The sequence below is a fragment of the Typha angustifolia genome, chromosome 7 (assembly GCF_048772165.1).
Source record: "Typha angustifolia cultivar Huaian chromosome 7, ASM4877216v1, whole genome shotgun sequence".
NCBI lineage: Eukaryota > Viridiplantae > Streptophyta > Magnoliopsida > Poales > Typhaceae > Typha > Typha angustifolia.
The window spans coordinates 11,904,245-12,017,200 of record NC_133245.1 but is presented as its reverse complement, the minus strand read 5'-3'; the positions used below and the strand labels follow the sequence as shown (position 1 = coordinate 12,017,200).

General features: G+C 36.4%; 6 protein-coding genes, 1 non-coding gene and 1 pseudogene across 14 annotated transcripts; 2 read left to right on the top strand and 6 right to left on the bottom strand.

Moving 5' to 3' along the window:
- The first annotated feature begins 13,535 nt into the window (after positions 1-13,535).
- Positions 13,536-20,134, top strand: LOC140761945 (ethylene receptor 2-like). Of its 5 annotated transcripts, none has more exons than XM_073099494.1 (3): positions 13,536-13,680; positions 15,507-17,359; positions 19,002-19,755. In XM_073099494.1, exons 2-3 carry the CDS (start codon positions 15,617-15,619, stop codon positions 19,524-19,526), a joined length of 2,268 nt encoding a protein of 755 aa, XP_072955595.1. In that variant the 5' UTR covers positions 13,536-13,680; positions 15,507-15,616; the 3' UTR covers positions 19,527-19,755. The 5 variants fall into 5 exon arrangements, with proteins under 5 accessions (XP_072955595.1, XP_072955596.1, XP_072955593.1 ...); XM_073099495.1 differs by lacking the exon at positions 13,536-13,680 and adding an exon at positions 14,420-14,555; XM_073099492.1 differs by lacking the exon at positions 13,536-13,680 and adding an exon at positions 14,440-15,357 and having other exon boundaries at positions 19,002-20,134.
- A 5,180-nt stretch (positions 20,135-25,314) lies between these two features.
- On the bottom strand, positions 25,315-25,385 carry TRNAG-GCC (transfer RNA glycine (anticodon GCC)). Its single transcript has one exon. It is a non-coding gene; the product is annotated as a tRNA-Gly (tRNA).
- A 4,811-nt stretch (positions 25,386-30,196) lies between these two features.
- LOC140763320 (protein PSK SIMULATOR 1) lies at positions 30,197-32,487 on the bottom strand. The gene is made up of 2 exons (XM_073101449.1): positions 32,124-32,487; positions 30,197-32,006 (listed from the first exon to the last, which is right to left on the bottom strand). The coding sequence occupies exon 2, from the start codon at positions 31,987-31,989 to the stop codon at positions 30,373-30,375; it is 1,617 nt and encodes a 538-aa protein (XP_072957550.1). The 5' UTR covers positions 31,990-32,006; positions 32,124-32,487; the 3' UTR covers positions 30,197-30,372.
- A 10,675-nt stretch (positions 32,488-43,162) lies between these two features.
- On the top strand, positions 43,163-70,983 carry LOC140763718 (poly [ADP-ribose] polymerase 1). Of its 4 annotated transcripts, XM_073102034.1 has the most exons (21): positions 43,163-43,391; positions 45,431-45,480; positions 45,640-45,820; positions 46,731-46,917; positions 47,033-47,137; positions 47,282-47,351; positions 49,739-49,934; positions 50,014-50,163; positions 50,352-50,412; positions 50,539-50,602; positions 50,696-50,950; positions 63,461-63,698; positions 63,773-63,885; positions 63,971-64,047; positions 64,165-64,325; positions 67,167-67,358; positions 67,456-67,564; positions 68,319-68,401; positions 68,596-68,733; positions 69,841-70,023; positions 70,661-70,983. In XM_073102034.1, the coding sequence occupies exons 1-21, from the start codon at positions 43,245-43,247 to the stop codon at positions 70,706-70,708; spliced, it is 2,808 nt and encodes a 935-aa protein (XP_072958135.1). In that variant the 5' UTR covers positions 43,163-43,244; the 3' UTR covers positions 70,709-70,983. The 4 variants fall into 4 exon arrangements, 3 of the variants coding, with proteins under 3 accessions (XP_072958135.1, XP_072958134.1, XP_072958136.1); XM_073102033.1 differs by having other exon boundaries at positions 47,033-47,351; XR_012104877.1 differs by lacking the exons at positions 69,841-70,023; positions 70,661-70,983 and having other exon boundaries at positions 47,033-47,351; positions 67,773-68,401; positions 68,596-68,660.
- A 2,508-nt stretch (positions 70,984-73,491) lies between these two features.
- LOC140763515 (LOB domain-containing protein CRL1-like) lies at positions 73,492-74,672 on the bottom strand. Its single transcript, XM_073101738.1, has 2 exons — positions 74,324-74,672; positions 73,492-74,195 (listed from the first exon to the last, which is right to left on the bottom strand). The coding sequence occupies exons 1-2, from the start codon at positions 74,600-74,602 to the stop codon at positions 73,788-73,790; spliced, it is 687 nt and encodes a 228-aa protein (XP_072957839.1). The 5' UTR covers positions 74,603-74,672; the 3' UTR covers positions 73,492-73,787.
- A 10,349-nt stretch (positions 74,673-85,021) lies between these two features.
- LOC140762567 (uncharacterized protein At4g14450, chloroplastic-like) lies at positions 85,022-85,372 on the bottom strand. The gene has a single exon (XM_073100442.1). The coding sequence runs from the start codon at positions 85,370-85,372 to the stop codon at positions 85,022-85,024; it is 351 nt and encodes a 116-aa protein (XP_072956543.1).
- A 2,722-nt stretch (positions 85,373-88,094) lies between these two features.
- LOC140763198 (DNA repair protein RAD5B-like) lies at positions 88,095-95,148 on the bottom strand. The gene is made up of 18 exons (XM_073101282.1): positions 93,986-95,148; positions 93,732-93,865; positions 93,421-93,556; positions 93,223-93,276; positions 92,736-92,885; positions 92,455-92,606; positions 92,276-92,360; positions 91,761-91,952; positions 91,298-91,441; positions 91,046-91,201; positions 90,792-90,859; positions 90,439-90,561; positions 90,180-90,279; positions 89,559-89,671; positions 88,875-89,448; positions 88,687-88,758; positions 88,506-88,604; positions 88,095-88,410 (listed from the first exon to the last, which is right to left on the bottom strand). Exons 1-18 carry the CDS (start codon positions 95,090-95,092, stop codon positions 88,288-88,290), a joined length of 3,582 nt encoding a protein of 1,193 aa, XP_072957383.1. The 5' UTR covers positions 95,093-95,148; the 3' UTR covers positions 88,095-88,287.
- A 4,190-nt stretch (positions 95,149-99,338) lies between these two features.
- LOC140762566 (1-aminocyclopropane-1-carboxylate oxidase homolog 11-like) lies at positions 99,339-110,999 on the bottom strand (annotated as a pseudogene).
- Between the last annotated feature and the right edge of the window lie 1,957 nt (positions 111,000-112,956).

Sequence of the window (112,956 nt, the reverse complement as noted above, 5' to 3'; positions counted from 1 at the left end):
TTAGCATGTTCAATTACACCCTAGTCGATTGTAGTTGATTAGCAAACAAAAGAAAAGATCATTGAATATCACATGTAAATATGTAAATGACTACTATTGCATTAGATGCAAATGAAAAATAAAATCATCCACATAAACTATTAGTCCTGACAGCCTAAGTTTTTTTTTTAACTGAATTGGATTCTAAAAGTTATGTCAAGTTCTTTTCATTTAGATTAGACTTCTCTAGTCTCCCCAGCATATGGTATACAACCTCAAATCTCTCTCTATTCAATCCATTTATTTCTCTCTCTCAGTATCCATAGAATACCTTAAAATGACGTTTCTTTAGTCGCTCTCTCTAATCACTTTAGCAGGTATATATTTTATACTAAACATCCACGTGAAGAATTCAGAAAGGCCACGAGAGAAGTGCTTAATTGGATACCAACACAGACAGCTAAAGATCATCTAAAAAGTTGGCTTCAGTGCACATTACATTGTTCCTTTGAAAGATCCTCAAAATCTATCATGGCTGTCTTTTCTCCTTTATCGATATAGACTATCACTTAAACTTATTATCAAATGAAGTCTCTAATTTACTATAGCTCTAATAAAAACATTGAATTGATCAGCGTTTTTAAAAACAGACTAAATTTATGACCATACTGATCAATTCAGCGTCTTACAATTAGATAAAAATACTAATGGACTATAGTGAATCAGACTCCTATTAGGTCAAAAACTCGCCCTTTAGTGCAAAGCATTCAATGCCAGTAGTATATATATATAGAGAGAGAGAGAGATATATATATATATAGAGAGAGAGAGAGAGAGAGATGGCATAACAGAACAAATTCCAGCTTCCTTCTCTGAGGACGCAACAACTCCTTCGGCCAAAAACCAATGCGAACACTGGCAAAGAGGATTTGGTTGGCCCACACTGCACTAACATCCTCTGTATCTGGTACAAACTCTCATGTGTCTATATATATATCTATCTATATATATATGTAATATAATATAAAGTTGGTGGTCCTGTCCTACGTCACATGCACCCACCTAAACCCATTTAAACTAATTAATTGGATCTTGGCAATGGCGGGGGGTCTCGTTACGAAGGGAAACGTGCATAAATTTGGACGCTTGGTCACATCATCACCTTCTGTTTGGTTTATTGTGAGATCTTTTTCTTCTTGTTGAATTTTTTAACGCCATGTTTAGACGAAGGAAGAAGATATTTTGTTGTTGATTGAAAGATGATTTTAGGGGGGGAGGGGAGCAAAGAGGAGAAATGGTGTCTGATGAATAACCTTTTTCTTTTATCCTCTATAGAAGTGAATAGAAAGAGACAGGACTGCTTATCTTCTTTTGTTTTCCATCCAAACCTAGTTGTTAGGAGCTAAAATATCTAACATGATTTGGAGGAAATGACTAGAGTTTGTAAGCTTGAGTTGGTTAAGCAAAATGAGGTTCTTCCCTATTTCATCAGGCTCAGCTCGAACCTAGTTTATGTTCAAATCTATCTCGCACAACTTTAATGCTTATACCGAATAAAATGTATGTAAAGTTATAAAAATAAATTAGAAAATATGATAAATACTCATACTACTCTTTTCGTTTTTATCATAAAATTGATAAAAATTACAATCAATATAAGAGAAAACTACTCTAGCATGAAAAGAAATATGTCATCCAAAGTGCATTTAATTTATGTAATCATTCAAAGACTCATGCTCCTCTCCCTTCAAAATCATAATCTAATTTACATTATTTTTTACCCAATAATTTTCTAATAATCCATAAAAATATTGTAAGTGTCAATCAATTTCTAAGAAGTATATATCATAAAAATTTAAAATTTTAATGTCATATATAATTCACAGATCAAAAGATTTAACATTTCAGTTCATATGCCATATTTAAATATTTTTAGTTATGGAAGAAGCTAGACTCATTATTGTAACATCCCATAAAGAAAAATAAAAGATCGAGCACACATGCCTTCTTTCCCCCTTCCTTTTTATTTCTTTTCTCTTTTTCCTTTTTTCCTCACCCATAGCCCTCTCTTTCTCCATTTTCCTTCTCGCCTCGCCCGAGAGTCACCAAAAGATGCCAACCTCGTGGATTGACTTGTCGAAGCAACCTCTTTAACTAGAGATGTTTAATTTCAGTTTAATTCATTTTGTAATTTTTGTCAGATTACCATTTGCTGGATATGTTTTTTTTTTTTTTTTGTCTCTAATATTGCTTCTAGCTTGCACCTTTTAACTTAGTATCTTGTATATGTTTGCATTTATCATTCTTTCTCAATACTGTTTTCTCTTTTTTCCTTTATTCATTTAATGTTTTTTCACCCATGTCTTCCTCTTCTCACTCTCTTTGATATCTTGTCGGCGGCCTCGTGCCTCCCCACACTATTAAAAAAATAAATATAAAAAAATAAACCTTGAAAATACAATAACATAAAATATTTACAAGAAAAAACTACAAATTTGGTAAAAAAACTACAGATCCAAACTCAAATCCAAATCAATCACTGAATACTGTAGCAATTTATAAAAATCTTATAGATCACTCGTCGATCTCAATGGCTCAATTTGTAATAACCTTGCTTATTAGATCCCACAATACACTATTTAGTGTGATATGTTTTAGAACTTCAGTGACCCTTTAAGGTCAATTCTTTCGTTTCACTGATCGTCAAGATGTAGATATTCTAGATCTGATGTAGATGTGTTGAGTGAGAGTGAATTTTAGCATGTTTCGTCTAAAGTTGAGAGATGATTTCTAATAGTCTTCGAAAGATATTCTAAAGATATAATAGATTGCTTACTGAGAGTTAGATTAACTCTTAGAGATATGGTAGAATATTCATTCTTTAAGGATTTTGTAAAAAATTCCACAGAATAATATAATCTGTGAAAAGTCTGCAATGTCGTTCAAATGCATGTAAGTCGAATGACTTACATGTAAGTCGAATGAGTTGTGTTCTTTACAGCCTAGTTTAAATACTAGAGCTCTCAAAATATAGTGTATCTATATTTTTTTTACTTGCGTTCAAATGATTTGATTTATGCAGTTTTCTTCTTTGCAGTCTCATTCAAATACTTGAGCTCTCAATGCCTCTATATTTTTCAACAACTTCTAAAGGTGGCTCGAACGACTGGACTTGAAATCTTCCGCAACTTGAAAATATTCAATTTAAATCTTCAAATCATTTGTATATATAATTTTTTTGACTTTAAAATCAATCTTCTACTTTAATACTCATCATTAAACATGTTATAATTTGTGCATATGCTTATGCATTAAGTTTAGATATGTTATAAGAATAAAATTTTATTTTGAAACACAATTTGCTAATTACATGAGTACAAATAAAACCTTACAAAGTCAATCCAATTACTGATATTGTACCTTGGGCAGTTTGTGTTGTCCCTTCAACACTTATGGGTTAGAGCACTTATGTTGCTATTGTGAGAACTGATAGATCTAGTGGCAATAGTGAAGGTATAGGCATGCAAATGGAAGAGTTTGGTGCGACTTCCCTCACTTATGATGAAGAGAGGCGAGTCCTTGAAGACCATAATTCACTCTACTTCAGTGCCTCATGAGAGGGTTCCCTCTTATTCCTTAGGAGCGAAGATGCCATTTAGCAAAAAAGAAGAGAGTCTCCCTAAACAAAGAAGTATTGGAGCATTTGACGTGTTGCTAGATTCTGGTGGCCAGCGTGAATGATCATTCGCTATGGTTTGAACCATGGCTGACTCGACACCTACCCTCGTCTTGGATGATTCATGTTGTTGTTGACCAGCTTGCTGCTCTCTCCCACTCCTCAAACTCCATTTCACCTCCTAAGAGCCACCTTGAAACTATTGTGCATATCAAACAAGTCCTCCATGCTAAGGACCCTAAGGTCACTACTAAGAGATCCACTAATAATACATAATTATTCAATGATGATGATGTCCTCATGTATGGATGTTGATTGCCCTATTAATATTTTGCTTATATTATGATATGCCACTATCACACATGCACTACTATGAGGGAGATGATCTCTATGTCTAGATGGTAATCAACATCTTCTTAGCTAGGGTAAGAGGAGGAAGAAATTCTCTTTTAGTATTATATAGTAGTGCCTATGCTTAAAGTCCTAGTCTATGAATCTCAAACAATCAGACACATTATTTGCCAGACTTAGATAGACGATCATATTGTTAGTAAATGACAGTCAAATCTCTTACTGTATTAACATTTGAGATATGAGGGTAGGATGTAGAACTTGCGGTACCCAATGGGCACAAGGTGAGGGTGTCTTTACTAAGCCCAATGGCTCTATAGTGTGGATGCTTGTGTTGATGTCCAGTATGAGTGGTGGTTATGATGACAGGCTCATAACTAAAGTCTTTAAAATGAGGTGACAAGCAATCACTCAGCTGTTTGCTAGGTAATGAACAAAATATTCTTTCATAAGGTTTACTCTCTCACTCCTAGGACTATTTATTTCAGATAAGAAATGTGATGGTTAGTGAGTCTAATGTAAATTAAGTGTGATAGGAGACATGTGGATGTTGAAAGTCAATTTGCATGAGAGTCAAACTATAGCTAATATAAAATATGTGCATGTCTTATGTCGTATTGATAAGGGATAATTTCACTTAGACCCCATGAACTATTATTATTTTGTATATACATTTTTTGAATTTTTTTTCTCACATACATTCCCTAATTCAAAAAGTTTTTTTTTGGTTTAGAGGTCCATATACTTACTTTTTTTTCTTAGTTCAAAAAAAATATATAGATATTTTTTTAGTTTAGGGATATGTGATTTGGTCAAAATTTTCATTTTATAGATTTTGATTAAGAAACTGTCATCTTATTCAATCCGATTGGGATGCCCCCAGCTCTGACATGTGTTTTGGGAGAAATAACATGAAACTCAGAATTATGGGTGTATTCATTCCAAATGAAAGGGGAATTAATACATGGTGTATGTGATTAATAGAAGAGTTTATGGAGTGCATGTGAAAAACAGTAATAATTCAAGGGGTCTAAGTAGAATTATCTCTATTGATAATCTAATATTTATGTGTTCATGTACTTATCATATTGGGCGAAATTAATAAAAAAAGAATTTATACCTCATCATGCTAGAGATAGTTATCACTTGCTAAGTATTAAACTCATTGATGTGTGATATATGATGGAGATTGACTGCTTGTGGTATAAGCATTTTATTGCAATCACCTAGTGAAGCGCTAGCCCTTTTTTTGTTATCTATCTTATAGACCATATTATTTTTTCAACATGTACTTTTTTATTTGGTAATGCTACTAGCTTTTGTACTATTAATAGACTTGTGGCCTAAAGATTCAAATGTTGTTTTTATTATTTCATTTTATCTAGTTATGATTTATATGTTTCTAACTCTTCTAGCATCTGCATGAGTCTCACATGAGAGACCTTATGTGATGGGCATGCGACAAGTTTGGGTTGTTTGATGTAATCAGTTAGTTCTTGACGAAAGGTCTCTAGCTCATAAGCAATTAATAATAAGTAACTTTCCAAAAGTATGCAACCTAGTTAGTTCGCAAACATTGTCTTTGTTGTATGGGTAGATGATTAAATTGTCGGGTTGGCCGACTTTTACCAAGTATTATTTCTTTTAGTTTGATAGTTGAACATGTTTGGTGGGCGGTTCACAAATCCAACCATCCAGTCTATTATGGTTACGATAACTTTTAAATAGATGATACAAACCATTAGATCAAAATCTTCCAAACTATACATAATATATATTATTATAATATAATAAATCAATTGGAGCCTTATTACTGATTTAAGCTTGAACAAGCTAGCCTGTGTTCAACCTTTACTCAAAATTATTTTTGACCCAAGCTAGTATGAGCCACCCGAGGTTGGTGTGAAAAAATAAAACTAAAACAGTGGAGAAATATCAAAATTGGATACATTGGTAATTATCCGACGTTGCAACGGTCATTGAAAGGCGGTATAGGGTGGCTTGTAAAGGTGATGGTGGTTATGGTTTGGAAGTAGAATTAGGATTCTAAATTAAATATACTCCTAGGAAAATAAATGGCTATGATTAATTTGCTTCTATTCTTATATTTTCTTAGATAAATTCAAGGCTAAAATAATTTCTCAATACTTAAATGCTTAGATGATTAAATAAAGAAGAACAGCCCCTCTATATACAGATGTCAGAAACAATGAATCCTACTCGGATTAACCTTAAAGGCTAACATAGCTCGAATTAGGACTTGTCTTAGAAGCTTACATAACTTAATTAAACTTATCTTAGTAGCTTATATGACTTAACTAGACTTACCTTAAGGATTTACATGACATAACTAAACTTGTCTTGAGGGTTTACATCATAAATTAATTAAAAGATAGATAAACTCAGCTCATCGAACCCAATGTCTTCATGATGCAATTTAATTTGACCCGTTCATATCAATCCACTATGCTTTCGACCACCTTGTCCCCAAGGTGTCTATTGTGTTTCCATACCTTTTGTCACTTTCGAACCGTAGATCCTTGATCTTCATGCGGGTCTTATCTACCATGGGAGGAGCACCCTATGGTGAGTTCTACTCTAGGGCCCACTTGTTGGAGCCATAGTTTGCCCTAGCTACAAGTGGTTCGGGTCAAATCCTAGCCATTGATGGTTAAAGCCAGGGTCTTAGTGCATGCGATTTAGGTAATGGTTTAGGTGCGGGTGATTCGAATTTGCCTGACGTGATGGTTAGGGTCAGTGGGGGCTAGATTACCGTTGGTGAAAAGCTAGGATTTTTAGCCCTAGCTTCCACCGTTGGTAGGGAAGATGGCGTCATGGTTGTCAAGGGGCTGCTCTAGTGTTGCTATGGTGGAGGGCTCAGTCTATAGGGATATAGGGTACTCCACTACGGTCGAAGGAGGTGTGGTTGCTGCAGTTTAGAGCTCCCCTCCACCTCCTTCACATGTGGAGTTTTCTAGCCACGACTGGGTTGATTTTGTCATGGCTGGTAGTGCTATCAACATGGCGTGGCCGTGCTGGGCTAGGAGAACCACCGTCAAGGCTTGGATCACCTTCTTGATCCTCTTGGAGCTCTCCATGGCTTTCTTTGATGATTCTATCAATGCCTTCACCCACGTGGGTGGTTTGTCACCAATGGTTGCTAGTCGTGATGGTGGCATTAAGGAAACACTCATATGAATGGAGATAAGTTCTTAGTCTTTCATGGTTGCTCCTTCCTTGTTCGTTTTCTTCGATTTCGTGCTAACCATCGATCGAGGAATGTCGACTTTTATACCACTATTACGAACCAGATCTAGAATGATTTGGACATAAAATTATGATATTTTTTTATTGAAGGAAGCCTCGGAAGTCATAAATTTGATGGCTTTTTCACATGATTCCAATGTTGGAGTAAACATATAAAAATTAAAACAGTGGAGAAATATCAAAATTGGACAGATTGATAATTACTCGATGTTACAACGACGGTCGTTGAAGGGTGGTGAACGACCAAGAGTGGCGGTGGATGGCCATAAGGTGAGGTGGCTTATGGAGGTGATGGTGTCTATAGTTTGAAGGTAGAATTAGGGTTCTAAGTTAAACATACTCTTAAGAAAATAAATGACTATGATTAATTTATTTCTACTTATATATTATCTTACTCTTACTCCTAAGATAAATTCAATGCTAAAATAATTTCTCAATGCTTAGATACTTGGATAATTAAATAAAGAAGCCCAGCCCTTGTTTATGGAACAATAAATCCTACTTGGAGTAGCCTTAAAGACTAACACAACTCAAACTAAGATTTATCTTAAAATCTTACATGACTTAATTAGACTAGTCTTAGTGACTTTCATGATTTAACTAAACTTATCTTAAAAGCTTACATGACTTAATTAGACTAGTCTTAGTGACTTTCATGACTTAACTAAACTTATCTTAAGAGCTTACATAATAAAATTAGACTTGTCTTAAGGGCTTATATATTGAATTAGTTAAAGAAATTTGTTGCATATAATACCTTACTTTTTAACGAAATTATGGTTTATATCATACATTTTCACTATTTATAAATCGAGCATTATGATTTAATGAATATGTGTAGAAAACACCATGTGTTAGATTTGGACTAATATCCTGAGAATATTCTGTTAAGTAGAGATATTTTATTTCTAAAATAACTAAAATACTCTTAGTATAACTTGGTTGAGGGTATTTTTATAATATTTTTAGTATAATTAACTTAACCTAGATGTTTAGTTAAGTTTAACTAATTGAGCTAACGATAGGGTAATTTCTGCACATATTCGCTAGATCATAGGGCTCGATTAATAATAGTAAAAATATAGGGTATAAACTATAATTTTGTAAAAGATAAGGTATTATATGCAAATTTCTCTTAATTAAACAATAAATAGACTTGGACCATTAAGCCCAATGTCTTCATGATGCGATATGATCTGATTCGGCTCGTATCAAGTATTAGATATGATATTTGGTAGATTTTTCAGGGTGATATATACACATGGTTTGGACACGTATATAACTAACTCATTACTTAGGAGGATTGACCAAATTGTCCAAGCACAACCCACTTAGGGTTTTATTTCATCCTCTCCTTCACTCATGTGTTGTGCTATCTACAGCGACATCGATAGCATTTTTTTCCCTCTCCCCTCTCCTAGCCACTTCGATTAGGATAGGGGAGGGACGTTTTGCTCCTTAGTGTTTTCTCTCTTCCTCCCTATTTCTTTGGTCTTCCCTACCTAGCCACCAGATAAGATGGCCTCCCGGGCCTTTAGTGAGGCATGAATTTGTGGAGCTCACTCCCTTCCCTTAACCCCACCCCCTTCCCTATTTTTCAAGAATAATTTTATGTGTGCCTTTTAAGTTTATATTAGATACCTCCCTAATGTTGCTCACAGTATATTGTTTAGTTATAAAATATAGATATAAAACTATAATGATTTCTTTAAATATGTCTATATAAGAATGTATGTTTAATAATGGATTATGAACAAGTATAGTTAATGAAGACATTTTAAGATGAAAAGACTAAAATGCCCTCATAAAGATAGCATGATGTTGAACGGGAAAGCAAGATAATTAGTTATAACTATCTACGCAAAGAGATTATTTTTGCTAGTAGTATTTGAGATCAAAACTAGTGTTGCGATAACACAATCGAACCTTTCAATGGAGATTAAAGCACTCAGATGGAGAAAAGCAAGTCAGACTAGGGATTTTGCATGATGACCAAAGAAGAATAGAAAAGTGAAAAGGTGTTAGGTATAGAGGAGTGTATTTAATTTTGTCGTTGATTTTGGCTAACAGAAATTTTGCTTAGAAAGCATATATAACTTAATCACACTCCTCCATCCGTGATACTATTTTATACACAACTTATCACGTAACTTATATAATACAAGATTTAACTAAAATATACATAAAATAATATCTATTTATAAAATATAATTAAGTAAAACTTTGTTTATAAATAAGTATTTCTTATGCATAAATCTTACGCTACTTAAAGTAAATCTTTCATTCATGTACATCCTGGAGATGCCAAACATTTTGAAGTTTATCTTCATCATCCAAGCACATCCTCGAGAGTCCTACCAGCTGCGCAGAATTTTGTGTCCCAGTGGATAACGATTCTCATATTTCTACACAGAATATGGGTAGATGATCACAAAGCTCTTCAAAATATTCCAACCAAGGGAAAATGTAGTAAAAGATTTGATTCAAGTACAAGGAACTATTAGTTTTCTCACAAGCCACACTGATCATTCAATGAATCTGGCAAAGGCCTAACTGGATGCATGATCTCACATATAACTAGAAGAAACCACCTTTCCCAATAAAAAAAGAAAAAAAAAATAATAAGTTTCAAATTTGGACTTCAATTTGTTGCACTCTATTTGGGACCAATTTCAAAGAACCAAGCACTGTCATACACAATTTAAAAAATAATATAAATTAAATCTCTGCATAGGGTGCAACCCACTAGACTTATATTTTCAAATCTGGAGGTCAAAGATCCAATTAGGAAGTAGTATAATCTGGAAAACAAATGGAGGAAGGTCCCATGGAGCATTCATTTTTAGCTTCAGAGGCTAAGGGGAATGCATCTGTTCCAAAATATTGCATCTCCTTTCCCACTCAATTAGATTAAGTTAAAGCAAATTGGAGGAATCATAGTACTTGATATAGATTGCAAGTGGCTTTCAGGTCTGTAAGAGTTGCCCCTTGGTGTGGATATAAGGTCACTTTTGAATAAGACTACTACTAAAACTTATTAGAAGATAGAAAAATGTGAACTATTAACAGTGATTGCACCAGGTCTGCACATGGATTTTTGCTGCTGGTTTCATCCAGATCCACTGAATCATAACATAGTAAACTCCTTGAAATGTTCAGAAGGGTTAATCTACTGTCTGTTTTTGTTTGTTTTTAAATATAAAAAGTGTGCCTCTTGGTGGGGTATGAGGTCACATATGAGGAGGACTACTACTGAGACTTTGTCTAAGATAGAGAAGTGTGAACTATGGCAGTGAGAGATTGCAGCAGTGAGTGCAGATGGGGTTGCTGCTGCTGGCTTGCATTAAATTAACTATGCCAGTACCAGTAGAAGAAGAAAGAAGAAGAAAGAAGAAGAAAGAGATGGACTACTTGTGATTGGTCTGCAGTTTTGATAACAACTCACTGGTTTGAACTTAATGACCTTTCTAAAAGGACTTCTTTTTTGTGTGCATGTTTACTGTTTAAATATCGTTTGGCTGTGTTTGATTTGAAGCTAACTTCCGAACTTAATTAATTGACTCTATTTTTTAGTTTTAATTTAGAAAGACGAAAGGATAATTATTATTTTTGATGTGACGATTGAAAAAGTGAAAATTATGTTAACTTTATAAGAAAATAAATAATATATAAAATTAATAGACTAAAATACCTTTTAACTTTAATGATAAAAGTGATAGATTTAAATTATATCAAGGATAAAATTAGAATCAATTTGAATTTTTATTATAATTTTTATTTTATTTATTGGGGAGTTAACTTTATTAGATATGAAAAAAATTAAGAGATGCTTATTACTGAACTTGACTAAGGGTCCCTGAATCAGAAACTCTTTTAAACTCAAAGCAAACAAAGACTTATCTATTTGTGTACGCTTCTTTAAAATTGATCTTCACATATATGTATATCTCACACCATTTGTTATTTGCGTAGATTTTCACCCGATTAGTTATCAAGTTAAGCTTTAATAATTTAATAAAAAATAGAAATATTCTTAACTAAGAATTCTTTTTTGCGTACAAATATTAAATTTAAAGAGATATACAAGTAAATATGATGCATTTGAAAAAAAAAAACCTTTAGAAAATGGGATAGAATATCGAAAAGAGCTACATAATAGGATAATATGTTGAATATAAAAGATCAAAATATCCATTTCTTTACTATTTTAATGAGATTAGTGAAATTAAAATAGGAAAAAGAAATCATTCACACGTTTTATTCTAATCCAATTAATTATAATTTTTAAATTGACAAATTATAGTTGTCCCTTGTACACCTTATCTAGCCATCAGTCAAATGCTGCCTAATTGTTTTCTTTTGAAACAATTCCTTTGATGGCATGCATTAGGTATTGAATATGTTTACAAATACATGCACATGTTAATATAGATGCGCGATTAGTTGTGGAATAAGCATTAACTTATTCCAGTATAAAAAGATTTATACTAGTATACTAACCAAACAATAGTATATCCCAATATTAGTTTTACTAATACTTACTTCTCTCTCTTCTCCTCTCCTCTTCCAAATACTTTATATTTACTAACAAAATCTAATCACTATATTATCATTAAAATGATAATATTCCTATCAACTATCATTTTAATTATTATTTTTCCTATCTACATCTTATGTAATAACTTGAATTTTTGAGTCAATTAATTATCTAATAATACAAAATTGCATCCAAAATATTTTTCCTTTAACTATATTAATGTAGTTAATGATAATTAATAAAAAGTAGGATGATATTAGTAGGCCTAAACATTTTCAATATATAGAAACGATTTAGAGTGGAATATACATCGGTATCGAATAATCCCTATCATACTTGCAAGAGAATATATGAGTCATCACATGCATTTGATTGATAAGTTAACGTGTATCTAACAGTGTACGTGGATGCAATCATAATCCTCATATTAATATTTTTTTCTTATACTCTAAACCTAAAATGATGATTACCTAGTCAATGACATCATACTTGGCGCATGATGTGTCGAGCTACTACTGGCCCCAGCCAGGGGACCCACATTCCACGTACCCTCTCATGACATGGCAGTTTTGAAGGTGAGCTGCATCTATCCGAGATATGGAAGTATATATATATATATATATATATATATATCTCCATTTCTCCATCACCATGAATTCAAAAAGGAAGCTACCATCCGTTGTAGATCTTCTGCATCGCTGTCCGCGGGAATTTCTTGCAACCAAATCGATAGGGAAGATATGTTTATCTGATTTGGAAGCTAATCATTGGTGCCAACCACACGACAAGGAGAGATTCGAAGTGAAAGGGTTGAGGCAAAGAAAGAATAGATAAGACTCTTGTTCTCAATCTTTTTAGATCGATGATGGCATAGTATTAAGGTCGAATCCTACCAAACTTATCTGCTACCTAAATTATCATGTCAGAGTTAAATATGATCATAGATTCAGATGTGAAAGATAGTGAACAGAAAGTAAAGATAAAAATGATTAATCTTCAACTGCTTAAGCTTTTAAAGTAGCGTTAGAACTTAAAAATACTTTTATAACATAAGCTCATTTAATCATCAGAGATGAGAACAATCCAGATGGAGTTGAGCTTGTCAAACCCCATTTTGAAGAATTAAATTGCCTTTCAGTACCACCTTTAATTATAATGTCTTTTTCCAACACTATATGGTACTATAAGGTTCCAGGAAGATATTTACAACTAATCACAAAGGATTAGACTCTTTCACCTAATACTGTACTTAGTCATTCTGGGTCTAATTCTTACTCCTGATTTAGCAACACTTTCTTTCAACTAATAACCCTTGCTCCAATGAAGCTCATTCTCAACTATTCTCAATCTCAAAAGCTTCCTAAACCCAGATAATATCCTCATCCCTCTCAATTGTAGTTCTTCTACTTGATCCTCCAAGACTTGCTGAAAGAAGTCTCCCACTTGCTTAGAGATGAAACAACCCATATTGAGATCTTAGAAGCTTACAATAGCTTTATTTTTGCACTCATATATGGGCTAGCTTTTGGATTCAACTAGAACATTTTCCACGTGAACAATGATCTTCTCTAGTCTAGGATCAACCACTTTCTAGTTCAGTCATAATTTAAATTATCTTATAAATTATCAACATCCTCAAAGAGAGATTTTCTACACCTGTGTCAACATCAATGGCCTTCTCCTTGTCCCCTCTCATAGCCACTTTGGCTAGGAGGAGGGAAGAGGCTTTTCCTCCTCTCTTACTAAGAATCTTTTCCTTCCTTCCTTTCTCTTTTCCCTTCTATATTAACTACCATTTTCTCTTCCTCGTTAGCTGTGGTCGGTACACCCTAAGCGCTAGGAGCCATTGCCGAATCTCCAATGCTCAAGGGTAGCCAAATCTAGCGAAGCATCTTTCTTTTTTCCGCTTGTTTCTTTATATTTTATGTTTTGTATAGGTGTACTTCTTTAGCTAGCCTAGATCTGCAATGGTCCTAATTGAGTTATCGGAAGCTAGATCTTTTGTGCGTCGATATTGTTGCTTGGGTAGAGCTTTTTTTATTTTATTTTTGTGTGCCCTTTGAGCTTGATACAATATGTTTTCTTATTGTATCGTCTATTTTGTCTTAGTAGCAAAGTTTATTTAAACTATCACTCTTTTTCTTTCTTATTGAATGAAATCTCTTACCAAAAGGGTTTCTATTTGAAAATGGGTTGATAAAAATTTATAAATGATCTCAAATCCAATTTTGATAGATACCTAAATTGAATTAGGATATATTCATATCTCCCCTTACGACTAAGGAGGTCGTAGAATTAACTCCAACTATCGGCAATTATTATGAAAAAAATTATTTTATAATTTTAAAACTTAGTGGCTTAGCTCAATATTATTTAAATTTAGAGCAATAATGTAATAATGCATGCAACTTAAAATTTAAAGTGAGTGGATTAGTATGGTGGCTAAATTTAGTGGGTACTAATAAATATCTCCTGTCTTCTGGGGAGGGTTTGTTTGGTCATTTGATTGTATCTATATAGTAGTCTTTGAGCTATTTAACGATTAAAAAAATAAAATAAAATTGGGATATTTTACATCACGATTCACGGGGCGTGAATAAGTCAAAGAAGCGGGTGAAAATAGAATTTCTCTTTCTTGGACGGCGTTTCTACCTTCTTTCGGACCATCTCTACTCGTCACTCTTGCGGAGTTCGCTGAATCCACTTGGTCGCTTAGATGGATATCTACACCTTCGACATGGAAATGTGAGTAACACCCAACGCGGGGAGCACTGAGAGGAATCGGTGCGTTAGTCCTAGGATTTCACCATCAATTCGGAAGCTGAGAGGGGCCGGACCACCACTACCAATTATAGATTTTTTTTTCTTTTTGTTGTCAAAATTGGATCTTTCGTTCGGTCTTCAAATAATTATTTGGAAAGTGATCATGGGTATCTGCCCCTTCCAATATTAGCTTGGATTAGAGAGGGTGGTTTTGCAGGTAGTGGTTTTGGACCCGATCTGGTAGTTGGTTGTTCTGTTGCTTTCTCTTTCTTTCTTCTTGAAATGGCTATCACTCTATGGGGGAGTTGAAGGAAGAGAATGGTAGGAGAGAAAGGTGAAATTTCTTTCTTTCTTTCTTGTGCTGGTGGAATCTTTGTTAGGTGCGAAGTATTGATGGGTATATGTATATGTTGGATTTTGGGACTTGGATACCGGAGATCTTTTTACTTTCTTAGTGATATCTCTGTCAATACTCGAGAGATTTGATTTGAGTGCGGGTTTCTTTTGTGGAGGTAATTTATGACTTGGGGGACTTGTTCCTTTTTCATTTTAGAGTGGTACTGAGATTTAAGGTTCAAAAAAAAAAATCCTATTTTTCAGCCTTGTGTTGCATCATAATTAGGGTTAATGCTTCTGTTAGATTTTTTAATGAAAGAAAAGGTTTTTCGAGGCTGGGATATGGGAGTTCTTGCAAGATGTTATCTTCTATATTCTGGTAATGAGGTCTTGATTCTGAGTTTGGGGCTGTTCTTTTGAAGATTGCTCTCTGGAGGTATTCTTCAAGGTTACTCCTCGTAAAATTGTCTAACCTGATGCTTTGAATTGGAACTCCTTTTTTCTTTTTCATTCCTATCAAATAACTGATATACTCTGGTTATCTTGAATTATTTTCTTCTGATTTTGATGTGGAGTTATTTAACGTTTTGATTCTAGGGAACATGAGTTCTTGCAGCAGTTGAGGCAACAGGGGTTTACTTTTTTGTGATCCCTCAGTATCTTAAATCATATGATGTGTCCATAAATGAAGCTTACTGGTGCTGCAAATGTTAAGAGAATTGTGCCATGGGGTTCTGATTTCCTTACTCATATTATCTTCATCTGCTGTCGAGATTGGATTTTCCCGCTGTAATTGTGATGCCGATAGCCTATGGAGTGTCGATAGCATCTTCCACTGCCAGAAGGTGAGCGACTTCTTGATTGCAGTGGCGTACTTCTCAATCCCACTAGAGTTGTTATACTTCGCAACATGCTCCAATCTCTTTCCATTCAAATGGATCGTCATCCAGTTCAGTGCCTTCATAGTCCTCTGTGGGCTGACCCACCTGCTCAATGTCTTCACCTACGAGCCGCATTCCTTTCTCCTTGTGTTGAGCCTCACCATTTCCAAATTCTTAACTGCACTCGTCTCCTTTGCGACTGCAATAACCCTCTTAACCTTGATTCCTCAGCTGCTGAGAGTGAAGGTAAGAGAGAACTTCCTAAGACAAAAAGCACAAGAACTAGACCGAGAAGTTGTGCTGATGAAGAAGCAGGAGGAAGCAAGCTGGCATGTCCGAATGCTGACGCAAGAAATTCGCAAGTCACTCGACAGACATACTATCTTGTATACCACTTTGGTTGAGCTTTCAAACACATTGGGGCTGCAAAATTGTGCAGTGTGGATGCCCAATGAGAGTCTAAATGAAATGATCTTGACTCACCAATTGCGAGAAAGAAGCTCTTCTGAGTTTCAGAATCACTCGATTCCGTTTGATGATCCAGATGCAACTGAAATAAAAGAATCTGAGGGTGTGAAAATACTAAAGCCAGACTCTATACTTGGGCGTGCAAGTAGTGGAGGTCTGCTTGAACCAGGATCTGTGGCTGCAATACGGATGCCTATGCTAAAGGTATCCAACTTCAAAGGTGGCACACCAGATGTTGTCCAAGCAAATTATGCGATATTGGTTTTGGTCCTCCCTGTAGATGACTCAAGGATCTGGAGTCGCCAGGAATTAGAAATTGTTGAAGTAGTAGCTGACCAAGTAGCTGTTGCACTATCCCATGCTGCTGTTCTAGAAGAATCTCAATTGATGAGAGACAAACTTGTCGAACAAAACAGGATGTTGTTGCAGGCTAAGCAGGAAGCATTGATGGCAAGCGAGGCAAGGAACTCCTTCCAAAGAGCCATGAATGAAGGAATGAGAAGGCCCATCCACTCTATTTTAGCTTTGTTGTCCATGATGCAACAAGAAAACTTGAGTCCTGAACAAAGACTTGTTGTTAATACAGTTGCGAAGACTAGTGGTGTTGTGTCAACATTGATCAATGATGTGATAGAAGTATCTACTATCAACAGTGAGCAGTTATCTTTGGTGATGAGACCCTTTGAGCTGCGGTCTATGATCAAGGAAGCTGTTAGTGTCACCAGATGTCTTTGTCATTACAAGGGTGTTGGTTTTGGATTTCAGGTGGAAAACTCTTTGCCTGAACGGGCTATTGGTGATGAGAAGAGAATATTTCATGTGTTTTTGCATATGGTAGGTACACTAGTAAATGGATGTGATGAAGGTTTTCTCACATTCTCCGTTCTTAGTTATGGCAATGGTAAAGAGGGGCAAGATCAGGAATGGACACCATGGAAATCAAATCTCTCTGATGGTTATACTTGTGTGAAGTTCGATGTTGGAATTAAAAGATCACAAACTAAAGCTTCTAGCTCATCATCAGATCACCTTCCCAGGAAACCCAACTCTGAAGGTTTGGAGACAGGCCTCAGCTTCAGCATGTGCAAGAACCTTGTGCAGGTAGACACCAATTACAATTCTTTAAATCCTTCAATATCAGTTAAGTACTGCAGCATATTAGATTGAGTGAGAACAGATTAGCATCCTGTTCTATTTTAATCTCATAAATATATAAATATATATATATCATCTAATTCCTCTGTTGTTTTCATAAACAGTAGTTTTTGGTGAATTTTGAAGATTTATGTAGCTGAAAATGTGAATAGGATGCATATAATCCGACATCCGGCATCTTCTATTCTATTCATGGGTAATTTTGTTTGAAAACAGAAAAACAAATTATGGACCTTATGTAACGAAACATGGAGACATCTATGTAACTGCAGAAAATTATTTTGTTGTAAATCAATCTTGAGAATATCATTTGCATATCAGTGCCCTTAATCTCTTCAAAATGCACTTCTATTATTTTACATAAAGAGGCTTTATGTTTCTCTACCGACTCATTAAATTACAACAAAGAAAAAAATCAGGTTGTTATAGTTTTGCAAACTGGGCTTCTACTTTTAGAAGAAAAACAATGACCATCTTAGCCTTCTAATATAAATCTTGGACATCTTTAGTAATGAACCTACTAGTTGCAAAGCTTATACCATATCTATGATCTGAGTTAATGATAGATTCCCAAGGCAACTTGTCTATGGTACTGGAGCTGACCTTTTTTGTGCAAATACTCCGTTGCATGCCACGCCAAACAAACTATCTATTTCCAGAAAACTACATTCACAAAATGTGTCCATAGATAAACTTTCCCATGCTTTAAAGAATCACTGAATAACAGCTAGGTAGTACAGAGGAGTATTGGCACTCTGTCATGAATGGACATTAGATCATTTAAATCATTGCATTTTCAGGTTTGCAAATTGTAGTAAATCTTTGTTAGAATTTTCTTTTATTTTCCTAGAGCAGTGGGTTAGAGGGCGTCATTCACCGCGATAATAAGTCTTGCTGATATTTGCCATTAGGACAGGTTCAAGTTACAGAACAATCTCCAATAGTGAATAGTGATGCAAAGCTGCTTATATCTTTCCGTTAAACCCAGCATTAGCAGGAGGCGGTAGTAGGCACCTTTATGACGCGGCAGTTTCTGACGAAGTTTGATGGGTGTTTGTGACAAGTAACTATAAATAGTTCATGAATTGTCAAAGTGGAGAGATTCTTTCTTGTCAATTGTCATTTTCTTACTGGGCATGAACCTTGGTGAAAAGGAAGATTTGATTGCTTTTGAACTAGCATCCACCTATGTCCTCCAGATATCCAGCTGCTATAGGTTTCCAGAGAAAAAATGTTTTGGAAACTGATATCTCCAAAGGACCTCTTTGGATATCACCGTTAGAGCAGGATATTCTGAGGTCCTGGTTTTAGTTTTAAAAGAGCTGGAAAGCTGGAAACGGACAAAGGGTTACTTCAGTCAAGCAATTCTAAATTTTCTGGATATGGCAAATCATTCTTTTAGTCACTCATTGTCCTGAGATAGAATGATTGATCAATCATTCTACTACAAGGTAGTTTTAGAATCATTTATTATTGTCTTTCACCAGGCCCTTGTGTTTTTGCAGGAATAGAGATTTTGCTTGTCTAAATAGACCAGCTATCTTCCTGCCTAGTGTCATGCTGATGTAGTTTCTTCTTTCCTATGCAGATGATGCAAGGTAATATCTGGGCAGTTTCTAATTCGCAAGGCGTTACAGAAAGCATAGTACTTGTTCTCCAATTCCAGCTGCAACCTTCCACCCCAGTCTCCAGAGGATCCTTAGATTTCTATCGTACATCATTGTCTCCAAATTTTAAAGGTCTTGGAGTCCTATTAGTTGACAATGATGATATTAACAGAGCTGTTACCCGAAAGCTCCTTGTGAAACTGGGTTGCCGTGTCTCCTCTGTTTCCTCCAGTATCCAATGCCTGAGCTCCCTGAGTACCTCAGCAACACCTTTCCAGCTTGTTGTTCTGGACCTTAACATGCATAAAATGGATGGCTTTGAAGTGGCAATGAGAATTCGGAAAGTTAGAAGCGGTTGCTGGCCTTCTATCGTGGCTCTTACAGCTAGTGCCGAGGATAACATCTGGGAGAGGTGCTTGAAATCAGGGATTAATGGTCTCATCCGGAAACCAATAACACTACAGGCAATGGGAGATGAACTGTACAGAGTCCTTCAGAATAGTTAGCCACATGGTTCTCAATACTCTCTTTGGGGAACTAATGCAGCTGTAATCCTACTTCCTTCCGTTTATTTTACCAGATTTTGTTCATGCCATTATTATACAATCCTGCACACACAAGTTATGTATACAGAAATCAGAAACTTTTATTCTTTTCTTTTTTTCCTTCGGTAAAAGACAGATTCTGATTCAGCATAGAACAGTTAATGCCATTAGAACTGAAAGATTAGCAGCAGATGATCAAAATGTTCAGTTTGGAAATGTTCTTTGGAGCTCACTTATAACGCAGCAGTACAGTTGAGTATTTTCTCATCAATAAGTTATCGACATTTGTATAGCAGTTAGCTTTTAATGTTTTCAGTTAAGATTGCTGTTCATCTACCATTGTCTGTACTAGTTGATTGCTCCACAATAGACATGATTGCGGTTATTGAAACAAGATTACGTGCAGCAGATTGACTACTTGGAATCTTGTTAGGCTAAAGTTTCGGTGCACAAGGAGGAATACAGGGTTTTCTCTCTCCTATCCTCATCAACTGACTACAAAGATTTCTTACTCATTTGTCAAAATATCTTTCGAACTTTATTACTTTTAATATTACATCAACTTATTATACTACTGTTACTCGTTTGTAACCAGATATTACAATAACCTAAAAGACCGTCATAATCTTTCTTAAACAAGTTTAATAAATAAACACATCCTGCCATTTTGTTTTGCAGGATGGAATCTGATAGAGACGATGAGACCACCAACATTTATTCACCTATTGGTGTTTTCACTGTCCATTGTATTTATTCAACAACCCTTTCTGAGCTCTTCCAACTCGTTTGGAAAAAGCTACTAAAGACGACTGATATTTCCTTGGCACAATGGAGAGGGTGTTTTGCAACCAAGGTAAGTAATCTAGAAAGTTTTAATTGGAGTCTATCTTAAAAAGAAAAAGGAAAAAATTAAACTAAAATAGTTTGGTTAAAGGTGTTTGCATGCCCTTTTGCATTTGAATGTTTGTAGAAATCTTTGATTAACAAAAGAATATGATTGCACTGATGGTTGCAGGATTATTATCTTGTTGTTACACCTCCAAGCATGAGTATATAAATTGATTTTATACCCAAAAAAAATATTCATGTTAATTATTAGAATGCACATAGTAGCCAGATAAGATTAAATACATCAATACTTTTAATGAGCCCAAAATATTTTAACTCCCAGAATAATATTAGCCCGTAGAGTAGTGGCTAGACAAAAGAGGTAGCTCTTTCTCGGCATAGAGGTCATGTTAGACAATTGAGCAAACTCTCCTAAAAAATGAGTCATAACAGACCCAAGCAATGTTTATCTAGTGGTCTGAGTAAAAAATTTGCCAAAATATCTATCCAAAAGTCTGTAGGAGAAATCAAACACATAACTTCTATCATGGGCTAGTAGATCTCGACCAGGACCACAAATGATTTATTCCTATTAATTGCTATAAAGGTGGGTGAAATATAATATTTTGACTGTAACTTAATATAAGTACATAACCAGGAACCATATATTTCTACAATGAGAAAAAAAGATAGAAATATCTTACATGCACACTATGAGTGAGTAAAGAGTAGAACTAGGGTAAACTTAAGTTTTCTTTTCTTTTTCTAGATAATAAGTCTATCAATTAATCATATATTGTATAAAAGAGTTAGCCCTCATCCAATATATAAATATAGACAATTTGATCAGCTCTCCTTGTGTAATTTTTATCAACTAGTTGGGTACTAGGGTCTGAATGATGTCGATACCCCTAACAGTTAATAGTGTATAATTATGATTAAAATATTCTTAACTGTTGATAGGGTATGCTCAGAGCCTACGGGCTGGATTATGAGGGTTAAGTCACTTGGCTTGGCTAATAAAATATATTTTATCGGTATCGAAGCAATGAGGCCGACAAGGAGTTCTTGGATGGCCCCAGTGGCAACACAGACAGCCCGAGGTAGAAGGCGTCGAGGTTGATGTGGTCAACGCACCCTTTGCCCCAACCGCATCTTCTTCCACCACCTCGTCTTCGACCCCGATCTCAGCTCCATCGTCTGCTCCGCCCTCACCCGATTTCTTTGAGTTCAAGACCCGACTCCATTGCTAGTGCAAGCTCATTGGTCGAAGACTGACGATGGTGTGACTGATGCATCTCTTCGGCTTCTTGTTTGCCGCCATGGGAGAAGAGAGATGGAGCAAGAGAGGGGATTCTAAAGGGTAGGAAGAGGATTTGCTTAGATAGAGGAGAGGGTATTTTAGTCATATTATTGCCACATGATAATCACATAACAATTTATGGATGAAAATAGGTAACAAAATCATAACAGAAAGGGTCAAGTAAGGTATTTCTAATAGTTTGAGGGGTCATTGTGGAAAAGAGTGATAATTCTAAGGGTGAAAAGAAAATTATCTTTATTTATATATTATTGGGGATACATTTATATATACTCATTTAATATATGATGCTTCTTTCTTATTCAACTATCTAGTGTGTGATTTACTTTTTATTTAACATCACTAATTCGGGGTAAGGTCTATTCACTGAGCCTTTAGCTCATAACTCCTTTTATTTTTCTTTGCTAAGCTCCTAGATATGAGACACCTGATAGTGATTTTTGAGATATCGTGAAGAGATATTTTAGAGCAAAGACGAGGTGAGCTAGACGTAATGCATCCTGATGTTTTGACATGGCATGTGTGAGTTCTACTAGATTATATGGTTAGGATGACTATTGTGGATTTGGATATCAATATGTTAACATATTTATTTGGATGATGGCATAATTTATTTTAAGATGAATTATGTGAGAAGAGGTATATACATGCGTGACGACCTTGTTCATCCTGTAGCATATTGGGTGTGGGCACGTGAGCGTGCACGTGCACATTGGGCGAAAGCATTACAATTCATGGTGGTGCCTCCCCTTCTCGACTGGTGGGAAACCTTCCCCTCCTCGTGTAGATGCCCTCGATGGCATCCAGCATTGCCCTCATACTGGAGTCGCTGACATTTTTGCAGTCAGCCACCTTGGCCACACCACCTCGTGTCTCTATGCATTGTGTAGGGTATGCTAGGTTGTGGGTTGGGACTACTGGTGGTGAAGACCGCTGAGGTGTACCCGTGCTCATCCCTAGTCGAGCTCGCACTTCGCGTGTTGTCCCTACCATCGATGCTGGTCAGCGTGTTGGCCTCGGATGTCGTCGGTGGTGTTTGCCGGCAGCCACTACTTCTCCACCCTCGGCTGTCTCTAGTCGACGGAAGGGAAGGGTGTAGCCCAGCGCAACCTACGATGTGGTGGGTTGGGCTGTGGCCTAGCCCATGTTGGTTGTTGGTTGGACTATGGCCTAGGCTAGGTGGCAAGTTTGGCTTATTTGAGTTGAGGCTTTGATAAATTCTTTAATAATGTTGGATAATACTTAACAATGATAGCAATAAAGTTTCGAATAATCTAATACAAGAGAAAACAGAACAATTGCGTGGTAATAGTTAGAAAAGTTTGTACTATGTAAAGTGTTAGACAGGGTTGTTTTACATCATAGTACTATGTGTTCGTGAGGCAAATTTATGTTTACCAATTGAGATTCGGTTAAATTCAACATTTATAGCATCCTTGTGAACTGAGAAAAATATTAGTTAATAATTAGCATTTGCAGCAAAATCTTTCCTTTAATGTGCGAAGAAATTATAATATATTAATAGGTACAATTATATACTTTCTCCTAACTATGTTTCTAGAAATCCATGAATCAATCTAAACTAGTTTCCACATTTAACGCAGACCATATTAGCCCATCCAAAAGAATCATAGATATAAATAAGTAGAAAAAAAGATTAGATCTTAAGACTTAATTAGAGACTTACCTGAATTGTAAATTTTAAACATCTAACTTATATATTCAAGCCTTATAACACTCGCTATTTAGCCACGCGCATATGTGACTAAATGACATGAATGACACATCACAATTAGGTTTATATTAACCTTTAAACAAACATGTACTAATAACAATCCATTAATTAACTCATACCATCATCTCTCACACACACACACACACACGCACACACATATATATATATATATGACAGAATAATATGAAACAACTATAATATCCGGCAAAACCTACATTGATCATGATAGACCATCAAGTATAAAAATATAGACTAATACGTATAATGTCACCTATTATACAAATCACCATCTAATATTTTGAAATACCAATATATAAAAATTAGTACAACTTGATCACCACATAAAATTTTCATCTATACTAATCTAATTCCTAGCTCACCTCATTTTTGTTATAAAATATTTCTCTACAATATCTCTGATTTGTCATCGGGTGCCACATATCTGGGGATTAGAAAATAAAGTATAATCATACTAAAACAAAAATAAGAAAATGTAACATCTCACCACCAGAGCAAGTTAAGCAAAATTAGACAGAGAAAACAACATATAATTACTCATCCACAATGATAGTATCCTATTTTCCTCACATAGACTTGAATTCTAACTTTCTTCTACATCTCCTCTGCTTTGAGGCTTGCCCAGCAAACGAAAAGACTATCAATATGATGAACAATAAAGAAGCCTTCATCCAAAATCCTCCAAGATGTTTGTACTTCTGCTCCACTCCTCTGCAATTCCCAACTACCCAAATACAATGTCCTTAGGAAATGTGAATCTCCCCCCACAGCTTTGTTTGCCTGAAACAATAGTTCCTCTGCATCTTTACAAACTCTTTTCTTATTGCAGAAATTATAAACTAACAGTAAAAAAAGCTATAATCTTCAGAGGTATACCTCTATCTTCCAAACTCTTAGTATAACCCGGGAGTTCCTGCCGCCCATCAATTAAAAACTTGTACAAAGACTTGACCAAGTAAACCCTAAACATCCTTAGGATCAAAACATCTCTAACCTTGTTCTTTCCGGAACTAAACTAGCTAAAACCCATTAAAACATCTCCAACAGGACTCCAAAACTTTAAATTTGGAGCCCAATGGAGCTCCAATTGGGCTCCAAATGGGGCTTCAAATTTGGAGCCAGTTACAGTGAAACTTCAAATTTGGAGCCCAGCTTCAATACTATTTAACTTTTATAAATGCCAATTTTGCCCTACAAAATCTTAATCCAAAATTTTTAATTCTATATGTATCCTTTATTAAATAATCTAATTAATTAAACTAAATATATAATTAATTTTGCTAATTATTTTTTACCATTAGAATGTTCTCATCGAGAACTTTAAAATGAGTCTAATATTAAATTATTTAAGTTATTTTAAATATTTTATTTATATATCGTGTAGTATAATTTCGATGTTTTTAATTAGAAAAATAGTAATTTAAAATTTTTTGAAACTATTGAATAATGCCTTATTATAAAAATATCAATGAGTTTTCTAACCATATATTTTTTATTAAAAAAATATAATATTAGAGGACTTATTAAGTGATTTAAAATATAATATAATATATATATATATATTATATTAATTAAATAATAAATATAAAGCCATTGGAATGCACTGAGCTCTTAGGCTCCAAATATAAAGCCCTCCCTTAGAGATTCTCTTATAGAAACTACATTAAACTGTGCTGTGTTTCTGACACAATGTCTTGAAAAAAAAAAGTAAAATATATAGGTGTTAAATGAGAATTATAGAGAAAAAGGAACGATCGAATTACAAAATATAAGTTATGATTTATAAAACACAAAATAAAAAAGCAACACCTAAACAATCCAAAACAAAACTGTTAAAAAGTAGAAATTGCACCAGCCGGGAATCGAACCCGGGTCTGTACCGTGGCAGGGTACTATTCTACCACTAGACCACTGGTGCTTTGGTATTCATAAGTTTCATAACCTTCCAGTGATGAACTGCCGTTGCCAATTGTTGGATATTGGATATGGTGTTCATAATCGGAGCTAAGTTCATTCAGCAACCAGAAGACCTTCCTTTGATTGGCAACCCGTTTACCAATTGCATTTAATTCATCACGAAGTGATTTAAAGTAACGCAAATAATCTGAGAAGTTAGATGCACCTATCTTGAGTACTTGAATTATTTTTTAAGGAGCTCGAACTCACGAGCTTGCAAGTTTTGAGCGAAGGCATCTGCACTCACTTTTCGGAATTCAGCAGATGTATTGAGGCCCAGCACTTCTTCAGAGAGAGTGCATATTATGCATGTGATCCAAGCTTCTACAAGTTGCTTGGCATTCCCATAGATAAAATCATCAACTTTTTGACTCTCAATTAAAGAGAGAAGCTGAGTTTTCCACAAGAGATACTTCCTTTAGACTAGTTTTAAGGGAACTAAATTGGCAAAATTCAAGGTTGATGGACATGGGTATTACTTTGCGAAGAAGAAGAAGAAGATGAAGAAGCCAACTATGGGTCTATTTTGGAGTTATCCCATCTAGGAATGCAAAGGTAGTATTATGATGTCTGAATTGATCTCCCATTGATCAGTCTTGCACACATAATTATAGAGGCTTTTAATCTTCCTCTGAGTTACACAAAACACAAAACGTTTTTAGATTTTTGCTGATCTAAACATAGAAAAAAGAAATCCTAACTAATGCCTTAATTGTTGATGTCAATCTGTTGCAGAAATCTTAGGCCGGGAATCTTCAATCTCTTGGAGAGATCTGAGGCTTTCAACCATGATGGAAACTGCACAATTTGTTAGAGAGATTATAGGCTAGATTTGTCAATCGAACTTCTAAACCATTGAATAGGCTTGTGCTGAGTCTGCTGCAGCAGAGATTTTTAACATTCTTCTGCTAATATGGAAGCTCTTGGAAAGACTGGGTTGTTACACTACAAGATAGATGCAAGATAAGGGAGCTCTTCCTTGAGGTTAGCTCCTTCCTTTGGAGGGGGGTATATTTGGTGCAATCTCTGTCAAAGCCAACCCTTCAATCTCTTAGGCAATAGAGAGTCAGAAAACTGTGAAGCACCTCTTCCTCAGTTGCCAGTTTGCTCGTGCTGCATGGTTTCACTGGCAGGGCTTGCTTTAAAGCTCGATGGCCACCCTTCTCCTGGAGCTCTCATCTCTCTTCAACTAACTTGGCCTAAAGAGTCTTTGGAAGAAGATGCTGGAACTGGATCGATTGGGCCATTCTCTCCATTGTTGACGAATGCTTAAGCTGGTGGTTATCCTTGTTTTCCTAACCTCACTCAGAGTCCGTTATGCGAGTCGGCGTAATAACACTGTAGCTCATATCATAGCCTGCTTTCATTTGGACCTTATCTGTACTCGTGAATTTCGATGAATCTAGTAGTAATAACAATAATAATGTTGTTCTTTTGATTCCAGACAACTTGCATTGTTTGCCTCCATCAGACATCACTCACGAGAACTAATAGCAGTTAAAAAATGAGGACCAATGCTGAATAATTGAGAGAGAGGGAGAGAGAAAAGGGACCACTAGAGTTCCCAAAGATCAAAGAATTAAGCATGGCCGAACAGTTTGACCCACCATTAAAAAGAAAAACCACTCAATAGCTGAAGCATGCGTCGGCAAGAATGTAAAAGAATGCGAAAAGAAATACGACTCAAACTGATGGTAAATGATCGCTCTGCAATTCTTTCCCTTCAAGCTTTTTCAGGGTAAAAAGTTATTTAGAACACAATTATGAGGCCAGCCTTATTTCTCGTGTAACTCCTCCGACAACGAGATTAGAATTCAGTTGGAAATTTTTTCTTTTCTTTTCTCTTTTGTGCAGGATATCTGATAGAAATACTCATATAAGAAGCAACTTCGAGAAACAGAGTGTTATGTTATAAAGGAAGTCGGATATATGAAGCACCTTGATTAGGGGTGAAAACGGGTCGGATTAACTCCGACCCGATCCGCTATCCGACCCGACTCGGATCGGATTCGGATAAAAAAATTCTATCCGACTCGGATTCGGATTCGGATACGGATAGAATTTTTTAAAAAAATTCGGATACGGATTCGGATACGGGTCGGATAAATTTTTCGGATTCGGATACGGATATCGAATATCCGTTTATCCGCATATTTTTTTAAATAATTTACAGTTTTTAGTTTGCTTATTTAAATAGTAAGTATTAATATTATTACTAATAATATGTTATATATTATTTATATAGATTAATTTCTCTAATTTTATATATTTGACATACAAAAAAAAATTTTATTGTAAAACTCTTAATAATTTTGTGTTAATTATATTTAAATAAAATATTATAATTATTTTAAATTTAATTAATATCTGTTTAAGATCCGATCTTTTATCCGAAAATTATCCGTATCCGTTTAATCAGGATATGGTTTTAAATTTTGCTATCCGTCTAATATCCGTATCCGAATCCGTATCCGAACTAAAAATACGGATCCGGATATGGGTTGAGCACTATCCGATCTGTATCCGATCCGTTTTCACCCCTAACCTTGATAGATAGATCTCCCCCTATCCATGAGAGTAGAAAATGCGACCAAAAAGGAGGTTCGTTTTTCTTTGTAACTTTATCCAGGTAATCATAACTTATCCTAGCAGGATAAAACACAAGGACCCAACTTTGATACGGCCGAAGGGCTTTTTTAATCTGCCACCCTTGTTTGTTTCTTTTTTCCTTTCATGATGTAAGGTCGTAAGGTTCTAAGATTAGCGTGTTCAATAATTCTGGATTACTTTATAAGACATTTGGTGCGAGTAATTTGATAGCCATGGTGGTCATATAAAAATTATTGCTGAGCTCATGAGACCAAGATCTGCCAATAAAAGGACGGATAAATTCAAATTTGAATCTTATCCTGGCTGAAACAAAAGACCCAGAAGAGATCTACGAGATGAGCATCCAAAGGAACAGGAGGTTGCAGCAATACTCACAGTGGAGTTCTGCAATGAATAATACTGAGGAGTTAATGGACATAGTGTGGCAGAAGAGATTTTAATGTGCTATAACTCCCATCACCAAAAGATCACATGAGAGAGCCTAACTTCCCAACTCACCCCCTCATTTAACCACCACTGTATCCAACTTTGATTGCCCTCTTAAAGGCTTCAACTACAAGGTCAACATCCAAGCAGTGAAGCTGGATTGCTTCCATAAATGCCATGGCCAACGGCCCATATAGGGATTCAGAGAAAAGAGAGAAAAAAAAAAGTCAAATGAACCAGTGAAACCTTTCTTTTCTTCTATTCTTCACCATTTGATCTTTCTGCTGCCGGTAGCACTCTTGTATCTAAACTTGTGTAACCATTATTAGCTGCAATCGAGTTCACGTGGATGTCACTCCATGCACCTATCTTTTTGAGCTTTTGATATCCAGAGACAGAGTACCCTGTCATGCAAAAGCAAGAGCAACATGATGTGGAAACTCAATATGTTTAAGTCTTTGTTTGATATCTCCATGATGCCTCCACATATGAGTTCGGAAATGATCACTGTATGTTTATTTAGTCAGTGGAAGAACTTATTTGAGTAATTAGTGCCTCATCTTTTATGAACCTGATTTGCATACTAAAATGCCTCTACCTTGTTAAATATGTTCGACATAAATTAACAACTACAGAGATGAAGTAAGTAGTTCAGCCACTGAAGTTGTTGAGAAGTTATTCAACTCAAGATCCACTTTTGCTGAGAATAAGTGGTAATGAGGGAAACAAATAAGAAACAACGTAAATGGAATCAGAGAACAGAGACTAGTCAAGGATGTAGTCCATAATAGGAACGTGGGAACTTATCTCAACATTATACAAATCAGAATCTTCCCCGAGAACAAGAAAATATACAAATCAAAACATTGTTAAAGTACATCGTAAGAGATGGCTTGATAACAGCAGGATAGCTTAGAAAATAATGTTATCATGCATGTGTGAACTGGAGACAGGAGTACCTTGTTGTGATTATAATATGAACTTGCAATAGGTCTACTGAACCCAGAAGGCATGAAGAACTGCAAGAAGATTCTCTGTTTGTTTGTGTGTGGCATAAAAGAATGATCTCCTCAAAAATTGTTCTGGAAAAGTATTGAACTGGAGTGGATAGCAGGTGAGCTATTAAACTAGACAGCTATAAGACTGTAACCACTATAGAAATGACCAAGAATGAAAAGTAGTAATAATAATAATAATCTTCATTTCGAAGATATGAAATGTAACTATAACTATTGTAATCAAGAGTAGCTGAAAGTCTGACCAAATAGGCAAAATGAGAAATATTTCTGTAGAAAATTCTTGTGAGTATCAAACTGTACTAAATGTAATACCAAACAGTACCTAGTAATTTTACAATGTTCTTCATGCATACTATGTTGCACATAATGTATAATAATGTGCTAATGTAGTCCACAGGAATCTCATGAGCTACACACCTTGAAAAGAAAAGGAAGCAACTGGAGAGTCAGAATCCCAGCAGTATAATAGATGAAATGACACTTGAACAAATTGTTGTCTCATATCAATAATAAAATTCTTTCCTGGAAATGTCTATCGTTATATGCATTAAATAGAATTTTATTTCGTGTAACATTCAATAGATTGTGGAGGAATAAATTCTAAATCTAAGATAGAGATTTCAAGAAGTATCAGCATATCAATTTCAATGACTTCCATAACATATAACATTGTCCAAGAAAGAGTACTAATGGTGAATCTGTCTTATGGTAAATAGTATATTTTTTTAACAGGAGTTATATACATTCAGAGTTAGATTTGCAGAACCTTCAAATGAAACAACACTACCAAACTCTAGGTTTATCACTCAAACCTTTGATGAAAAAATCCCAATTTCCAAACAACTCTCTCTTTTTTCCTTCTACACTAAAAGAATATGCAGTAACCTGACCTAATTACTGCATATGCCACTCCATACAATCCTCAAAATCCAGACTACTTGCACAATCCAACAAAGCATTCTGCTGCTGCTCATACCGACAAATATAATTCAAACCAACAAGCAATTCACATATAACAGCTTCTGCTTTCTCCCTATCAGCAAAATACAATGTTTGCAGAAGTAGAACACTCCCCTTCAAAACAATCTGCTGCTGCTCAAAGTTGCGCTCGGTCTGCCACCGGATCATATTGTGAGCCATTGGCGCAAGCCAGACCAATATTTTCTCGAGTGCTTCTTTCCAGTCATGTGCAAGAGGAGCATCATAAATAGCCAAATTCTTCACATAGGACTTGAGACTCTTCCTCAAACCCATCCTTAAACTAGAAGGCAGCATTTGGTAGAGATCATCCCTCGCCTCTTCTCCAACCAGATGCGGGTAACGGAGTAACTTCTCTATGATAATTATGACATTCGCATAATGCAAAGCAAGAGCTGAACCACCAATCGTAGAGGGTGGCGCAAACATAGTCAACCTACTCTTTGGCCCAAAGTGCAATTTTTTTCCACTCTTGCTGCTCTCCCTCTGTCCCTGTTCACCACTGGGGGGGATCAAAGTGCCTGTTTCAGCATGGCTCAGGCAACTCTCATTCTCAAAATGCTCCTCACTATCCAAAACGGAGCTGCTCAAGCTGAGGCACTCCATGAATAGTCTCCCGGGGCTCGCCCCACAATGGAGCCGGAGTCCATCCCTTGGTAAATACTTCTTCTCAATCTCGACCTCTGTTTTTGATTTAATTGCCCCCGAATTGGGCACAATTTGCCCCGAAAGTGGTCCTCTTTGATCTGGGAAAAGGCAATGTAATCCAAGAAGCGTTTCCCCAAACACCAACCGGATGCGGGAATGGATGGCGCAGACTGCCCGGGATAATAAAAGAACAACCTTGTCGTAGGTCTGGTTCCAAAGGGATGCGTCCCGGAGGTGGCGAACATCCTGGCGCTGCCACCTGATCTTATGCTCCAACGTGCGGCGGGTTTCGTCGTTGACCGGAGTTGGGGGAAATCTTTTGGCGGATTGCTCGAGCTCCGCAAGGACTTCAAGCTCGGCGTACAGTGCGGCGGTAGACCCAGCGAGGCGCTCCATTTTCCGGACGATGGCGTTGGCGTCAACGTCGCGGGAGAGGAAGAGGAGACCAGAGGGGTTGACGTGGCCGGCGAGGAGGTCGGCGTAGACGTGCTCGAAGCCGAGGAGAGCAGGGTGGGAGCAGCGTCTGCCGAGGCGAGAGGCAACGGAGGCGACGCGGTTGAGGTCGTCGAGCTTCTCGGCGAGGGCAAGGGAGAGGAGGAAGGGGTCATGGGATGAGACGAGGAGGCGGACGCCGTGTGAGGAGAAGGTTTCTGACCGGAGACGAGAGAGCTCCGAATCCGATAGGGAGCGGTAGAGATTGACGGCGCGGGACATGGCGTTGGCGACCTCGAAAGATAGTATCCCAACCTTGGTGGCGGCGCCATCTCCGGCTCCCGGAGCCGGAGACGGCTTCTTGGTCTTCTTCTTCTTGGCGGTAGTGGTCGAAGACGAGTGGTCAAAGGAGAAGGCAGTCCGCATCTTGTGGATTAACGGGTCAGCCACCATTCTCGGCTTTGACCAAGCTAGAAGCGCGAAAAACAAAATAATAATTCAATTTTGGAGAGAAAATTCTCAAGATCTAGGGCTCGTTTTCAAAATTCAAAACACGGGTCTTGTTCCTCAGGATAAAAATTAGAGACCTGAAAGGCGAAATCAGTGCAAGATTTGAAATCTCCAACTCAAAAGGACGAGAAAGAAATCGAAGAAGAAGACCCAATCCCCATTCCGGCTCCCGACATCTCGATCTGGCATCCGGGGTTGAATCATCTGCTCTAGTCTGCAAAATTTGAACGCCAGAAAACCAAAAATGGCTCCTTTATCTTCTTCGCTGTAGGTAATAATAAAGAGCAATAAATGGGGGAAGAGGCGAGAGCTTAAATGAGGGGAAGAGGAGGGAAGCAGATCAGAACAAGAGGACAAGAGATGAGAGCTTGGCGAGGTGGGTAAAAGAGGAGAGAGAGAGAGAGAGAGAGAGAGAAGAAGAGAGAAGTGGAGTAGAGAGATGAGGTTCGTTGGAAGGGTTTTTAATACTAAGCTTTTAATTTTTTTTTTTCTTTTTATCATTACTTTTTATTTTAAATTTCTATAGTACGATTAAAGCGATGCCTTTCGGGAAAAAGAGAGAGGATTCCCTACAAAAACGGTTGCAGGAAGTGTACGTCCTGGACCTACTTCGGCCGTCAAAACTTATATAAAAGTTGGAGAATCCGAGAAACATTCGTGCAGTCTGGGATGCGGACGATCGGAGACGTATGTTAAGGGAAAAGGATGGCAAGCTTTTAATATTACTATTTTTTTATTAAAAAAATAACCTTTTAATATTATTTCGTAGTATTTTCTCCCCTTTAGCTTTTTTGACTTTTGGTTCGGTTCGGTGGACTAGTTGGTTGACATTTCTTGTCGTCCGATGATGAGAAGTCTCACCCTCTCCTCACCGGGAAAGAGTTATAAATTTGCTCTCTTTTTTAGCTTTTGCTCGTATTTACATAAAATAAAATAAATATAACTAAATTTAGGATTATATTTTATTATATTTAATTAATCTACGAGACAAATATAACTAGATTTAAAAAAATATTAATTGCTTGTCTCATAATTAAACATCAATTGCAGTGTTCATTTTAATTTGGATAGTTTATAAGAACTATATATATTTTATTCCAATTCGGTTTAAGCAATAGGGTGGCCAAAATGCTTTACAATTAAGTTAATTAGTTTAGCTTCTTATTAGGTAGCTAGAGTGTGAGAATGTCATTTAACTTTTTAATAAAATAAAAAAATTAAATATCATCCTGCGTAGGAGAATATTGATTGTGATCTCGTCCGAACTCATATATAAAAGTTTTACACAATGAAAATGACATGATAAGAACTATCGAGTTAATTTACTCGCACATATTTGACGATGCATTAAGACATAGCAGACTTACTTTAATTTTGGCAAATTATAGTTTAGAAATTTGATTACCTCATACACTTTGACTTTAAACAATTTTGTTGTGTTTGGACACAATGAACACTTAGATAGCTCTTTGGAGCTCAAGCTTTGTCAATTAGAAGTACATTAGGTTGAGAGATTGCAACATGTTTACTACCCTCTAACTATACCAACTCCACCATCTATTTTATCTTATTATTTTCTCTGTCATAAAAGTTATATCCACTGTCAAACCATATCAATTAAGGATCCCAAGAAAAGGGACCATTGATGATGTTCTCAGTGTGCACTTTGAGATATATTCCTTCTAATTTAAATGGAACAAATAATTTAGTTGAAGACTAAGATAATTTATTCATGGCACTATATTTATATTTTATTTATGATTTTAGAGGGGAGTTATTCTTATTCATATGATTTGTGTTTGATTGCATTACTAAGATAGAGAGTGTAATAATGACCATGGATAAAATAATGTTAAATTTAAATTAAATATGAAAAATATCCTTAATGTTTTTAGAAATGTATTAGTGCTTTTACTATTAAAAATATTTTAGTAATTATCTATGTTCCTTCTCCTTTATTGACTAGTTAAGGGATACACTTTGTCATTCTTTTGATCACGTTATTTTATAGAAACAGTATGCTATTAGACATTTGAAGTATCAAATATTCAATTTTATTATTATGTTAGTATCTTTGTTTTTATTATATGGAAACAATGTTCAAAAGGACTTACAAACTAATATTTTAGCCAACGATGGCCGTGCCACAGGCACGGACCGTGCTGACCACCGGCCGGCACAGCACGGCACTTGCCAGCCGTGCCGTAAGAAAAAGAGGTAAAGGATACTCACATTTGTCATTGTAGTCGTCGTCGCCATCGCCGTCGCTCACCGATCGCCGCCCACTTCGTGCCCTAGCCCTTAAGAGATTCGAATCTGAATTCGCAACTTAAATTTTAAACCCTCTCTCTCTCTCTCTCTCTCTCTCTCTCTCTCTCTCTCTCTCTCTCTCTCTCTCTCTCTCTCTCTCTCTCTCTCTCTTGGAGGCTAGGGCACAAAGCGGGCGACGATCAACGAGCGGCGGGTGCATAAATACTGGTCAAGCAATATATATAATGAGTTGACGACCCCTAGAATTTACCATTGTCGAATAAAGTATCTATACCTAAGATTACTTATGCTCGACAATTGCTAAAAAAGATCAGTAAAACCTAAACTGACTATAATATACTCGATGCTATTTAGCCCCTACTGCGGCACATGGACAGATGATAGAATATAAGATGTGTTACCTACTAAATCACAACACCAATAGTTAGGGAAATATTAACCATATTAAAATATTCATTATGGACCAAAATTATATATTATATTAAGGGGTCACATGAGAGGATGTTAAACCATATTTTGAGTTGTACTAAATTTAGGAGGTGTTTAACAATAAACCATAAATTATGTTATAAATAAGGGATTCCTAATCGATAGATAGGAGTCCATTAAATCCTCAACCAAATTCAAAGGAGCTAGAACTTACAACCTTAATTAGTTGAATTCATTGACTAAAATATTAGGTAAGAGTAATTGACCAGTCTAACAATAGGAAATGTATATAAGATTTAGTGTAGGATGTGGACTCCTCAGCGATTTTTGCGTGTTGAATTCTATTGATTGTGACCCTAGGGAATTGAAAACAAAGGAAGGCCAAACAGGCAGGATGATGCCACGTAAAACGTTTTTATAGAGTATTTGTAATGAATGTGTTTATAAGCATAGTCTTTATAAATTTTCCAACTAGATGTAAACAGTTAGAAAGAAGACTTTCTTCGCTCAAATTTGGAAGCATCAAATAACGTGTGAAAGATATATATATATTACATGTATATAGCATGCCATATTGATTCATAGAAAGCTTCTTATTGAATATCTTTGTCACGAACTTTCTTCTGTACCGGCCCCAACTCTGCTAGGGTTTGGCACAAAGATTTTCCTTTTCCTCCCAGAGGGATTTTCTCTCTCATTATCGCTTGAAGGGGAAGGGAGCAGTGTTCTTCCTGCTCTCCTCTCCTTTACATCCTACATTTTATATATTTATAATTTTATATCCTATATTTTTAATATTTATAAATTGCACCGTATGTTTCATGATGTGTATGTACAACACTCCTTATATTATTTTAATGCTACCACTATATAAATACTATTTTGTCAAGCTCAATAAGTTTGTCTATTAAAATGACTAAAATGTTCTTATTTTTTTTTCCTACGGTAGAATGATACTTCTTCTTTCACCAAAATCTCAAAACTAAAATAGAAGAAAAATATTGTCCCAAAGAAGGGCAACGATGAGCTACGTCTATAAACAGTGGACTAACAAGAGATCACTGAATGATAAACAAAGTGAGATGGAACAAAGAGATAAGGTTCTGAGATGAGAAGATGAGTTTAGGTCGAATAAAAATATTTGTATATCTTTCTTAATGTAATAAATTTAACCTAAGTGTTTGATCAAATTCAATTACTATACCTAACATCAGGGTGTGTTCTATAAATATTTTATAAAACACAAATTGCAATTTAAAAAATATAAATCACAAATACATGAAAAAGGTGGGGGCATTGGATCCAAATTTTCCTAATAAAACACAAAGAATATGTACCCCCACAAGGACCACTCCTTTCCATCCATGTTTAAAATTTAGAATACTGAAGCACAAATCATTTTCATCTTCTAAAATCCACATTTCATAGAGCTTTCCTTTCTTTTATTTTATTCAAACAAACAAGACTAGTCTCTCTCTATCTATATTATTTGAAAATATATTAGATGAATATATCTTCTCTTTTATCAAGGTTTGTTACACTAGTAGTGATAACTATATCGTAGTTCATGTTTGTAAAATATCGACCGATTTGAGTAACCTCTTAATAAAACCCTACGGCTACCGACTTTTATTAAAAATAAAATAAAATTCCACAGGGATATATTATATATATCAATTACTATCACAATTATTTTGAAGCACCGTGTCCAAATTGGTCGCCAAACCTCAATTCACACTATGCAACTGAAGTAGTCAAAAAGGATCGAAGTAGCTTAGCTTGACCTTCCACCCTCATTTTCATCTTCTTATATATCTCCTATTCCCTTGGATTTATACCTTAGTGGAGAATATTATCATTTTAGGATGACTACTCCAACCCTCTCCTATCTGATGCTAACTACCACTTGAACTTTTCTTGTCTTCATATATATATATATCTCTCTCTCTCTCTCACTTGGCCTTTTCATTGCTTAGATATGAAACCAATGTATGTTTCTTTTGTCAGGTTGTGTAGTGGGATTTGGTGCTCTGAGCTCTGAATTCAAAATGGCATATGTCATTTGGAATGTTGAAAAGAATTGAGCTGGTGGAAGGTCACAGCCATGGTGAGATATGCATGAAAGAATATGAATTAATTATATGATAGATTCTTCAAAAAATTTCCAATAATAATAATAATAATAATAATATGACAAACTTTTAAGATCTAAAAGGAATTAACTAAAAGAATTTCCAACAATATAATTAAGCTGGATTTGGAGGAGGTTTTTTCTTTTCTTTTAAGGGGTTTATAGATGAGCTCAAAAATGGTTTTGGGCCCTACTTAGGTCTTAATGGATGTCACTTAAAAAGAAAATGTTTTAAAGATTTACTATATGGGATGATACACAAAATGAGACTTTTATTCTAATAATAATTATTGTTATATTTACTTGTATTTTAAATAAAAGTATAATAATTAATTTTGATATGACAAAATAAATAAATAAATGGAAAACAAGTTACTTATCTTTTATGAAATTACGATAAATAATCTTCGATTTAATATAAAGTAGATTGATGAGATAACTGTTAAGAGTAAATTGACAATTGAATTAGTGTGGTATAAAATATAATTTTAAAAAATAGTATTTATATTTTAAAATAAAGTCATTTATTAGATTTTAGGGCACCTAGTCCCCCTAACAACATGCAAGTTTGAATAACCTTAAGTTTGGGGCCCAAGTTGGCCAGGCCCATAAGGCTTTGGGAGCCCTTGGTCAAAGTCAAGGGCTTAATAGTTATGTATAGACTCAATTTATATGATGGCCTATTTCACTCCCAACAGCAGAGGTTGCGTCTAAAATCTAAACTCATAGGGCTTGTCTGGTTTGAGGCTAAGTCTTGGTCTTATTTTTATAGTTTTAATTTTTTAGAGATTAAACTTTGTTGATAAAAATAATAAAAAGATATTTGATTACTGAACTAGATTAAGGGTCCCTAAACTAATTCAGAAGATACCTATAATAATAGAAAAAATATATAATATCTCAAACAAGAAATTTTTCTATATATATATTTTTTTTTGTGTGCTTATCTATTTTTATTTATCCTATTCAAATAACATAATATTTTGAAATATTCGTTAGCTATCTACTTATTTAAAATAAAAATGTAAATAATATTTATGTATTTTTGTTTGAAATTTTAGAAGGATCTAATTATGCTCAAAATATTTTGAGTTAGCTATATAATGTTTTAGCCAAGGTTCCCAAGTTCAGCTCATTTCGAGTGAGATCGGACGACCTTGACCTCAGGTTAGTTTTTTTTTTTGTTTCTAATTCCTTTCTTTCTCTTTTTTTTAGGTACTGTTGTTGCTTCACCACAACTAAAGTGATAGTGTGCTACTAGTGTGGTGAAGCAGCAGCAGGTGCTGCTGTTGATAACCTGAGAGAGATAGAGAAGGGTGGAATGTGGAACGTGGAATGTGGAAATTGGAAAGAACTAAATACAAAGAATTGAAGAGGGTTTTATTTTCATAAATTTTTAATTTTTTTATGTTTTATTTTGATTTTGATTTATATTTTTTAGTTACAAAGTTACAGTGAAAAACATAAAATATGAATTGCTTCAAAAGAGAAATTATATAATACTAACATTGGATGGTAATATTGCAGCATTATTGGACAAGATAAAAAGACTTGTTAAATGCAACTAATGTGGAAAGAAAATGAGTGATAGTATCAACTATTTAAAAAAAATATTTGGCTAGAAGTCAAGGAAATATAGCAGCTTGCACTTAGGAGTCTTTAGAAGTTAGAAAACAGATGATGACTCATATAATTGGCAAAAAAAATGATAAACAATCTACATAATAGAGAGTCAATGATTCATGAAAAATTAATACATAATCCTGTACATAATAATAATGATAGTAGTGAGCAGAATTGGGAGGATGATGAGGAGAGACAGATGATGAGGATAATAAAAAAGATAAAAAAAAATATGCCTAAACATAAGGAAGATATGAAAAGAAACATTGGTGATTTAAATAAGTTCATATATAGGGAGATAGAGAATATGGAGGCAGCACATCTACCCTTAGAACTCCTGGTGTTACAACAGAGTAAAAATTTTGGACCAATGGATACATATTTTCAAAAAAATAATTTATACACAAATTTTCATCAAGATAGCTCTTAAAAGAATTAAAAATACAAAGAAATACATTGGTAGGATTATCTCTAAATTTTTTTCTACAAATATATTTCTTTCAATGTAGTTGATAATTTGTGGATGTTACTGCTCATTTCAAGAATGATATAGTAATAATTGTAACGCCCCTGCCCGACATAGGCATGTGCGCGCCTACGCGCCCACGCGCCCACACGGCACGTGCGACATACGCAACAGGTCAGGCGGGGCCCATCATGCACAGATACTCTCCTATGCACATATAATCATGACATCATCAAATAAAACCTGCTAACATATCTATGATCACATAATCCATCACCAAATAAATATGTTAACATATGAATATCCAAATCTATAATAATATACACTAGACTACTACATAATCTAGTAGGACTCACACAGGCCACAACAAACCATTAAGATACAACTAATACAAGAGTACACTTGATTCGACCTGTATTATACAAATCATCGTCTAATACAAAAGAGTACAAATATCAAATACTGGTACAACTCAATTTCTATATAAACTATCATCTATATCGTCTCGCATCTATAGCTCACCTCATCATCGCTCTAAAATATTTTCTCAATATATCTTAAGTCGCTATCACGTACCACATACGTAAAGAGGTTAGAAAATAAATAAATAAAGTCATGAGCAAAAAGCTCAGTGAATAAACCTTACCCCGAATCAGTGATGCCAAACAGAGAGTAAATCATGTACTGGATAATATAAATCAGAAAGAGCATCATGCCATGAATGAATATATGAATATATCCTCAATAATATATAAATGAAAAGTAAATAACATGTCATAACTGATAAAAGTATATAATTCTCGACAATAAGTAAACAAATCTCCATGTCATATTATTATGATAACTCTCCCTCACATATGACACATAATGCATGCCGACTATGATCATGCTATGATATCAAATGCAACCATATATGATGTATATTGACCACTCGATAATTAGGTAATCAGATGATAATGAAATCATATGCATTTCTCAATATCTCAGTCACATCTCTATATGTTATCATCATACTAGACCACTGTACATAGTCAACACCCGGTACCCGGTCTCAATATCATATCCGAAGGCTCAGAGCATACCCCACCACCCGCAAGAGTGTCTCAAATATAACCATACCTCGCCACCCTAGGGTATCAACATCCATCCAGATCGGGGACCCTCCTAGCTGATAGAAACCTCGTGAGGATAACTCGCCACATATTCCATGACAAACGGTATGTGTTTGAATGTCTGCTGCGCACACAGACTAACGACCTCGGACGTAAGGCCAACAAGATTGCGAATTTGTCGAGCGATCAATCATCCACCAAGCGCGTCCTAACCCTTGCGCCCACTCGGGTATCCTCACGCTTTCTATCAACTTTTCTATCAATTACATGTTATGATTTCCTTCTAAATGACAGATCATATGCATATATCCAGTATGATAACGAGTCAATACATAACATGAATTTAAGTAGAATAGGAATCAAGAGAAAAATAATGCAATGTAGTCTTCAACCATGTATCTAACACATGCATACTCCTATTAGTCTATCACATGCACACTCATGCTAGAGATCATCTCGATATAAAATTATAATCGTATAATTATCTCAATTATCTCTATATATCACCAATGTATTCATATCCTAGATCAGCCTAATCAAATGCATGATAAAATATACTTAACTGAAATCATCTCTAGATAAAGTCATATAATCATGTTAGAGGCCAAAACATGCATATACAAAATATATAATATATCCTAATTTGAGAAAGGCGTCTAGGGGGATAAGACTACTCATAGTTTGATCAGAAGACAGGAATCACGCATCTCTCACGTTCGTCAGTCAAATATCAACTCATCGTTAGGATCCATGGGGTCTCACATAAAGGAGTTCGAGGTCTGAAAATATTTAAGTACCATGAAGTTAGTCGTTTATCTAATTAGAATTAATTCAAGTAAAATATAACTGTTTATTAGGTTTAGAATCACTTCTCTTTTATTTTCGATTACATAACTAGGTATATATTATAGATACGATTCAAATACTATAATTATATTATTATCATAACATGCTAGTTATAACATAAGGAGAAATGTTTGTTTCTTTTTATTTATAATATTTTAAATATATAATTATAAAGTAAAAGCTAAATAATTATAAATAAGATATAAGTATAGATAAGTTTTATTTTATAATAAATTTATAATTCTTAGTCTATTTTGATTAATCACAAATTATATATAGTATTTACTTAATTACGCCAAAGAATAAATAAATTAATTAATTAACAAGACTAAGTATCTTATTCTACACACAATAGTATATAATAAATTGTTAAAATTACTTAAAATTCATAAATCTAATATAAATAAATAAATATAAGTATTACCTATATTTATGCGTAATAGTTATAACCTCATTAATCATTAATTATACTAATTAAAATTAATAATCATCATGTTGAAGAATATATATATTATTATGAACATAATTAATGTCTAAATAATTTATCTACATTAATTAAGGAACTAATACCTAATTAAATAAATAAACCAATATAAAATAAAGTAGATAATAAAATAATTTATCTGCATTAATCATCATGTTTTAAGTTTTAATTTACTAGTTACTTTTATTCATAAATATTTAAAAATTTAAATTCTTATAAATTTTAAATTTCTACAAGGTATTTTTTATTAATCCAAGATTTTAATTTTTCTACAAATATCAATAATGATACTGAAGTATTGTTGGAAGTTAGGAAGGCAATCAGTAGGCTTGAGCTCGATATTTATAAATAAATCATTTGCGATAAAGAAGTGAATTATGATTCAATTAAATAATTTTATTATTATTTGTTTCAAATTTTAATTTTTAATAAAATCAGTATGCAATAATATATTTCTGATTTCAGATAGAAGGATATAGATTGAGAGCTGAGTAATTAAGTATTGCTAAAGTTGTTGCAACTAATCTCATAACACTTTAGCTAAATGGTGGTCTATCTATGGATGAGAGGAGACATCAAATTTGACACTAATAGCAAATAAGAGTTTTAAGCTAAACTGTGTCTTCACCATAGTATAAAAGAAATTGAGCTACTTTTACCTTAATTAAAAAAAAACACGCAATCGATTGAATGAAAAGATTAGAGAAGTTAATTTTTTGTCATTATAATATGAGATTGAGGAAGAGAAATTTAAGAAAAATGATAAAAAATAAACAATTGATTGATTTAAATTATATTTTTGATGAAGAAGACCCCTTGATTCTATGGATCAGAGAAATAGAGAACGTATTATTAGATGACAAAAATAACGCATAGTTAAATGAGATATTAAGGGAGACTACAACAAGGGCAAATGCTGGTACGAGTTATTCAGCAGTGAAAGATACTATACCTACTAATACTAGTCATAATCATGATAATACACTTAGTGGTGAGATCGTCCCATCTACATTTGTTGAGGAAAGTCAAGGAGGCATAAGGATTGAAGATAGAAATTGAGGATGTACATATATATTAACAACGTCGTCATAAAAATATTGCTTCTTATAATTATGGTACATCAAGTATTTACTATTTAGAGTAATTTTAGGATTCATATGCTAGTTATTATGTTTAGTATCTTCAATATTCTCGGACACAAGATCTATATGCTAGTTATTATTCTCCCGAGACACAAGTCACACAATAAGATATATACAATATGACTAGTACGATGAAATCTCTTTTTGGAGTATTAGGCCTCAAACATCATATTTAGAAACTTACGGTGATTATGAGAATGAAGACTATAGAAATTTACGAGAACTAGCTCGATATTCATCAAAGATTTAAATTTTAAATAAGTTAATATATTTTTTAAAAGTTTTTAGGCTTCATATGTAAGTAATTTTTATTCTTATTTTTCTACATTTTTGAAAATTTTTCTACATTTTATGTCATTTAGCTCGATACGAACGGGCATTGGATATATATTATTTTCTCGAAGGGCAGATGCCAATCCGTTGGATATGTATTATTTTCTCAGGGGGCAGATACCGACCTCGATTCCAATACTGGAAATCTTAGATTTAGGTTGAAATAAAACAATTGTATTTTAAAATATGCGTAAAAGAATGCATCGGCCGTACTTGTTGCAAACGTGCAAAGACAAAAGATTCATCCGCACGTGCCCACCATTCTCTTACTGTGGTTCTGTTCGACGAGACGAGACGTCGACACACATTCCCGGTTCGTCATCAAAACCCTTTCTCCCTCTTCTCGGTTGATTACTCTCTCATGGCGACGAACCCACCGAAGCCATGGAAGGCAGAGTACGCCAAGTCCGGTAGGTCTTCTTGCAAGTCTTGCAAGAACGCAATCGCCAAAGACCAACTCCGCCTCGGCAAGATGGTTACCGCCACCCAATTCGACGGCTTCATGCCCGTACCCACTCTAATCCCTATCTATTACTTAGCATATTTGCTCTGATGTCTTTTTCAAGAAACCCCATTTCCTACATTTCCTTTCCCTCGACCGCTTTGCTGTCTGACGGGTTACGGGTTTCTTGGGAATATGTGATTTTTTTTTCTGATTGCAAAAAAAAAAAAAATGTTCCTTTTGGAATTTATGATGTGTTTTTGCCTGAATGTCGTTTTATTTCGGGAAATTTTCCTGTTTATTATGCAGTTTTTGTTGATGCATGCAGGGTTTTGTCGAGATATTGTTGTGTTTGCCGTTGTGACTAGAAATAGTTCAATCCTAAAAGTGGAGTTCGTGTGCATCTCGTGTTTGACTTGGTGACGCCGTGACACTAATTGGGATTATGAGGAATTTATCGTTCTTCTCGCATAATGTTTAGATTGCAGAACTATTTTACTTGTCGACGGAAGGGAGTGAAAAGGTGCAAGTGCATGTTTATCACTATAGTTTGTCAGTTGAAAATTTCTTAGGTTTTTTTACAAGGAGTGAAAGAGACAGTTTAATGAAGCATAGAATTATTAATGGTACTCATCAGTGGAGGCTGTCTGAAATGTCACTATGTCAGTCTATGTTATCATGATCGTGGCATTGGCACAGGCTAGAGTTGATAATAGTGGTCAAACTTGACATTATGCTGGTAGCATCGATAATGTGGCATTGATGTTGGTATTTGTGATGAAAAATAATAGTGGAATTAACAGTCCTATGATTTGGCAGCTTGGGTAGTGTTCACTTCTTATGATTTTTTGTGAGGATGATAATTCTAGTTGCCTAGCTATGATATGGATACTATATAGTTGTGTCAATATTAAATTGCTTCAATTTTGTTCATTTTTGTTGGCGTTAACTACACTCATCTATCTTGTAGCTGTTGTATACTGACCAGAGGAGTTCACCCTTTCCTTCGGTTAGGAACAAGTCCCAAAAGGATCAAGAATAAACCAAAACTAAAGGGAAACATTGTCATCCATTCTTTGGCTGGGTAGCCGAACATTGTCTGTGACTTAGTACAGGATTTTCAGGAGTATTCGGTCTTGGATGTACAGAAATCTAAAACTGATTGAATCTAAGATAAACATATTAGGTTCTAGTCAAGTCTTATTTGCTAAACAACAATGGAGATATCTTAAAACCTCTGGCATGTTCTTCATGAGTCCCATCTTGGTGGGAAATAGAATAAACTCTGTTTATCCCGCTTTCAACAGCTTTATTTGTTTGTATAGTGCCACTTATGGTTTGAAGTTTTGGTTTTTGCATTTTGATTGTTTTGGTTTTGACACCTAGAAAGAACAAAGAATTTCGGTAAAATGGATTGGTTTCAACAAGTGGTTCAAAACAAGGTCAAAATAAACAACACTGCAAATTTTCATCTTGATCAATGAGTTTCAGGCATTAATTTTCAATAAATTCTGTCAATAATGTTCCATGTCTCATAGAAACTTCACACCAACTTTGGTTCCCTCAAACTTTCTTAGGGTTCATCTATGGCCTTTCGAAGATTCCATGGTACCAAAATGCTCTATTTTATGATTTATTCATGCTATAGATCTGGGATTCACCTATTAACTACTATTATTTTCCCGTTTTATGCTCTTTCTAGCATTGACGTAATAGTTCTCTGGCCACTTTCTCCAATTTTCTTGTCATGGTGTTGGATAAAAGGAGCTGCTTTTGACAGATGGCCTTCTAATGTAAGATGCAGTCATTTTACATGACATGTAAAGATAGCGAGCTAGTAAAAATACCCTGTATAGATAATGCTACCCAGTGTTAAATCAGTGCCTCTTTTGGTGTACAACGCCTAATTATCTGATGGACTTGATGGTTTCACTAATTACTCTCATTTCTTTTATTGCAAAGTTGAATTGTGAATGCAATCTTTGTTATAGTGGTTGACAGGTTGAGATGTTGAGTTAGCCTTGGAGTTGATGGAAAGAAGTTTTTTCTTTTGATGACTAGTGTTTCCGTCCTATTTGATTATATCTGTTTTCTCATTTATCCAGATGTGGAACCATGCTACTTGCATCTTCAAGAAAGGAAGCCAAATAAAATCGTACGTGAATTTAACTCATGATATTGTAAAATTTTAATTGACATGTGCCTACATTGTAAATTATTTAATTCATTTCATCATTTATAATGTAGATCGTTCAACTTCCACCTTTACTTCACTACTAACTTTGTCTTTTTATCTTGTAATCATAACTACCAGCTTTGATGATGTTGAAGGAATAGACTTACTTAGATGGGATGACCAACAAAAGATAAGGAAGTATATTGATGATGGATCTTCTACTAAAGCTGTTGTTTCCAATGATGAATGTGCCATTGAAGTCTCTCAAACTTCTCGTGCTACTTGTAGGCGGTGTAACCAGAAGATTATGAAAGGAACAGTTAGTAATCTACGATAAGTTTTCTTTTGTCCTCCTTTTATCGTAACATTTGACGTTGGCATGCTACATATAGAATTAAGTTCTAGTACTTCTCAAATTTGTCATCCAATGTCTTTTGGAGGTTTTGATATTTGATTACATTGCAATGCCAAAGATTGAGTTTGCTGCTATGAAAAGTTGGCAAGATGTGCTGGTGGCGTAGCCTATGACGACTGGCAGTGAGGAATGGGGAAGTTAAAAAGTGAAGAAAGGCGGAGGGTGGGATAGGGAATTATGGAGAGTGGAGGGTATTGACGAAATGGAGCTGACACTGGAATTCTTCAAGCTTGATTTTGTGATTCATGTGTAATCATCTCTCTGTTAAGTAGAAAACATGATATATGAAGTTCTTTCTCTTCTATATGCATCTTCCTTATTGAAACCCCTATAATGAAGGGACAATATTGTGTACTTCATGATTTGACTTTGTGTTTAGATTCACTCGAGAAGATATTTTTTGTAACTGATCTCCTCTTTTTCTCAACCTTTGGAGGGCATGATGCTTCATTTGAGAAAATGTTCAAGTTTCACTCGAGATACTGTATTACTTTCCAAAACTACTATTCTCCTTTTTTTTTTCTCTATTCAATTTCATTACTTATTCGTATGCTTCTCTTTTCTTGTTTTACCAAGTAGATAACTGGTAGTTTAGACTTTAGATATGTCAAAGTCCTCTAGTAATGATTAAGATGATTCTTACTTTAAACTTTCGTATATCAGTTATCTATTAAATTATTAATGTTTATATTTCCTATTATTTCTACATACCTTGTAAACCTTCCTTTTTTCCTTTAGCTGAATCTAAGTTTTGGTTATTGTGTGTATCTATAATTACTAACTATAATTGTATGATTGCTGCATTTGACATTAGGTCCGTGTCTCAGCCAAACCTGAGGACCAAGGTGCCAGGGGTCTAGCTTGGCACCATGTCAATTGTTTTATGGAGATGTTCCCATCCATGAGTTTTGAGAAACTCTTAGGTTGGAATACCTTATCACTTCAGGATAAAGAAACTGTTTGTGCAATTGTTAAGAAGGATACTTGTAAAAATATACCAGGTAAATAAACATAATCATTTATCTTGAAGTCCTATCTGTTTCTTGGAAGAAGTAGTTTGCTGTGTTGCTTTTCCTTCACATATATCTGACAGTGAAATTGCCCTTATTTTTGAAGATGACCTTTCACAGCAGAAAACTTCCAAAGGCGCTAAACGTAAACAAGTTCGGGGTGATGAGAATACATGTAAAGTTAGCAAAAGTGAGGGGAATAGTTCGGCAGGTAGGATTTTAAGTAAGGGGAGTGATCTTGAATCATCTGAACATGTCACCTCTAGCCCTTCTGAGTTGGAAAGAAAACTGAAAGAGCAAAGTGATGCATTGTGGAACATAAAAGACAATCTTAAAAAACATGTCACAACTGCAGAGCTAAGGGAGATGCTGGAAGCTAATGGACAGGATTCATCAGGATCGGAATATTCTCTACGGGATCGTTGGTAATGTTCTTTTCTCATTTCCCTTTCTTTTGTTGGTTGAAGTTATTTTTATAATCTGAGTACCTGACCAGTTGTATATATACTTCAACAAGATAAGAACACAATTAACAGTAGAGCCTCTGAATTGAAATTGTCTTCTGTTGGCTTTATAATTCTTTACTGAGATTCAACTCTAACCTGAGTTAAGTTCTTCGCAATCCTTCTACAATGACAATGATCATCTTTATCATATTAAGAATTTGCTCTGGGGGGAGCCGGGTACATAGCATGAAGGCATTTCACTCAAATCTTCGAATCTGAATTGAAATAGCTAACTAACTAGTAACTACTGGAGCATTAGATGGTTCGCTTAAGTAGAGTTGTTGTCATGCATTGATCTTCTTAGTATTAGGTAGGGGTGTAAATCAGTCGAGCCTGAGCGAGTTGGCTCCAGCTCAGGCTCAGCTCGAAATTATTTTCGAGCCTTATAATTCTGTACAGACTCGGTTCAGCTCAGCTTGAGCCGAGCTAGACCAAGCCAGAGCCTGAATTGAGCCTATAATCAAGCCTTATTCAACCCGAGCTATACCGAGCCAGATCAAGCCCAAGCCTCTTGCCGGCAGATGGAGGAGGAGGACGACGAGGTGGCGGCTTGAGGAGGATGAGGAGAAGTCGGCTTGCCGAAGGAGGAGGTGGGTCGTGGTGGAGAAGGAGAGGAGATGAGACTTGACGAAGGAGGACGATGATGAGGTGGCGTCTTGAAGAGGATGAGGAGGAAGACAAGTTGGGATGGGAAGATTGGGAATTAGGGATTTAGGGTTTGACTTGAAATCCCTTTTATACCAATTACCGAGTCTATCAAGCCTAGCCCGAGTTGCTAGTTTATTTGACAGCCATAGTATTAGAAGACGAAAAAGAAATTTATTTGAAATTCAGAAAAGACTTGAGTTTTAAATGATTTGATGTGATCTTACTATCCAAAGAGATGCATGATAGCACATCGAGAGGCTCAACTTCTTAATTTGAAATTAGAGAATTATTTATTTAGGAAGATTTAGTATTACGTTAACATTCAAAGAGGTGCATGGCAACTTATTCATGGCCCACTTTATACGCCAATCGTTGTTAAAAGTAGGAACTATGAGCTGCCTCACTAGTCTACCATTGGGCATGTGCAATTGGAAGTAATTTATAAGCATTTGTATATTTTGATTGCCATTTAATACTTGTACATATATAAATATATACAATGTTCCAAAAGAGTGGCAGTTCCTATGGTGTTATCAAGTGTGCCACATCAGCCCACCATGGCATTTGGACAGCAAACCACATATCTTTAAGTGGTCTAGGGATAAGTCAAACCTGCGATAGATAGCTTAGGAAAAATAATATACTAATATATTTTTTAGAGACCCACCTTGGGCTATGTCATTAAAGTTGATTGATGAAATTAAGAAAAAGTTAAAAGAATGGCCTCTATATGTCATATCATGTTTATTAAGAAAATAACTAAAATTGATTTAGTGATAATTGATGAAAATAATTTTTTTTTTAAAAACTCCACATTGGTACAGAGATTAGCACATAGCCATATCGGATTGGTATGGCTTGGCGCACCCCTTGCCACTACCGGCATTTTATCCTTGGTTCAGATTCTGAGAAAACTATATTGTCCCTAACCATTGAATTCTATTTTGATGTTGAGGTTTTTCTCTTCTTTTCTTCCTCAACTTTTCTGTAGTTCTTTTTCAAGTAATTATAATTTTCTGGGTTGCATAGTGGAGGGTTATTTTATCTTCATTTGGATGGCATATAATGCTTAATTGCTCTAAGTATAATAATCATCTTGTATCATGGGTTAGCTATGTGTTTGCTGTACTTATTTCTGGAGGAGGAATAGCAGTTATAACTTGTAAGATCCTTATTCCAATGTGCAGCTGTTTATTCCTCATGGATTTAAGTATCAGACATCATAGTGTAAATAAGGTGCTAATACAAGATTTACATTTTGCGATACCTTTTTAAAACAGAACGAGAGGAACATGGCTCCATTTCTGCTGTGAATCCCCACTACTGAGATGCTAGGTTGCTTCTATGGAATTGGGGTTGGGGTTGTACGGGTGAAGAATCTAGCAAGACAAAATGTCAAAACCCTTAGCAAATTGTATCACCTTACCTTAGAGTATCTTTTCCTGTAAACTAACTTTCCCTTGCTACCATGTTTGTTTAATATAGAAGATGTAGGTCCAGTTTTCTCTTTTTGGAGCTTGGTTGTGTGGCATACAAAATTACTGTTGGGTGTCTGGTATGCTATTGTGGTACAAAATTGTTTAGATTATGTCTTCCTTTTGCACCCCTTATTGTGATGTCTGTACTCATCAGTCCTGACTAAGTATTTCTGTTTTTAGTGCTGATGGGATGATTTTTGGAGCATTGGGTAATTGCCCTATCTGTTCTGGTTCTCTCCATTATTCTGGGGGTCAGTACCTTTGCCATGGCTTTGTATCTGCATGGAGTAAGTGTTCATACTCCACAACTGAGCCCGTCCGTCTTAAGGGGAAGTGGAAAATCCCTGAAGAAACTAGTAACCAATATCTTATCAAGGTATGCAAATACAAAGTTTAAGATGAGCATGCAGTTATATTCTTTGCATCCTATTCAACAGGGACTGATGTTTCTGCAGTGGTTCAAGTCTCAAAAGTTGAAGAGATATAGTAGAATTCTTCCTCTGCCATCTCCAGATAAACCTTCGGGTAGTCAAGTTAAGTCATCTAATGGTGAAGGACTGGGTAATTTGAAAGTTGCTATAGCTGGAAAATCACATGAAGTAATTGTAAGTTCATTTTTCATAGATTTTCATACACTTAAATAATATAGCATGTATTAGACTTTTGGTTACCTTCTATTTCTCTGTTTGTGGTATTTGTGACATATATGCTTCCTATTTCCTGCACTGCACTCTCTCTTGAGTCTTTAAATGCTTAATGTTGGGAAGTTGATATTAACTACTACTAATTTTAGGAGGAGTTGAAGAGGAAACTTGATGTTGCTGGGGGTAAATTCCATACCAAGATTAAAAAGGGTACTTGTCTCAATTTGACATTGGATTTCAATCTGGAATTTTATACTTTCGTGCTTAAGTTAGGCACATTTAGAGAATGTGGGTGATTAACAATCTGTATGCCTTGTAATTTCTGCTAAACTACAGATACTAACTGTTTGGTTCTCTGTGGGGAGGTGGATGATAATGATTCTGAAGCTAGGAAAGCCAGGTTGTTGATTTTATATGCTCTTTGTTGGTTCTTATTTTGTGAATTCTGCTATACATTTCAAATCTTGCTAAGTTAGATATCCTAATTTGGCAGGAGGCTGAAGTTACCTATTGTGAGGGAAGATTATCTTGATCAATGTATTAACAAGAAGAAAATTCTTCCTTTTGATCTGTATAAAGTTGAAACAGCAACAGAGTCTTCAAGTGGCATAGTCACTGTTAAAGTGAAAGGACGAAGTGCTGTGCATGAGTCATCTGGTTTGCAAGACACAGGTCATATTCTTGAGGACGGAAAAAGCATATACAATACAACCTTAAACATGTCTGACCTCTCAACTGGTATAAACAGGTAAGACTTTGTATAAAATCCTTGATAATATCTAGGACCACATGTTGTAGTTTCATATATTTGTTTTCTCTAAAATCATTGTATTGGGGAACGTTTTCTATTGATGGTTGTTGAATCATGGACAAACATATGAGCTAAACTCAATCTTTATGAACTTTATCTTTTCATGATAGCTCTCATTTTTGTGTTCAATCTTGGAACTTGGAAGTTAATCATTACAGTACATAGTTTCTATGGTTTGCTTGTTTGTCCACTTTTGTGGTGCCAAATATATTATAACAGCTTAATTGATTACTAATTTAAGTTGAGACTCAGTAATCATATTTTTGACACTTCACATGTTTATTCTTTCAAATTTCATTATATATTTTAGAGTAGATTTTTCAATTTTCAAATTTTATTACTATTTGCTACAATAAGAAAGCTTCCTAGCACCCTCTTTTTGTAGCATTTACCTTTTGGACTTGCTATGCTTCAAATATCTTTTAAAATATGAGTAGCAATTAGCAAGTCCATTCTATGTCTCATACATTTTCCTTTTTCTTCATTACCTTTTTCTTAAACTTATGAGTACGATGATCAAATTCTAGGATAACTAGATTTTACTTTAACCTTTATTTTTGATGCAAGTAGGGTGTCAATTGTTTCAGAAAACCTCATGGTTGTGAACTTGTGATAGCAGCCGTAGTATGAATACTTATTGCAATTCTAGGCTCATACTTTCATGATATAAGTCAAATACTTATTGCAATTCTAGGCTCGTACTTTCATGTTATAAGCTTTGGCCATGTCTGATGGTAACACAATATGCTAACTCCGTGTGACCTTTTTGCCCTTTGTACTGCCAAGTGTCTGTAGCAATAGATAAGTCCATGCATGGGTTGTCATATCTATCGACACAAGCGATCTGTTTATCCCAATGAATTTTCAACATTAATGTAGGTACTCTCGATTGCTCTTGTGTTCCCAGTGTCCCGATTTGGCACCAACCCATGTCAAATAGTTATATGCTATTTGGCACAGAAACATGCTAACCCCGGTCAGCATAACCAGAACACCTTTGGCACACCTCTTATGTATATTTTAAGATATTTAGAGATGCTTTTGATTTGAATATATATATTAAAACCCATAATAAAGTCTTTAGATTATTTTTGTAAATGATCTATTTTATTAAAAATATATCAATAGTCAAGTAGAAATATTATTCAAAATATAATATGATTGAATATATTCATTAATTGACAATAGTTCAATAATTAAAGCTAAAACTGAAAGTTCATGGGAGATATATAAAAAACTTAGACCGAATAGGTGAAAGAAATATGCAAAGTCAAATACGAGTCAAATTCAAAAATTCAAATCCTACTATGGTTTGGAAGATTGAATACAAATCAAACTTAGAAAACCAAAACCAAGTAGGGAACAAAAAGCCGATCCAAAGCAGAATAGAAAACATGTCAAAGAGGCTAGACACGCTTTTTTAAATATGGAAAAGGGTTAATTACGTTGACACCCCCTGAATTATATTCGGTTTTCACGGTGACCCCCTAAACTTTTTTAGGTTACAATGTCCCCCCTGAGCTTTGGATCTAAATGAAATGGCAAACGGCGATGACGGAATACAGCTAATGATTATTATACCCCTAATAAGTAAACTAGCTCATCAACTAGCAAAATAAAATAAAATAAATAAATTATCAAAATAGCCTCAAACCATAATCTCCTCCACTAAACCCTCCTCGATTGCCATTACTCCACCAAACCCATTCGAAATCCTTAACCAAACCACTCGTCTCTGCCCTCCACGCCGTCGGAGAAGGCCCAGCGCGCCACCGCCTTCAAGGTGGCGGTCGACTTTGCCCTCGCCCAGCGCGCCGCCGCCTTCAAGGCCGGCGATCCAGTTGAAGAGATGGCTCTCCTGCACCCAGAAGTCAACGAGGCTCTCCTAGCCGACGCGCATCCGCACCTTGCTCCTTGTGGCCGAGCGTCTTCACGAGCCGCAAGGAGCCGAGCTGCCTCATCTAGGTTCTCCATCGTTGAATTTAGAAATTCCGCCATTGCCTTAGTGGAGGTGAGAGAGGGAGAGGAGGGAGAGAGGTATCCGGATGGAGCAATCACAGTAATCTGACGACACACAGGTGGTGGCAATTGAGTACGTCGTAGGGAGCTGTGAGGAACCGAGCCTAGCTCCGTCGCCTTCGCTCTCGCCCTCGTCGCGTGTAGAAGATGAACACCCTTGCCTTCACCGCTGCCGCTCGAGATCCACGTGCGTAGTCGCCGACGTTGAGGCGGGGGAAGGGGCAGGAGGGGATCGGATTAGGGAGGATTGAAGATAATAAGTAAAATTAATTATCCTAATTTAATTAAAGGGTTAAAATAAAGTTGATTTAAATCTTTGTTAATTAGATCAAAATAATACTAATTCAATTAAAAGGTTAAAATAAAGTTGATTTAAATCTCTATTAATTTGATTAAAATATAGAACGAGGGCATCTAGGTTATTTCAGGATTAATTACGTTTGACATGACTGCCACGTAAGCGACTCGCTCAATTTTTCTCACAGCACACTAACTGTAGGGTGACATTGAAACTTTTCTAAAGTTCAGAGGGGACATTGTAACCTAAAAAAGTTTAGGGGATCTGTAAAAATCGGGTATAGTTCAGGGGGGTGTCAGCGTAATTAACCCTATGGAAAAATGTCCTTAACAAAGAGGAGAAATAGCATATTCGATCAATCTTTTGGATCAATTTATTTTACTATGAAAAATAGTACAAGATTCTCAGCCATCACTGTTATCGTACTCCGGATGACCGCTCATTGAAGTCTTTTTTTTGCTCGAACTTCTTACTTCAATAAGCTACTTAGTGAAAGTAGATTACTCATTGATTGTTCTTAACTCAACATTGATTGCTTGCTAAAAGTAGTAAATGTGTTTGATGATGTTTAAGCTCAACTGCTTCAGTACATGGTAGTTGATTTTTCAAGTAAGGGATAAAAGAAAACTTTCCTCAACTATAGTTGAAAATAAGCTCTTTGAGGAAAGTAGAACTTTCTAATAATTGATCTATGATCTATCTTAAGTTTCTTAAATTATTCTAATCACCGGTATCCTTTTATAAGTGAATGAATATCTCTAGTTCGCAGCAGGAGAATTGCCAAAGGAAAAAAAACCAAGTTTGAATAGGTTTCTTCCATAGTTGATCTGTGCGATCAGTTCGAACATGACTTAGTTTAGTCTGAATCAAACTTAAGTTCTTTAGATTGTTCCAAGTGACATAAGTTTCACATTGAAATGGTCAGGACCGGTTTGAACTGATACTGCAACATTGTTGAATCTGATTTGATTTCTTTGCATGTACATGTTTTTTGTAAGTAGTATTACTTGATCATACATAAAGCCTCAGATTGTACATCATATTTAATTGTATTTTGTGTCCATGAATTTGTTATTATAATTTATTGCACTTACAAAAACCTAGTCGAATATAGAATGATGGGAAGGATCAAAAACTTCGTTTGTCGACACAAGAATGATACGAGAATGTTGCATTTAAATACTTTTGATAATTCTCAAAATTATCCATTGATAGTATTACTCATTGGATACCTTTCATATAAGTATGAAATTTACAATTCTCATTTGATGTGATATGCATATTGAATATGCATAAGAACGACTAGTAAAGGCGCACCATAGCTATATATAGATTGTGGATATGGAGCATAATAAGGTATTGTGACTCCGGTAGGTGTTACTTATAGGCAATGATGATGATAAACTCATATCATCTTGCTAGTGCATCTCCCCTGATGTCCTGCTAATAGACTCAAGTTCTTCCCTCCTCTGAGTTAATCATATTGAGCTTGGGATAGTTCCTTTTATCTTTATTGTCTAGATAATTCTACTTTATATTTAAAATTTAGGGGAAATTTAATTTTCCCTTGATTCCTATATTTCAAAGAGTAATTTTCTTTGTAGAATGATTTTTACAAATGAAAGATCTAGCAAAATTAGGCTAGATCTAATTTTTGTACACTCTAATTTAGTTTTTAAAGCGAAAAAAAAACTTAAGAGAATGAAAGAAAAAAAAATCCTTTTGATATGATTTAAAGAAGAAATCTCGAATTATTTATTAATTTTCTCTCTTTCTCCTCTCTTTCATCTTTTGTCACCTCGTGCCACTTTCACTTATTATTTTAATAAAGTGGCTGCCAAAGAAAGAGACAAAAGGTTTCTTTGACTAAACCTTATGGGTTATTGGATCCTGGGCATCATCTGACCCGTGCCTATTGACACGGGTCAGCATAGGTTGGTACAGGGCTATGCCACTGGCACAGCCTGTGTCAAGTGCCCTCATTGGCATTAAACTTGTTGACCGGCACGACCTTTCCTAGTTTGGATCTTGCTTTGAGTGAATTAGTGATTGATATGAGAAAATTATACTGAACTTTTTAAAGTAGTCTGTTTCTTGTTTCTCCTTGACCATTTTTTGTTATAAATCATTTAGGCAAATTGAACTCGGCACTTTTGAAGTTTGAACTTTGAAGTACCAAATTCAAAGAGTAACACATGAAGCACCACAAATTGTTGACCTTTTCCTCCCTTAACTAGGTGCCTTATTTACTTCTATTGGTCAGTTGATTTTGAAGAATGTTTTAATTTTCTCAAGCATCTTTGTAGCTATCTTCTCTTAGATTGCACTTACTAGGACTTCATGTTAATGACATATGCACCTGCATGCCTTATAATACTAGGTAACTAATCAAAAGAGAATGATAAAGATGCATGATGAGTAGATAAAACACAACTTATATATGTTTTCTTATTTTGACTTTTGTACAAAAGCTAGTTAATTGTGGGATGTTTGATGGACATATCATCTACTAGTTATTTTTTAAGGGGTCTATAAGCTTTGGTTCTTGTTTATTCCACTTTATACTCAAGAAGCTCAAGCCATTTTGGAAGGAATGTGTTGACAAAGCTTTCAAATTAATCTCTGGCTGTGAGTTGTTGCTGCACGGTAACATGACGTACTAGGTGGCAGGGGCTATGCTAGACAGCGTGACCTGCCTGTTGATGGAGGGAGTGGCAAAGGGAGGCAGAGGGAAGTGTGCAAAGTGAAGGGAGGGAGAGGAAACCACAAGTGACTATCTACGACTGAACGTTTGCTTCATGTGGGATAAGGGGGAAGAGGAGGAAGTTAGGAAGAGGCTTTGATGCCAGTGTTGTCGAGTAGGTAGAAGGGGTTTCGGTGCGGAGTGTTAGGTAGATTCGAATAATACTTGCAATAAGACTCACTCAATATAATTAGATGGGCTTCTTTGTGGGGCATCTTGGGCTTAACCTGATCCGACCTGCCATGTCACAACCCGAGATCAGAATCATGACCGGCCATGCACCTCAATATGCTTGAGATACACGAAGCCTTACTCACACTTCCTAAGTGTACAATGGCAAGAATAAATAAACGAAGAAGATCTGCTTTATTACATTTAAACTAATTGCAATGAACATAAAATAATGTTATTGTTTGAGTCTCTAAACGAAATAAAATTAACATTTAATCTAAAGCATAAAATCCAACATAGCGAAAAGTAGGTAGGTCCTAAGTGGAGGTGGGGTCCGGGTGTATCTCGCTCAGTCGCCACGCTGACTACCACCTGAGATAGATAAATAAATAAAAAAAAGAAAAAGAAATCTATGAGCCAACAACTATAGCCCAGTGAGTGGAATCCACTCGAAAACCAAATAAATTCTAAACTTTTATAGTGTTAAATAAAATCTAAGATTAACGATATACATAACAATTTGCAATAGGCATGCTCTTAAATAATAACAATGATAATAATAGAGAGTCATAATTTGTAGCCTTGCACAGTTTCAACATATTAACATATTTTCAATATTTATACTATCATTTGTCTCAATGGGTCTATATCCTGTGGATCCATATTAACTAGAAGTCACCTCAAGATGATGCTCGGGACTTTTCCTCATAGCTGATCCGGTTAGAGTCATCAGATGGTATCACTATATGATCAACACACCCTGTCTTTTCCAGTAACCGTTGAGAGAGGTTACAGTTATCTAGGAAATTTCTCATTCATCCTAGGACTGTTCCTTAATTCCGCCAGTCACCTAAAAAAGTCATTGCAGTGAGCTGATATAGGACTTTCCCATAGACTTCCAAATAGACTTGAGTCACCACGGAAAACTGTAAGTGATTTATACTGGGACTATTCTTTAAGTCTTACCGGTATTAGTTTCATTTTTTTTTTCACTAAAATTTAATATTTGCACAAGGTATGGCGATGCACTGAGTGTAATGCTTAAATGCACATAGAAAATGTAACAATTAAATTTCACGTAAGTATAAAATAAATAATTTGCACATAGTAAATTACATGGTCTGACAAAGATACAAAGTAGAATAAAAATAAATGTGAGTGAATCTATTCACCTGAGTATATGCAAGATAACTGAAATCTCTAATCTCTAGCTTATGTGCTAAAATCATCACCTTTAATAATAAATAACAATAAATTTTTTAAATTAAATAATATTAAGATTTTCTATAATTTAACTCAAAAAACTAATTTGGGCCAAAACAAGCCCAATTAGTCGGGCTGGGCTGCAGTTGGTCCGCAGCCCACCCAATCATACATTTAAATGGATTGGGCCAAAAGCCCAATCCAATTAAGTTAATGGAACCGGGTCGGGTCCCTTGGATTCGGATCCAACCCGATCCAAATCCACACTTAAGGGAAGAAGGGGGATCGATAAGGGAGAGAGAGAGAGAGAGAGAGAGAGAGAGAGAGAGAGAGAGAGAGAGAGAGAGAGAGAGACACCGGCGGCCACTGCACGTAATGGTTTGTCGGCCGCGTCCTAAGCTCCCTGACACCCACGCGATGTCGCAATCCTCACGAAGTGGAGAAACCAAGTACGGTCAACTCCATGGCCGACGATGACCGGAGCCACGAGGGCTCCAAAGGTGAACGTCCACGGCAAGAGGCTTCCAGTGATGGAGCGGCAGCAACCCGAAGCTGTCGGCCGGCATGATTTACGACGAAGCCGAAATCTCACAAATTAGGTATTTTTATTTTAACCTATTAAACTGAAATTAAAATTGAGGGGTGGGAGAGGGTTTACCAAGGAGTCACGTGGTGGTCTCCGATAGCTCCGGCGGCACTCCGGTAGGCTAATTCCACTGCATGATTCCGACGGTGAAAAAAAAAACGAAGGAGGAGAGAAAAGAGAGAAGAAGGCTGGGGGGTTAAGGAGAGAAAGAACTAGGGTTTAATTTATAGATTTTAAAAAAATTCAAATATAATTTGATTTGGATTCGGCGAGATCTTCGCTGCGTCCCGTCGTGTGCCAGAGAGGGAGAGGGGATGGGGTTGCACGTGCAGCGCACGTGCATCCTCCTCTCTCAACCCTTTTTTTTTCGGTTCTCACATGCCCCTTTATTCTTTTACCCCCTTACACTGCAAGGAATAGGGTTTTGCCTTGCCACCGCCATTCATAGATTCTCTCTCTCTCTCTCTCTCTCTCTCTCTCTCTCTCTCTATAGCATGATGTGTGCTACTCGACATGCAAAGTGCCGAATGACCTATAAATTCTTGCCACATGGTCAACTACATACAAGACTGACTAGGTATGCAAACACTTCTAGATACTTGCCTTCGTGGCCGTTGTGCTTTTTTTGCACTGAATTGGTACTTCTTTAACTTGGACTTTCTAACTGCTTCCTTTAACACTAGGCTTCTGCAAGCTGTGCAACCCTATAGTGAAAAATATGTACCAGTAGCATGCCCATTGACATTGAATGGCTATAAGCAAAGAAACAATCTTGCCTTTCTTATTTACCTTTATGCCTTTCACCCTGATACCTGTGTATGTAATTAACATAGATTTTTTCTAATTGTTCATAAGCCCATAGGCTAATCATAAGTTAGCTATCAGTGACAAAGGTTGGATAATTAGACTAACCCTCCAAATAATTGAGCCACAATGGGTCAAGTCTATGCTCACATGTTGCTATCACATTTTTCCTGCTACTGGTACCTCATGAAATTCCACCTATCCAATGCTCAGCACAAATTGACCCTGCGACATCCTGGCACTGTGATGTAGCGGTCAGCCTTGTAATAGACATAGCTAGCAAGTGATGGGTCACATCCCGCTTCACATTGGCATATTCGATGTCATATATTTCTTTCTTTGCACTTCTTTTACTGATGGGCATCTTGAATGTGAAGAAAATCATATTATATTATATGGGTATGTGGTCATGGATTGTCATGCACTATAGTAAACATTAAACAGTGTCGTGTAGGCTGTAGCAACAGACTAGCTCAGAAGGCTATGCTTTGTACTTCTTTACACCTAACTATCAGGGTAGTCCACCTGAGCATTTGTTCTGCAGGCCATCCTTAAATTTAGCTTGCAGAGCATCAGGTCATATTTGTGAGTAATATATGAGCATGTGATAGTTGGTGACAACAAGCCCTAGTAATTGAGAATTAAGGCTTTTGTTGTATCTCATTGAGGCTGATATCAACTTTTCAGTTGCATTAGTCAATTAAATTTTACTTAAAGTCCTTTTGTGACAATAATTATCCACACAACTGTTTGGAATGCTGAAATTCTCATTCTGTTGTCTCTGTTAGTGACTCCTTACTGTCTTTTGCTTGTCCTATTAATCAAGTCCTATAGAGTGATAGAGTCAAATTAGTCTTTACCTTAGAAGTGCGTATGAGAATTTGAAGAGCCAAATGCATTTGCATGTCTTTATGTGAAATTATCAAACACAACATTTAGATTTTCTTCACTAAACCACAATATTATTTCCTTGCAAAAGAAAGCTTTCTACTTACTGCTAGGGGTGTAAATGAGCCAAGCTTGAGCGAGCTAGGCCCAGCTCAAGAGGAAGAAAATCTCGGCTCGAGCTCGAGCTAGAAAAGTTCGGCTCAGCTCGACTCGTCTTCAACTCAATGAGGCTTGAGCTTGGGTCGACAGCTCGTGGGCCTAATGGGCTTACGTGGGTTGGTTCCGATATATGACTAACATCTAATAGTTTTTATGGAAAAGAATAGTATTTAGTTGGTAGGATTCGAACCCAGATCGGTTGAGTAATAAAATTTGTTTTAGCCAACTGTGCTATCTAATATTTATATATTTATTTTGGTATATATATATATATAAATATAAAATATTATCTCACATATTATATATCGAACCTATTCGAGCCGAGCTTGAGCGAGCTGACTCTAGCTTGGCTTGGCTTGGCTTGGCTTGGCTTGATTACCCTTTCGAGCTTAAAAATCCAGCTCAGCTCGGCTCGGCTCATTTAAAGTTTGAGCCGAGTTCATGAGCCTCACGAGCCGGCAAGCTTTATTGACAGCCCTACTCGTAGTGGAGGGCTGGGTGACAAATAATCTGATCTAGTTAACAAATTCTTGGTGACCAAACTGGCTTGGAGGATGATAATAGAACAAGACAGCATTTGGGTCTCGGTTATAAAAGCAAGATATTTCCTTTAGTCTTTTGGAGAGCAGAACCCAAACTAAACTTGTTGTCGGTTTAGGCCTCTATCATGCAAGTTAAAGATGGGATCAAGAAAACACCTAGGGTGAAGATAGGTTTGACCCAATCCACTACTCGACTCGATTCAGACCAGATTCGGGTCGAAAAATTCATTGGGCATGGATATGGATAAGAGTCGGATAAGATTTTTTGGATACGGATACAGATATTGAATATTTGATTACTCGCATAAATTGTAAATAAGTTGCTATTACTAGGCTACCTACTAGGACTCGGCCAATTAAACTATTATTACTCCTTTTTGCCCTGTTCACTTCATGAAAATAACTTTTTTTTATTATTTTGGAATACAATTAATTATTCCAGAATAACCACTAAACATCATAATAACTTCATTCTAAAATATAAATACTATTTATTAAAGTTACATCTAATACCACACACTAACCCAATTACTAATTTACCCTTGATATCTATCTCATTAACTTTATATCAAATTAAAGAGTATTCAAGATTACTTCATAAAAAATAAAACATATTTTTTCCATCTTTTTGCTCACTTTATATCACATTAAAAGTAATTATTATACTTTTATTCTAAATATAAGTAAATATAAGAATAGTTATACCTCGAATAAAGACCTTATTTTGGGAAGAACAAAAAGAATACCCATTCTACAATTGAACTTATTCCTAAAAGTCTTTAGCCTAATGGTTGAGTTATGGCTACAAGTCCATTTTCACCCTTACAATTCTCAGTCTCTAAGCCTTTCACTCTTTCTTCATCTAGATCAACATCTTTAGCCCTAGCTGCCATAAATGAGAGCTGATCAACTGAAGCCTTCGCTTCTCTACCATGCTCAATTTCCCTTTACTCTTCGCCGATCGTCTCTCTGTCATCGCCAACATTTGTCTCCATCTCTCTATTTCGAGCTCGTCTTCCACATTTAGAGCCCCCTTAATATTCTTTTCTTGAAACTTGCAGAATGTTCCATGGGGTGATTTGGATTTGTTGGCCATGATTCAAAGGTAATTGGATGTAGGTATCCTTGTGATACAGTACATCCATCAGTTTAAGGCAGACAAGCATGAGGGTGGTATCGTGATCCATCCTGGCTCAGTAACCGGTGCATACAACACCTAGGGTGTAAACGAGCCGAGCTTGAGCGAGCTAGGCCCAGGTCGACTCGGCTCGAGAGGTAGAAAATCTTAGCTCGGCTCGATTCAAGCTAGAAAAGTTGAGCTCGGCTTGTCTCACCTTTAGCTCGACTCATTTGGGAGGATTTTGGCCGGGCATCGATGAGGTGGTGGAGTAGGGAGAGGGCTTCGGCGTCATCATTGCAGCCTAGTTAGAAGAAGCCCTTGTCGGTGGCCGGGAGAGATTGCGTCGCAGCCCTGCAAATGCTTCCGCTGTGGCTAGAACAGAGCCCTCACACCACCATCCTTGATTGCATCGATCACTCCTCGTCGTGGCTTTGATGAGGACGCTCGGTGCGGCTTCGGTGAGAATGCTTGAGCGGTGATGGGTTTTCGACGGTGAGTGTTGACCGGTGAGGCAATGAAGAGGGTTTGGGGTTTTGGTGGAGAGGGTTTGGGGTGTGGGGGAGATGCATCGATGGGTTCGGGGAGATGGAGTTAGATTAGGATTTTTTCTTTTATTTGTAGAGATCATACCCAATGGTTGGTATATATATATTATTCGAGCCTAATTGAGTCGAGCCTGAGTGAGCCAATGCTGGCTCCGCTCAGCTCGATAATATTTTCGAGCCTGAAATCCTAGCTCGGCTCGGCTCATTTAAAGCTCAAGCCGAGCCCGCGAGCCTCATGAGCCCATGGGCTTTTTTGACAGCCCTACTTCCTGCATCATGTATTTGGTGAGTAAAGTTGCACAAATTTGCTAATGAAAGATTTTGGCCGGTGGAATATCTTACACTTTACATATCATACATTCTTTATGACATGATATGTAAAAGCTTTGTATGGAAATTGGAGATTCAGGGGATATATTTTGAGAAGTAGAACGAGTAAAAGAGGCATCACATCCATGTTAACTTATTTGTGGTTGAACAAATGAGATGATTGCATGGGCACATAAGAAATGCAGATACTTCTATGCTCTTGTTGTAGCCATATCAGATACGATTATTGTCAGATGCTTAAGGATATGTATCCAATATTTCCGTAAAGTACCAAATTTTTAAAATGGAATTGATATTGTGGATACTTCTCGGATACTTCTTAGATACTTGTTGGATGCTTTCAAGATTCCTATTAATAGAAGTCAAATCAAAGGAGACTATCACCTTTTAACTTTTATCAGATCTAGAAGGTTTTTTTTGTGTGAAATGATTTGGTTTACTTATTTATTTTATGATCTATATTAGGAAATCATGTTACCATTCTCAAGTTCTTTTGGTTTATAGATTGAATTGCTTGTTTATCTTACATTTAGTGAATATTATACTATGTAATACTAATTCTCTGTTATGAATGGTACTTTGAATAAATTAATTGACTATCTCCTTATATAAGCTGTACTTTCATTTTTCATTTTCTTAATTGTACTTTCCTTTTAATAAATTAATTGAATGTATATGTCACTATTCATACACGTTATATATACACACACACATACATACATATGAGCTATGTCTCCTAAGTGATTTAATCTTTCTTTTTTAGGATTTACCATATCGGTATATGTTTATCATATCCGTATCCATTCTTCATACGGGCATTGATATCCTGTTCAGATCTACTTCTGTTTTTGGTGATTGCTGGTTTATTTGGTGGCAATGCAAGTTTACATGTAGAACGTGCTAATCCTCTTGTCATTTAACCTCCTAATTTTGTCAAAGAACCATGTCATACTACCTTGTAATAACACTATCTTCTGATGCTTATAATATTTAGTCATATGTCTTTGGTAATCCTGACTACTTTTTTCCATACTGGAAGTTACTATATTCTTCAGGTGATCAAAGAAGATAAAGGATCAGGATGCTATGTATTTCGGAAGTGGGGACGAGTTGGAAATGACAAAATTGGTGGCAAGAAGTTGGAAGAGTTGTCAAAGTCTGATGCCATTCATCTATTTAAAAGATTATTTCTTGAAAAGACAGGAAACCCTTGGGAAGCATGGGAACAGAAACATAATTTTGAGAAACAACCAGGCAGATTTTTCCCGCTTGACATTGTAGGCGTGAATCTCAGAGATGATTCAATTTACACACAAGCTTTCACAGATTTATAGGACTATTTATTTTGCAGGATTACGGTGTCAAGCAAGTCCCAAAAAAGAAAGATCCTACTACCAACAAAAGCTCACTTGCTCCTCAATTGATAGAACTTATGAAATTGCTTTTCGATATTGAAACTTACAGGTTTTTTAGTTGCTTCTCCTTATTTTTATGAATTTGTGATCTAGCATGAGACATTTGACAGGCTGTAGATATATCTTTTTTTCAGGGCAGCTATGTTGGAATTTGAAATTAATATGTCTGAAATGCCTCTCGGAAAGCTAAGCAAGAAGAATATCCAGAAGGGTATATGTTATATTTTATATATATCTGACTGTGCTTACGGAATTGTATGATCTTATCTAGACTATTATATTTCAGAAATATTAAAAGAATTGTTTTATTAATTGATATTCTTTGCAGGGTTTGAAGCATTAACAGAAATACAAAATCTATTAAGTAATGGTGGACATAATGCAACCATTAAAGATAGCTTGATTGTTGATGCCAGTAATCGCTTTTTCACTCTTATCCCTTCAATTCATCCTCATGTCATAAGAGATGAAGATGATTTCAAGGCAAAAGTAAGGGCTTAGTAATTTTCATTTGTAAATGCATTTGCAATTTTGCATTATTTGTATGCGCCCATTCTTTGAGTGCAATTTGATGTAGGAGGCACAATTTCAAGACAAGCTGAGTATTTATGCCAGTATTAGCATATTAGATACAATATCACTGTTGTAGATATTAAGGTTGTCAAACCCTTTTATAGGTTGTGAATGCCTTAAAGGCATAGGTAGTCGAAGGCAGCATGCCTTCACTATGAGTAGAAATTATTATTTATTTTGTTGAGTACTGGAAAATTAACTACCCCTGTAAATAAATATGATCAATTTGTAGAAGAATTTTTGTCATAGAAAGGCTACCATAAAGTACAACCTTTTTGATATTCGTACTAATGTACTTCTCATTTTCTTTTGGGTGATATATAAAAATAACTAGGATAGTCTGACAAGTATTATTATTAACCAAATTAGGGGGAAGACGGAAGAATTTATTTGATTATGACTCCTATAATTGCAATAAATGCATTTAGATACTATTTATTGGGAAAGTTGTTTATGCATGTTTTTTTCTTCGAAGAAATATGATAGTATGAAACTAGTAGTATATATGCAAGTTGAAATAGCAGAGATAGCTTGACGATGTCTTCTTCTTGGACATTTAACAATAATACTTTTATTTTCATTCGGATTTCATGTTAGAGCTAGTCAGGGTAAATGCCTAGCTAGTGGGTTTGCTTCAATATAAGATACAATGGCTAAGCGAGGATATTCTTGAGATTTGGGTTAGAGGGTGCATAAAAAGTAGTTGTCATCTATTCCCATCCCTCCTAATACCCATAAAACCAAAGTTTTTCTTTTAATTGGAGAAACTATGTTCCTATGTAATATAACACCTTATAATGTGATAGAAAGTTATATGTCAGTTCAGAATCCGTTTCTGCTGGTTTCAGTTTTAACCCCTAGAGAAAAGGGAATGTCTTGGTTGAAATAGATTAGCCTCAATAGGTGATGGTTGAAACTTGAAAGCAAGGTCAAATACTTACAATATTGCTATTTCAGCCTTAGTTTTCTTTAAGTTTCAGCTGGTATTGTTCTGTCCTGGGCGAAACTTCAAATTACATGACACAATTTTTTCTGTAGCCATTCTTAGTACTTTTTAAATGTTATTAATTTAAAGTTAATTATACCCACTAGGTAGGGTGTGGCTCTGCCCTTGCTTAGATATGGTTTATACCAATGATGGGCATGCCAGTCGCATGCGCCATGCTGATAGGCACAAGGTGTGCCAACTGGCATTCCCTTGGCACGCATTTATTGTATATTTAATAAAAAATTTAGGATATTTAAAAATATTTTTGAGTTTTTGGCATGCTAATTTTTAATTTTTGGTATAAATATATGTTTTAAAATCTACATTATAGTATTTTATCTTAAATATTTTTTTTAAATAACTTATTTTATTAAAGATAAAGCAATCATTAAATATAAATATTATTCAACACATAATATGATTAAATATATTCATTAAAACTAATATTAATGATTGAACACTTCATAATGTAATTGAACACATAATAACATTCAACACATAAATTAATGGATAATAGTTCAATAATTAAAACTAATATTTAGTTGAACATAGAATGATGGGAATAATCAAAGATTTCATTTGATGATGATCGATAAAAATAGGATTTTTTTTTAAAAAAAAAAAGGCTCCATATCGTCATGGAGACTAGCACATAGCCGTGTTGGAATGGAATGACACAACTCGACACAATGCCACCACTGGCATGGCTATCCTTGGCTTAAACATTAAAAGTTTTGGGTAAAACTAGAGACCAGCTTGGAAACTTGCAAACTCGCTGATATTGACGATTAGCAATAGTTTTGGCTAGTTTTTTCCCATTTGGTCTAAAATGAATCAAAATGGCCAAAATTGAATCGAAAAATAAATTGAGATATGATTTTGAGCCAAATATGGGTTGATTCCGAGTAGGATGCAACTAGATAGCTTTCTTTTTTCCTTTGCTACTCCTCAATTATTCATATCCTTCTTTTATTCGATACATTGAGAAAGGACCTCCCTTTCTAGCACTAGATGAGCTGCACAAAATTGTCTGTGGTCAGTGAAGATAGTGAAGCAGGTCACCTCTGGCAACCATTGGTATATCTCCTATCGTTTCCCTTTTTCTTTAAATTTCTGGTTGATTTTCATCTATTTTTTCTTCCTATTCTCCTTGGAAGGTAGGGGAAAGAGTAGCTTTGATGGCTAGTTCTCAGATCTGGGCTAGATGCCTGAACTAGTTAGACAACTTCCTGTTCTTGCTACCTCTATTGGCAGAGGTAGCAAGCTTTGAATTGAATGTAGACAATTATAATTTGTAGTTTTGTCAAGAGAGAAGGTACCATGAGATCTAATATAGAGGTTGGAAGTTCTGATTTATGTAACAGTAGGCATAGGTAATAATAAGTTTGTACAAGCTTAAAAAGACTATGAGTATGACTCCAAATATAGAGAAGTTTGGGCAAAAGGAGGCTTCCATGATTTATAGACGCCACATAAGATGATTTACACGTGGAACGTAGTAAACAAGGAAAAATGGCATATCACACAATTTGTCATATGGAATGATGCTGAGTTTTGTCATCTATGGATGGGTGAAGTAAATGATACGTCACTGAGGTTTGACATTTTCTTTTTGTGAGTTATTGATTTAATTAGATATATGGTAGCATCTCTGTTTTATAATATGATTTTCCATGATCTAGAAATCTCTTTAATTTCTTAGGCAAAAGCAAATAATTTATGCAATTTCCATTTGTTTGGCTGATACGTGGGAAAAATTCTGTTTCTAGGTTAAAATGCTTGAAGCTCTTCAGGACATTGAAATTGCTTCTAGACTAGTTGGTTTGGATGGTGAAGATGATGAATCCCTTGATGAGAAGTACAAGAAACTCAGATGTGATATTACTCCTTTGCCTCATGATACTGAGGACTATAAATTAGTTGAGAAGTATCTACTCAACACCCATGCTCCTACACACAAGGTTTTAGACATTTGCTTCTTTCCATCTGAAAATATTCTTTGGCGACTACCTTTTCTGGGTATTTGACTGTTTTGTTTGTGAATTTCTCGACTCACAGGATTGGACTCTTGAACTGGAGGAAGTTTTCTCTCTTGAAAGAGAAGGAGAATTTGATATGTATGCACCTTATAGAAATAAGCTCCAGAACAAGATGTTATTGTGGCATGGTGGGTAATGATTATCAAATTTGATAAGCTAGAGATCTTGAATTTGGCTACTCATATCAGTAGTTTAACTGTTGAAATGTTTTATTATACTTGAGGGACCTAAGTATGTGTTTTTATATCGTGTATTACTTTGGCGATAACCCTGACTATAGAATTCATTTCCTGTTTTATACTTTCCAAAATCCATGTTTGTTCTTTTCCTATGAAGGGGTTCCTGATAGTTGGTACAATACCTCCTGATCTATGTAATCTTCTTCACATGGAGTGGAAGGCTATCAAGAGGGAACAAGAAAGCAGGAGAAATGAGCTGACAATATGGAGGCTTTGAACAGATAAATTTTTACATTTTAATTTATTAGATATCCAGATAAAATCTCCTACTGGAATAACTGTCCTCTTCTATCCTGCACAGTTTCTCATTTGCCCACTTATCTGTTTCAAGGTTGTGTAAAGCTATTTAGAAGAGATCTAGCTCTGGAACCCAACACAAGTGCTTAATTTGTTTGAGCTTCTAAAAGAATTATACTCTCACTTACTTTTCAGCAATAATGATTGGATTATGCTTATAAGTTATAACAGAAAATCACATCTTGGCCAAGACACCTTGGGTGATAATTATGTCTATATTTATTCATTTGTTTCATATATTTGTAAATCTTATGCCCACTTTTCATTCTGCGACCTGGGGATAGAATGTGTTGTTTTGCGAAAATCGTACTATTAATGTGCCATAACATAAAATCTTTATGTGTAGGTTCAAGACTGACAAATTTTGTTGGTATTCTTAGCCAAGGATTGCGAATAGCACCTCCGGAGGCTCCAGCAACAGGCTACATGGTTCTCTCTCTCTCTCTCTCTCTCTCTCTCTCTCTCTCTCTCTCTCTCTCTCTATATATATATATATATATATATATATATATGTATATGTTTGGTATGATTTTGCTGCATGGTGAAGATGTGCATAGTCATATAGTGTGAGACTCACTAGCATCTTTTGTTGTTGTTGTTGTTGCTGTTGTGTTGGTTCATAGTTTGGCAAAGGTGTTTACTTTGCTGACTTGGTGAGTAAGAGTGCACAATATTGCTTCGTGGACAGAAAAGATCCGGTTGGATTGATGCTTCTTAGTGAGGTTGCTCTCGGTGAGGTGCATGAACTCAAGAAAGCAACTGTAAGTATTAGAATATTGACTTCTTCTCTACAATTTACATAAATTGTAAGTTTATTTGTTTTGTGATTTGACCAAAGATTGCTGTTATTCCCTCCTGTGGATGCTAGAGATATTTTTGTTTCTTGATGGCTGTATGAGCCTAAGCTGCATCTAGGAAGATTCGTCATAAAATTGTGAACATTTTTTGTATTGTGTCTGGCTCCATATTTTTGGAAATAGTTTGGACAGTGTTTATTTCCACCATGGTTCGAAGTATCAGATCGATATCAACATTATTTATCTAGCGAAACCAAAATTTCCTTTGGTTGCAATCCATTATTGGTCATGTTAGCCAGTATCGACTATATCAGTTTAGTATCACTATGTCGGCTAATATGTACCATCATATGGATGTATACATAAAATTATGTTTGTAAAAGTATTTTAGTTATGAGTTGGTCATAAGTTGGATCTATCTCGAGTACCCTATTTTACGTTTTTTCTGCATCTCTCTCTCTCTCTCTCTCTCACTATTTTTTCTTGCCTCACTCTACCTTTTTCTTATCTATACTTTAAACACCCCTACGATCACCTGTGTTTCAATAGTGGTTGTTAGCCTCATTTGCAGATGGCTTCTGAGCACCTCTATTGCAAAAGTGACGAAGATGGGCATAGATATTTACTGAATTCATTTGAAATTCAAAGTTATTCTTAGACTCTTAGTATTTTCGCTCTTTGTACTGTATTACTGCCATCTTATCATCTAAATTTTCTTTTTGTTCTACTTTTTTATGAACTTTTAGGAATTTCCTATCTTTTATATCTTAGTTTTTGGGGAATTATATTGTTTGAAACTGAAATGACCGATACAATGGCTGATATCATCTATACGTATTTTTTTAACCCAACAACTGATACCAGATACTGTAACTGATTTTTTAGAGCCCTACTTCTTACAGTATGTTTCCCTACTTGGATTGGTTCTGGTACAAACATCTTATAACAGTAAAATGTTATGCTTTGGTGTTACCATCTATCTGCTGTGTTGTGTTACAGTTGATGATGCCTTTTATGATACTGTAAAAGTCTTATTGTGCTAATGTGGAACATGTTACTTTCCTGCTACAGTATATGGAAAAACCACCAAAAGGGAAGCAGTCTACCAAAGGATTGGGCAAAACTGTGCCTCTGGAATCTGAGTTTGTGAATTGGAAGGATGAAGTCACTGTCCCTTGTGGTAAACCAGTTCCATCAAATATCCGAGCTTCAGAGCTACTTTACAATGAATACATTGTCTATAATACAGCTCAGGTTGGTGGAGAAAACTTTTTAGGGAAATTTACATATAACAACCTGCATTTTAATGAAATTACAATTTATACGTAAATATTTAACCTTATAATTTATGTGCAGAAAACACTATGAGTTAGATTTGAACTAACATAGTTTGGATAGATGAAAATATTCATCGAATTTAATAATTTTTTTTTGGAAAATGACTAAAATATCCTTAGTTCCTTCTTCATCTTCTTCCCTATTTCTTGTTTCCTATTTCTTCTTCTTCTTCTTCTTCTTCTCTCTTTTAGGGTACAACGTGATTATTTCTTCCAATCAAGAAAAGGTAAATTTTTCTTGTCTAGCAACTCTCTTCTCCACACATTAGATGTAATTTAGATTTGGTATTTTCATTTAGATATAGCCCGTAGAATAAATAATAAAAATGTAAAGTGTAAACCATAAGTTTGTTATAAGATAGTGTCGTATGTAAATTTCCTTACTTTTTAACTTGTCTAAAATTGATCCATTCATAGTTCAATCTTAGTTCGAGGTCCTTCAGGCTCTTTTCTTTCATGCTTTTGGTTTTCATATATCTTTTGCTACCTCTCTTTGTGCCTCTTTTCGGTGCATGCATGCCATGCTTAGGTCTCGGAATTGGTTTACATGGCAGGTTAAGATGCAGTTCCTGCTGAAGGTGAGGTTCCATCACAAGAGGTGAGTGAAAGATCAACTCTGGTGCTTCTGATCATATATTTCGTCACCAAGTGATGGCAGATATTGGGATAGAGTAGTGAATCGCTCTTAATAGTCGGTGCATTTTGGTGGTTGACAAGCATCAACACAACTGGTGCGATTCAAATTTTGGGTTGTTCCTGTAAATACTTTAGCTTAACAAAGGATTACTTCTTTAGTTTTTCCCCCTTAAAACACTTCTATAGTGTATGTATAAAGAATGAAATTCTACCCCGTTCGTTGCTCACATGATCAAGTTAATTTGCTTTGGTGCTAATCTGGATGAACTTGAAGGCTTATGCTAAAGATAAAGTTAGCAGTCCTACTTCTCATATGCAGGTGATAGGATTGAAGAACCCTTTTCTTTGCATACAATTTCTCGTCCTATTTTGCACCAGCCATCTCAATACTACTCATTCAAAATTTTCTCTCAAGATTGGATGGTGAATGGTGGGACTACCACATTGGTCTTAACAAAGAAAATGTGTGTACTCGATCTTTGGTCATCTATAATGAACTCAAAACTATGCTTCAGCAAGGCAATGGAAATCTTCAAGCCAATCATTTTGAGCATGTCATAAATTATTATATTGTTATGGTTGGGATGTGATATTTATTGTCCTATCTCTTTAACTTAAGATTTTGGATTAATTAGTTGTATATCATGATATCGAACCTGGATAATGCGTAGTGGAAGTGGATAAAATATATCACGAGAGTATCAAATATAGTGGATAAGGGAACTCACTTTCTCCTGCCATAGGATCCTTTGTACCTTCATATTTTAAAATTATCAGACTGTGGGGGAGTTTGAAAAACAATTAATGGAAAACTGATGATCTTTCTAATCTTTGTACTTTAAAATCTAAGAGGGAAGATACTTCCTTTATTAATAAAGATATGGGAAACTATAAACACATTGAAGAATGGCCAAATTTAATAGGATTTATATGTCACTGGGCATGAACCCGAGGGCTCAAAGCTTTTGAGCCAGATGCTTTAAACTGGGTCTCAATGTTTGGGCTTACCTTGTCCTCATAAGACTCAGGGGTGTCCTGATAAATAATGAGAACTCTTTGAGAAGGAATAGGCATATGAGGAACTCCTTAATACTAATACTACTTATTTATTTTTATTAATACCGATTTCTCTCTCCTATCTTTTCTTCTTTCATCTAATATTTTTGTATTTATCTATTACTATTTTGCTCTTGAAAAGACATCAGGTCAATCAATATACATTTTGATCTTTTTTTTTTTTTCTTTCTCTACTCTTCGACCTATCCATTATAAAGGGTATTTTAATCACTTACGAAACTATCATTTTAATTTTATAGCACATTAAGTATAATTATTACATATTATACTAGTTTACAAAGGAACACACGAATAACTTATACTAGTAATAAAAATTAGCATAGCTATATTAGTATTGAATTTATTCAAATTTGAGGTAGAATGGGGTTACAATATCTTTATTTAAGACCTCTTTGACTCGATTTTATCTACACTACAAAGTTTACCTAAACATTATCTTGCACAAGAATCTTGATTAAGATAAAAAATTATTTTAGGGTTTTATCCATCATACTGCATAGTGGAAGTACCTTATAATGTTCTTTGCAACTCCTTTGATAAATAATGGCAATATGTGCACCACTGCAGTTCCTTGTGGCAGAGACCAATCATTGGCAATTTCGTATGTCCACTGTCCAGGTGTACTCAAATTTATATTCCTCATACCTTCTGACAAAGTAGGTTGGGATACCTTTCAGCAATCAATCCTGCATGGATCCACTAATATTCTGTTGTTCTATGTGCTGTTGCTTCCTGAAAAGCATAAATTTTAACAATAAAACTTGTACCTTAATAACTATTTGAAGTGTACTACTTCATTATTGCACATTATTGTTGGTTGTAAAGGGTTGTCTAAACCTACAAAAGCTAATACCCTTTTAGGTTTATACTTCTCTCAGGCCTGCATAATACCTAATTTTACTCACTAGTTGGTTGGGGATGACTTCTCTTTTCTTTTTTTTCTTTTCTTTTCCTAGAAAGATAGCATCGCTAATGTAGCAGGAATTAACTGCTTCATTTTTTCTAAATAGAAGCAAGAACTAATTTACATTTGGCGAGAATATTCGGAGAATTGTCATGTTTTGTAATCTTCTATCGGTTCGAATGCGCACTTAATGATATAATCACAGAACATTAATGTAAAATTAAAGAACATTACACTCTTATCATATGCTTTGGATAAAAGATGTCAATATTCTTAGAAGAATATTAATACTCCTATGGGGAAAACACTATACCTGAAGTATATTTTATGCGTATCCACGACGTTTTAGGGGGAAAAGGGAAGGTTAAAGAAAGGCGGTTCAGGAAAACTGATGCTTATCCACAACATAATGATGAACAACTATTAATGGATTTAAGAATCTAAAAGTTATGTACTTCAGTGCAATGGCATTATCTTCTTCCATGAAATAAATATGCTAATGAAACATGATTACACTGAGTGTGTATGTCTTAGTATTTCTCTCTTTTTGATCAAAATATGTCCTTTAGTATTTCATTAAACAATTCTTTCGATTAAATTGGAACTCCATAGAGTTGCAAGATTAGAAGTAAGTTCTTCTGGTCATTCTTTTTTAGGTTTATTAATTCTCCATTATCTCTTCCGTTAGTAGCTTCAAAATCAAAGAAGCTCAATAAACCAAAGTATTGTTTTTTTTATAATCTATTTCTTGCTGATGATCTTTAATATCTTAGAATCGACCTAATATACACATAGTTACACCTGCTAAGATTGTCCAATATAAGAACAGTTAGTTCTAGAATGGAGATTTTCTTCTATTTGCAGCTCAAATGACATGGATAAAGGGAATATGTTACCTTGTAGCTTTTATTTCTGTTCAGTATTAGTACAGTGACACACCTTACCATCTGCTGCTAACAATGACTAGGTTAACATGAATCTCTTGTAGTAAAAGCTTCACGCATGTCGAATCGTAGTACTTAGATCAAAATTTGGTGATGATATCCGACATCGATTTTGCATTCTTATGATCGATGAAGATAAGCATAGGCAACTGATTCAAGGTCCTCCATGTCTTGGTACCTCCAATTGCCTCCTTGCATCTCGAGAGAGGCTGCACCAAAGGAAGAGTTATCTCCACCAACATCCAAAGACAAATGTTCATCCGCCATGATGGAATAGGGATTGTATCCCTGAGAGGATTGCATGCAATTGGATTCAGAACTCCCACTGCTGTAGTAGTTCGACATGTCATCGGTATGCCCCAGTGAGTTTGGAAGCATAGGTGGTGTAATCCTTCCATCTACTTTTGGAAAGAGAGAGTGTAATCCATCTTGTTGGTAATGAGGAGCTTTATTTGTAGTAGAATCATTCCCATGCCCTTGTGCTGCTTGAGCTTTAAGAGAGGCTAGCTGTGCTTGAAGGCTCACAACCTGAAAACCCAAGGCAAAGATATATCAAGTGAAGAATTGAAGACAAGATCAAACAAACTAAAACCTAGATAGATAGATAGATAGATAGATAGATAGATATCAACAACATCATCAAACGGGCTGCTTACCTGTTGTTGGAGTGCAAAGATATGCGAAACGCAACCATAGATGGGGTCTTGGAGCCTGGCTTGCGCCTCGTAGGAGATTGTGACGGCGGCCTCAGATCGATCGGATACGGGGAGGTGCATGAGGAGCTTGGACACGTTGCTTGCACCGAAGACCTTGTGGATGGCCGCAAAGTGGGACGCGCCTTGCTCATGGCAGAAGTAAGGGGCAAAGACACACCCCCTTACACACTTCCTCCTCAAGAACTTGCAAGCTCCACAAGGAGACCCTAATCCTGTCATCTTAATTAGTCTGCAGGAGCTGATGCTGATGCTCAATTTATTTCTTTGTTTTTCCTCTTGCAAGCTTGTGTAATCTAGCTAGGGGGGCTGCACTACCTGCTTTGCTTATAAACACTAGAAGAAGAAGAGTTATGCATCATATTTTGATGAGTAGTTTATTAGGCTGGTCTGCTTAATGGCCTACAGATTTCATTATTTTTTAGCTATCCTTAAGCCATCCTTTTCACTGCTTCTATTTTATGCCCATTTGAGATTCTTCCACTCAAGGAGCTTCGAAGGACAATGAGGAGGAGCAAGCCAAGCCAAGCCCAGCCATTTTCTTTAATCTGCTTACCTAATTCCAAAAAAACATAAAAAAGATTTGAGTGATATGTTGGCCCTTGATGCTATGATAACCACAAGCACATTTAGTTGGGTGATGTTCCCGTTTGTGTTATTTTGTTAACTTGTCTATGTTTTGTAATCGAGGCCCAGGGATAGGCCAAAACCTAGTGATGAAAGAGAGCTTGCGACGTGTATAAGAAACAACTATATACGCCTATTATACTAAAACATTGAAATAGATTCTAGTTGTTTTTAATTCTGAAAAATTAATTGAATTCAGCATATGGTTTGTAACTGTTTTAAACCTTCCTTTAGTTTAAATAAGGGTTCTTGGGTGTGTTTACAACTTTCAAGAATATAGCCAAGAATTTACCTAAATAAACCCTTCTCATAGGATACAAGAAGACTAATGTCTAAGACTAATCAAAGTTCTGAAGATAGGGCGAAGTTTACTTTTACTGGAACAGTCTAAATTTGCCTTCCAAAGAGCTAATCAGTAAGATATAGTCCTCCCAAAAACAAGCAACAAAGGTATTAACTCTAAAGATCAAGACCTTAATATCACTATGTAACATCTAATCCTAGTTGGTTTATAAGATCTAGCTACAAATTAAGTTGAAATCATTTGATCATCTCTATAATCAGAGCTGTCCTATTGAGTAAAAAGGAAGAAATGCTGGGCCCGCTAATGACTGCACATTGATTGGAAGAATAGAAGCTTGTGCATGGCCTTACCTCCCTGGAAGCCATTACCTCCCAACATTGCCATAGTTTCAGTCATGTGTACTTGTTGGCCACTTAACCATGGGAAGTGGCAATTCTTGAGACAGTCAGGCAAAGCTACTTTACTATGCGTTTAAAAAAAATAAAATAAATAAAACAGTGATCAATAATTTCCACATTTTAATAGTGGAAGAACACACCCAATAACACTTGTAAAGATGGGTATACATATATATAAATATACAACTTTCCAATTCCCCTTGGCTGAGGGAAAAAAAAAAGTTATAGAATTTAACATTTCAACTGCCCCCACCTTCAACTTCTCTCAAACTTAAAAGAGTAGGTACAACTTCTTGTGTTCCCCATTTCAAGTGTACCTTGGTATCCTATAAACCCAACTCTTCTCATAATTTGATTCAAAATAGTGGTCATCAAGCTCAACTAGTTTTCAGCTTTTTATTGCATCAATGAGATCTCCTCTTCTTTATTGTGGCTGGCCCCCACAAAGACCACTAATGCAACTTTTTCTGAATAGATGTCTCTTAAATTTGTCCCTCTTCCTAGGAATCTGTAATTCTTTGTCCATTCTCTGGATCATAATTGTATAATCAAGTACTCCGTTTCCTTTTCTTCTCTTTGTTTGAACATGCATGAAGGGGTTAAGTGATAGATCAAGTTACTGTATGTTGAAAGAAAAAAAGAAGAAAGAATATTTTGGAGCATGTATAAATTTGTTCCCAAGCAACTACTTTCGGATCTTTAATTTTCTGCTAGGGCCTATTCATTTATTTATTTTTGAGAGAATTGAACATCTTATGATGTCCCTTTTAACTATCTAAATACAATTTTTTTTTTGGCACAGTGACTATTTATGAAATTTAACATTGTAAAGGCAAAAACTAGAGAACAAAATAAAATCAAGATTCTTGAGGTTAGTTATTGCAAAGATATACACCAAATTCTATGTACGATTTTGAGATCAACATGGAGAAAATAGTTACCAAAGAGATTTGGAAATTAGTAATTTACTTGCATATTTTTCCGAAAAGTTGGTCAAGCATAGTTATATTTTATTCATAAAAGAATGGAGAACAAAGAGAGGTGAAGAAGGGGAGAAATTACAAAGCAACCAACTCCAAAATATCTTGGAAGGATATTAGAGAAGAAGTCAGAAAGAAAAGCCTCTACTGTCTCTAGATCTTCAAGAGGGAGACGTAGAGACCGATGATTAGGGCATCCATCCAAAAGATTTATGATTCCTCTCATTCCAAAAAATTCTATCAAAATGAACCAACAAGGTGATTAGCAACCAAACAAAAGTGAGACCTAATGGAGCATTGCCTCTAGAGGGAGCAATAAGCAGAGAGGAATGGTGGAAGTGAGGATAGGCATAGCAGAGAGAGAGAGAAAAGAGTCTTATAATAGCTTGAGGAAGTCATATCTCAACAATAAGTGATTGAGCGATAATGGATCTTCCAAAAACCGAGTAAGAGAAGGGGCTAAGGAAGTAATTTTGCACAAGAAGATCTCCGAAGGAACATCTTCATCTTGGGAAGAAGCAAAGTCTTCTAAAGGTTAGTAGCTCAATCTAGCCTAGACAAGCCAACACGCAAAAGAGAGTTGAGAGGCAGAGGGGGACTTGGAACTCGAAAATCTCTAGAACACGGTGTCTAGGGAAGTCATCGGCAACCCTAGGCAATCGTAAAGGGCCCTAATATGGTTAACCTTAATAGTAGTGTCCTATTTAATTCTTTTAGGCTATCTCAAGCTGGTAGCATCCCTAAAAAGAGTGAAATGCTGGGAGAAGACACAAAGCCATAGGAAAAGTGAGATTTCGGAAATGCATCCCTTGCCTAATAGTCAAGTGAGAACCTTATCTAGTCCCCAATCAACATGAGTGGAAGGAGGAGCCAACAATGAGGACGCCTTTCGAAAGAGCAAAGCTTCTCACTAACATGTCTTCTAGGGAAGTAAAGAGCCGAATGATGACCTCCCTCCAAAGACTAAGCTAGCCAACCTTTTGGGGAGGCAAATTTTGATGCAGTTGAATCTACGGTGGAACCCCTTGATTGTTGTCTCCTCTTTCTAAGAGAAAGCCAGCCAAATAGAGTTAATCCAAAAAAGTATGTTAGCATGGCTAAGAGGACACCTTGACCAGGGTTATCTTGCCACCAATCAAAGGGTCTGAGCTTTCCAAATAGTAAGCTTCTTTTTACACTTTTTGATAATGGGCCATCAGTCTTGAAGCGAGATAAGGTCAGGTGTCAATGGAAGGGCCAAGTATTTGATGGGAAAATGACCTATCTAATATCCAAACAAATTGGCCCAACTTGAGGCATATCCGAGAAAGGATGAGTAAATAGGATTTGTGAAGTTATGCACTTGAAAAGGGAGATAATAGTTTTGAGGTTAGAAAGGGACATAGTATCTACTTGAGAAATAATATTCTACAAGGCAAGGACTAAGGCTCTGGATCTAGTTGTCGTTCTATGCGCAAAGGATGAGCTTAATTGGTGAGGAGGTTTGAGACAAAGATGAATAACAAGGGTGAGAGGGGATCTTATAGATGAAGGCCGTGATTGAGGTTGAAGTTGTTGGAATGATTATTATTAACAAGCCTGGTCCCTTGATTGAGGTTAAAGAGGATGAACAATCTACTTGGCTAGGAAATGCTTGGCTTGGAGAGTGGCCACAATGTATCACATTTGAGACAATCGAAGGTTTCACAAGTCCACTTTAATGAGGATGCCCTGCCATCCACATTGATAAGCCTAAGCTATATGCTCATGAGATAGAACAAAATTATTGAAATCAATCTAACTCACAAATTTACACAAGGCCATCCATCACCCTGGTAAGCTTGTTGGTAGGTACCTTAGTGATAATCTTAAAATTATGATTGAGGAAGATTATAATTCTAATATTCAAATAAAATTGATTAGGTCCTTTAAAATCTCATAAGTAGTTTTCTAGGCCATGCGGCGAATTAAATATATTGAGCAGGTTGAGTCCTAACTGATGGTCATAATTGATGGTAGAACAGGATAAGGAAGCTGTTAGGGCATGAGTCTTATTAGCACCCAAGCCAAATATAACAGCTCTAACCTACTCATCCTCTGAGAATGGGTTTTAGAGGGAGTTTAACTTAGGGGTTGCATCGATATTAACATATATTCCACTCTATTTCACCGAGATGGTCATAATTGATGGTAGAATAGGATAAGGAAGTTGTTAGGGCATGAGTCTTATTAGCACCCAAGCCAAATATAACAGCTCTAACCTACTCATCCTCTGAGAATGGGTTTTAGAGGGAGTTTAACTTAGGGGTTGCATCGATATTAACATATATTCCACTCTATTTCACCGAGATGGTCATAATTGATGGTAGAATAGGATAAGGAAGTTGTTAGGGCATGAGTCTTATTAGCACCCAAGCCAAATATAACAGCTCTAACCTACTCATCCTCTGAAAACGGGTTGTTGAGGGAGTTTAACTTAGGGGTTGCATCGATATTAACATATATTCCACTCTACTCCACCGAGATGGGTGGAGGGGAAGGAAGCCAAAAGTGATTCTTGAAGTGACCAAAGGAAAGCCCTTCGAGTGACGAGCCAGTTCAATATGATATCATCGTTAAGGATATAAGAGGAGATAAAGTTTTTCTTCCTCCTACCATTAGCAAACGGAAGGAAGGTTAGAGATTTTAGATTCTTGGATGCAAAAAATAGAACAACTAGATAACCCTAAACCACTAATATTCTAAAATAAGGCCTTCATAAAAAAATGAAAAGAACCCAATCGACCCAAATAAAATCATACTTTCCTTTTAGTTTCTCTACGCCAAAGAGGAGAGATGATCTTGTGCAAATCGTTGGGCTTGATTGAGAGGCTAAGGATCTAGGAGATCCATCTAAGCAAAGTGGGAAATGGAGCCATCAACAGGTGGACTCAAGCTCTTCTTGTGTCTAGTGGGCATCAAGTCAACTAAGGGATTGTCCTATGGGTTTAGATTTTAATTCAGTGTCATAGGATCTAGAGGAGAAACCAGACCCAATAGAATAGGCATCGTGTTTCCCACATGCTCTGTAAGGTGCAAAGGTGATTAGTAGTTGACTGTTATGCTTTGCAATCAACATGGGATAAAAAAAGTATAATAGAAATAGGAGATTTGCAACATTCCAAAGAACTAATAAGGGCTACTCATCTCCCGAGAAGGAGAGCCTAGGGTGTTTAGTCACTGGCAAGGGCCCCGACGCATTTAAGGTTGTCATAACAAAATAAAAAGGTATTTACATGTGATTCATTTCGGTTTGACAAGAAGCTTTGAAGGTAAAATGTTGAAAAATCTCTTAAGAGATTATATAAAAATAACTATCCAACATATTTATCATCGAAAATTGCATTGAGTTGACAAGAGATAAGCATGCCTGGAGGAGGCGATGACGTCATTTCCCATATAAAGTTAGGGCAAGTGATAAGGATGTCATTCATGCAAATGCTGCCCAAAGATGGAGGAGAAGTCATAGCCCTAGGTAGAGAGGGGGAACAAGCAGCAAAAGCCATAAACCAACCATACAATAACGCTCCTCCTTCAACCTTCAACTAGTATCTCCAAGTTCGATTTCTTTTGCTTCTAGCAACCCTGCTTTAGTGTAGGATAAAATTACCTCTTTTCTCTTGATGCGATGGTTACTTCTCCACATATCTTAAGCGTAGATCAACGAGGACATTAAAGAGAGGGAAGCAAAGGGGATATGAATCAGAGCAAGATGAGGAGGAAGGCTCTGTGGGAAAGTGAAAACCAATGGGCCAAATTGAGGGGAGGAAAAGGAATAGTGTTTTGAAGATGAGAGGAATTTCAATGGAGGTTATGGTTTAGAGGATAGACAGAATGCAGGGTTAAAATGAATAAAAAGGTCAGGGAGGAGAGAGAAGGGCCTTTTTGAAGGAGCACAGATTGGTAGCTAGTTTTGAGAGAATGAACGAGGCTTCCATGAGCGGAAGGAAGTAGGGAAATGTCTGACAACCTAACGTGATGTTTTCTAAGGGTTCTACATGAAGGAAGGTCTATGAGAGTGCAAGGTATCCCTTTGGTCATATCGCCTTGAAACCACCAACCATCCTCTTCAGTAAAGCACAACACCCTAAAATAATTTGAGGAGCCCAAAGGACATCTCCAATGCCATGTCTCCCATAACAATCTACTAATTAAAGAGCTCAACAATCGACAATCCTTCGGCTAGAGCCATTAACGAGGAAAAGCAGCTTCAATTAAGCTACTAATTAGCCTCCTAGTCACTAGAGCCTCGTATGACTTCTTTTCAATGATAATAATATTAATTCACTAACATATTTAATTATTCTATATTATGTATTAATATGTGCAAAAGAACCTAGTTATTTTCGAAGGTTTATATACTTATGGGGAGCTCACAAATGTCTTCAATAAAGAAAATAAAAAGGGATCCAAGTTTAGAGTTTTGCTATACATTAGGGTTGTCAAAAATAATCAAGCCGGCTTGAGATCGGCTCGATAAGGCTTAATCAAGCTTCGCTCGAAGATGAGCTTAACCGAGCTTAGTCTTCAAAATAAGCTTGATCATGAGTAGGCTCCAAATAATAATAGCATATATATATATATATATATATATATATATATATATATATATATATATATATATATATATATATATATATATATATATATATATGAGTAATACTTTCACTATAATATACTACCGTTATTTTAATATTTACCTAAGTATATTCTTATGTACTCTAATCTTGTAAGGTTTAGTTTTAAATTCTAATCCTATCTTTCTAAATACATGAATATTTCTATTTGTATAAAGTTTTAAATTGTGCCTTATCTTAAGCTTGATTCAAGCCTAAAATAAGCCTAATTAATTCAAGTTTGATCATGCTCAAAATTTAATTTAAATTAACTAAGGCTTAAAAATACTTATTGATCAGCTTAATTAAGCTCTAGCTCGAGCGTGAGCTCGAAATTGGCTCGAATTGAAATAATTATAATTTAAGCTTAATCACAAATCTATGCTTGAAATTATTTTTAATTCAATCAAGCTGCTAGACCCCTACTAGTTAGGGAGGTGAGTGATCTTTATTCAATTAATCTCCCATTCTACCATTTCTTTTTTATAAGACTGTTTTATAAGTTGGTGATTTTTATTTGAAAACTATTTCGGTTTCCTTTCTTTCTTTTTTTTCTTAATAAGTGAAACTAGGAGGTTTTATATTTTCAATAATAGATAGTCCTAATGGCATTTAAATTCCGGACCTCTACTTTACTACCATATTAACTTACTAACTATACTAATTTTAAAAACGATTAAATCAAACTGGAACTAAAAATAAACAAAGGAAAAGCTTGCACGGGCGATACTTAATAGTTATTAATCATGGATTGCCAAATACATATGCACCATTATCTACATAAATATCTTCATCTATGGCAGTCCAATCTTTTGCCAAACATGAACATCGATCACGTATCAACTTTAATTAACAAGTGTTTGTTCTTGTGACTTCTGGGTCTTGCTGCTCTTGCACCAACTTAACTTGCTTTCTCTTATTTTCCTCTCCAATGGCAACTAACAATTAGTTGAAACTTCATAAGCTTCAAATGGTGGGCCCTCTCTCTCTCTCTCTCTCTCTCTCTCTCTCTCTCTCTCTCTCTCTCTATATATATATATATATATATAAACAAAAAAGCAATGTACACCCTTGCCATTGCCATGGAGCTTATGGAGGAAGAGTTAACCCTAAATGAAACCCAATGAAATGGACAATAAGAGTTTGCCACACTGCTGCAATCCAAAAGGTTTGCCAAGTTAGCCGGATGGGTGTCCAAAAGAACCGTAACTGGTCTCAGTAGACAGGTCAAACTCTCAGAGCATGTCACGCGTGGGACCGCCACACGTGTTTGTATGATTGCCCAATTCTAGGGTTTCTTTGTTCCTTTCTAACTGAGTTTTTTGACCTTTATTTGTCTCGCATAATACGAGACTAGGTATACTTGGAAACTAACCACTAACTTCTTTTTTTCTTAATGCTGAGGAAGAAGTTCTTTTGAAGTTTTTATATTTCGAAGTTGTTGAACCGAAAAATAATTTATATAAAAAATTTGTCTCTAAAATTTAATATTTTTTTAGTTTTATATTCTTATATAAGTCGCTGATCTATTCGATAATTTTAAAACATATACAGTCTTATATTTAAGTTTCAAAATAGGGATCATACTTAAAATAGTCGGAAAACTCTCTTTCTAACTTTCAAACTTTATAATTTCATTTAATTTAAGATGATAGAATAAAAATTTATGTATCTAAAATGGTGGGAAAAGGATAATTATGTAAATCTAAAGCTCATACCAATCCATACTTATAGATAATCACAAGACAATTTTTATTTTTCAAGAACAAGGTGGATTATGCTTTCCCAAGAAAATCAAATGGGTCATTTGCACAACAAACCGAAATGGATTTCGAGTTTGCGTTATCACCACATTTTCATTTTCGGTTTGCAAAACAACTTAACTCTACTCTATCCGGTGTTGTATAATTAGTGTGGTTAGTTCTGCAAAGTAAACTAAACAAACACTGGGTGTAATGATCTTAATAAATGGAAAATCATTTGAATTTTTTGAATAAATGCACCACATGAAATAAAATAAAAACTAGAGGAGAAGTTAATAGGGAGAAAAAAGTCATCTATAACTTTGTCTTCAATATTAAAATATAATTGTTTATTTTCCTCCTTATAAAAGAAGACTATGTACATTTCAGCAAGGTATATATGAACATATATACATAGATATACAAACTTAAAAGAAGATAGCCTCGACTAACTATATCACATTAATTGGATCCTCCCTTCTCGTTCATTTTAGGTGCTAAGTCATTGTCCATTTGTCTTATCTTAATATGTTATTCCTATTCTCCACGTAATCCCTGGATATTTCCCAACTAAAACTTGGGGACATGAGAAGGCCACACGAGCGGACTTGCCTGATGGTCTTAGGACACAACGCAATCCTATCACTCTCAACCCAATCTACAAACTAATTTTCTAGCAAGCTTTTGTTTGCATCACAAGCATAAGCTTGGGGTTAGTGTAGTTTGATATGGAGACAGTTTGTCCAACTCCAGGATCACCCTAATCTAAAGGCATCACTCATTGCTCATAACTAACCTCAGAATAGTCCCACATGTGGTACTGTGTGATGAGGACGACTTCTGTTGGCATTGTTAGAGGACCAAGGACGAAGGACTTGACCATCTTGGTTAAGTTACTGGAGGGTTTGGAGTAAAGATTAGGGTTAGTGATGATCAGACAGACAGACAGATAGATAAGCTACCTTTTTTGACTGGAACTTGGAATCACTTGGTGCAGTGGGGTCCTCATCTTGGTAGAGTCGAGATGAAGGTCATATCAGTTTGATGGGGATTGGGAGTGTTCCAAGTTTGACTACGGGGGTATCAGGTGGTGGTTCGAATGCAGTAGTAGCGTCAAGAAGATATAGGGAGATAGGTGGGCATGTGTAATAATTGGCAACATCCAGGAGAGCTAGTAGTGCCAATTTAGAGCTTTCTCTGGATGTGAATGTGAGTAACCAATGGACCTTTGGGCTTGGGCTATCTGCTTAGGTTGTACAGTGTTAGCCCAGTTGACTTCAAAGGCCCACTAAATTAAACTTGGAGCATTTGGAAGTGGGACTGGGCCACAAATGTTTTTGTTTTTTGGAGGTCCAAATGAGCTAAATTGACCTGGTTGGGTCATAAAACAAGTTATAAATCTATCGGGCCATGTTTGGGGCGGGTCGAGAAAATTAGGTTGATTTCAGGCTAAGAGGCAGAGGCGAAAGAAGGAACAGAAGGTGATTACGATAGAAATAAGGAGAAAAAGGCCGCTAACGAGGAAGGAGAATAATAGATCATTAGACCATAGTGTTTTATAGTTCGGATAGATCGGGCATCTACCGAGAGGGGATGCCATTGCCTCTAGCAATTAAAATTAGGTTTGATGCCAATGTTAGCTAATCAGTTGTCCTAAATATCCTTTTTCATTGCCTTATATATCATGCCTCTTGACATCGTACATGTATTACTTTATTACCCTCCTCTCCAATCAAGGAGAAAGTCATCTACATAAGTAGCATACTCAAAATACGCTCTCATACACACATTTCATAATTTGCATTACTTTTAGACTATATTTACATGTTTACCCCCCTAATCTATACACAGAATTGGGGTTTGTAACTAATCTTCCGAGGCTAAAACTGTCAATAGAAGAAAATTATGCCTATTGCTGTAACCACAAGAAGAGAGAGAGAGAGAGAGCTGCGGAGGTCACGCGCAGTGCGGCGGCAAAACGAACCCCGGCGCGTTTCCGGTCATCGGCTCGTTGTAGAAAGGCGCGGCCGGGTGCTGCCACGTCATCGGCCAGGAGTCGCTTCTCGAGTCAACGGGCGGTGACGTGACCACCCCGTGCCTCTCTCCCACGGCCCTATGGACGCGGGGGACGGTGGAGATGTCGAGCGGGGAGAGGAGGGGGATGGCGACCCTCCACTCCGCGACGGCGGTGGGCTCGGCGGGGCACACCTGGATCGACGACGGCGCGCGCATCTGGAGCCGGCTTCTCTGGCGGCGCATATTACCGCCCGAGGTGGCCCTCGGAATAGGAGCTTCCACCTTCTCCATGGATTCCAGAAGAGCAAACGAAAATATATTAAACCAAAGGTATACTGGAAGAGATATCTGGAGAATTATCTTCTTTCACCTAACGCCCGCCCATTGAAAGTGTCGATATAAATAAATCTACATGTTGTGTTGAAGGCTGAAGAGTATTTGGAGCTTGCAGGCAACTTTAGATACGGAAGTTTGTTGGAAATCTGCAGCCATTATTTGACTCACTGCGTTCAATTTGAAATCTTAACCTTATCTGCAGAAGTGCAGTTTTTGACCAAACTATGTCTCCCAAATATTTACTATATTTCTTTCAGACTTAGACAAATATTTTTTTAGAAATTTTAATATAATTAAATACAAAATTTTCGTATTCAACTTTTTAAAATAAATTAAATGTGTCAAAAAAAAATAGAAGCAAATATAAAATAGTCAAAAACTCACATATGACTTTTTAATTGAAAAACCATTTCTTGAGAATGATATGAATCACTAAAATATGTTATGAACTGGTTTGATCCGATTCGTAGCGGTTCTGTACAGAATTTGAGATTTGTTGGTAGAGGCACGGACTCCTAAGTATCAAATGGAGGTGATGATGGAGTAGAGGCCTAGTAGTTGATGGAGGTGGCTTGGCAATCGATGATTGTGATGGTGGCTTATGGATGCGATAGATGGTTGAAGGTTATAATTGGCCTATAACTATAGCAGTGGTAAAGATGAAAACTGTAATTGATGAAGGTGGCTTAGCAATCGATGATAGTGATGGTAGCTTATGAATACGATAGATGGTTGAAGGCTATAATTGGCCTATAACTATAGCAGTGGTAAAGATGAAAACTGTACAGGAGGTAGAGACAATTAAGATTAAGAGATAAAGATGATGAAGTAGGTTTGCTTTGCAAGATTAGAAGTATCGACGAAAAAGAGAGATTAGAAGCTAGACAAGATCTTACCAACAAAAGAGGCAGCATTGGTTAGTGAAAAGGGCTAAGATGTAGCCGACGATCTACTTGAGAAAGATGTCAGGACAAAAGCCAATTAATATTTTATTCTAAGCATATCTAAGATAAAAGCCATAAAACTCTTCTGTTCGTCGACTGCTTGAAAGGGATCAACTGTCTTGGTATATTGACATTCTTAAAGACAACTTTCTATCTAAAATTATATAGTTAATCATATATTTAGAGATATTAATCATGCTGTAGATTAGCTTGCTAATTAACATAGAATGTAGATTATAGTTGTACCAGGATGAAGAGTATCTTTCTTATCTTCTTCAGTTTTTACAAAGCTTTTTATAATCATAAAAGACAATCTCCAATTTTTTTACTTTAAAAATAAAGATATTAATAATGAGTCGATATTACAAAGAAAGCGAAAGAAAGATGGACTCAATCTCCCAAATAAAATAATTATATATATTTATTTTGCAAGTTACCCTTTAAATGTTTCAATTCACTTACAAAAAGTACACTAATTCATTATATAATTTTTGATCAAACTAGTAGTGTTCTAAATTTTTTTATTCAAATAAACTAATTCTCAAACTTATTATATAAATAAAATCTAATTTATTATAATAAAGAAACTGAACTAATCAACATTTTATAAATATAAATATTTTAACTTAGTATTTTAGTAGTAAAGGTAAAAAAAATCTAAAAATAAAAATATTGAACTGATCAGTGTTTTTAAAATTAACGACCAGTTCAATATTTTTGTTAAAATTATAATGAATTAGATCTTATTTAGTAATAAGTTTAAGGTGACAATCTATTTTGATAATATATATATATATATATATATATATATATATATATATATATATATATATATATAATTGGTTAGTTTGGTCAAAAACTCAATTGATTATGCTAATTGTATTCCGGCAGTCTTTTGATGGTAAGAGAGGCAATGGGCAAAGGTGGCAAACTCTGCTTTATGCGCATAAAACAAGGTGCTATTAAACCACGAGCCGCCACCCACTTTATCGACGGGCGACGGCTGCTGGTAGATAACACTGCCGAATTCTTTTATCACACATGTAATTTATATTAGCCGAATATATATAAATATTTACACACTTTGCAGTTTTTTAGTAATTTTTTTTACTTTCCATGTATTTTTTAAATCCTCTAATCTCATATTTAAATTTTAAAAATATACTAATGTGTGTGTATATATATATAGATAGATATATTTGGGTGGACTAGTTTGGTCAAACTCTAGAACGGATCCCATTTCTTTTTTATATTGGTAGTCGCTATGACCTGATACGTACGAAGGAAATGAGCGGCACTTTTCGGGTTTGACCACGTGGCCTCGGCAAGACCTGACGGATAACATCCACCGTCCATTTGACTCGTCGGCGAAGAAATTGTGATGGCGGCCCAGAGAGAGAGAGAGAGAGAGAGAGTCCGGGATTTGTAAAGTAATCGTGCGGATCCTGACCCGGATCCGACCCGGGTTTGCCATACCTAAACATGAAAATATATATATATATATATATATGTTAAAATTCTCAACATTTTGACTATTTTGCCCTTTAATTATATCTTTCTCCCCTAGAAAATATATGCACATGTAAATGCTGCATTTATATATGGTTGTTTGGTTATTGAATTTCTGATGACTAAGCATTCAGGATAACCATTTGCTACTGAGTTGAGAGATTGAATTTTTCAATATTTAAAAAGGAAAATTTGTAATCTATAGAAGGATCTAACCAAAAACATTTACATTCGAGTAAATGGAGATGAAACTATATTTTATATAGCTCATATTATAAACAAAATTTACAAGCTACCACCAAAATGAGATAGTGGAGCATAGCAAGAGTCATGCACACTCCATTTGGAAGTCCACCATCTCATGCAAAATTTGAAGAGGTATATATTACTGATACTCTCCTCCTTGATCCTGAAATCTCATCGAAATAGCATCTTGAGCTCCTCGATTCGAGCACTCCGAACTTCCTCGTCGGTGAGGGCGCCAGCGATCATCCTCTGCTTGCGTGCTTGAACTTGCTGCATTCTCTCCTCTACTGTGTCCTGAAATATTAATTCAGACTCCCCTATTAATCACCATAATTTGAAGATTGCAGAGAAATTGGAACAGCTTTAGGAAATGAGAAGTTTTTCGATACCTTGACTATGAATCGCCTAACTTGGACTTGACGTTTCTGCCCGATCCGATGAATCCTCATGATTGCTTGCTCCTCAACTGCAGGATTCCACCATGGATCCTACAAGAAAGGAAAAGTTGAGGAAGTTATTATATAGTCAAGGGAGTAATAGTTGCAGGTGGTGAAGTAGGAAGTCCATTACCATCAGAAAGACATTTGAAGCTGCAGTCAGATTCAATCCCACACCTCCTGCCTTCAATGACATTAACATCACCTGGTTTTGACCACAGAATGAGAAAATTATAAGCAAGCAGGGATATAAATATGCAAGAAGCACACCTTTTCACAACTACATTTTAAGAAGTAGTTGAGTAACGGCTACTTTCTTACCAAATTGTCGTCACTCTGACTGAACTCTTTCAGAACACACTCCCTCCGTTTCTGACTTAACTTCCCATCAAATCTCAAGAACCCAATATTTTTCCTCTTTAGAGGAATCTCTAGTAGATCCAAGAATGCAGTCCACTGGCTGAAGACAATGCTCTTCTCCCGTCGCTTCTGAATGCTCTCCAGGCATTTAATAAGCTTGGTGACCTTGGATGACTCCTTCCAGTTCTTCTCGACATCAACCTGGAAACGGCTATCAGTCGGGCAGGTGATGAGGTCAGCTCGGCTCAGGGGATTCCGGCAAATTGGGCAGGGCCCTCCTGATGGAGACCGCCAACTAGAAAGGAGGCATTCTCGGCACATTCGGTGAGCACAAGGTGTGAGAACTGGGTCATCAGATGCTGATTCAAGGCAGATCGGGCACTCGGTCACCTCACCCTGACGGATGCCTTCGACAACCTCTTCGACATAGGCTCGCGTAGGAAAACTCTGTGATCCTTGAGGATTATTCTGTGATCCATCAAGAAAGTGACGGGCAAGTTTATTCAGGTCTGCATACTCTTGGGTGTCCCCTCGACTGCATAATAAGCATCAAAACACAGGAATTAGAAGAAATGGTGAGGTATCCTTGTAGTAGACAGATGTATGATTACAGATTGAACATGTGACGAGTATATTTTTACAAACCTCATAACAAGAAAGGGGTGGTTGCAGCACTGCCTTAATCTAAGGAGGAGCTCCAGTATGGAGGCATAGTTATGAAGAACTTTACCTTGTGCAACAAACTGATCAAATTTAACCTGCAATGCATTTGTATATTATGTAAAACATCAGTATGAATTGGAGATACTTCATGAGCTTCATGTAGTACAAGTTTTATCCAACTTCAAAAGATTGCATCAATTACTTATGCCATTTAACGCATTCACTTATCCGTAAAAAAAGGCTACAAACCATGGCTATATTAGAACTCTTCTAGAACTCAAAACAAGAAAAAGAAATTGATAAAACGTATTCATCTAGTTTGCTGAGACCTGACAGTATCACTGAGATGCAAGCTTTAAGGAGATAAACTTAGAATAAGACTGTTCACCTAATTAGCCGATTATATCATGCAAGGAAAACCAGATAAAAGAGAAGTGCATTGGAGAACAAGAGTGATAATTGGACCAGCAGACACTTTATATAGCCTTCTCAATGCCTATTGATCCTAGCAAGGATTAAAAGTAGCTAGAATGTATTTGGAGCAGATAATATTCCACTTAATTTTTGAAGAATTTAGAAGTTCAATCAATAAATAAATCTAACCTTCGATTTCTTAAATAGAGCTTCATAGAAATCACGTTCAGCTTCAGATTGTACACATTCAATAATTTGAACACTGGCTGGAGGGAGAACAAGGATGGGCCTGAAATGACCAGTACATTAGGGGTAAAGATACAATAAAAGAAAAGAATGCAACAGTAACAAAATATTGATCATGGAATGCTGGAAGTTCAGCACAAGAGCATTGTCCTAAAGATTGTCACCGTAGCTATGCCTAAGAGAGCAAAAAGATGAAACTCACCTTCCTTCTTTATCTTTTGTGTCCTTTGTTCTCCTCAGCATCAACGGCCTTAGGATAGCTTTAACCAACCTTAACCCTCTTTCGTCACCATTTTCGTAAGGTTTCTGAATCAATTTTTGCCACCTGAAGGACCACAACTAACAAATAAGATCTTTCATTTATGGTAGAATTGTAGGTTCCATAGCTGAGCACAACTCTATGATGTGCATTTCTAATGTTAGTATTGCTGCTTTAGAAAGAAAAATAAAATAGTAAGATAGAAATGCATGGTCATTGTAGAATTACAGCATATGAATCCTTAAAAAGTTTAAAATTCCATCAATTTGTGCAAAATGAACCAAATCTATACATACCAAGCCCAATTGCACCATGGCTCAACATGTAAGAAGCAAAGAAGACTGTAGAGATCCTCCAAATTATTCTGCAAGAATACAGAACGACAATAAGCCAACTTGAGGAATTGTTAATATGCTTCATCTTTATAGTTTCAGATATCTAGCTTTCAAATATATCCAACATTCCAAGACAAGCTTTATATATATTGACCAAAGTAAGCAACTTAGCTAAAATTCCTTGCAAATTAAGCACAAAATTTAAGAATGCCCACCTGCAGAGGAGTGCCTGTTAGGCACCACCTACAATGTGAACTTAATGCAAAGGCTGATTGAGCAACTCGGCTTTTTGAAGATTTGATAGTATGCGCTTCATCTAGCACCACTCTATACCATTCTATTTTGTGAAAGATGCTTTCTTTCTCTGAATCCTGTAAGAGGGGGACAACATAATTAACAGATATGATCTTAATATATGGAAAAACAAATAACACAGAGAAGGAGAAAATGTCAGGTAGAAGTCTTACAGCTTTATAAGCTGATGATAAGACTCCATATGTTGTTAAGACCACATGATGTTCAGCTATTACTTTGAGATCATTAGTTTTGTCACAACCATAGTGTACAAAGACAGAAAGTGCTCCAGGCTTTGAATGAGCTTCGAGTTCATCCTGAAGAATTTTATTAAAGTGCTCAGTGTTAGAAGGAAAAGATATCAGAAGAAAGTAAGTTTCCTTATTCAAGTAACCTTAGCTAACTAGAAAATTCTAGGATGCCCTTAAAAAGGGTAAATATAGATAGCTAATGTTTTAAGTTAATCCAGCACAGGATGACATATGACCAGGAGTAACATGTAGCAAATAAGAGAACAAGGGCATAACAATGACACCTTGTAAAAAATACGACGTTTTGTAGTAGCAAAATTTAAAAGCTTAAATGATATTATATGCTGAAAAATATCGTTGTAATTTTATTCAAGATAATTCTTACCTTCCACTGGCCCAATAATGCCATTGGACATACAATAAGAGTGCCTCCTCTTACACTGGAGGTTTTGGTTCTCGGGACCTTTGGTACTTTATAATCTATATCTGGGTCATTTGAGGCTTCTCCCTTCGGATTTGCAAGTAACAAAGCAATTGTCATGACAGTTTTCCCAAGACCCATTGCATCTGCTAGTATCTAGGAAGAAGAAAGGAAGTATCAGTATCACACTTAAATTTACAATTTGACAAGATTGACATCTCAACAGACAAACCATCATATTACCAATATAAAAAATTACCGTCAGTAGCAAAGTATTTAATGTTAGTTATGCAACTTATATGAAACCAGACATTTCCGTTACTCAAGATGTGTTCAAATAGGTGTTAACAAGCAGTGATTGCTAAATGAGTTGCTACATATCAAAGGAGAGAATATGCAGTGATATAAGACTTCAACAAATCTTATAGAAAAAGATAACTCTACTGAAAAGGAAAATGAAACCACTCAGATAGACTTACTCCGCCTCTTGCCATCTGTGTAGCAGTTGGAAACTCTGTTGTAGCTTCACCTGAGAAAACATTCACATATACTGCAGAAGCTCTCCTGATCAGGATTAAAAAAAAACATTAGATTGATGACCAGTGACCATAATGTTACTTTTGCACCATTTTCCTAATTAAGAAGCTGTTATGCATACCTGTCAACAATTTTATAGGCATTCCAACATGGATGAATAGTTTTTCCTGCTTGCTCAAAATCAATCCCCTTCTCCAGTTCAGACATCCAGAAGAGTGCCTGTTTTTGGTAGGGTCGTAGATCACAAACAAGTGTGCTGGGTGGCTCTAGTTCCTGTATCACAAAAGAACATTAATAAATGTTGCCTATTAAGTTGTTAACAATTATCTGAACAAAAATTTAACAGTATATCTGCAAACAAGTAATATAAAATGTGAAATAGGACTGCTGTTCTGATATCACCTCCAAGTCATACATATCTGCAGCACCAACGAGCTTATTTAGAGAAGATTCTGAGATAGCTTGTTCATCCTTGTCTTGTTCAGGATAAGTTTTGCCACCCTTTCGCCGCTTTGCAAGACCAACAACTGGGGTAGATTCCTCATCATCATCCTAATTCATTTAGCATCAAAGAAAAACTTAGGATCATTGCATTGGCATACTTATAAGCTACCAAGGCTTGCATTCATTTAGATAATTGGAGACAGTCATGAAAAGGAAGTGCAAATATCTCTCCACAAAATAAAAGATACTATAATCAATTTCCATTATACATATTAATAAAATTTGACAAGGCAAAAGATGAAGGCACCAAATTCACCTAAAATGGTACTAGGGAATTTAACTTGCTTCCATGTGAAGAATTGCAGCTTATAGGAAAATGGATATAGATAGATATCAGAATCAGATAAAACAATCTAGGCAGCCAGATAAGGAGGGTTGAGCTTACATTTAGGTTTAGTGAGCGCTTTCTGGAATCAAGCTCCTCTGGAGTGAAATCAGCCTAGTCACATTAAGTGCAAACACATAAGAAGCCACCTCTCGAACATCAAAGTCATCGTGATAATAATATTAATGTTAATAAAAGCAACAATAGCTTGCATTGGATGGGAAAGTAAAAGGAATAACAAAGATATTTAGCCAGTACCTTTTTAAATGGTTTTATCTTCAGTAATTTAAATAGCGTTGGGAGAGGATGAACAGTAGAATCCAATTGTGAAGTACTTACGAGTTTCCATGATGATTTGTCTACCTCTGTGAAGATTGAACTATGGATGTAAAAGCTGTAAAGAGGAAAAATACATGAATATTAGTCCAAAGCATCTCGTCACATAAAAATGAACCACATATATATATATATATATATCTTTGATTCACTTGGTGAGAAAGGAAGCAAGTTTAAAGTTAATGTCATCTTAAGCATCAAAACAAAACAGAGCATGTGTACTAAATTATTACCTTACATATAGCACAATATCCTGCAATAATCTGAGTTCTACTTGAGGAAATACACATTGTGCTTGAACCTTAACCTTGGTAGAATTCACAAGTGGAATAAGGCATCTAGTCCACTCAGTGGGAAGCCTCCCAATCTGGTAAGATCATGAATAAACCATTCAACTTAATAACAACAGCCAACAAATGGATATCATGTTAAAACCAAGACTACAAATATTTCAGAAGATACAAGAAGTAATAATTTACAAACCAACCTCTCCACTACGCTTTGTTGAAAAGCGAACTATCTCAGACACCGCAGCTGCTGCCTTTGCGCTCACCCGCATACCACCGTACCATTTCTTTGTTTCAGAAGATGGAAAGGACAAATGAACAATCTCACCGGCATCAAGGTACCTCCTTCCACGGCACGTCGATAGCCCCTTCATGTAGGTCTTCCCCACAAGAAACCAATCAGGCTCCTCCGGGAACTCTCCAATCTCAGCTGTACCGACGACTTGAAGTCTCCGGTCTGCAACCATACTAGGCCTAATAGCAGAAATGGGGCGAGGATTAAGGTATGGGGAGAAATGGGCCTTCGTCAGTTCAGGGAAACTCTCGTCAGAGCATTCTTCTGTGTCCATCGGCATATGATTTCTCTTCAAATTCTCATCTTTTTTAGAACCCATATCAGGTTTCTCTTCTTTAGGTAAGCAATTATTTCTGACATACTCTTCCCATTCTTCTTGACCCTCGCTCTTCCTTATAACAATTCCTTCAGCCATATCAGGTTCCCCGTTTTTAACTTTGATCTCAGGCATTAAAACACCATCATTGCCAAGATGAATATCACTTTCTTCCTTTTCAACTTTTACCTCCGCAAGCAAAATAGTATTTTTCTCAGGATCCATATGAGGTTCCTCCCTTTCAACTTTGATCCCAGACATCAAAACGTTGCTTTTCTCAATAAGCACCTCACTTTCTTCCTTTTTCACTTTGACCTCAGTAAACAACATAACATCTTTATACAAACCCATGTCAGGTTCCTCCTTTTTAACTTCGGTTTTTAACAAAATATCATTATTTAAAGAACCTACCTCGGGTTTTTCCATCTTAACACTATCAATGGAACCGGAAACACTTACGGTATCGTTCCCTTTCAGATCACGAGAACTCATCTCTTTCTTCACCGGATCGGATGCGTCGAGCAACCCGGGCGAGTCGAGGAGGACGTTGATCGCACGATTCGGGTTGTTTCCGCATGTAGAAAGGGCTTTGATGATGTCTCGATCGGGGATTTCGGATCCAAGAACCAATCGGATGTTCTTGATCTCTTCGGCGAGGAGGAACGCCATCTCCGGGACCTCGAAGGTCGCCGGCATAGCGGAAGAGTGGGGAGAGATCGAGAGAGGGTATGGATTGGAGACGCGAGCTTAGATGGCAGAAGACGAGGAGGGTTTGTGTGGGACCTTGTTTACGTCGGTTTAAATACTTCCGAGAGGAAATTTGGCGGGAATGAGGAGGGGAAGGGGCTGCTGCGCTTGGAAGTCACAGTTTATGGCGCGAAGGGAGGGGAATGGGCTGGCGAGGTGAGAAATTGGAATTTTTGGCGGGGATTTTTGGGAGGATAGAGCGGTAAAAATTAAAATTTACTGTGCTTTATTATAATCACGCATTAATATTAGGCTATTTAATCTTCTTATCCACAGTTTACAAATCAATACTTTATTCGGCCTAGTAATTTTGGACAGTCCATATGACGTCCCACTATTTTATTCTCTTTATTTATTAAAAGGGGAAAAGAGCATAAACCCTCAATCATTTGTTCCGAGGAATTCGAGGATTGCTCAACCCTATTATAGTTTCAATAGGCGTGAATAGAGAAAGGAGTTGAAATTCAATAATAATTATTTGCACTCACAAATGATGTTCTGAATTGTCCAGCGTGAAAACTTAAGTTTATTGATGACTATACCGGAGTCTCCTTCGGCGATAATAAGAGCAATGTTAAATTAGGCTACCGATGTAAGTACCTTCAATAGGACAAGGGTCTATTGTTTCGAGTCGAGCTCACTGAGGTAAGCTTAGCCTAGCCATCTCTACCTAAGAGTGGCAAATCTTGACCTGACCTGATAACTCGACATGATAGCCCGTCTCTTAATTGGGTTTGGGTTTAGTCTAATCGGGTTGGGATCATAAATGGGTCAATCCATTTAACCCGATTAACAATCGAGTCATATTCAAATTTATATAATTAACCCATTTTGACCCGTTTAACCCGTTTAAGTGTACTGGTCACACCAACCCACCGAGGAGTTGTAATTACTTCTAGTATTTCAGATTTGGAACTTAGAACCTTATCATTGGGTGCTTTAGCAAATGTTTAATAGAAAGTAGTTTTGCTAATTTAGCTATAGCTTTATACTCTTACGTATATTACGGAATGAGGGTTAAGTGCAAAGTATAACTTCCAATTTGATGTTGATACTCGATATCCTTATCTTGTGGAACGTTTTGATTCAATGTCTGAATGTCAATCCATTTATTTAGTTTAGTTTAGTGTGCAATGCTTTTATGGCATCTAGATCTATAGACGATGCATACATGAAACATGTCTAGTATAACATATTAATTCTTTTCTTTGTTTTTGTCCTCAAATTTTTTATACATCTACTGCTTATTAAATTTGTGTTGAATATTCTTATTGGTTTGGTGAACTTATTTTTTGTTTTTAGATATTTATTTAAGACCTTCTTTTGAAATGAAATGGACAACAAAATTGGTGGATGTAAGTTTTTGGGTATTTATATATAACAATTAATAGAGTTGCTAGAATGAGAAATAGTCAAGTTTTTCTTGTTGAAAATAGACGAAAACCATGCAGCCTAAATGTAAATACTAGTTTCTGATGCCATTTTTAAGTGCATGCTTTCAATTCTAGTATACATAGATTCAGAAATAACTAAGGAGTCTTGTGCATAGTTATTTTACAGTGACAATTTTCAAATGAGATTTGAATAAATAAATGGTGCATTATGATTTCCCACACTTCATTCTACTAAATTCATTTCCAAGAAGGCAAGGAAAGAAAGGTGATGTTTGCATGTACATATAGTTTTTCATTTTTATTCTTGAAGTGTGTTTATTTATACTGACTAGTCAAATGTACATGAAGAGTATATTACATACTGTGTTGTGTTTAAATTGGGCCTTCACTTGCATTTCTTGCTGCATGTTAACTCAAGGACAACTAGCTATTTTTACTTCAAAACAAAAGCATATCCTAATTTCCTTGTTATCTTATATTTCACTTGATTTATCATGTATAATAGATGCTTTATTTATCTCTCTATATTCTCTATCTTAATTAACATTCTTTTTTATTTTTGTTTTTTTTAACAGGGCCATGATCTTTGGATAATAAAATGGAGGGTCCAATGCTATTATTTACTTTTATTTTTAACTAGTTGTAGTTTGTAATATATTATGAACTTGAAATTATATTGTAATTGTCATTAGATTGTTAGATTTGTAAGTTGTAAGTTGAAATTAAAATTAGTACTTAAATTTATTTACTTAATGTTGAATGCCTGGTAGTTGAATTATTATATAGATTTGTGTTGAATTGAATTTATGGTTAAATATTTAGAATTGTATATTTTTGTATTGTATATTTTTTCAAATAAAAAGAGATTACCTTGTTTGAATTAATAAATATTGAATTTTATATAGGGTTAATGATACTTTGTTATTCGTGTTATCGTGTCGTGTTAATACGACTTGTTTATTAAACATGTTAGATAGGTCGTGTTAACATGTAGTGTTAACACCACCTATTTCTTAAACGGGTTAGGTGAATCGTGTTAACGTGTCGTATTAACACGATCCATTTATTAAACAGATTATATGGGTCGTGTTCGTGTCTACTAAATGTAACCCATTCATTAATCAAATCATATTTATGTTAAGGTGAAGTTAACCTGACCCAAATTTGACTCGATTCGAATCTTATCAAACTCGAACCCATTTAACCTAATCTGATTGCCACCCCTATTTCTACGGATCACACCAAAGCCCTTAGTTATATCAAGTGGGTCCTAGGAAACCCAGAGTTAAATTTGAGATACCCATCAGTTGGCACCTAGTTTGATCATTTGATTCATCCTATTAGAGGTAGAATGTCCACCACCTCTTCTTTTATAGTACTGATAGTCATTTGGAGAGCCATCTAAGTGATATAGTCAAGCTTCGTTGTAGGCAAATACTTCAATAGTTGGTAGATATCAAATTTAAATAGGATTTTGAACAAGTTTTAAACATTCAAGACAAATTCTTTTTCTCACTTTGGTCCTTCAAAAGCCAAAATACCTTTACAATATTAGTCAAAACTCCAAAACTCTCTCCGTTAGTATTCTTCTTTTTTGTTACAATAGGGACAAGCACAACGGTGAAAATACGCAATTTGTTTTGATCATTATTATTTTGTAATTTTTCTAATCCTATCAAACTTATTCTCTTTTTTTTGTTAATAGTATGGATTGAAGAGATTAGATTTAATATTTTATTCAATAAATACAATTGAAGAAATGCAGCAATTTAGTACCCATGTTAGACAGATCCATGTAGGTCGGTATGAGCGGCGAGCGGGTATGATCAAAGTGAGAGTTATTGAATGTGTATGATTGATGTATCATCACGCATCTAACGGCATGCCCAAACTAACGAGCATGAGGATAGCTTACATGGTATCTCAATCATGTTTCTAGATATATAAAAAAAATGATAAGATATTCATTGGATGCGGTAAACCATATATAAATCTATATTTTTGCGTTGGATATGCCTATTCAAATATATATATTCTAATGATACCAAATAGGGTATGAATAAATTAAATATTCATATGCGAATCCAAATTCATATTCACTTGTATATCCTAATAAAATTTATATATCTATATCTTGATTTGGATCCAAAGAGTTTTCAAAATTACTATTTGTAACCTAACATATATAAATTATATAAGAAATTTGCAAACTAGTGTTTCGAATACTCGACAAAAACTTAGACATTGGGAAATTTTCAGCTTTAACCTCCTTTGAATTTTAGACAACTCTTAAAATTCTAACACAAGTACGTTCAAACAATCTTCAAAATCTTGACATTATGAAATTTTCAATTAGAAACATTCAAACTCAGCTCTTTTGGAATTAAAACATATTCGAATGCAAGAGGAGGGTGTTTGAATGACATTTGTGAAAAACTCCTATGAACTTTTTATGCAAAATAACCTACAATCTTCATGAAAACTTGTATGCCACTGCTCATACGATAAATAACTAGATATAAATAATTTTATTATGATCAAAATTGTCAATTACATAAATACTAATGCATATGAATACCCTAGTGTTACTTTTGACCGACTATCTTTAACTCAAGAAAGACCACTAATTGAAAAGAAAAGGAGAAGGAAACCTATTTGTTTTCTTAATACCGTAAAAAAATTATTGTTAAGTAGCAAGAGCTTACGGTACCAAAAGAAACCCACTGATCAAAATATGTCTTTTAATACACTTGTATCCAACAAAAGCTTGCTTGAATATTCAAGATATTTCAATCTTACAAGCCATAATATAGTAAATAACACAACACATGAAGAGTACCTCCGTACAATGTTCAAATCTATAGTAGTAAATTCATAGTCTGAAATGTGATATTGCAGATTTTCCATCCAACCCTTTAGAGTAATAGTACTTCATGAAGTCCCTAACAAGTATTTCTCTATACAAAGGAGGGTTCTCCTCAGATAAGAGCTCCTTGATTGGGCCATATATCCTTGTAGAAGATGGAAGCCATTGAAATTCTTGGGCCCTCCTTCTTGGCCAGCACTCTGTGCTCTACGCTCTTGAACCTATTATTGGAGATTAGCTGAAGCATATACAAAAAAAAAGAAGAGAATTTTAGGTGATCTGAATTAGCTTACAGCAATGAAAATAATAGATACTCAGTTGACTCAAAAGATTTAGATAACGGACTAATAATGTATAATATCATTTAGTAGAAATAAGATATAGCATGGATGCTGTAGAATTAAGGTGAAATTGTTATTGTCGCTACATTCAAAAAATTTCGTAATTGCCATTGAAATCATAAGCTATTTTAAAAATATCACATTCTGTTAGTTAAATCTAATTAATTATAGTTAAACCTGAATTTAAATTACAAAAAAGACTATTTTGTTGTAATGAAAATTGCTTAAAATTGTTTAAAATCTATATAATGTTAGTTGATAGACTGATATCATGGGACAAGAAAATATAATATTTTTTATGCAAGATAAAAATAAATGATGAATATATTACAATTTAAACTCTAAGATATACAGATATTTTAGTCATTTATGTAAAATTGTTAAATTTATCAATCATTTATTAGGAATATTTTACAAATATTTTTGTTAAAAACTAGTCAAGAGGGACAATTATTGATCTTTTAACTAATAATGTCCTGGTAATATGATACTTAAAAGTTTTACAATTATGTAAAAGAAAACTCTTAATATTTTGGAGGCAAGTCATAATTAGACCGAGCCAAGCTAGCTTGATACTTGGGTGAGCCCAGCTCAAGTCCATGTTAGCTGGTCTTAATTTTGAGCCGAGCTACTCAATTTGTTTACACCTCCTATTATGATAAGCTAGACTCAGAAATAAATATCAAGCCTAAACCAATGAATCAAGTCGATATTGATCAAGCCGTAGTTATTTGACAACCATATTAAAGAACAAGTTTTATACTAATGGACAAATTAATTAAGAAGAAGAAGAAAAAAAAAAAAGAATTGCATACCCTAACATTTCTTTTTAAATTTTATCCAACCTCACCTGTAGGAGATCGCCTATATTTACCACGAGTGCTCCAGGAATAGGAGGAACATCAATCCACTGGTCGACCAACCGCCTGAAAAAAAAAAATGGCGACTACGGGAGGAGAAGATGTGCACCAAAGAAGAGCAACATCGTCAAAGGTGTCGGAGCCGGAGGAAACAAAGCAGCCAGTAGCCGGCAAAAGAACTCCTAGGGAGGGCATGCGATCCTGGGCTTCCGTAGCGGCGGGGAGCAGGAAGGCAACAGTTAAACCGGGAACTATTCCGGCGGAGATACTGGCTAAAATACGCAACCAGTTGGAAGACGGCGTGGTGATCGACCCAGAGGTGCTGGAGAAATGCTGGAATAGGTGGAAGCTAACACTATTTGGCAGATTCCTGGGCAAGGTGATACTGATGGCTTGGCTGAAAACCAGGTTAGCCAAGCTATGGGAGGGGATAGAAGGATTCTCAGTCTCAGATATGGCGGACGGTTACTACGTATTCAGATTCGAAAAGGAGGTGGATCTCGACCACGTCCTGATCAACGATCCATGGACAGTCCAAGGACAAGTCCTCAACCTGATTCCATGGCGCAATAACTTCCGGCCGTCCCCGGAGGCGTTCACTACGGCGCCGGTTTGGATCCAGCTCCACAACCTGCCGCAGGAATACTGGGAACTAGAGGCTCTCATCCCGATGACAGCCTTCTTTGGCAGACCACTACGGGTAGACAAAACCACCCTAGATCACTCCAGAAACATATTTGCCCGGGTGTGTATTGAGGTAGACCTTAGCAAACCTCTGAAAACAGCGGTCTGGCTCGGGCAAAAGGAAGAAAGAGTGGACCAAAGAGTGCAGTACGAAAGCATTCCAAAAATATGCTTTAAGTGCGGGAGGATAGGGCACAAGGAGGAAGAGTGTGGTTACACAGACAAAAACCAAGGTGTGGAGACGCCGGCGACGAATGCCGGCGATGGAGACGGCGAACAGCAAGGCACAAACCCTAACATGGAAAAGGACGCTAAGGAAGAAGACAACATTTATTATGGGCCATGGTGCACCGTGTACAGGAAGCCCAGATGGCAGGCTAATCAGAAAGGAAAGAGAGCTTGTTACGCAAACGGTACCCCGGAGAAGGATGGGAGAGAGCAGGCTTCCATGGGAAAAAAGGACGGGGAGAGCAAGCCTAGAGGAAAGAACCAGTTGGCACAGAGCTACATGGGCCACGGAAAGGAAAGAAGTGCAGGCAAGTATGGTGTAGACCATCAACAGGCCAGTACCAGCAGGAAGTCGGAGGATGGTGCAGGCACAGAGCGATGGAAAAGTCGACCTCAGGAGCTGCATGCAAACGTTGAGTACGTAGAGAAGAAGAAGAAGACGCTGGAGCCTAACCAAGGAAGGGAAAGAGCTAATCAGAACCCGCCGTACTCTAGGCCAATCACGTCCGAAGGCATTGCATTTAAAGATCGAGCTGTGGGGCCCGGCCGAAGGAAGCACGCTATTGGAGAGAAACTGAAGGAAGTCCGGGAGGAGGAACCAGCAGTCGACACCGTGGACGAACAATTAATGCCAGAAGGGATGGAACTGGACAGCAGAGAAGGAATCCAGACATGTGCCGGAGAAGAGGTCGGAAGAATGGCTGTAGTCCAAGGGATAACGGTACTGCTTGGCTCGGGAGACCGACGGACGCAAAGGTCGGCCTACGTCAAAACTTCCAAGAGCCCTGGAGGAGCAAGCTGGAACTCCAGCGACTACCTACCCCAGCTCGTCCAAGATGGACTTGTCTCTGCCGCTTCGCCCCTCCCTCCGTGCAACAAACAAACCCGCCGGGAAAACACGAGGACACAGTGGCCAGAGTCAAGCGATGCCTCCTACTGGCGGACCGAGAGGGGAAGGATATGGAAGTAGAGGAGAGGCACTTACAGGTGGCGCTGGTGGCAAACCAAGGAAATGAAGCCCCTGGAGAGATGGAAATGGAGCTGGCACTGGCAAACGAGAACACTAACGGAGGTGGAGCGGTCAGGCCCACCTCTAAGAGGGGTCGGACTCATTGACAGTCGGCCGGCAGACCATACTTCAAGGTTTACCAATGTTAAAAACCTTAGTGTGGAATTGCAGAGGTGCCCGCAAGAAAGAGGCACTCAACCGATGCAGAATTATGATTCGTGATCATAATCTGGATATGCTGGTGTTGCTAGAAACGCACACCAGCTGGTTCGAAGCTGAGCAGGTGGCTAAAAAGATTGGCAGAGGACGGTCGTGGTTTGCCATCCCGGCGCAAGGCCGCGCGGGAGGCATCCTGGTCATCTGGAACAAGGAGCTAGGGTGGGTTGATGTGGCAGCTGTATCAAGGTATGCAGCCCACCTTACTATCACCCTTACGACCGGACAAACCTGGATCTGGACCATCGTGTATGCTAGCACCATTCTAGAAGGGCAGCAAGAACTCTGGGAGGAGCTGAAGAACATAGCGTCCATCAACATGCCATGGGCGATCATGGGAGACTTCAACGCTTTCCTGTCAGTACAGGAGAAGAGATGCAGCGGAGTGGTCGCCCTAGGGCCTAAAGGGAAGGCCTTTGAGCGGTTCGTGGATGAGACGGGGCTGTGCGACCTCGGCTATGAAGGCATTCCATACACCTGGTGTAACAACCAACAAGGCTCGCGACGCATCTAGATCCGGCTCGACAGAGCCCTGGCCAACACTGAATGGGTCAGGGATCATCCGGAGTGCAAAGTCCAGCATCTAGACCGGGGTGCTTCGGATCATGCGCCGCTGCTCCTCACGGTGCCGGCAGGAACGTCGAGGAGCAAGAGACCATTCCGGTTCGAGCTCCTCTGGATGGAGTATGAGGAGTGCCAGAACATCGTCCAAGACACCTGGAAGCGGCAAGCCGGCGGTAACCCAATGCAAGCTTTCTCTCACCGACTGAGTGAATTGAGAAGAAGCCTGAGCAACTGGAATCGCGCGGCGGTGGGGAGTGTGGAGAGATGGCTAAAGGACACCAACCTGAAACTGGCTGACCTAGAGGAGCTAGACGCCAACGGCATGCTGTCGGAGGTGGGCCAGCAGAGCCTGAGGAGCTTATACAACTGCAAGATCGCCCTTAACAGGCAACTCAATATCAAATGGCTGCAAAGATCCCGTTTAAGGTGGACGGAGGAAGGAGACAGAAACACGAAATTCTTCCATATCTCGGCTACCTTGAGACGCCGACGCAACACGATTGCCGGCATCCTGGGTGACGATGGGTGTTGGGTTCAGGAGCCGGCCGATGTGATCCACTGTTTCAAAACCTTCTACCAATGGCTCTGGGGAGAAGCGGAAGAGGTAGACCCGGGAGGATGGAGTGGCCATCACTTCCTTCCATTTTGACTGAGGAAGCGTCAGACCTAGAGAGGCCGGTGACGGCTGAGGAAATAAAGGAAGCGGCGTGGAGCCTGCCGAGAGGCAAGGCCCCTGGCCCGGACGGGATGCAAGCGGAAGTATACATCAAGTACCGGAACACCATGGGTGAAGACCTCTGCCTGGCCGTCGGCCACTTCTTCAACAGTGAGTACATGCCAAAAGCATGGGGTGATACCTTCATAACCTTGATCCCGAAGAAGGAGCACCCCTTAAAGGTGGCGGACTATCGACCGATCGCACTTTGTAATGTCATTTACAAGGTTATCGCGAAGGTCATGGTAAATAGGCTTAAGGTGGTGCTGGCCAAAATCATCGGCCCGGAGCAGGCGGTGTTTGTGGCCGGCCGAAGCATAGAAGATAACACGTTAGCAGCCCAGGAGGTGGCTCACTCCATGGCCACGGATAAGAGCGGACAACCTATTATGATGATCAAAATGGACATGGAGAAGGCGTATGATCGGGTCAGCTGGCCGGCAGTGGTTGGCGCGCTCCGGCGAATGGGTTTCCCTACTCGGTGGTGCAACTGGGTGCAGGCGTGTATAGCATCCCCCAGGTTCGCCTTGCTGATAAACGGGTGCCCGACCACCTGGATCACCCCCAGGAGTGGCCTGAGACAAGGCGACCCGATATCCCCCTACCTCTTCATCATCGTCACGCAAGTGCTATCGGGTCTCATCAACGAGAAGGCGGCGCAAGGCCTTCTGCGAGGCTTTCGGGTCAGAGAAGTGCAGCTGTCGCACCTGCTCTATGCAGATGACCTGCTGCTAATGCTGGAAGCCTCGCCGGAGAATGCCAACAGCATCCTCGAGAGCTTGAGCCAGTATGAGATCATCACAAACCAGCGGGTGAACTACAACAAGTCGGAGCTGTATCTGTCCAACAGGATCGGAGCTGAAGAAGGCAGCCATCTCAGTGTTCAGCTCGGGCTAAAGGTGGCTGGCATGCCGTTCAAATACCTCGGGGTGCTTATCTCGGGGAGGCGAGTGAAGGTGAAAGAGCATCAGGAGCTGGTGGAGCGGATTGGAAAGCGGCTAGCGGGCTAGAAAGGGACGCTCCTCTCCCAGGCTGGCAAGCTAACCCTGATCAAGGCGGCGCTGCTAGCGATTTCGTCGTACTAGCTAGGCAGCACATGGGTGCCGGACGGGGTACTGGAGGAGATAGAAAAAAAAGCCCGTCACTTCCTGTGAAAAAATAAGGACGACCACGGCCTCCACATGATGAACTGGGCTCAGGTGACTCAGGCCAAGCGTCAGCGAGGTCTCGGAGTCCGGCGACTTAGAGAAGCCAGAACAGCCCACCTGGGTAAGCTGGTGTTCAAAATGTTAAACAGGGAGCAGGCGCCATGGATTCAAATCATGCAGGCCAAATACGGGCGGCTGCACCCGTGGGAGACTACGAAGACCCAACAACCATCTTGGATGTGGCGAGCTCTAACCAAAACAGCTAATCAGTTAAGAATGGGATGCCGAGTGATGATAGGGAACGGCAAAGGCACTCGCGCCGCTTTCGACCCATGGCTGCACGAGATCCCGTGGTCCAGACAGCCAAGGGTTCTGGCACCTAGGCTAATGGAAGAAAACCTGAGTGTGGCAAACCTCACCAGTGAAGACCAATGGACTCCGGTGAGATTGGTCAGAGAGGTAGGAACGGAGCTGGCTTACGAGATCGCAAACTTCCCCATGGGAGCCGCCACCAGTGAGGACAGATGGATCTGGTGGTCGCACCCAAGGGGGACGCCTTCGGTTAAGGCGATATACCAGTCCCTGCTCCCTCAGAGTGACCATCTCTGGGCAGGGTGGAGTAACCTCTGGCGCCTACAGGTGGCTCCGAGGATCAGAGTTTTCTGCTGGAAGCTTCTGTGGGGTAGGCTCCCAACGCGAGCGTACCTCCACTATCTTCACGTTGGCCCCGAGGATCGATGTGCCATGTGCGGTCTGTTCAGCGAGACGAGCGAGCACCTCCTGTTCTCGTGTAGATACAGCCGGGAGGTATGGGAAATCCTGGGCACCAGAGAGAGGCTGGAGACTACGGAGATCGATCAAGACTGGATCACGAAAGCGTGGAGCGTAAGCGCTGAGGAGGACGGTCGGGCCAAAGGGTTGATAGCATGCACGCTGTGGTCACTGTGGAAGAGCAGAAACGGAGTTGTGTTCAGAGAGAAGCGGACGCCGGAGCTAGCCGTGGTCCGGTTAGCGGTCGACATGGCGGAGGAGTACAGGTGCGTAAACAAAAAGAAGACCCCGAAACTGAGGAAGATAAGGAAGCCCTGGGAACCGCCGGAGACGGGCTGGATCAAAGCCAACACCGACGGAGCGCTAAAAGCAGGCACGTACCAAGGCGGAGCAGCGGCCATATTTCGTAATGCCAAGGGAAAGTTCCTTCAGGCGGGCTGGGAGCCGTGCCAGGGCACCTCAGCGCTTCAAATGGAACTCTGGGCTATTAGACTGGCGCTGAAGATGGCGAGAAGAGGCACCAGGCTAGAGATTGAATCGGACTGCACCGAGGCCATCAGATGCATGCAGCAGGCTGAGCTCAGCCCATGGCGCGTCCGTAACCTGGCGCGCGAATGTGCGGAGCTAGCCAATGGCGTTAGTGAGGTCCGGTTATCCCACGTGGGGAGAGAAGCCAACTCGGTCGCTGACTGGGCAGCAGCGAGGGCCAGTGTGGCTTCGGGTTACTGCCAGGTGGAGCGACTAAGCAACGCTCCACCGGAATTATGTAAGCTTTTAACTGTCGACACGGACACGTGGCGACAGATCATCAATAAATAGCTGACTTCAGCTCTTTGCAGTCAAAAAAAAAAAAATCAATCCACTGGTCTTCATGAAGAATCTGAAGCCCACCGATATGATCTTGGAGGAGAAGGGTTAGAAATCCAGAGTCCGAATGCCTGCTTGTCCTAATGGCAAGCTCGGGCTCAGGACACGGAGGATAATAATGGCACAGTAGAATTTGCCCTTGGTTGCAGTCAATGTCCGTTAGATAGCTTGGACTAAGTCCGAATGCCTCTGAGAGTAACTCGAATAAAGTATTCCCTAATCCCTTGACATGCTCAGAGTATTATAGAAGTGCTTCCTTACAATTTGAGCAGAAAAATTCTCATGCTTAATCATATAAGAGATCATTTGGAACCGAGTAAATATATCAAAATAAGAACAAGGATAGCATCTAGGAATAATTCCAGGATAATTTCTTTTCATCTTTTTATCGTAGCCTTGTTTGCTTCCAATTTAAATCGGTGCTATCGATGCAAACCTGCAAGAATCCGGCAGCTCGTCGGGGGCCGGTGGGTCCGGCGCCATGCGGCAGTAGAGGGTGCGGACCATATTTTTTGAGACAACATATGCAAACATTAAGGTGATCACATACTATGTGATACTAGTTATAGCTTCATTGATCCCAAATATATTATTCAATATAAAGGTGCAATATCCCAGAGACACATCAAGGGAAATGGTTGAAGAAATTAAAAGGGGTGACGCACTATTCGACGACATTTTTCTATAGGAGAAAATGTAAAATAAGAAAGAGAGAGAGGAAGGGGGAATAAAGCTCTAAAATTGAAGAAAATTATATGGAAAAGCCCCTATGTAATAAACCAAATAATTAAAAAATAATAATTAATTAATTTTAAAATGATTAACTAGTTGCATGGCACGGCCTCGTGCCATGCATATCTCGCCGATGCCGCAGCTGCTGTCACCCTCCCTCTCCACCGCCTTCTCTCTCCCTCCTTATATATCTTCCCTAAAGATCTATCACTCTCTCTCTTCCACTCCTTCGCTCTCCTCAAACTCTCTCTCTCGCGCGCGTATTCGTCGACGCCGGCCACCTTGCAGCCTCGTCGTCGCCGCCAACCAGTCCTCGCCAGTGAGCTCCTCCCTTCTCTCTTTCCTTCTCTCGGTTTGCTTCTCGAGCTTGGGTTCGCCGGAACCGAGCCTCCGGCGAGGGGCCGGCCGCTGGCTGGCCAGCAGCGGTCGAGCCCCTCCTCGCCTACCCAACTTCTCTCTCTCTTCTTCTCTTCCTCTTCTCTTCTTCTTCTTCTTTCCCTCATTTTCTTCTTCCTCGGTTCTTCTTCTTCCCCTGTTGTAGTAGTGCTGGGCTCAGCCTAATACTACAGCAAACAGCGCTGGGCTCGATTTCTCTCTTTTTATTGTTTTTAATTATATCATTTGATTTTAAAGTTAAGGGAAATTAGTTTATTTAGATAGTTAATTATTATTATAATTTAAACCAACTAATATAATTATTAGCTAAGTATAATTATAAATATTTGCATATAAATGTATCTATAGTTTAGGCATGGTTATTAGATTAATACATATACTTTTATTGATAATAATCTTATACTTATGTTTATTTTTTATATAATTATTTTTAGCATCTTATTATTGTCTATTATTTTGTATGAAATGAAATGCTAAGTTTACATATTATTTTTACATAATTGGATAATGACCATTTTACATATAATTAATGATTAATTAAAAGAGTAAGAAGACTATATTTATAATTATATTTTTATAAATCATATAAATGGTCATTGTTTGTTGTATACAGAAAGAGATAAATTATTATATATTTACTTAATAATTAGCAAACTAGGATTCTTATTAAATAAATATAATTATGATAATAGCATATTAATATTATCATAATAAATTTATCATATAAATCTAATTAATTTTAAACTTAATACACTATTATATTTTACTTGAATGGATTATAATCGGATAGATAACTAACTTTATATTATATAAACATTTTCATATTTAGAACTCCTTATTTGAGACCCCTGTGGACTTACTAGCGACAAGTTGACACTTTGTTGACTAACGTAAGGGATATGTGTTTTGTATCTTTTGATCAGATTATGAATAGTCTTATCTCCTAGATAGCTTTCTCATATTATGATATATTGTCTATTTATATAAACATATTCTATTTTATTTTATAGCATGATTATATAATCATATATATAAATAGAGATGATTCAAATGAACATATTTTTATTATTTATTTGTTAGGTTGATCTCGAGCATGAGTATGTAGATAATTAAGAATGCTTAGAGATAGATTTTATGCAATATTTTATTAGTTAAGTTGATTTATAGTGTGAGCAAGCATGTGATGGATATATGATTAGAGGATGTATTGCATTATATATATATTTCCTTTGACTTTTTTGTCGCCTAAATTTTTTATATGCATATCTTTTTACAGTATTGAATAAATACATATGATTTATCATTTAAAAGGAAATCATGAAATTATTAATATGTGATGTGATTGCTATAATAGTATTTGGTCTAAGACTAATGCTAGACACACTCTTAGCGTATAACAAATTATGATTCTAGCTGATGATTATACTCTTAGTATATAATAAGATATAACTATCATTGACATACTCTTAGTGTATGACAAGTTATAATTATTAGTGAGATATTCTTAGTATATGATAGGATATGGCTATTACTTAGATCTTCTTAGCATATAACTGGGTATGATTATTTTTAAAAATACCCTTCGTATATGACAAGGTATGTTTTGAGCTTATGGCATGATGGTAGGATATATATCGAGTTTGAGGTCGAGTATCGTGGTCTAGCATGGTGGATGATATCCAGAGTTAAGACTGATGAGTGCAATAGTAAAAGATATGTAGATTATATCTATTTTTTTGGCATGTATCATACATCATTACTGATGAGACTATCATTTGATCATAAATTGTTATATATACATCATATATTATTATATTTGATGATATTTATTATAATTTCGTCATAAAAAATATATTTGTTGAGGATATAATATGTCATCTATGAAATAATACTCAATGCATTTGAGAATATATATACATGCTCATCATTAAAATTAATTGGTGACATTTATCTTGGAGGTGACATAGTAAATTCAATTTCTCTAATGATTTTAAGTTATTAATATCTTAAATTATTAATCACTTTGCAGGTCTTTATCCTAATGAATATAAATAATACACACTAGTTTGTCAGTGTCCTATATGTCTTACTTAGTGATTCCAATTATTGAACTTCTTAACCTTTGAAATAGATTACTTAAAGAAACTATGAAGTACTTGATATATATATTTTATATAATAAATTTTATAAATCATTCATTAATGTTACTATGGAAAACTAATATATCATAATTATCAAATAGAAGATTGACATACAACTTCGCATGGAGGACGTAATTAATATATCTTATAAATTAAAGGAAAATCATGAACATTCCACAACAAATTGTTAGGTATTCCTTGTTTTATAATTTTATATTATATTTAAATGTATTATGGAGATGCTGTAGATAATGTTATTTTGCTACTATAGCTGTTCATATGACATATTTGCAATAATATATATGAAATCTTGGGATATATTTCATCTAACCAAAAATTTCTCACAGGAATAATTATATTAATTTTTACTAATTTTATATTGGGTAGTAGCCATTTTTATATATCATTGTGTCGAAATTTATTTGTATTTAAAAAAACAAATAGTTACATAATTAATACTTTCACCACTAAGTGAAAGAAATGATGTGAAATTTGAAGTACATTGATGATAAAATTAAATGATGAAATACACATAACTTATGTCGTCTTTTGTAACTGTACTAATAAATTTTTTACCCATGAGCATACTATATAATATTATAATTCTTATAAGATTATAATAATGTGTGTAATCCTTCCATCTTGGAGCCTTAAATTTCTTAGCTTCTCCCTCCATCTTTTGGCTTCATAATAGTAGCTTCTCGTGGTAATATTTTTGATCTTTCTTCAGTGTTGATAAGAGTATTTCTAATGCAACCTTCATTCATATTATATCATTGCAAAATTGGTATTATCACAATAAATACAAATGTATCCTCAAATAGAGGGTCACCTGGTGTGACGAATAAAACACCCTACACGGTAATAATGTTGTTGACATACCAAACTACTCTTCAGTGGGTATATTATGCACTTGGACATCATGGTTTAATCTTAAAAAATAAGATCATTTTTTCTTTTATGTTCTCAGACTAACTGATATTTTCAGTAAATATCTTTGGAAAGGAAGTAATCATCAACTCCATCAACCATTTAGTTGATTTAGATGAAGTATAATAAATTTGAATACTAAATTATCACTGGAAATCTTCACGAAAACATATTAAATCTAGACTAGATCTGAAAAGATTATATTCTTTCACTTGTGGCAAAGTGAAAATTCCCACCAAAGGTTGAAGGGGAGCACAATGTGTCTTAATCACAAATAAAATAATATAGCAGTATGTACATGTATTATTTTATGAAGCTAAACAAAATTTTGAAAGTGCATGTAGTTCACAGAGAGATACAAGCTCATATATAGAGAAATCTACATCTGCATACATTTATATGGAGGTCTGCTTACAAGACATGAAAAGAAACAACTTATTTGATCATTAGGTGATGAATATTTAATACATACAATGGCTCCTCTGAGGAAAAAGAGAATGACTTTAGGCCACTTTCATGGAGTTGGCAGTAGACTCATCATTTGATGAAAGGAGGATCTAGACAACACTATATATCAATGCTTGATCTTTCATATAGCTCGTCTGTCCAACAAGAAGTATCTACTTCCAACATTATTTCTGCTTGAGAATACTTAAAATGCCCATTAATTCAATCTTGAGTATCTGCCATCACAATAATATAATGATCAAATAAATAAATCAATCAATGATAATAGTTAAACTAAAGGTAAGATGACAAATACAATGATTTGGTAATTATAAATACTAAAAGAAATCAAAGATTATGAATTACATAACCAAATAAATTCACCATCCGCCTTACATTAAGTAATCCCATCAATAAATTCACCATCCAAATTTAGCACATTAATAACTTTATAACTCTTGGATGATAAAATTTCATCTTGTATCAAATAAAAAACTTTTGAAATATACATTTGTGCACATGTAACTCCTTTAACCCATTTAATCTAACTTTATACAATCAACTTAATAAATGAGTCATGTTCATCTTGGCTTAAACTTGATTTGATCTAATCCAAGTTGAGTCAAATTAGTTACTTAAATTTATTTCTTATTTTTTAAATTAAATTAAGTGGATAATTTATATGTGGATTTAATCAACTAGAATTTTACTCCTATAAGTAGGAGTGGTTGTGTTGATTATTGTAGTTGAACGAATCTTGAGTTAGCCAATTTATTATTATTGTCTTTATTTTTTATCGTAGTCATTAGATCGTATTTTTCTTTGTAGGAGTATATCGTAACTAAGGAACATTTTCAAGCTTCTAGATCCTAGTTACCATCCTTCACCACAAGCCATCCTACTTTATAACCATCCACTATCACCCTTGACTGTCCGCGACTCTCTAACAACTACCGCAATATCAGATATTTATCGATCTGTCTCGTTCTGATCTTTTTTCACTCTTTTATTTTTTAATTTTTCATTCCGACATCAGATTTACGTAAAACTAAAATTATTAGATTCCTAACTCGTGAGGCTATCACCATAAAAATTTTACATTCAAATTAATCGAAATCTGATTCGTAACATATTGCGATATTATTTGTGACTTACATGTTTTTTTTATATGTATCCTTCGTCTTCCTACACCTTTCACAATTCCTTTATAATCTCTCCAACACATTGAACCGAGACTTCATAGCATCTACACTTTGTCCCCACTTAATAGAAAAGAATATCTTTTAGTAAAATCTTTCATAATTAGATAACTGACAACACATGATTCCAGACATGATTATTATGCACATTTTTACTGCTGTAATTTTCTAATTTTAAGAATATGCCATTTTAATTCTTTCCTTACTGATCATTCTTATAAATCGATATCAACAAATTGTATTCAATGCATCAATTCAAATTACGCAGTCATTCAACAACTGTCTTAAAAGTTTATTTTGTATTA

Bases quoted from the DNA above. Each gene is read 5' to 3' on its own strand.
- LOC140763718 (XM_073102033.1), top strand. From the start codon at position 43,245: ATGGCGACGAACCCACCGAAGCCATGGAAGGCAGAGTACGCCAAGTCC. The intron at 63,886-63,970 runs GTTTTTTAGTTG...TCTTTTTTTCAG, and splicing joins TTCGATATTGAAACTTACAG to GGCAGCTATGTTGGAATTTG. The intron at 67,359-67,455 runs GTTTTAGACATT...CTCGACTCACAG, and splicing joins CCCATGCTCCTACACACAAG to GATTGGACTCTTGAACTGGA.
- LOC140763320 (XM_073101449.1), bottom strand. From the start codon at position 31,989: ATGGTGGCTGACCCGTTAATCCACAAGATGCGGACTGCCTTCTCCTTT.
- LOC140761945 (XM_073099492.1), top strand. From the start codon at position 15,617: ATGTTAAGAGAATTGTGCCATGGGGTTCTGATTTCCTTACTCATATTA. The intron at 17,360-19,001 runs GTAGACACCAAT...TTTCCTATGCAG, and splicing joins TGTGCAAGAACCTTGTGCAG to ATGATGCAAGGTAATATCTG.
- LOC140763198 (XM_073101282.1), bottom strand. From the start codon at position 95,092: ATGCCGGCGACCTTCGAGGTCCCGGAGATGGCGTTCCTCCTCGCCGAA. The intron at 92,886-93,222 runs GTAAGCTCAACC...TAAATGAATTAG, and splicing joins AGCGCTCACTAAACCTAAAT to GATGATGATGAGGAATCTAC. The intron at 88,759-88,874 runs GTAAGAAAGTAG...GGTCAAAACCAG, and splicing joins GTCAGAGTGACGACAATTTG to GTGATGTTAATGTCATTGAA.
- LOC140763515 (XM_073101738.1), bottom strand. From the start codon at position 74,602: ATGACAGGATTAGGGTCTCCTTGTGGAGCTTGCAAGTTCTTGAGGAGG. The intron at 74,196-74,323 runs GTAAGCAGCCCG...TTGGGTTTTCAG, and splicing joins TCTTTGCACTCCAACAACAG to GTTGTGAGCCTTCAAGCACA.
- LOC140762567 (XM_073100442.1), bottom strand. From the start codon at position 85,372: ATGGAGAAGGTGGAAGCTCCTATTCCGAGGGCCACCTCGGGCGGTAAT.